The sequence below is a fragment of the Corvus hawaiiensis genome, chromosome 3 (genome assembly GCF_020740725.1).
Source record: "Corvus hawaiiensis isolate bCorHaw1 chromosome 3, bCorHaw1.pri.cur, whole genome shotgun sequence".
NCBI classification, from domain to species: domain Eukaryota; kingdom Metazoa; phylum Chordata; class Aves; order Passeriformes; family Corvidae; genus Corvus; species Corvus hawaiiensis.
The window spans coordinates 55022325-55166503 of record NC_063215.1 but is presented as its reverse complement, the minus strand read 5'-3'; the positions used below and the strand labels follow the sequence as shown (position 1 = coordinate 55166503).

Below are 144179 nucleotides of genomic sequence, written 5' to 3'. Positions count from 1 at the left end.
GAAAAAGGAGAGAATATTTCAGAATACCCACAAATACAACCCAGCCATCACTTCACAACAGAAGAGCTAAAAGAGAAATCCATTTATTGATTAATTTGTGCTAACCATGGCTGAGGTAAAAGATCTTAATTTTCAAGTGCCCCCACATTGAGATACTACAGTGCAAAAAGGCACAGCAGCAGAGATTTCTACTTCCGTGCTACAGTTTTAAAAAAGGATGCTTTTCCCTGAATATCCTTTATAAAGTTATCCTTTCCAGAGTCAAATAAAAGATTAGAACAACCTGTAGGTAAGTAACTTTTACACAAGTCACGTATCATAATTAAGATTTTGGAGGTGATTAAAATGCAATGCAGGGATGAAAAAGGCAATGCACTTTGACAAACTAAATTCTGATACTGTAAGCTAAACTAAAGAGAGTTTACCCTGAGGCAAACTAAAAGAAGAATTAAAAGTTGTTACATGTTTACTGGAAGCAAAAAAATGCTAACATTTGAACTGTGCTCAGTAGGTCGCCCATTTATTTGAGGGATCTGTAATTTCTTACTAGATCAAGATAATAATGCAGGATACGAAAAGGAGTAAATGCCTTTTCTTGAAAATCTTTTTTGAGTTTTAATGACTCTAAGGAAAATGTTATGTATAAAATGAATAGAGCTGGAAGAGCAAACCCTTATCTCTAGAAGTGCTACCCAGGAACATAAAACTCTTCTAAGATAAGCACAACTGCAGTTGCATGTGCTCAGAATGCAGGACAATTATGCACTTGAAGATTTCTATCAACTACACTGACACTGTCTCACTTCTTGTTTTTAAAGCATGATGCTAATTAACCTTTTTAATACCAAATCTAGGTCAGAGTTTGTTTATAAGCTGGTAGGAGGATGTACACGTACGTAGGTTTTTACTGAAGAGGTAATCCTTCAGAACCGAGGACAAACATCTTGGGCTGCTATTCTGCTACGTTATGGCTGTGGAAGCACTTGTACTGCAACTTCATGCTATTAAGAATTTAAAAAAACTGACCACACAGTATTTTTCCTGAAATTAAGGTTCAGTCAAAACAGGCTTTATATCAGAACTGTTATCAAACAGGAAAGCTCTATTTTTTGGAGGATTGGGTTCCCTTTAAGACACTCCTAGCATCATGGAAAATCATATTCTTGACTACTGACTACAAATTAATTAAACTCAAGGAAAAATTCTAAAAATAATTTTATTTGAAGTATTTAGATCCTTAATTCAGGTGTAAATAAGGGAGCAATAAGAACCTGAACTCCGCATTTTAGCATAAACACAGCCTAAAACTCAGAAGGAATTAGTCCAAAATCTTGCCAGATCCCACTTCTTGTGGTTTTCGTTTTTAATATTAAATAATAAGTTTAATTTCTAAGCTATGGGGCCTTCATCAATACATGAAGTATGGAAGAGGTGATGTGTAACAACTACATGGAAAGACCCCAGGCCTTCTTGGAATTTAATGGAAGAAAAAGTAAATCCACACAAAATCACTTCAAATTCCAGGTGAAATTCTAACTGCAACTAAGCAGTCCATCAAGGAGCTGACATGTTTAAGTTCATTAACAAAACAACAGCTTACTTTTTCTGAATAGTTTCTACTGAAGCATGCCACAAGACTGAAATGTCCTCTCTTCAGATGTCTCCAGCTAGGATGGCAGGTCCTCCTTCCCAAGGCTGGCTCATTCCTGACTTGTCCTGCTCAGTGGTACACTACAGCGTTTCAGCTTCTCTGCAAACTAACAGAAAGCAAATAATACCACCATTACAATGTCATCCAGAGGTACGAGCAAGCAAAGTACAATGCCACGGTTCTGTTACAGAAAGGAAAATACTATGCTTTTATTTACTCAATGCAGGCTATTTTCAATAAAACTACCACTGGACTTCTGCTTCATTTTTTGCAACCATCAATTTTGACCCACAGTTTTTATTTTGATGTCTGGCTTAAACAAATCATCTTTTTTTAAGCATTATAAAAGGCAATTATTTTTGACGATAGTAAGTTAATTGCTCATTTCCATACAGTAACCTCACAAAAGGAGTAACACAAAAGGAGAAACAAGAGCGAAGTTGCGAGCATGTTATGTTTATGCAATTTTAACCTCTAATAAATGATCCCTTATATTTAGAAATTTTAAAAAGTCACAATGGCTTCCTAAAGCTGTTTATAAAACTATCTGTATTACACCATTCCAAAGGACCGTCTAGCCATATGTCTTGTCCTGAAACGGACTAGTATCAGACACTTGAGGAAAAAACAGCGCACGTGAATAGCCAATTTCCCCCAGGTCTTCTCCATATTTCAAGTAGAAATCTGCCTCTTTATATTTCGAGGCTCAGAGCCTTGAATCCTTGTCCTCTTTTACAGAGATCATTGCATTCATTAAATGAATGAACCTCAGAACCATTCAGCACTTTCTTCTTTATAAATCCACATATGTACATCCTCATACCAGCTTATAAAGAAACTCTATGACCCACATTTGATACTTAACAAGGTAAACAAACAACAACAAAAATTAATTAGGACCTTCCTCTATTTCTTTAAAATGCTCTGATGGGCTCCAAGGTTCAACAATGGAAAGAGTGCATATGATCTCTAAAAAAGAGGACAAGGATGCAACTCAGCCTCCACACCGCAGAGGCAGTGTTATCAAGCTAGCAGATAATGTCAGTCACAATACATTTGGTGAATGCCACCAACCAGAATCTGAGCCAAGTCATTTCACAAATACATAATAATCACTAAGTGCTTAACAAATACATAAGAAGTTCCTACAGTAGGGAAGTAGGAATCTGCAAACTCAGAAAGGGAAGGGAGACCATCACTCTTGCACTCTCACACCCTAAACAGGAAGGTCTTGACCTAAGAGAACCACCTTCAGTGAATCCTCTGTAAAAAGACTGATGAGCCACAGAGTCACATCCTCCTTCTGGTCTGCAGCTTTCTGGACGATTCTTAAACATTTTGAACTACAGTTTCCAGTTGCTGCAAAACATTATACATAGGAATGATTTGAAGCAGATCTGAGAACGTCACCTCTTTGATTTCAATGTGTTCAAGGAAAGAATCATTTCAGCATAAACACAGTGCAGAGCAGACATGTAAGAGCTGAGTGAAGTCAAGGAGTGATAAGTCCCTGAAAGAATATGCAGCATTACAGTATTCTGTGCTATAGTCCTTCATCAAATGAGCAAACATTTATCATTAATAATATCAGAGTGTTCAGTTGATTTTAGTGCATGAAGCATTATTCAAGTATGTTATTTTCTTTATAGCTAAGCTCCATGTAACATTCCGTGCAGCTATTTTTAGAATGAACTCCAAAAGAAAAATGCAAAAATTAACAAGCCTATCCACACCTTTTCTCCCCTCATAGTTCTAGCAGCTTTCCTTTCTTCACACATCAATCTGAAACCACGAGCTGCAATCGCATTAGAATTGTGGCTCTACTAATCCAGAGACAAGATACTATGTTTTCTATGATCAAAGAGACAGCTGCAACAAGCTTGATGCTCTGGGTGTGGTGTTCAGTCCTTTATCTTCATAGCTGCTTTCTGTTACTTCAATAGGTATCACCTGAAGTCTTTTATCTACTACCTCTCACAATCCACTACTAGAAGTAGCACATCATAAAACCAAATGCTATGTGGAGATGGCAGAAAAAGGCTGGGTCAGTTCTGGGAGATTACTTAAGAAATAAAAATGCATGCACATATTCAAGGTATGTAATTATACCTAGAAGAATCCAAGGAAGGCATAATTACAGGATTGTGGTAATGCAAATTTCCAATTTCTCCAAAGCTCTTGAAAAGAACTAGTTCACACACTGACTTCAGGTAACCTCTACATTTCATGGCATTGTTATTTATTTAATAAGCCAGTCTTGAAAATTCTACTGAACAGACTAACAGACACTTGTGGTTACACAAGCACCCCTTTTTGGATGATGACTCCTCCTTTGAAGTCACCTGGGTAAAAGCTGTTCTATACTTAGCAATTAATTTTCTCTTCTTCCTGTAGTATGAGGAGTTACCCTATCTGCAGCAACCTGCAGGTATCCATCCCTTCCTAAACCCCTGCATCACACATTGATTTTGAAACTTTAAAGGTGGAACAGACAGAAGGACAGTGTCGCTGATCAGGAACAAGAATTCAAACTGGGCAACATCCAAACTGAGACTCAGCCAGCATAGAACAGTTCTCTTTGTCCCCAAAAGTCTCTCAGGATGCTTACTGGGAGAAGTCATGTCCACTTCTTTCATAATTTAGGATTTTGAAGTCATGGACTTCTTACCAGACCTATCTCCCAAAATGACTTCAGGTTCTCCTTAAGAAAAATGTTAAGCTTTTACTAGGCCAAGGTTTCTTGTCAGCTCAGTCAACTGTGCTCATTAAACCATGAGACCCAGTAAATTATCACATCCAGCACAATTCTTCCACCCTTACTTCTTTGGGGAAACAACAATTACAAAAAAAACCCAACAAACAAACAACCCACCCAAACCAAAACCAGAAGCAAACATATTTAGAAAGCCAGCTCCTGTACATTGATGAAGAGTTACCTACAGTTTTAAGCTTCCTCCATAAGTAAAATCTTAGCTTTTTAAAAACAAACAAGTGCAAAACATTGGTGAATTCAACTCACACCAGCCAAAGACTATTATCTGTATTATCTGAATCCTACTTCAAATGATAAAATCTCATGAATTCTACAACTCCATACATATTATTCTAAAATAGCTATCACAAATTCATCATTTATCCCCTTGAAAACTCAGCAGTTACAGTATTAATTCACAAGAATAAATGCTCTTCTGTAATTAAATATTTGGGGTTTTTTTCAATCAAGCTCCCTTATTTGTAACTCAGCTGGGGGGGGGGGGAAGAGGAGGGGAAAAAGATCCCCCAAATTCTGCCCTTCCCCACAAGTCACCATGAGCCAGACAGTGGGGGAAGAAAGAAGGTGGCTGTTTTATTTAACAGGAAAAATCACTCTCCTGTCTGATGGTCTGCTATTGTCAATACACTACCAGCTCAAGGTACTGAGTCTTATCAGGTATGTTTAAAACTGTCCCTGGCACTGGATAGCACAACAGATAAATAACCTGTTTCCTGTGCTTGCCTACTTTTTTGTATCTGTTTCTTAAACTTAGAATATTCTCAGGAATTGCTGATTGTGATGAGACTTCAAGTTGCCTGTCATTCCTTATCGTTGGCTATTTCACACTAATAAACACCCAACATTTATGTGTACATTTGGAACTGAATCATAGAAGAGTCAAGATCAGAACAGCCATTTCAGTATTAAAATGTTACATCTATTGAAAATGAGGTTGTTCCCTATGCTACAATTGGAGTACTAATCTTGAATTTTGAGCATATATCCTATTTCAATCTATTTAACAAAGAAAAATGTTAATTTCTCTCTCAAATCAAAAGTGTGCAAAGAATGAAGTTTGGTTCATCTTAAGTTACCAGTGCTTCAGAAACTGCAATAAGTACAGGGACATCTTCGTGTGTATATATATATATACATACACACACACACTTGATTAACATGCACAGAAGAGAGGAAAAAAAAATCAATTTCAATATGAAGGCTTTTCCAGGGGCCCACTATTCAATAGACTATGAAAATACTGCAGTTCCAGCTCTTTAAATAAATGACAACTCAGTTACATCTACATTGATACAATGTATTTTGAAGGAAACAAGAACAAACTTTTTCTTTCACTCACTACAGATTTTGCATTATAGCAATTTAAACAACTGGCACTTCAATACACTTGGACAGAAACTACAGTATTAACCACACAAGACTATATACCAAGTTCTTGCAAGAAACATTCAATATTTAAGACTTATTCAAAATTACCAAACGAAGATTCAGATTTCACCATGTCTTCAATACTATTACACACTGTAATTTTTGGTACCGCATTTTTAGAGATGCTTCAGAATCTATTTTTAAGTAGCCCACCGTCCAGAGGCAGCAGCTAACAAAAAGAGGATTGGATTTTTAGTATTACAAACCTGACAAAAGCGAAACATTTTAAAGCTCTGCTCCCTACTCCTCCTTGTAATTGTTAATATGTAGCTGCATATTACACACCAGTAACAAAACCTACAGCATTTCTCAGGCATATCACTGAAAAGCTGTACTAAGATTAAACCTCCCACAATTTCAGTTTAACTATTTTACCATTCCAATCGTCTTGTTCGTACAAAAACCTCATATTTAGTTAATATTTTACAACAATTTTTCAGTGGAGGCAACATGTACCGCACCAACAGCGGGACCCGTTTTCACATTTCACGTCCCCTTTTAACATTCAGAAAGGATGCAGTGCAAACACTTGAGCCGAGGCCGTCAAGCACAGAGAAACAAAAGCACTTCCACTGGGAACACTTAGTTGCTTCTGCCTGGGTGCTCCGCGCTGCGCTGCCGTGACCGCCCGTGCGGCTCCGCTCAGGTCGCCGGCGGCAGTGCCCGAGGCCGGCTGGGCACAGCGCTGACATCCGCAGGGGCGAAGCCACACATTGAAGCGCTGCACATCGCCCTGGGAATTAGAGCGCTGCGCCGGCTCGGCCAGGGGATTCCGCCACGCGCGACGCCGCCACGGCTAATGCTCCTGACCTATTTTACTGCCCAGCACAACGAAACCCCCGACTCACAGAATCGACCAGATTGGGAAAGACCTTCGGGATCATCGAGTCCAGCCTAAGTCCGGGTCCGGTCCGGCACTCTGCGCGCACCTTGCTCCGCACCGGCGCGGGGCGCCGCCTCCTACAGGGACACGGCTCCGCGGTGCCCGGCAGCGGGGCCCGGCAGGAAGGGCCGGGAAGCTTTGCCAGCCGTCCCGTCTCTCCCTCTCTGTGCGGGGCCTGGGGAAGGGCTCCCGGGCAGAGCTCCACCGCCGCGGCCCCGACACTCAGCACGTGACCCCGCGGGCGGGGCGGCGGCGGGCGACACCCTCCACCCTCCCCTCCGCCAAAACAATACCGGGCAGGGCTCTGGCGGCCCGGCGGCCGCCCCTCGTTCGGTTCAGCCCAGCTCGGCCGGCCTTTTGTTCAGAGCCCTCACCCGCGCGGGGAGACCACGGCGCCCGCTCCAGCTCCCTCCGCGGCCCGCCGGCGGCGGAGGGGCGAGGGGAGGCAGCGCCGCCCCGGCCCCGGGCGGCCGCGTAGGGGGCGCTGTCGGAGAGGCCTTTGGTGGCCGAGGCCACCGCTGCCACCGCCTCTCCCCGACCGCTCCGGCTCGTGCCCACCCGCGGCGGCGCGGGGACTCACCCGCCGGGCCGCTCCGCTCGGCTCAGCTCCGCTCGGCCCCGCTCCGCCCGCCGCCACCTGCCGCTCCCTCCGGCCCCGCCGCCGGGACCGCGGGACGCGCCGACGTCACGCGCGGGCCGGGACGGCCGAACGCGCCACTGTGACGCCACCGCGGCGGGGCCGGGGCGGGCCCAGCTCGCCGCGGGGGCGGGGCCGCGCGCGTGATGCCGGCGGGCGGCCCCGCCCCGGTCCCGCGGCGCTGTCGCGGCGCTGTCGCGGCGGCCCCGCGCGGCTCGGGCGGCCCCGGGGGGAAGGGGCAGTGCCCGGCGGGTGCCCTGCGGGGGAACCTGCCAGGCGCTCGGGAGGGCCCCGCCTCTCGGCGGAGGCCCCCTGCCCGCCCCCTCGGAGCCCCTGCCCAAGTCGTGCCTCCTTGTGGCGGGCTGACCCTGGCTAGACTCCAGGTGCCCTCTAAAGGCGCCCTGGCACTGCCCTCCGCAGCTTGGCAGGGGAAGGGGAGTATAACGAAAGGCTCGTGGGTCGACATCAGGACAGGACGAGATCACTCACCGATTGCCGTCATGGGCAAAAGAATCTTGACGTGGGGAAATTAATTTAGTAACAATCAAATCAGAGTAGGATCATGACAAATAAACCCAAATATTAAAACACCATCCTTGCCTTCCCTTTTTTCCGGGCTGATTTTTGGCTTTCCACTTCTGAGTTTTGGGCCGCAGTCCTTCAGGAACAGCCTGCTCCAGCGGGTGTCCCCCACGGGGTCACAAGTCCTGCCAGCAAACCTGCTCTGGTGTGGGCTCCTCTCTCCACAGATCCACAGATCCTGCCAGGAGCCTGTTCCAGCACAGGCTGACAGAGGGGCAGGGCCTCCTTTGGGCACCCACCTGCTCTGCCGTGGGGTCCTCCAGGGGCTGCTGGTGGATCTCTGCTCCCCCATGGACCTCCATGGGCTGCAGGGGCACAGCTGCCTCACCATGGTCTGCACCAGGGCCTGCAGGGGAATCTCTGCTCTGGTGCATGGAGCACCTCCTCCTCCTTCTTTGCTGACCTTGGTGTCTGCAGAGTTGCTCTCACTTACTCACATTCCACTCTTCAGCTGAAGTTGTTGTTGTGCAGACATTTCCCCCTTCTTAAATCTTTATCCCAGAGGCACTACCACTGTCACCGACAGGCTGAGCCTTGGCCAGCAGTGGGTCCATCTTGGAGCTGTCTGGCATTGGCTATGTCAGACACAGGGCAGCCTTCTGGGAGCTTCTCACTGTAGCCCCCTCCCGAAGCCCCCGCCACTACGAAAACCTTGCAATACAAGCCAAATGTACCAGGAATGAAAGGTCTGGAAGTGGTGGGAGCCTCAGTGTATGTATTCCCTGGAGCTTTCTGACCAGAAAAAGTAGACAGGCATGCTTCCTTGGGATTCATTCTTCAAGTGCCTGGTGGCAGTGCGGGGGGAGATGAATTATCACAGCTCTGTCATGCTTGATAAATGTGAAGGCAGGTTGCAGTTGCCCCTGTTCCCCGCAGTGAGACCAGACAGTGGATTCAGCAGGAGGCACGAACAGTTGTTGGCCTTTCCAGGAGCACATTCTGCAGCTCAGGGAAACTGCAGCTCATTTTTTGCCTGAAAATTTAGGTGGCTTGACAGTCAGGCCTGTGCCTCATGCTGCTGGGCATTGCCCGGCCGCGTTTGCGTGGCTGAGGAGGTTTGGCTGCTTTGGTGGTCACCCACAGGCAGAGATGGACCTCGGCAAGACCCAGATGTAACTGCAGGGGGTCAGACTGTTCCAAAGCTGAGCTGCTCCCGTAGATGAGGTGCAGGGAGGAGACCTTTGCCAACCGCTGTTGTCAATTGAGAAGCCTGCTGTATTTATTTTTTAATAAACTAGGATGGGAAACAATAATCCACACATCATTTAGGCTGGAATGGTATTCATTTAGATGGGAAGAGAGGGGCTGTGTGTCCAGGTACTCATTGCACCTAAATGGAAAAATGAATATTTCAGCATGACTAAAGTGCAAAATGTCTAGCCAAGGGCTTGTTAGAACTACAGCTACTGTCTGGCTGCTCTTTTTGATTTTTAAACCCCTGGAAATCACAAGCTTCAGAAAACATAAGAGATGAAAGCTCTAAAAATACTAAATTCGAAGTGTAATCAGGAATACTAAAAGAAATGCATTTGGTTAAATCGCTTATTATTTTCTAAAAGTCTAGAAAAGCCAACCCAAAATTAGCACTGGTTTTAATAAATGTGTCATGTTTGCATCCAAAGACAAGCATTTACATGGTAATCTATGTTCTATTTAGATAATTCTGTGTGAGGCTGAGTCAAAGAATAGAGGTTAGGGTAAAGGAAAGGTCTCTTACTGGCAGTGTGTACTCAGCAACAATAGCCTTAATCCTTTTCTGAACCAGACCTTGATCCTGTGGAAGCTATTGAGGCCAAGTTCCTGTCGGTTTCTGTTAGAATCTGACCTAAAAAAAGAAAGCAGGCTTGTGCTCTTAAGGGATCTAAAGAGTTCAAGCAAAGCTACTCTGACTTCATGCAGCTTTGTAAGAAAGGCAACACCTTGGAAGACTGTACTTAGTAAAAAAGAAGTCTGTGGCGGTGTATGGATAGGCTTGTAAGTTTCACTGCAGCTGCAGATGGACTGAGAAAATGTGCTTGTGAATGAGAGATTTTGTTTTACACTCCATGAGTTATGGAGCAAGCATGGCAATCAAAGGAATATCAGACAGTGCCAAAGATAGTAACAAAGAATTAAATGCATTGCATCTTACTAGACTAAGGGAATAAGGATCATGTAGGTATCTAGTTGAATGGATTGCAATAAGGGGACCAGTTCTAATAGTATACCTTCTGAAATGTTCCCTACATGGTTATCAACCTTATTACCAGCTCTTATTTCAGTCAGAATGGATATTGTTTAAACATCTTTTTTTGTGTTTCTGTTTTTGGCATGGACACAACCTATCTATTCCACTGATGGCTTTCTTTAGGGCTGTTACTTTGTACCTGTCTGTTATAACTGAAGCCACCTCAATTGTTTCTTTTCTACATCTATTTGCTTTACATTTCTGTTGTCTGCTATGTTTCTCCTTGTGTATTTTTATTGTTGTCTACAGTGTCATCACTGTGAAATTTGTCTTTTGATCACAACCAAATTATTAATTAATATAGTGGTTTGAAAAGTAAAGATTTGTCAGACTAAGTCTTAAAAGACACCACTTCCTCTGCTAAGAGTCTATAGTCCCACCATTAATATTTTGCTGATGCTGTGATGGTGGAGAACTATTAATCCATATGTCAGTGTTTCTATTTATAAAGCATTTTTTTCTGCTTCTTCAAATCTGTGTGATACTATGCAAACCTTTGCAGATGTGCCAGTCTTATATTCATCAAGAGCTCAATCCCTGCTGCACTTGGTGCAGCTGAGGTGAGAGGGGAGAAAAGCAGTTTCCTTCTGCTGTGGTTTTGAGTCAGTTTATATTGAAGCAATTTGAGAAGTTGGTGTGGAGAACCTCAGAGCTGCTGCAAGGTAAACTATCAGCAAAGGAGTGGATGATGTGTGGTATCATGCCCATTCCACATGTAAAGACCAGAGATGGTGTAAAGTTGGCAGTGCACTGCACTTGTCTCTTCCATGCAGGGAGCCAGAGAGGGGCTGAGAATTGAGTTACAATGTGTAAATGTACTAAAGACAAATCTTGATTTTGCTTGAGTGGCACATTCTTTTCATGAATCCCCTGTTGCTTATCAAGCCCTGAATTCCTTTTCCTCTAAGCTGTCCTAAAGCAGGAGATCCCCATGTTGCAGTGCCATTTTCATTGAAGTAATAAATGTCTTACAGTCATCAAAGACTAAGATACACAAATTTTCCAGGATTATTTCTTTTTACAAATGATATTTATAGGTTTTTACAGTCCAAGATACAAGCTTATCCCTTGTGCTGCAGGTGTTTTAAGATGGTGTCAGTGAGACAAAATGACATTCACTTGAACTCTCTTGAAGTGCAATTGCAGTTGTGCCAATGGTGTATGAAATGTAAGTTGATTGATGGAAGTCTGAAGCCCCTTTGGGTTTGCAAGTGTTTCTTCATTTTGACCATCTAGAAACTGCCGAGGTTTATGTCTGTTTCAGCAATCTGCATTTGCAGTCCTGCTGCACTGTAGCTAAACTGATTTCCAGTCTCTATTTGTAGATTCAGAACAAAGTGTCATTTAAAGGCCGAATTGGTGTATGGAAATGCAACTACTGTACCTCATGGAATATCTGTATTTTGCTTACATAATCTAGATATGTAGTAACTTCTGCCAAAAATGCTGTTATTTAACAGCTTTGGAAGGATTGTGTTGGTTAGTCATGAGAACAATCCCATTTTGCTTTAAAAACAGGAAGCTGAATGCTGCTGAGGAGGAGGAGTGGGAGAAGAGGAGCTCAGGGCGAGTTCTTTTTCTCAGTTCTCTCAATCTGTTACTTTTGCTGTATCTGTACCCATTCTGTCTGTGAGCTCCCGAGGAGAGATCCTGATTCTTTTGTTTTCATTTAGTGGCATTAAAAAATTCCACACAGCATACAAAACAAATTTATTTTATTGGCCCAGTTGGCAGGCAAGGTAACATTTTCTTCTGCCAATAAGTAAACATTGACTTTTTCCATTATCCCAGCTGTCAAAATCATATCACAGTATATGTTGCTGTGGAATTGAAGTCATCCATATGGTGATGCAGACAAGCAGAAAAATCCCACCACAAAACAGCTATTGCATTACAATACAGTATGTTTAAATCTTTTAGTTTTCCAGGCAGAGAGTTTGCAGGATTAAAGCCTTCTTTTCCCCAAAGCAAATCTTGTGCCTTAGTCTCATCATCACTAGAATCTCTTTCTATTTGACATCTTCCCCATCAACCAGGGGTGCAACTAACCTCATTAAAAAAAATATTTTGGGATCTTCAAAATCATGATGATTACAAAAATTACGAGGTTAGATTTTGGGTTTCTTTTAAATTTGGCCCCAAGCTTTCCATCTGTAGGACTTAACAGTAACTTACAACTACACATAAAATGTTGGTCTCTAGCTATAAGGCAGGCTTTATTTTAACTTCATAGAAGCTGAAATTCTTTTGTAATCATACATCTTCAGAAATGAAATCTTGAAAACTAGCTAGAGTCACAAGATTCTTGATATACGGAAAGGCTGTTAATCACAGGGAGGAGGTAGTGCACTCATACTATATTTATTTTTAGTGAAAGAAAAGCAAACTATAAAAAAATATGTTGTCATCTTCATCTTTCATTTTAAAAAATAGTGAATGAGAAATTGCAATTTCCTTTTGTATCACTAGATGGTATCTGGTAACTGTGGGGAAGCTGAGTTCTTATAAAAAATATTTGATAGACTATAGGTCCTGCTGTCTCTCCTGATCCAGCTGTTGCACTGACCAGACTCCTGGCTTACAGTAGGAATGCCTGCAAAGTTGTTCCTGACACCTAAAACTGCTACTTGTTGTACCAAACCCCTGGTCCTATTGCAGGCAGTGGCAAAACTTACTGAGTGGTTCTGTGCTCATGTTTTCTGGGAAACTGCACAGTATGTAGGCCTCGAACTCAGGATTACATTTTCGAAATGGGGAACTCTGTATTAAAATGCTTGAAAACGCCCAGACTTTATTGGAAAGTTAGCAAAGTCTTCAAACAGCGTGGATCAGACCCTCTGAGCTACCTGCTGGTGAGTGCTCAGTAGGTGTAAAAGTTCTTATGGAGACAGAACCAATGGAAGTTTAGGTTTGTAATTCCAGTTATAACAATATGAACTACCATGTAGTTTCCATGCAAGGACGTACTTTTACACTAGAGGGCATCTTTTTATTTTGTCAGGTAGTAGTTTTGAATGCTACATTGACATAATCAAAACAGCACCTCCTATAGCAACTATATATATATTTTAAAATATGCTAGTATAAGATGCTTGCTATTATTTTATAAAAGAACTGACAACATTTTATGCTGTTTCATTTGGATTAACAGTTCAGCAACTCAAATGGAGCTATTTCCATGTAGTTGCTATAGTAGTCCATGACACTGTAGTTTGCAAATTATAAGTTTATAAAAACTTCCTTGGATGACTCTGTCCCCTAGGCTTTACTTGTGTGAAAAGGGTGTCATAAGCAAAATTTATAGACACGATTCCATGGTTTAATCTTATTTCTCCTGTTCCATGGGACCTCAAAATTTCTTAGTGCTTTTTGGAAAAAAAAGTGTCCAGCTTTCAGGGGCTACTTTGCTGTTTGTTGGTTTGTGCTTTTTGCATTCCCTTTGTCTCTCATATGCTTAGACTCTGTGGCTTTCTGGGTGAGAGACCCATTATGATGGGCAGTATCATCTGAAGCTTCCATAACCGTTTCTCACGGTGTCACCAGTTTCCACAGCAGCAGGAAATGTTGTGGAGAAGGGACTCAGAGTGCAGGGCCCTGTTCTGCACAGCCTGACCCTGCTGGGCCTTTGGTCCCCTTGGTTTTCTCCCTAGTGTGTGGCAGGTTCCTCAGGAGGGAAGGGAGTGAGGAACAGAGCCTTGCTGTGTGGTGGGTAATCCCCCAGCACTGCACCAAGGCAGCAAATGAGGAGAGAGTCTCTTTCTATAGCTTCACCAGACTTTTCTGCATAAAGAAGAAAAAGAAGATGGAGTTGTTATGGTAAAATCTTAGAAGGAAATTAATTTCAACCTGTGCTTAAATAATTATTCTAATTGCAGTTTCGATGACTGTCACCTCTAAGAGCCACACAGAGTGAGACAGTTAATCCAAAGTTGATGTTGCAGATGGAAGAAACACTATCACTTGCTTTTGCATCTGTCTAATAAAGTGTTCTGAGACAGTATGACAGCATAGCACAGAAATATCTTCGTGGCATGAAACTTTGAGCTGACAGCAGTTCATTGAGGTTTGATCCATGCATTAGTCAGTAATGCTGTACTGCCTGTTATATCTTAGAGTTTAATTAACAAATTGAGCATCCATAAGCTGATAAAGGGACATTCAGCATAGCTTGCAAAATAAATAATACAGTCAAAATTAAATAATTGTGATTACCCACATATACCCCAGGCCAGTACTTACTCACAGCCTTACATTTTGCAAGTAGTTTCATTAGATCCATCAGGATAGACTGTCCAAGTGAATATCTGTGTGTGTTTAACTGCCTGCTACCTGCAACCTGCTTGGGTTGGCCCAGGGAACATGCGGAAAGTTTTATGCCTTCTCCTATAAAAGGGGGTGGTTTGAAAACATCACAGTGCAATTAACCCCTCTGTACATCTTCTCTGAGGGGCTGAGAGTGACAAATTTACATCCTGGTTTAATTTGCTGCCAGACTGGTTTAGAAATGGCATGAGCAGGCTGCCCTGATAGCACCATTTATCAAGAAGAGGTGCTCCAAGAGAAGATAAATGACTTGTAATCTCAAAAGAGAAGGGGTGCATTTTCTGCAGCCTTGAGTGCAATGCCCTTTCCTTCTGTATGCTTAATCCCTTGACTTCAGCTGTTTCCTGCTCATTCGGTTAGCTCTAATCGTCCTAGTTGCTCTGATTGAGTTCATATCAGTTCTGTGGGTTTCATAGGATGACAGAAATTAGCTGCAGCAACACTATATTCCCTCTCTGGACCCAAATGAAGAGAGCAGGCAAAGGAAAATGGAAGGCAGGAAAGGAAAGTTCCCAAAAGGATCACAGTACCTTTGGGATTGCAAATTTGCCAGATCAGTGGTCATTTTAACTAGCTGTGAAATGAACTATAATACTGACTTGTTTCACAGGGATCTTATCAGGATTCATTAGATACAGTCCTTTGAAGATGGAAACTACAAAGTGGTAGTATTCTGCTGACGCCATAATCCTCTCCAGGTTCCTAAGTGCCAGTAGAGAATGCTCTGGGGAAAGCAGTTGTATTCAAACTGCAGTTACTTACCATTTATTGTGCATACAATAAATTATTTTATCTATTATGTATGCTTGAGTTTATATCTGCTTGGATTTTCTTCACCGCATTTTTTTCTTCTCTTTAGTTTGGTTATAGGATCTCAAGATTAAATTAATTTCTTCAGTTCATCATGAGGCTACCCTGGGGATGACTCACCTGTGCCTTTGTGTGCACCAGTGCATAATTACTGGTCTCACTGGAATTTAAAAGTGCTATTCCAGGGCTTCTTGTTGTGTGAATTAGGTCTCTTGGTACATCTGTAATGTTAGCTTGGAGTTTGTGGTTTAGGTCTGGTTTATAATCCTGAAAAGCTTCTGATGTATTAATGCATCATTAATTTTCAAGAGTGTGTATTCTGTTAAAGGGTTAAGGTAAATAGATCAGGCATTTTGTTATTTCATTTGAAGTCTTCACATGAGCTGCATTTCTAGAAGTGTTCTAATTATGTGGAGCATTGAAAGCTGGGGGGAAAAGCGATGGAGTAAGATGTTCTTGCTTCTTGGCTGCCAGCAGTGCTGATAAAAGCCCATGAGGGGTTCATATTGGAAACAGATGAGGAGTCTCAGTTCACCACTCTTCCTGGTTTTGGGTAGGATGTCACTTTGGGCTTAATTCTGGCAGTTTTTCTTGCTGGGTAGAACTTATGTCTAGAATTAGTTTCACTGATTTCAGTTAAGTCATTCAATTGTATGATGATCACTTCTTTCACTGCTGTCTTCTCTCCAGGGAATTAGTGTTAGGCTTTTTAAAATTCAGGTAAAGGAAATGGCTACACTATTTCCAGTAACTTTGAAACAAGCTCTGAAAAATCTCCCTTTTTTATGACTCCATTTTGTGGTACAACTGAGCACCACTGCCTTTAGCTGTGTATTGCCTAATGCCACAGGGGCACGCTCACAGCCAGCAGAGCTCAGTGCCATTCCATGGAGTTTAGCAGACTTTCAGCTGTCACATCAGCAATAAGTAATGTGTAGCCTTTCAAGTACACAAATATGTGATCAGCAAGATGAGTAGGTTGTATCTGCCAATCGTATAAACTCCTGGATTTGGATGAGGACTGAATTTATGGCATCTATTTACCTGGGGCCTCAAGGCTGCCCCCATTACTCATTTTGAGCAGGATGCTGGAACTATGTTATTCCACTGATCCTGGATTAAATTCACTGCTGTTGTAAGAGCATATAACTAACTCCTTGAGTTCCAGGGAAGTGACACTTGGTTATATCATCCACAGACTCATTTGTATGATTTCTTCCAAGATTCCAGCACAACTGGATAGTGAAACAAAGTCGAAGCAGAATGTAATGGCTTAAAGAGTGAGCAGTAAGGCTAGAAAAGGTGACCAGATATGAATGAATGAATGAATGAATGAACTTAATTCTGATTCATATTAAAGACTCTGCAAGGCTATAGATTTCAAAGATGAGGCAGTATATGTTTGTGCACTTGGTTTGAGAGGAGATGATGAATCAATCTGTACTTCCATTTGCATTTCCATGGTGTGAAAGGTATCTATGGCTTTTTAGTGAATGTGTGCAGTTGTATACATCCTCACATATACAGCTGAGGATACATCGTGCTTCGTGTTGTGTGGCAAATTTCTGTGATGCTCAGTCCCAGCAAAGTAGATATTCTGTGTAGGTTCAGGTAAATTAGTGCTGGTGGTTTTGGTTCAGCTTGACATGACATCAACTAATTTTGTTGATGGAGCAATTATTTGCACCATCTAGCTTACTACACCTCATTACTCCCACCTCAGTTTCTAGTTTGCTGTAAAATGGCAGCAGGACTGATAAATTGCAGAACTCTGCAGGAGAAGTAGAAAGCTCTGCAACATTTGCAGAGGAATATTTGGGACTCAGGGTATATGGACAGGTGTGGTGGACAGTTAGGGATTGCTGGGTAAGTGCAGAAGCTGGATGTTTCTGCTGAAAAGGCTAGCAGTGGTAGGATATTCATTCTATAGTTCTAGTCTCTGATATTATCAGGCTTTATTCTTCAGTGAGGTGCATAATATCTATCATCATTCCTCTTCGATTAGCTGAAGAGATGCTGAGTCTTCTTTTGGAGCCCAGATTCTATGGCATTGTTTTTTCGTTATCTCCAACAATGGGATAGAAAGCTCTTGTAACTAAGACTGGGAGAAAACCTGCAGCTTTACACAGAATAAGAACTTATAAAGGAACGTTCTTTGACTAATCACCCAGCTAAAATGCAGTAGCAGTCAAGATCTCTCAGGAAAAAAAGAAAGCCCATATTGGAGAGGTGCCTGGGGTGATAGTAGACTGAAAAGGGCAAAGAAGGGAAGACTTGTATTTTAAACTCATTGAAGATTGTTAACTTTGTTTAGAGTATACAAATGGTCCAGTTATGACAGCTTAAGAGCTGATGCTCTTAGTTGAGTGCCCGTAACTGTCTTTGTATAAACTTTTAAACCAAAAGGAACAGGTCAAATCTAGGTCACACTGAGACATTCGATATGAGTATTAAATACACTTCAGCCTCTCTATTTAAGTGTCTATAGATATACCACCCATTTAAATTTGTGAAAATGTAGGTAGGCTTCAGGTGTCTATGTACATGTGTCTTGGGCCTCTTGAGATGCTGTAGGGTTTCTGAGACACCCACTGGGAGCTGGTACATCTAACACAGAGCCTTTGGGATACCCATGTCTGCAGTGGTAACTGAACTCCAGGCAGGCTGTCCCAGGGCATCTTGGACAGCAATCCACGAGATGTTCAGGAAGCTGCACTGAGCTCCTGGGCAGTACAGTCAGAAGAGCTGCTGGATCAGCTCTGTTTGTCCCAAAATGATTCAGAAGGCAGGTGGCAACCATGTACTGTTTCGGACACAAGCCTTACTGGAGACATGCCCTTTTTGATGTTCTGTTTGGAAGTCAGCAAGGCTTGATAGGAAACGTAAAATGGCCCTGGGCACCTACCTTTGGACAACTGCATTACCCTCCAGCCTCCACTGCTGTATTCATCCATTTTACTGTTGACAAAAACAGGATATTAGTCACCTAATCTGTGCACACACCTCCACCTAAACAGTAAAACTTGGGCATGGTTATCTCAGTTTAAACTTGGTTCTTTGCCTCAGCCCTGGAACAGAGAGGTCATGCACAGAGGCTGATTTAGCCAATGAGTTATGCTCCAGCAGGTCACTGACTCCTGCACTTGAAGCTGCTCTTTCTTGCTGGGGATTGCTCTTGCCTGTGCCCAAGCATCCATGTGTTGGTAGAAGCCAAAGGTTTTAAGGGCAGCTGTGAGCAAAAGAGAGGCTGTTGCACTGGTCAAGGCTGCAAAGGCTTTTGTGTCCTGATGGCAGATGCTGAAGAATTGAATCCCATGAGCTTGCACTTGGTTACTTTTTAAAATATGAGATATACATAGAAATTCCCACTGTGTGATGGCAGCAAAGAGACAACATACTCAAGGGGCACCAAAGTTTTCATCTTTCCACTGTCCATCTGTGAGTAATAAGGTGGAGTAATGCCATAATAGAATAATTACCACAATATTCTTTAACAATGGGAGTCTCACTGATAGCTGAGCATATTTAAATTAGGGTATGTCATTTCTCATGATGCAGTGAAAGACAATACTGTTGTCTGCCAGTATCCATAACTTTACAGGTAATTGCAGCTATATATGAGCCATGCTCTTGTTTGATTAGATTGTTTACCCAATAATTGAAGGCTTTTTGTAGTATAATTGTAATTGTAGTATACTGTGTTATTTCTGAACAATGGAAAAGTAAAGGCTAAAGGGTATCCAGTGGAACAAACTACCTCCTGCATGCAAATAAATTGTCCAGTTGCTGTTATAAAAAAGAAGCATTGTGTTCTGCCAGACTTGCAACAAAGAAATCATTATGTCTGGCCTGTGTGTTGAAGAACAATGATCTCTATTTCCAAAATTAAAACCATAATTAACCTATTATTATGAGTCCACAACACAAGAATGAAGAAAATGATAGTGTTAGGCCCCTCTGAGTCTCAGATCCCCAATTAGCAACCCCTGAATCAGTGGTTCAGATTTTTCCTGTATGAAGATTGCTTCATGCCTGACTCTCTGTCGGTTATGGAGGCATCACCCCATGGTGTGAGTCACTGAAATGCTTCTCTCGTTACCTACCTGCTATGCAGGACATTGCCAAGAAAGGCAAAGTGTCATAGGGATGTACCTCAAAAACCTAGGGAAGCAACTTAGGCTCTGTTAGTTACTAGAAACCAGAAAATTATACAGGAGCCCTCTCACCAGTAAACTGTGGTCACAGAATTTTTTTTTTAGCTAATAAAAATAGTCTGAAATCACTTCTCATGCCCTTCCTCAGGGCTGCATTTCACTTTCCTTTGGATATTGCTGGGAATCTTGGTCTTGATCCTTGTGTCTTAATATAATTGCGAAAAATAGAGTAAAAAAAGACAAAGGTGGCATTTCAAGATTTCCACCACAAAGCAAACTCTTTAAGTTACAACTGAGAACACACTGATGTGTGTGTATGTAAGTATTTGTTCACATCCCTATTACTGTCAGATGTTAAGGCCAAGATCTTCATAAGTCTTATGTTTCATATGTATTATTAATGCATCATTGAATTTAAAATGAAGTCATTGTTCAGGTCATCTGGACACAGTGATAAATAATAAAAGTCAGCAAAAGTCTCTGGGTAGATCTTCAGTATCGCCTAAGCTTCTGTAGAGAATGAGTGAGAACACTGCAGCTAAAGAATTTGCTACGTTATTTAAACTGGCTGACAGTGCAAAAGCAACTTCAAATTTTGAAATACAAAACTGCAGTGAGTCAGAAAATAAAGAGAACAATTTTAATGTGACTCACCCACTTACATCCTATCTCCAGGTTTAAGGCTGTAACTGACTGTGCAGTCTGGAATACCATGCGTGGGTAGGGTCAAAACAAAAGCCAGATGACTAGGTATTTTCTTTTTGTAATGAAAACTTTGAGGAAAAAAACATGATCCAGAGCAAGAAATAAAGAAGTTCCAGGTAAAATACGGTTTACTGACATAATATTATGACCAAAATTCCTATCCCATCAGTTGTTCATGTAGCTTCATTCTTCCTCTACACTTCTGTTTTTCTGCCTCCTGTAGTGCCTTTGAAGGGACTCCTTTAACCACTGCCTTCCTCAAACGGCTCCTTCCCTGTGCTCAGATCAGTTCAGCAGCCACATCACTTTCTGCCCTGCACACCCGTGTTTTGCTGGTGAGCAGATGTAACGCTGCTCAGCCATTGAGGCTGGTGTCAAAGAGATCTCAAAACAGGTTTTCTTTCAGTAGATGTTCCTTTGCTTTCTGGCCATGTGATCCTAGTTGCCTTAGTGTGCATGGTCTAAATTGGATCAGTCACACAGTAAGAACTCTGCTCTGCTCTGATGTCTGCTCCAAATTGGGACACTCAGCTGTGAGCCCAGCTGTCTACCAGTCCAGTGAAATGTCACTGTCCTGGATCCTGGTATTTGGAGTACAGAACTCTCCCTGTTGCTTTGCATGTGTTTGTTTTACTTCCAGGTCACAGCAGATGCATGAAGTAAATCACTTGCTTGGGTAGACATAGATATTGATGCACACACCTGGAGATTCAGTCCAAGAATTCACTTTTTAGTTCTGACTACATTAGATAGCTCTTTCCTCTGCTTTCTGAGGATCCCTGTATGGGATCCTTGTTTTCAGGATACACTTGGAGTGGGAGGATTATTTCAATATTGGAAGTCTATGCATGCTGACTGGCAGCTGGGATCTGTCTGTTGAATGCCTGCTTTGTACACACTTAAATTTCCCCTCCTCCCCCCCAAATTAGGGTGAAACTGGCTGTCAAGGTGGAAATTTGCTAGGACAGCTCACTACCAGTTTTCCAGCATGATAGCACAAGTTTTGTTCCTTTTAGAAATATGATAACGTTTATGTTTTGCATTTTTCTTCCAAATTAGGAGGCTCCACTGTTTCTTTGGATCACTGGGAAACAAGGGGAGTAAATTTTATTTGGAAAAGAGTAGGAAAGGTGTTATTCTTTTCTAAATGAATGAATGAGGGAGCTAGGAATGCAAACATGCACATCCTGAGAAAGGGTAAAATGAGAAACTGGCTACAGATGGGATGGAAGGGATATGTTAGTTTTAGTGCTGGGGCTTCTGTGTTTTGATTTTCTTTTGCTAAATGTCCTGAGTTATATTGTTTGGTATATCCAGAAAAAGGAGAAATTTGTACAGATAAAGAATTATTTGTGTTTCCTTCAGCTGATTCCCATTTGTGGCCATATCCCTTTCATCCTTGGCAGTGTTGCTGTATGGCTATTATTTGCTTCATAGGTACGTAGGTGTGGAAACATTTTTCTGCAACTTATTTTTTTAAAGCTTTGATCATTCTCAGTGCTTTTGCCTGAACAGTTTCTAGTTATACCACTTCTTTCTTGAACTGTGGTACCTTAAAGGGACACTGTACTTCAGCTGATCCTTCCGGCAGTACTGAATAGAACAGAAGAATTGTTTCATGTATATTACAGACTGTATTTCTGCATGTGTGTCCCAGTATGATGTTTGCTTTCTTTGTGATATGACACTGTTTACACTGAGCTGTGAATTACCACTGCTGCCTAAGGGGCCTTTTCTTCTTACTCCCTGAATTTGTATGCTTCTGCCTTCATGTGGTGCTCTGCATTTTCCCTTTTGATTTTCATCTTGCTGCTTTACAGAAGCCCACAGGAACCTTCTCAGCCTTTGGCCACAGCCTTCTCAGAGATTTGTTCTTATGCTTAGCTGAGGAAAGAGATGGTGGGAGCTTCAGACCAGCTTCAGCAGAGCTTGTGCAAGGGAACACATGTTTGTACCAATGGCTTTATACAGAATTTTAAGTTCCTGTTACTGCTTGCAGAAAAAATCATGTGCAAAGACACCTTGACTACAGATCTGTGACACTGTAGTAAAAAATCAAGGTAAAAGCTGTTTAAGACAATACACAGTGCTGTCAATGCATTCTTTAAGTAATCCTCTGAAAGCTTTGCATTGCCTTTTGCCTTATAGCAAGCACAGAATGTCCACTTTTCAAATTAATATAGAAATTCCTTATGATACTGTCAACTGTTCTTCAAAACATGGCAGTTACTGCTCTCCCACAGGGGGAGATGGCTAAAGGATGAGGAGGATGATTCTGCAGCTCTCCCTTGTAGCAATAAATAATAACAATGCATGGTGCTGTTACTATGATTTTTATGAAGTAATTTTTCAGTAAAACTGGTTACAAAACATGCTAAGTATGATTTATGGGCCTGAAATTATGACTATCCAGCATTCCTGAGTGATGGATTATTTATTCTTGTAGTCAGAAGACAAAGCTTTCTATATTGAAAAATAGCTGATACCTCTTTAATTACAGCCTAGGTACAATGTGCACATTGTGCTTTTTAACCACCCACTGACAGACACTAAAGTGCAGTGGACCTGCATTTCCTAATGTATGAAACTGCTCCTAGGATCCTGCAGGACCCATGAGAAAATTGCAAAGAATTCTTACTTATCCCTGAACAAGTCTGTCTCGGCCGAATAAAACTTCTAAGTCTTTCTAAAAGCTTCATTCTTAAGATCTTATATTGAGATGGCCCCCTAATGGTGCACCAGAATTTCAGCTTAAGGTGCCCAGCTGACTTTCAAATACTTACTTTTAATTATCATTCTTTTCTTTCCCCTGGGATTAATTTCGAAAATGTAAGTCTCTTGGTGTATGTGCTTAAGAAATTGTCTTGTGTTGACATTTCTCTCTTGTATAAAAAAGGAAAACAAACCAAAACAAAAATTTGATATCTCAAGCAAGATTTCTACTGCCATGAGAATACTTGTTTTTCTTTTTCTTTCCCTCCAAGCAGCAAGTACAATATGTCTAGACTTCAGTAAATCATTTGGCACAGCAAATGTAAGGTTGTAGGAAACAGGCTGTGAAAAGAAACCACAGATGAGAGATGCTAATTACATCATTTGATGCACTACTGGAGCTCAGATAATGCCAACAAGGTAAAAGGATTCATAAGGAGTAGAATATGTGCTCTTGCACAAGATTATCTGGGAAGCTATCACCAAAAGGTACTCCAAAGAGGATTTGTCAGGATGGAGAGTAGCAGGTGGCTCAGCCCTCACTATTCATTAACTATAATGTAAACAACTTCATTAACATTCAAGAAGACTGTTCATTTATTACAAATCCCATTAGGAAGTGAGCAGAGCATCTGTAGAGAGGAGAATAATACAGAAATAGCACAATATATTGCAAAAGTGTAGAAATGGGCCAAATCTGTAGCCCACGAGGTCAGGCTCTACCCTTGGGATTCATTTCAAAGATGATTACAAGAGACTTAAATGTGTGAGTGATCTCCCACAGGCTTTCAAGGTGTTTTAAACTATAATTTTGGCTCATCTAATATCCTCCCTCTTTTAGAGGGGTTTGATCTAAAATGCAGTCTCCACCAGTCCTTCCATCCCTGACTCCAGTCACACACACAAGCACATGAAACATCCAAATCACACAATCTTGTTCTCAGCAGAACTGGGTTAGTTATCCTACATGAGGCACTTCTATGCAACAGAAGGCAGGGGCTGGTGGGTAGAAAAGTGTTTTAGGAAGAAGTAAGTAGAATCTGGAAAAAATAGAAGTTAATCACACTCTGTGAATGGTCAAAATCACTCTTTAATGGAAGCGACACACTAGAAGAGCAGTAATATCTCAGATATTATTACTGAATAGAGTGACAGCAGGACATAAGCATCTGACATGGGAGACATCATCACCAAACATGACAGAATTGTGCTCTTCAGCCACTGTTCAAGAAATGTCCTGGTTTAAAAAGAGACTGATACCTCCTTGCTCATTATTTGGTCTCTGGCTTGCAAAACCAGATGCTTTTTTATCAGCTAGTTTAGGAGTAACAGTGGGAGGAAAGGGTTGATAAAAGGATGGCCATGAATTTATTATTTTGGACATTACTTTTCCAATAACTAGCAGGGATATGCTGTTATCCATCAGTGTCTTGTGGTCATAGTTCACCCATTTTTAGTTCCCTCCTGCTGTCTGAAACTGTAAATCCTGTTTCCAGAGAACAGAATTATTAGAGTAGCTATAGGAGAGATTCTGTTGTAATTTACTCACTGAAGGTTTCTTTTATGAACGAAACATCACTGTGAAAAATAACCTCCTTTACCATTTGTAATTGTGCTTTTGCTGTAAGATGTTTTTTCAGTTTCTATCATTGTTCAACTTTGACAGCAGACTAAACCAATACATAATTTCTTTTAAAAAAGGAACACAGCCCTGAGCAGATTATGCTGATTGCCATAAGAAATATTATCCACATTTTCCTTTTTCATGGCAGCTTCCTTTATGAACTGCTAGGTATTTGAACAGTACATGGATGATATAGTAAGGATTGAGCCATTTGCAGTTCCTTAATATCATGCTCTGGGAAAACACCAGAGTTTTACTAGGGCATGGTGTTGGTTGCTGTACTGGCTCCACCTGGATAATCTCTGTGTGAACATATGTAGAACTTTAATAATCTGTTTAGACACAGGTGTACTGGGATAGATTATAAATGAGTAGAGATTACTTCATGCATCAATTAAATAATAGTGACAGCATGTTTTTCAGCTTTTTGCTTATCTGCAGCCAGCCAGCACTCTGTTCCCTTTTTGGCATTAATTTGTCTCATCTCTGGTTTCCCTCTATATGCACATCAAGAACTAAATTAATTGAATCCCATTGGTTTAATTCTGGGATCATTTATCCTAGTGCTTTATCCCCTCTATACAAGAAAACGTGGTTGCTGTTACTAGTTTAATTTTGTTCACATCACCCTTTTAAAGGTGGCAGACCAGCTGACAACTTTTTTCTCTCCTGTCCTTGCTATATTGCCTCATATTTTTGTGCTACCTGCAGAATTTGTTCTGCCTCCACAGTAGTGACGACAGAAGAAGTTGTGCTGCCAATTTTATCCAAGAGAGACTGCTTCCCCTACCCTCTTTTTGCCAGGCTGAGGTTCCATGATTACAGGTGAGTCTGCTAGTAAGACTGTTTGATTTCACTTTATTTTATATGGACATTGTTAGTACTCTGAAACGCTGTATAGAACACTATCAACAAGAATTCAGGAAAACACAGAAATGTCTGTGTCAAACCAATCAAGGGGTACTCTTGCTTTTTAAATGCAATTAGCATTTCAGATCTGAAAAGGCAGGCCTAAACCCACTAGGAGTATCACAGCAAAGTTAGGAGAGGAAGATGTAAGGGGAAGATGGGTTATTAAAATCGTGAACAAACATGCTGACTTAACTTCTCTTTAAATTATGCCAAATTATTGCAAAATACTAGGAAAAATCTAACCCCCCATTAACAAGAGGCCACATGGGAAAATTATTTGAGGATGTGTAACTACAGAGTGTGCGTGCTTGTAAGAGTGCAAGGTCTTTAATGAGTAAGCTTTGTGCTAAATAGCAGCAGTGAAGTAGCAGATCTGAGCTTGAAAATGTGACCAAGCCCTTGCTGATGGACTTAGGAAAGACTGAAGCTGCAGCTGATGCTTGCAGAATGTCACTTTGAAGAGTAGCTCCCATGATCAGCTGTTATGTCATCCTATGCAGAGGTTTTTGTTTGAATTTGTGCAACTTCATGTGAACCATGCGAACTAAACCCAGTGCTGTCTCTGCAAATAACAATGCATAGCAATTAAGTACAAGTGTCATGGTAAATTCATGCTGCATCAGAAAGTTAAGCCTTCAATGAGTTTCAGAGCCTAAAACCACAGAAACAAAAAATAATTATAGTTACTCATGAGGGCTATAGAGGAATTCTTCTGAATTAATAACAGTATTCATGTGCTGCTGTCCCGTCAGCACATCAACCACAAGTACCCAGAGGCTGTTGGTAGAGACACAAGACCTTCATTGTGGGGGATGACTGGTGATGATGATGGTCTCATTCTTCTGATGGGTTCTTCTGCTGCCACTTTGCTAAAGGGTACAGCAAAACCTGTCACTTATTTAGTGCATTGGTCAGCCTGACAACTCTGCTGTGGTAGCTCAGAATAAAGCTGCTGGGACAAACTCAGTGAAGGCTTCAGCAGTTCAGCACTTAAACTCTTTAACACTGGATTCCCTTATTCAGATCTTCAGTTGAGAGAACAAGCTACAGCTTGGTCAGACAGGTCTGGAGCCTGGGACATAACAGTTGTTTGCATTTTTCTGTCTCTTTGTTACTGATGACAATTCCTTGAACAGCCTTTCAGAAATAGCACTCAATTTGTGTTTTATGTATTGGCCTTAAATAATACTTGGAATTTATTTCAGATATATTCTTTAATAATGAGCACACTATGAATTTGGCTTATAATTCGTGTCCATTCAATTTAGGTCCCATTTTAAGAAAAGCTGTTCATAATCCTCTGGGAATCACTTAAAATTGACTCTTAAGATTTTGAGGTATTTTTTAACTGGGAAACAATTGTCAGGGAAGAAGTTTCACACAGATTTAGTCACAACTACTCCTACTACTTAATCAGATCTTCTCCAGTAAGGTCCTATGAGTTCTGACTAGCTCTCACTAGCATGCAAGATCATTGACTCCTGATTTTATACATTTATTACTGTGTGGGCAAAAGATGCCATTGGAATACACTTGGCCTACAAAGGTCCATATTCTCCTTCAGTTTCTTGGGAGTCCCCATAGACTACCAGCAGGGTAGTCTACATTCTGTGCCAGGACTTCAGAAAATTTTAGTTGCCCAGGTGAGTTGGATGTACTTTTTAGTGCTTCACCATGGCTATAGGCAATATTATCAAGCATTTTTCTGTATGGGAAGAAGCAACATGGGAGACAGCAACTTCCTTGTTCATTTCCAGGAAAGAGGTAACATGTTTTTTCAGGTACCAGTGCCATACATTATTACTGTTGGGCCACATTCTGTTTAGATTTTAATTCCTTGCTGAAAGTGACAGTATTGCAATCCTGCTCTTGGTGAGACAGACTTGTCACTGCCTCTTGTGTAAGCAGGGAATTTGTAATAAAGGTTTTTTGGCTGCATAAGAGAGTTCAGATTTGTATCCTAAATTATCTTCTCTTCCTTTCTCCCTCTTTCTTTCCCTCAGTCTGTAGCTCTTGAACTACTTGATACTGTTTTTCCAGTCTTCTGTTTATCTTTGCCAGATAAATGGCATTCCTTTGACTCCTCCAAGTATTGTAGTAGAGAATAACTGAGATCAGGGACGTTCTGAGTATAGCATCTAGTTTTGCTTTTTCCTTTTTTTTTAAAATTCCTCTCTGAACACTCTTGTTCATTTTTATAGATTTTGTTTGTGCTTCTATCAAAAGCCATTCTTCCATACCAAACCTCCTTGTCATTTAGCTCCTATATTTAGTCAAGGCAGGGAAAAGACAGTCCTACTGGTTAGTTTTAAGAGTTGCAGACAAATCTTCCCTGAGTTCAACTATTCATGTCATCCAGCTGCTGACCTAGTTTGCTGCATCCAAGTAGGGATGCTACATGTGGCCAAAACCTATCCTTGGAGAAAGTAAATTGAACACTAAATTCTTCCTGAGCAGCTGAACATCCCTGTCTGCCCACCAGCATTGCAGACAGATGAGTGACTGCAGCTGCAGGAGAGGGTTTCAAGCACTGGGTTCCCCTTTCTGTTGTGATGCCAACACCTCTCAGCCCAGAACTGCTACTTGTACCTCATCTTTTGGTGCCAGCTTCTGAGTCTGACAGCATGAGGATTTCTCCTTTCCTCTCTCTACATCCCTTCAGCATCACCCAGAGCCTCAGTGCTGCACACAGGTTCTGCACCCTCCACTACACTAAGACCAGCTCCTCCTCAGCTGCTGCTGCCAACAAGGTGGGGAGATGTTGGTGGAGGAATTTGACTGCTGCTGCTTGGATCAGTAGTGGGAGACTGAGACCAGACCACTCTGGAGGAGGGTGTAGACAAGTTATGAGATGGAGCTGGGAGCTCACAAATAGTGACCCCTGCTCCAGTCTCCCACTGCTAGGTGGCCCTCACAGGCACTCAGCACACCCTGCTTTGCTTGTTCACCCATTCAGACTCCATTGCGTATGAGGAGTGTTACATGTGTATGATGCTCATCTCTGTAAAATTCAGCCTTTTGGTCTTCTCAGCAGAAAAAATAAAATAAATGCATAAAATCAGGGACTGTTTACAGAAAGTTTTAATTAATTCTCATGAAGATTGGAAGCAAACTGTGGGATCCTTAAACATCATGTGGTTAGACTACTGCATCTATAGATATCATTAGAGACAAAGCTCTTACAAAGCAAACTATAGGAGACCATCCTACGTTGCTGTCTGGATGATTAGGATATTCTTTGGAAAGTCACTGAGGCCTGTCACTTAGGTGTCCTCAGCCTGAGACAGGCTTCAGTGTGTCTTTTTTAAGGTCAAAATCACTGTGAAAAACAGAAATAGTGAACAGGGAGGGGAACTGACTCCCGCCACCTGTTCTAGTCCACGCAGTGGGTGGGCTGCTACCCCCAGGACAGCTGTCATTGGGCAAAACATGGCAACAGAACACATACCATGAGGTGTGTTGGTTCCTCAAAATGTTTCTGTAAAGGGTAAGTCCATTTCTGAGCAGCAAGTCTGTGTGTAGCATAACCCGTGTTTCACTGATGCGCCATTCTAACCTCTAACATACCCAGAACATTACCACTGGATTTGGTTTGTCCTCTGAGCAGTGGAGATTTTCCCCTCTGTTGAGTCAGAGAGAAGAACCAGAATAGGAAGTAAAATTGGACAGAACTTTGTAATTTCTGTACTTCTATAGATTTATTGTTGTGGATACACTTTTGCTAGATTCACAGTGTGGGTGTAAGTTGTGTCCTCTTCTGTCTGTGAAGCTATGAAATTATTCCCTTCCCCAGTAGAAAAAGTGACACCATCACTGTGAAAAACACATACTTAGATGATCTATTTTTCTGGTTTTTATTAATTCAATGTTGTCTCCTACAAATACGATTTGTCATTCACCAGAAGATTTGAAATGTAGACTTAAGTTACACATAGGTATAAAAAGCATAAAACAGCACACACGGTACCACTGTTTAGACCAGAAAACATTGTGTTGTCCACAGATAAGAGCATTATTCAAGCTCAGCCTAGTTGCCTTCTTCCTCAGGGATTCAGTCTTCAAAGTTGCAGATGCTTCTTCTTCTTATCCCTCAGCAGCTGAAACCCTGCTGGCTTTCTCCTGATGTATCTCGCCCATGTCCGGAGCATGGACTGGGAAAACACAGGGCAACCCCATCCTGCTCCACCAGAGGTTGTAAAACATTGGGCTCCTCCTGGCTCTTCAGAAATGTTTTCCTCCTTCTCTTAATTATGTACAGTATATGAAGGGATACGATTTTCGTCTTTGATTTAGACATATCTCTTGCCTCATACTTAAACAATAACTTGAAAAATATTTTACAAAGAAAAAGAACATTGTTCATCTGAATGTCATTCATTATTATATTGCTATATTTTATACCCTATAATTAATATATACAAAATTTCTTAATTGCCTTTTACAGATGCATGGAAGCATATAATATAACAGTTTTAAAGTATCCCATCTTTAGATTTCTATTTCCTTGGCTCATGTCAATCTCTTTAATAAACTATGGTTGCTTGGAGAATATAGGAAGTATTTGGAATGTTGTTTAAAGTTTAATAATAACTGGTAGCATTGTCCATTTGCGGCCTGAATGGTTGGAACACCTGTCAGGGCAATCTGGTAGAGATAGCAGCATCATAAGACTTAAACAATCAGGGAGGGCCATTAATGTGCAGTGTCAACGGGTGCCAGGTCCTGTTCTTTGTTTGGGGCTTTCCTTTTCTTCGGCTGCGTTTTGTTGTTGTTTTCCCTCTGTTCTCGGTTTTGTCTTCGGGCTGCTCGCCCTTTGCTTTCCTGTCTTGTCTCCTTGCTTTCATCTTTGTTGGACTTTTTTCTTTTCTCCTCCCTATTTTTTTTCCCTGAAAAAAAAAACGATGGAACATTAGAAGATTTGCTCAGGCTATTGCAGTTTCTGAGTCCCTCACTTTGCCATAACCTGTGAAACCAGCCTTGGATTAGTTGGTAATGTGGTTATATGTTTAACTTGGTTAGTCCCTTGCCCCCATTCCCAGTTGGTACACCCTGAACTCCAGCCGCTTCCCCAGTGTTCCCTATATGGTTGTTCTCCTCCCCTTGTTCCAGTCGGTTCTCCATCAATCACCCAGACTCCTCCCGTTATTCCCGAAAGTTCGGTGTCCATCAACTAAGCCCTCCCTGATTATCCTTATAATGGTCCTCATCAATCCCCTGAGATCCTGCCCCTTCTGATACCTCCCCTCTGGAAATCCCTGAAACCTCGATGCCCCATTGGGGCATGTGATCTCTTTCCCTCCACCCCTTAAGACTATTGATCTGCGTGAATGTCTATCCCTGTCCATATCCCTCCCCCAAAGACCCCTATTGGTCCCCTGTCGGGCCATCCCCGCTGTAACGCCTCCCTTTACAAGTTGTTGAACAGATCTGGTCTGTGCTTGCACTCCTTGGACTCCCTTCGGGCAGTAAACCTGGAGCTGTATCCAAAGGCAAGCCTCCCCACAAGCTTTTATCCTCTCCCTTGTCGGGGCTGCTGACAGCCACACCACCTGGAGCTTCAGCTCCCCTGGGCAGAGCTGAACTCCAGAGGAGCAGCTTATTTAAAGCCTCGAGCCTTCGGCTGCTCCCCACTCCTGCTGCACACCGCAAGTGCCAGTCGGGCTGAAGAGAGCGGTCACTGTGACAGATTAGCACCTCCCATTAGGAGCTGGACACCAGTATCAGTGTCTGGAAATGTCCAATCACCACACCTGCATCCCAGGGCATTCTTGATATAGCAATGTGAATCCCATGGCAAAGTGTCTGCTCCAGCACAGGAATGTGATGGTCTTCAGACTAAAATGTGGTGTCTCAAGTCAAACTTTAGACAATTGTAACAAAATTAAGTATTCAAGTACTTTATTGCTTTAAATAAGGTAAGATGTTGAGGATTTTGCTGCTGCTGCAGACCTCTCCAATAAAGCATCCTGTCCCCTTAAGAACATTAAAACTTTGTAGATTGGCTGTGGAGATGATGTAATGGAGTGCATTTTTGCTCGCACATAAGGAAGAAATTCTTTATGCTGAGTGTGGTGTGGCACTGGAACTGGTTGCTCATAGAAGCTGTGAATACCTCATCACTGGAAGTGTTCAGGGTCAGGCTGGATGGGGCTCTGAGCAACCTGATCTACTGAAAGATATCATTACCCATGGCAGAGATGATCCTCAAAGATCCCTTCCAACCAAAACACTTCTGTGATTCTGTGATTCTATTTCTTCTCTTTGCTTTACAAATCAGTGCAGGAATGACATTAACTTGAACTTGTAAGTACACACAAGCCTAAAACAGATTAGATTTTTTGTCTATGTGAAACTACTGAGCTATGCAGCTGAAATTCACCTGTGGTTAGAAGAATCCCAATGATATCTTCAAAGGCAACCTCTCTGGAGGCTTTCCTGATAGAATGTCATACTAACTCATATGCCTTCTTATGTGGAGAAGTTTCTGGACAAGTATTGAAAAAAATATCTTTCATGATATCCCAGTAGTGATACTAGTGAAAGTAATCTATCCTTCTTTGTTACAGAAAGAATATTTTTTGGTTTTAAATTTTAACAGAGAGAATCCAGGCTTTCCTACACCAGTGAAGGGGGAGTTACACAAACCTGGCAATAGCTCTTGTTGTTGAGGGTGCTGAATGCAAGGAATTTTGCCCATTTCTGCCTCAAAATCAAAGATGGGGATCTTTGATGCCTCACTGAGCTCCATGGGAGTATGTCACAGTGAGGTGGTAGGTGCAGGGGAAGTGGCTTTGTTCTGAGAACAGATAACCATCCAAGGAGGTGCAGGTCAGACAAAGGAAGAGAGATTCAGAGGAAGTGAAGAGTATGCAGAAAGCAAGGATCAAGACCAAGATGTGAGAATATGCTGTATCTTCTTGTTGCGTAGCTCTATGGGAGTGTTTTACAGCTTCTCCATTCTTTACCACCACTGCCTGGGATCGGAGAGCAAGGGAAGGTTTAGATACACACATTAAGTCAAGTAGTGACCAGCATCTGCCTTTATCATTTGTTGTTTCTGAAAGAGTAAAACTTTAAATGTAAAATGGCACCTTAAATTTCAGGGAACCAGTCAGAGATTACCTGAATATACACCCACAAACCTGCAGAATCCCTCTCTGAATTTGTCAATGCCATCTGAGATGCACAGAGGTGAGCAGGGGAGACCTGCAGAACTGGCATGGGAGGCTCAGCAAGAGCTATCACCACTGGGAGAGCTCCATGCAGAAGTAAGGCTGCATCTTACCCAGCTGTAATCCTGTCTCTTACTAATGGATAAATGACAGTATGGGATTTCATTCCAGTGGTTTGTAAATACTGTTGGCCCAAGATGAAATGTTATTTGAATGGAAACTGTCCAGACGTTCAGTGTTTGACATTACTCACTTAGTGATTAGCCAAAATCATTCAGCTGTGACTTCCCAGGCACAGTTCTTTAAGTATGTTGGAATGACATGTAATGGTTTCCCATTCAGCCATGGAGCAGGATGTATGTATTTATATGTGTGTGGATATACTAAGAATAAGATATCTTTGTCTAGCTAGAGGCTTATCTAGGCATGGCTTTACTGTTTCTGTTTTAATCAGAGTGGTGTCTTTACAAATGACAAGGAAAACTGATCTCTGGAATATACTTAAAACTGAGTCCTAATTCTCTTCTACTCTGAGGATAGCTAATTTGGAGTCCTCTGTGCAGTTTTGTACAAGGTTTAATGCTACCACCTCCATTCTCTTGCCATTTGGGAAAAGATCTGCCCTCTAGACCTGTGCTGTTGTGGTAAAGAGATATAACATAGAAGGGTCATCTTTGCTGATTCTTTAGTTCCTTTCACTACTATATTTAAAAATGGGAATTTTTATATGACAGTGTAATGTTATTCCCAGTCAGTCCTTGTTTCAGTTTAGACCCAAGAGAAGATTCTACCAGCAGTCGTCTGCTAGCATTGGGATATAGCTGAAGCCCCATTCTTGAGCACATCACCCTCTCTGTTCATATCCCTTCTCTCTTTTCCCCAGAGATTTGTTCCTGAATACTTTTTCTTCTTTCTTCTACTTCATGAAACCCACTTCCCAGCAGCACATTGAACGGGGCACCAGATATTGTGGAAATTCATTGGAAATTTGGGCATTTGGCTATCTGTGAATGAAAAGTGCAAAAATTACATGGGCCATTATGTTTACAAGTTCATCTCTGAATAAGAGATGGCCTTTCAGTACTTAAAGAGAGCTTATAAAAAAGATGAAGAACATTCTTTATATGGACAGACAGGACAAGGGGCAGAGGTTTTAAACTAAAAGAGAAGAGATTTAGATTAGGTGTTAGGAGGAAACTCTTTATTGTGATGGTGATGAGCCACTGAAACGAGTTGCCCAGAGAAGCTGCAGATGCCCCATCCTTGGAAATGTTCATGGCCAGTTTGTATGGGGCTTTGAGCAACCTGCTCTTGTAGAAGGTGTTCCTGGCCATGGCAGGGGTGCTGGAACTAGATGACCTTTAAGGCCTCTTCCAACCCAAACCATTCTATATTTCTGTGACCTACTTTGCCTTTGAAGAAGATGGCAAGGCCATTATTAAAACTGAAACTCAGCGAAGAAGTAAACGAGGCAATAACGTGACTTGGAAGAAAAATAGTCTCCTGGAATTCCAATTTCCTTTACGAGGAGTGTTCTTGTTGGGAAGTTCTCCCGGGTTAAGGCGTGCAGCACTTTACGCTGCGCGCGTCTCTGTGCTCGCCGGGCTGTGCCGCAGTGCCGGTGCTGCCCGCGCGGGGGCGCCGCGGTTCCGCGCCAGGCGGGGCGCGGGGCGGGGGCGGCTCCCGCAGCCGCGGGTTCCCTTCTCCGTCCCCTCCGGCCGTGCCCTCGGGCTCCCGCCCGCGCCCTTCCTGCCCTCGTACCGCCTGTCTTTGCTTTATTTTGCCTGCGGGTGAACTTTCCCGGTGGGTCACGGTATTCTTACTGTGATGCACTAACCTTACTGACGTTTATTTCTTCTAACAGATTCAATAAAACTGTTCAAATTTAAAAAAAAAAAAAAAAAAAAAAAAACAAACCAGGATAAGTATTTTTAGACAGGAGATAATGAAACGTTTTCCAATAGAGTGTTTTGCTCATGAAGAGACTATATATAATATCAGAGAAGTATTAGAATCTCATTAATACTTATATTGTATATTACAACTATTGTATTAGAAATGTAAAATACTTGCAATATATATTAAAATAAAGTAATTATTTGGTGTTAAAATAGCTTTTATGTCGGAACCAAAGCTTTGTGCAGACAATTGTACTGGAAGAATTGATCTGCAGGCACTGTGAGTTTTCTGGTACACAGGAGACCGTTTGCTGCTTCTAATAATAGCAAATTCCTATGTTGAGGAAAATCTAGAGACTTGCTATAATTTTGAGAAGTGCAGTAGTTCAAATTAAATGCAGACATGAAATTAGTTTGGATAACAGTATAATTATATGTCTAATCAGATTCAAGGTGCTGAGTTCTTGTTAATATATTTTATAGCCCCAGGTCAAAGAAACTCCTGTGTCTATATTTATGCAATCCATATCTGAATACATCTATAAGTACACGAGCCAGGGTATTTCAGAGAAGCCTTTTCATAATCTCATCAGATGTGGTATTTCCACTAGATCTACAGCTGCATTTTATGGATTACAGGGAGGAAGCATTGGCCATGACTTGGGATGCCTTGGTACTCAAGAACACCGTGAGACAGAAAATCATGGCTGACATGGATTAACTACCACAGGTGACAGGTTTCATCTGCTTTAAGCATTGTGACTTAGTCCCACCTATTATAATCAGCTGTAATTATTACGGGGGACTTGGGTGCTGAAATGCCAAAACACCATGGGAAGACATAAAATCTGATTATGCAAACTGCCTCACTTTGATTGGGGGGTGTAGGGGGGAGGTGTTACAGGGTAGGCCTCATGGAAATCCCAGAGGGATAAGAATCTGGCATCAGACATTTGTGATGACTGCATTTCTTTCATCACTCCCATGAAGAAGTTTACTGTGGAAGAGCAAAAGGAGCAAGAGGAGTCATGGAACTGCTCCTGTCGGGATTTCAGGCACTGACGTAATAGGCCCCTCTCTGGAAGGGTCCCGCTGCTTCTACTGTGCCTGTCACCACGGACCACAAATCCTCCCCACTACACTGTAATAAGCTGAAGAGCTGTAATAAAAGACCACAAGCCACTGCTGTAACGTGCCACAGTGTTCTTTCACACCCCTCACAGCCTTGTCTGACCTCTTGGTGCTTTCCTGGCTTCTGGAGCACTATTAGCACTGGTGCAGCAGTACCAGTGCCCCAATACCTTCGTACCCCACGAGGTACAGGGACAAAACTTGAGGGTTAAGTGCCACCATACTGTGTTGCTCTCCTTCCCACCTGTCCACACCCTTCCCAGAGGCATTTTTAGTCCTCTTAGACAAAAAGTCTGTCACACTTTCCTCGTGATGTGACCTGGACAACAACAGCATGACAAAAAGAAACCATGCTGAGCAAAGAAACCAGGAAGAGGAGCATGCCCCAGGCTCTAAACTCCCTTGCTATAGCTCTGTCAACAATACAGTCGTGCCATATTATGCAAATGAGCAGATCATTCTCATTTTCAAGAAAAGTGACACATTTTTTTTCTGGAACATAGCCTGTAGCATGTACTCGCACTACTTGCCAACAATCCTCCAAACCCCTGGCTACCCAGTGATGCAATGGACTTTCTCCTTTCTTTCCCAAGCCACAAGTGGCTGATTCATCTGGTATGTCTTTTTGAAGTCTAAACAGCATAACTGCATAACTTATTTCACAGCAATCTTTTTTTTTCCTTTGCTGTTGTGGCCCTATTTTATAATCACTAGATTTCTGGGTAACCAGAGTGTGAGGGTCAACAACTTCAGAACAATCTAGATGCTACATGACTTAGTGCATTTCCTGGCCTGCCTTTACTACTGAAGATGTTCCAACTGCTGAAGAGAATATGAGTAAAAATTTTAATGGAGCTAAGGTCCAAAGACATTCAAGGAGCAACTAACTTGGATGAACCTATGTTCTCCTGCTGTTGAGATATATGACGACAGCCTACCTGGTTTCCCATACCAGTCCAGATGGATACAGATCTTAAGGCAGGTGTCATATCCATAGTTCTGTGTGGTGATCTTAGATAATACAAGATACCTGCACAAGCTCAGTAAGTGGCCCCATGGGAATCTCATGAGGTTTAACAAGACCAAGTACAAGGTGCTGCACCTGGGTCAAGACAACTCGCAGTATCAGTACAGGCTGGGGGGTGAACAGATGGAGAGCAGCCCTGACGAGAAGGACTTGGGGGTGCTGCTGGATGAGGCTGGACACGACCCAGCAATGTGCTCCTGCAGCCCAGAAAACCAGTGCTGTCCTGGGCTGCATCCAAAGCAGCATGGCCAGCAGGGCGAGGGAGGGGATTCTGCCCCTCCACTCTTGTAAGACCCCACCTGGAATACTGCATTCAGCTCTGGGGTTGCAGGCACAGGAAGGACACTGGCTTGTTGAAGCAAGTCCAGGGGAGGGCCACCAGGATGATTAGAGGGATGGAGCCCTTGTCCTATGAAGAAAGACTCATAGGATTGGGATTGTTCAACCTGGAAAAGAGACAGCTTTGGTGTGACCTAATTGCAGCCTTCCAATACCTGAAGTGAGCCTACAAGAAAAATGGAAAGGGGCTTCTGACAAAGGCAGGTAGTGATAGGACAAGGGAGAATGTCTTTAAAATGAAAGACAGTAGGCTTAGGTTAAATCTTAGGAAGAAATTCTAGAACGGGTTGCCGAGAAAAGCTATGGCTGCCCCATCCCTGGAAGTGTTCAAAGCCATGCTGGATGGAGCTTCGAAAACTTGGTCTAGTAGAAGGTGTTCCTGCCCATGTCAGAGGGTTGGAATTAGATGATCTTTAAGGTCCATTCTAATCCAAACCATCCTGTGATTCTATGATGATGCTATACCTCAAACGCTATCGATACTTATGGTTGAGCAACTGTATTATGGGATTTAGTGACTAACTTGTACTTATGTGTCCTATTTCCTCTTAAACATGGAAATACTTCTCTAGATGTAGACTTTAGATGTCTTTGTATGAGGATCCTTGAGGTTCATTTGCCTCTGAAAATAGGATCTGGACTACTAGATTGCATTCACTTGAAAAATGTTCTTATTTACATTGTGTGTGCTAGCTTGTCCTTGCAAGAACAGTGCTGAAAGAGGCACATTAGCAGGAATGAGAATGTTGTTTCCAAATACAGAAATAGCTCAGGCCTGCACCACAGCCGTTTGCATAAAGCAGGCAGAGAGGAATGGGAGGAGGCTGACCAGATTAGCTACGCCAAGACAGGAGATGTTTGCTGCTCTAGGAGATAAGGAGAAAATTGTATCCTGTTAGGTGTATGGGAAGTCAGAAGATATCATTTCTTCTGTGGATGGTTGGGAAATGACACTTCTACACTCATGAGCTCATAAGCAGGGCTTATGGAAAGTCCCTGGCTTGTGATGACCTCTTGCAATAGAAACGGGTTGGATGTGCCTTTCCTGTGCCATGGAAAAGACATTGCCAGCACCTGAAAATAGAATGTCCTCCATTCAAAGAAGCAGCCAGAGGAGGAGGATTCCTATAATGAGTTCTATCTGCTGTTTGTGGAGACATTTACTGCTGCCTCTTCAAACAAGCACTTGTGGGGATTTATTTCCTGCATGCTTGTCTGTTGGGACTAGGGGAATTTGTTAGCAGCCTTGTTTTAATCAGGACTAATGCGCTAACAACGCCAATTTTGTAATTACATAACAGTTTTCATCTTATAAGAACCCGCAGCTTATAAAGTCTGAACATAGCTTCCAAAGACAGGAAAGTAATGGCAATTTAGCAGAGCAGAAAATCCCTCCCCATTGCTGAGGACAGGAAGTGACATAGACCATGCTGGTATTTAGGAAACTGGCATTTTTTTCCTTTGAGACTTTTAATGATGACTTCTGAATGGGATTGGGTTTTTACAGCTCTCCTAAAAGAGGCAAAATGATCCATGAGTGTCCAAATACACTTGATAGGCCTCTTTTAAGACTAAGGGAATCAGGAACCAGTACAAAGATTGGGAATAATAGTGATTGGTATCAAAAGCCCTTACCCTGTTGTTAGAGCATCAGGATATTGGGAGAAACCTCTAATAGCTTGTTTTCCTTTTAGTCACCAATAATCCAAGCCCTCCTGTTAGCTTGGATCGAGGTCATAAATACAGTCTTTTTTAGAGACTTATTTCAGCTGGTGCAGGCTTTTGAACAAACCAGAAATGAAAATGTGATGCTGCATTATGTCAGAACTGCATGTTTAGTCTGCCACTCTAGAAATAATCAAGAAAAGTTATACATGATAAGAGACAGATGCTAGCCTCAGCAGACATTTAAACTCTTTCTAGTACAATAGTAAAACAGAGAAAACACACAAAGGAACTTGTTTCTTTAGTACTCAAATTTGTGCTTGGTGTGCTCTGAAGGAAGGGTAAGAAAAGATGTGTTCCTTGGCTTTACTTAAACTGATTGCCTCAATGGAACCTGCTAATTCAGATGATGCTTATATGACCCCAACGTCTGGAGGTATCCCTAGGAATGCCTTTTTCCATTAGCAACCATGGCTCAGAACTCAGCTGTACTGGTGAATGAGCACAGATCCTGGAGGCATTCACAAGTGCCAACTCCAACACTTGGATCAGGCCAGCAGTTCCTGCCCTGGTACTACACACCAGGACCCGGAAGCCTGGACATCTTCCACTGTTTCATTTGCTGGTACAGGTGCAGCTATATGCTCCCCCTGGAGCCACCTCCTACACTTCCTTAAGTTTTCTGATATGCCAGGGAGGTAAAGGAAGATGAGTCAACAGGATGCACCTCTGGCCCCTCTCGGCACGGTTCACTTGTCCCTTCCACTCTGAGCATCGTTTGTTTGCATTTCTGCCTGGGGTGACACCTGTGCTGACAGGTAGACTGGAGTCCCTGTGCACCCCAGCCCAGCCAGACAGCTGGATCAGCCTGTCAGCAGCAGGTAACATGCAGTGGGACAGCAGCTCCTGATGGATCCTCTCAGCAAAACCATCAGCACAGAGGCAGGCTGTTATTACTTAAATTCACCGGAGGCCCGATTCTGACCTCTGTGTTGTACTTGCTCAAACACATGGAGGTCACCAAAATTGCTGTTTGGTGTAAATGAAGGGAGAATTTGCTTTCAAGGATACTTTTCAAATCAAGGTGTTGAAAACTGACCTGTCTCTTTCTGTTTTGTGTCTCCAGTGTGTGTGTACTATTTCAGCTGGCCAAAGCATTGATCCTCTCCCCTCTCTAAGTAGTGCCAATAGTTCCAAATATTTTCATGTTGATTAAAATGACAGGTCAGGCTTCTAAATTTCTTATGGATCAGAGACTCCAAAGGTTCCCTCTCAAAAAGAGTGACATGAGATTTCACTTTGGCCATCTCCATATGTTTCTGAAGAATTTTTCTCACCTACTGAGAGAATACCTGGCAGTTTACTGGGTGGAGAGAAGCTTATGGAAAAGGACACTGGGATCACCACGACTCTTGGGCTGCCTCTGAAAAAGGCCCAGGAATTTATATGCCGAAAGGATTCAGAATTTAGCCCGAGGAAGCTTAGGAATCTTTGGACCAAGTTGCCAGAGGGATCTCAGATTTTCAGGCTGTTGAGTCTTTGTCAGCCTGCCAGGTGGGTTGCCAGAGGCAAACCCAGTGGACAAACTGGAAGGATACTAGGCAGAAACCTAACACAAAGGCAAGGTTATTTCAAAAACCTGCCTACTTTCCACTGGGACTTCATTGAAATCAGCAAATTTCTGGGAAATACAATGACTTTGGTAATCTGATATTTTCCATTTCTTTGGAAAATTACGGCCTAAAAGATATTAAAAAAAATATTTCCAAGTAGGATTCATAGTCGATATGCATGAAAAGAACTTGAATGCAAATATTTTAGCATTTCCCGTAAGTCTTCAATTTAACATGAATCACAGATAGGAATTGTCCATGTGAATTTTATCCAGGCTGTCTTGCCTTCTTTTTCTTTTTCTTTTTTTTTTCCCCAAGAATGTGATAAGTTTATTCTTTTTAAATCCCTCTGAGGATGAACTGTGCATTTAGAGCTTTTTGTAGTAACACAGCTTTGCACACTGAAGCAAGCAGCCAGCTTTATGAGTAGCTGGAAGTGGAATGCGAAGAATGATTATGCCATGTGACAGTGCATCACTGGAGCCCACTTCACTGAGGATACTTCACAGACTGACTGCCATGCTGTTGAGATCGGATGCGGGCAAGGCCACGTGGCCCAAAGGCTGGAGGAGACTCAGCCCCCACTGAGATGAGGACACAGCCTCTCATGACAGAGCACCACAAGTGCTGAGGAAGGTCTGTAACCCTTGTTCACCTCCACCAGGAGATATCTGCCCTGTGTCCTGTCTCACACAGATCCTGCCAGCGGTGCACAATGACCATTCAGCACAACTTGCATGTTTTATTTTCCTACTTGGCTGGTGCCTTAAGAGTGTTACAGCAGTGCTGGTAAGTTGGTAACAGCCCTAGGTGTTCCTGTGGTGCACGTGCAGCCCATACAGCAGGGCTGGTTAAAGGAGCTGAACTGTTGGAATGCAAGAAAGGTTCTAAGGAACCTGAAGCAAAAGTTCAGCAAATGATATTTTCAGTACAAGAATGTACTGCAACAAGTCAGCATCCTCTCCAGCCTCTATGGGAAAAATTGGGACTGTGGGGATCAGCAGCCTCTCTGTCCGGCTGCCTCCTGCCTACAGGTGAAGAATCCCACTGTCCACTAGTCACCACATATGTTCATGTTTCTCTTCCAAACTGAGTAACTAATCACTTTCCTGCCTACTCCAAGAACTTTTGCTTTGGCCAAAAGAAGAAACTGCTCACTGTTTCTACAGATTTGAGAACCACCTGCTTTTGTTAGCAGCTCCTTTGGCACTCTTTTATAAGATCTGAGACCAATCCTGTAGCCACTAAACCAAATAATATTTTTCAAGGGTCTGGAATGGCATACTCAGTTTACAGACAGTGTAGTACAGAACTGTAGAAATTCCAGGGGCAAGAAAACAGCAAATGGTGCACACATCTGTAACAAGATTCCATAAGGAGCAGGATGCTTTGTCAAAGGAACTCAGAACAAATAAGACTCTTACTCCAACCTCGACCAGAAACTCTAAGAAGTTACTGAAAATTGTTCTTGCATTTTTGCAAACATTACCCAAGATGTCTCTATGTCCAGGAAGTTAATTTATGTGCTGTGAAAGACTGAGTTGCTTTCAGATAGAAACCAGAGGTTCCATCAGCCTTAAGTATTCAGAGGTATTCACAGAGACTCTTCCATGTCCATGTTACATCCTCCACTGTGTCACATTTAAACTTGAGGGATTTATGCATCATAGCTTTAGTTTTAATTTAAGACCACTGTGGAAAAAAAAAACAGCAAGAAAAAATATACTGTGTCTGGGAATGCAATCCTTTGTCTCCATAACAAGGACTTTTTTCTTTATAATACCATGACTTCCTCAGGTTCCACAAGTGTAAAACAGAGATAAGAGCTCCTTAATTTTGGTGCTTTAGAATCTATGGATAAAACCCACTACTGCTGCAAATCAGAGCTGCTGAAGTGTGCAGAGAGTGCTCCTTACTTCAGTTAATGTTTTGAAGGAGCAAATATTGTACTTCAAATAGAGGTCTCAGGATCCTTCTTTACAGAATTATTGTTTCCATGCTCATGCTTAAAGGTGGTTGGGGCTGGATCACCCACTGGCATTCCCCACCACCACCCACATCCGTACAAGAAATAAAGTCAGTTCCTCTGGATTAAAACTAAATCCTTCTGGTTTAGCAATGCACATTTCTACTTAGGCAATAAACATCTGTCATCTGCCATTCATTAATATTAATTATAAATGGTCACTAGCTCATGGGATCCAAGTCCACCAGCTGAGATTTTTCCAACTTTGACCTTGTTAGGGTTTGTATAAAAAGTGTTCAGAAGGGTTCTTCGAAGCTCGAAGCCAGCAATAAGTGCAATTTGCAGAGTACAGCATTTAGATTATGCACTTAGAACAAGGGCAGTCAGAAGGGGTGATGGGGAGTGGGGGAGGGAGGGGACGAGGGAAGGCAGAGCCCGAAACAGAGCTCCTTTAAATGCTTAAGAGTTTTAGACCTTTCTGCAGGCTAATGACAGGGAGAGGCATTGTCCATAATGAAACCAGCCCATCCATTAAACATTACTGTAAATTAAAGGTTACGTGAATTAAAGGTTGTTCATCTCATGTTTCAGGAATGTAGCTGTGTTTCATGTCTGAAGCCTGTTTTCCTTTTAAACGGAGTTCTTCAGATGACAAATGAGAGAGAATTTCAGAAAGCAAATGGGCAGAAGTAAATACATGCTCAAGAACAAAGCAGAGACATAACTGTAGCTGTAAATCTTTACACTGGGGCTACTGTTTGCTGTAGATATTGGGGAGGAGTAGACTAGAATTGAGAAATTTCATTGCTGGGTCATTTTGCTTGTAAAACAAAATAACAATAGAAAAACCCAACAGATAGTTGTCAAATTCTGACCTTAATGTCAGCTGTGTATGTTTGACTCATGGAATGCAAGTTAATTCTTTTGCTACCATTTTGAATTTCAAGGAACTAAAAATAGAAAATTTAGAAAAATCTTGCATGGCCACCACATTTTTAAATGATGAATGTTGGGGTTTTTCTTCCAATTAACTTTTTGTCACTGCAAGATTACTTCAACAAAAATTACTGGAAAATAATATTTGTTTGCATCTGTGCTTATTTAATTTTTTTTCAGGCCTAATCATGTAGTAATATGACCCTCATGGATAACATCTTCATCTGCTCTTAAAATAGACACATTTTCATTAGCAGAGTTGCTCCCTTGTATCTCAGGTAAATTAGCAAGAAAATCCAGCCCTGTACTCTTCCTGCACCAATTATTCAAAGCTGGTGAATGCTAAGAGAAACATGAACAGATATCTCTGCAATGCAAATTACTAAACTGGACAAAATGAAAGAAAAGTTGATTTCAGTTCTTTGGCGCAGGCCCAAATAAAAGTCTGAGCTTGGTAAATGACAGCAGGAGGCCTTATACTGATGTCAGTGGACAGAGATACCTGGATTCGTGCTCTGTAAATGGGCAGTATGCTGTCTCTGTGGGAGTTTTGCAGAAGGCAACAGGCAAGAAAAAGTTTTGTGGAAATTTTGTAGCCATTTCATAAATGCTTATCAAAGCATTATCTAGTCCCTTACTAGTCTATGAAGCTGAACTACGATACTTAGGCTGTCTTTGATGATTGCTTGTCTAACCTCCTTAAAAATCTTCCATAGAGATTCCCACAACCTCTCTCCCGATCTTTACAATCTCTGAGAATAACCTTGGATGTTATCATCTCATTGGGAATGTTCTGAAGCTTCCCTGGACCTTTATAACATAAGGTTATGGCAGCAAGTGGTTAACTTCGTAACTTAACTTCCTACCCTTTTCAAAGTGATGAAGGTGAAAGAGAGCTGGGAGGTGGCAGCCGTAGCAGACCAAAGGCTACATCAGGTGTCAGAACTGGCAGGGAGAGTGAGCTGAGAAGAGACAATGAGACTGGAGATGCAGAGACCTGGGTGGGGAAAAACAAATAGAGCTGCCTGGGTGGGGAAGAACAGGCCAATATCCAGAGAGATGAGGAGAAATAGCAGCCAAAAAAGTGCTCCTTTGTTTTCACTTTGTTACAAAGGAATGCTGAAAATCCCTGCTTTATGGTAAGATCCGCAGTACTCTGAAGTCAATGGGATTTCAGTGGGTCTTGGATCAGGCCCTTTAAAATAAGGGCAGCTGTAACACAATAATGAATGAGTGCCATGCTGCCCATGGCTGCAGTGTTATAACAGCATTGCTATACATGGAAGTGTTCCACAGCCCAGGATTTAGCTGATTAAACAGTGCTGGACATGTCGCCATTAGACTTGAAACATCCACAGCCTGATTTACTCTGTAGCTCACATACCCCAGATGTTTCGCATACTTGGACTAAATTTGATAGATGCACTATCGAACTTCTCTCTTGCATTTGTTCCTCTTTCCAGGACACTCAGGTCAAAATAGTGAGGAGTTTAGATTTCCAGGTGGTGAGAGCCAGGTGGGCCCTGCTCCCAGCAGCCACCTCCCTTCACATTTACTTTGTAGCATTATTGTCCAAAGGTGAGAAAACAGTTTGCTGTGGGGTCTGCTGAAGCCTCAACAGAAAGAAGTTGTCAAGGTATCCCACTGTGGCACACATCCTGGAAGAGCCTCATTTCGTCCTCCAGCAGTGACAAACATGTCCCTTCCTCAGAAAGAGCTCCTTACATCACTAGGAGTTCAGGGAAGGACTTTAGAAGCATTAACTGTGAGTTGTGATAGAAGACCAGTGTGGGAAGAAAGATGGGTATGCGAGGATGTTCTGGCAGAGGAAGGAAGGGATGAGGCGTAAGAGAGAACTTGACGCTGCTCTTCTGCACATGGTCTCTGTCCTGTGGTACTGAGAGGGGAGAGCAGCCACAGTTTCCTGTGTGCCTCTCCCTGAAACAATGGGAAATCGCTGAAGGTGAAGGTGCCATAAATAAGTTGTGCCAGAGCTGCTTCCAGCTGTGCCAGGGAGGAACTAGATCAGGGACTAGGCAGACCCCTGCCTGTCTGCACAGCATAACTGGGAGGTAGTTTAAGGACTCTGTTTGACCTACCCTCTTCCCCAGTCAAATCTGCTATGGAGGGAATAGCCCAGCTGGTTTGGTGGCAAGCCAGAAGGTGGACCTGGCTTTTGTGGGCAAGGAGCAGACCTCTGTCTTCTTTTCTTTCACAGAATAGACACAGATGCAGATTTCACCTTCTAAAGCTGGAGCTTTCAATCCCAAACATTTTTATTCAAGAGGGAAGAGTTTAGGCCTGTGCTGAGAATTTAGTGCTGAATTAATACCTGATGGATATCTTGGAAGGGGGAGGAAGAAGGGTTCTTGAGAGGCTTGTATTCCCTTCAGCTTTTCCTACGAAGCTCAGGCATCTAAAACATAGTCAGCCAGCCAATTCTGGAGCACAAGGAGGCACAAAAAGGGAAGATCAGAAGAGAAAAAGAGCTGATTTCTATCCCTTATTTGGTTTAGTGATCTGAGGAGGACAGCTCTCACATTGTTCACATTTTAATAAAAGAATGCAATCAGCTTTTTTCTGATTCACTTCCCTTACAAGAACAATTGACCACATACTTCTGTTTCAGCTTTGACACTATCCCTGTTAATATGAAATTGATGTTTTTTATCATCAGTGTGCCCAGCACATTTTTTTATAGCATGGTCCAGTGGACCTCAGGGCATCTGAGTCACCTCCCCACTGCTCCCATGCTCCCCAGGACAGGGAGGAGGCAGAAGGTGGCAAGAGAAGAGCTAGCAGCAGGAAAAGGAGAACATCTTCCAAGGAGCATAGAGACAATGTCAGCACAGCACCCTGCAGGCCTTAAACTAATTTTGGTATCTGAGGACACAACCATTTTTGCCTGAGTATTCATCAAGATGCATGTTATTCAGACAGCACAACCTCGACATGGTGCACATGTACAGAGGGTGTGCATGCATGTGTAGTACCATATGTGCAGAGGCACACAGCATGGATGTTCTACCTGCTTGTGTGTTCACATGCTTCTGTCAGAGCTGGGAGGCTTGATGAGAATTTAGTGTTCACAGTAGCACAAACTAAATAAACATACTTGTAGTGAAATGGAACACTGTTAGCAATTAGTTCAGATTTTAATGTCTCTGTTTGCAAGTAGTACCTTAGTAAAACTTCCAAAACTGCCTGTGATTAAATCTTGAAAATGCTACAAGGTTAAAAATAGCTTTTCCAACCTTTCAGTGCTTGATTTCTAGAGTCAGTACATCCTCTACTATTAGCTGTTTTGGATTCACAGATCATTTTGACTCTTATTTTTCCCTCTGAAGCCTATTCACCCAGCTCTCTTCTCATGCGCCCATGTCTGCCGGCCAGTGGCAGTGGCAGCCAGGTGCTAACTGTGCCCTGCCTCGCCTGGGGTATCCCCAGGATGCCATTTCCCTTCGTGTCGCAACTAGTGGATTCCCGGTCTCAGCAGCCCTACTATTGGAGGCTGGAAATGTGTTAAAGTTAAAGAGTCAAAACCCTTGCAAGGAAAGGAAATGAGAAGCCCTCTTGGCAGCAACAAACGGAAAATAAACAACCAAACTCTTCACAAGACAGATTCCTCAATTATAGTAACTCAGGCTTGCAAAGGCCAGAGTTAGGACCCACTGGCGTATGCAATATGTAAACACCGGGATGCAGTAATTAGCTGCATGTTCATTTTGAGGTTTCAGAAGTCCTGTGACCCGCCATGGAGTAAGGTCATTAACCATAACCACACTAGTGACCTTCACACAGGACACTCCATCTCTCACAGTTACATGAGCGAACCGTGTACTGGGATGTCTCCCCAGCTCACATGCTCCAGCCCTCTTAAGTGCCACTGAGCTATATATGAGCAAGAGGATGTGACTTTTGGAATGGGCTGTGATAGGAATATCTTACTTTCCCACATTAGGACTTAAATGTGATTAAGTAAAAGTAGTCAATACCAGAAATATCTAGAATTGTTGTCCATTTTTTTTTTTAATCAGAAAAAAGTTGTTTCAAAATAGTACACTGAGGAGTTACTGAAGTGGTGTGGGCCTCCATTGCCTTGGAAAGAGACTTTTATCTTTGGAGTGTGGAGTGTATAGGGACAGACTATTCATTTGAATAAGTAGACGTACAGCCATTACTAGAGGTTTATCAACACAATGAAATGCTGCTCTAACCCTGATTTTGCCAAGACTAGGTAAAATTAGTATTGGACATGAGTATTTTTTAAAGCCAGTTTTCGTTTTACTGTGGCTGACCTGTGGATCCCCTGAAATACACTTGTTCTGCCCACAGAGTCCCTCCTCACACCATAGCCAGCTGAAGACTTTTTCAGACATGATCTGATTAATATGCTTGGAAGCATTATATGGACATACAGCAATAAGAGATGGAGGAACTAGTACAAAAAACAACAGTCTCAGTTCTCTAAGCTATTCAATGAAACCTGCAGTTTTATATTCACATGTATGCTGCACAGTATAGAGCCTATTATTTTAATTTATTTACCCAAAATTTATTCACTTCCTCATTAAAACTGCTTAGCAACAAATCCTGTTCCCCTGGTTCCCTTCAGTTCACCAGACTGCATCTAGGATTCAGCTCCTCACCTCAAAGGCATTGCTATCTCTCTTATTCCTGCTGTAAATGTAAAAAAAAAAATCATAGCATAATGTCTCTATTCTCCTTACAGCTCAAACCATTAACTGACAAGATACTTTGCCTCCAGGGGGTTGTAGTCTTTTGAATTTTGACTAAAATTATACCCCTCGTCCTCTCATAACAGCATCCTGCTTTCTGACTGTATAAGGTGACAATTCCTACACTCCACAGGGAAGAAGAAACATGCTATTCCACATTCATCCCCCCATGTCTTCATGCCTAATGCTTGAATTTTTGCCTGTCAGGAACAGGAGCTTTCTTTGGTCTGTATTTGCACAGAATGGGAAACAGTTAACATTGCTTCTGTCTTCTCAACATCTAAAAACCACCGGCGTGCAAAAATTCAACATAAGAATGAGAAACAATTGGAATGTGTTTATTTGCTTACAACAGTACAACTGTGTAACCAATGTAATCCATTGGCTTGCATAATACCCAGATTTCTAAGGTGTTTTCCTTGTTCATAACTAATACTAGTTTTGGTGAGTGCTTTAATTCTCTTCAAACTGATCAAAATATGTCCTCTGAAAGTACTTGAAATTGTCTGATTTCTGGGGGGGTTTAGTTGGGATTCAACAGAAAGTCATATGGTGAATATTCTCTTCTTGGCAGAATTACTCATGAAAACATGCAATTCTTTCCCCACAAATACTTTTGTATGCAGAATATTGGAATTTCAGAATATTTGTCTTTCGTCCAGTAAAAGTCAATCTCACACATTTGCAGACAGCAGTCCAAAGGGACTTGTGTTAGGCCAGAGAACATTTATGGAGGCAAAGAAATAATATTGATGGATAATTTGCAGTGTTTGAAGATCTCTGAAAGTTATGCTTTTCCAGTACATCTATTTGCCATTTGCCATTAATGGACATGGCTACAGGAAACATGAGACTCAATTTTTATCTGTCGGTGAAGGGTAGGAGTCAAGAAGGTGTTAAGTGTGGGAAGGTAAAAGTTACAGTGCACTGGGGGAGCAAAACAAAAAGTGTGAGGGAAAGAAAGGAAGAAGAAAAAACTGGAACTTAATATCATATAATCATGCAGACTAAAGAGAACACACCATCATGGGATTAAAAGAGGAGAATGATGAAATAAATTACAGTGAGGTTTGGATGGGACTGAACTACAAAAGGAGCCTGTATGTGGAACACATGGGAATTACCCTGTTAGATCACACTGGGATCACTAATTTAGTGCTAAAATAAGTAAAAAGAACCTTTTAGGCTAATTGGACTATTTGTATCCTCATCATTCCTATTTGTTTGCATCCATTCCTAAAATATTAGGATCTTCTCACAGTAAAACATCATTGTATAGCCAGTGAGGGGAAAAAAAATGGTTGCAAGACATCTCATCAGCTTCAGTGACACACCAGCAGATGGAAACAAACAAAAGAAAAAAGCCCTCTTCATCTGCTTTATCTTGTTTTGTGTAGTTGTTCCAGAGACATGTCCTTGCTGCTGTGAGATAGCAGTGCCTTCACTGAGTAACATCCTGTCGCTGACCTCAACGTCTCGAGCAAAGTCACTGAGGCCTCTGTGACGAGCACACCCCGTCATCATGTGGTCTTTGCCCTAAATCCCTCAGCCACAGACATCTATCCAACACTGAAATGGCTGACAGTGACCGAGCTGACCCTCTCTTGATGGCCATGGAGAAAAGATTAGCAGCACTGCTGGTCACTGCTGGGTCTGCTGCTACACTTCAAAAGCCAGTGCCATGGAAGCTCAACTCTAAAGCAATGCCACGGGGAGTTGTACAATACAAAAGAGCCTTTTCAATATTTCTCAACACTAAATACAAACTTATTGACTTTCCCTTTCCTTTCAAGTGTTTCTGTTGTCACCACCTTCTGCACTCACTGACAGGGCACAGCTAGCCTTGAGAACAGAGCCTGGCTTGGTTTCTTGGGCAGTTATTCTATTGTTCAAAGGGGAATCAAAGTTTCTCTTTGTGTAATATGGGACAGTAGCAGTAGGGAAGATATGTTGCCTGGAGATTAAGTTGGAAAGCTTTGTTTCTCCATTCCAGTAGGAACAGAAGGAAAACTTACAGCTTAATTCTCACCTTCCTAGCTTGTCACCATAATTCATCCCCTGAAGCTCTTTTAACCTGATGTTTTATATGTGATATTACTCAGTGTTATTAAGAATTATCTTTCTTTAAAAAGAAATAAAATAAGTTCATCTCCCTGAAGAGATGAATGTGAATGGGAAAGATTTTTGTGAATACTGAGAAGATGAATGTCAGAACGAAAAAGAAGTGGCTCTCAGACATAGGCACACAAATCTCAAGGGCACAGATAGAGGTGGAACATAGATTCCTCTTTTGAAGGAATTGTCTACTGAGCATAAAACAGGATAGAATATAGACTGTGACTTGCTCAAAAGAAAGAAAAAACCCCACCTTTATGCATATTGCAAAAAGGAAGGAAAGAAAAAGATTCGTGATTGTGAACAAATTCTTGTGGTGCACAGTATTGTTCAAGTATGGTTTGGCTCAAATCCCATAAAAAAAGAATGGATAGCAAAATACGTGAGTAGTTTCTTCTAAAGTTCTTATTACACAGGAACAGCAGGCATTTCTCAAAGAGAAATGTCTTGTCCAATCTGAAGTGTTTGCCAAATTGCTATAAGCAAATACACAATATCATCGCCTCAAAAAGACCCAGTTTCGTAGTCTAAAATTACAGTTTAGTCCTATATTTTAATCTCTGTCAAGATTAGGCTTTGGTAGGGAAAAAAAATGGACTTTTTCCCCAGTTACAGTGGGCTGATGAGAGGCTGTTTCAAGTTGTGCCACTGGGTAGGAACAGAATAAAACAAGGACATTTTGAATATAGAAATCTGTAGGATTTCTAAAGGGAATCTGTAAATAGGTTGTCTTGGCTGCTGCCTTGACACAGGTACACCTCTCTACCTCTTCAGGACACTGCCTGACACAAGCAGGAGGAAGTGACATCTACGCCCTATAGGTTCCCAGTCCTTGGGTGAGGGGGGTGTCAGCTGTAGCTATCTGGTCCATAAGATCCTCCTTTTAACGACAGAATCACAGAATCAGAGAATATGCTGAGTTTGAAAGGGACACTGAAGGATCATCAAGTCCAACACCTGGCCTTGAGCAGGATACCCCAAGAGTCACATCATGTGCCTGAGAGCATTGTCCAAGCACTTCTTGAACTCTGTCAGGCTGGTATTATAACCACTTCCCTGGGGAGCCTGTTCAGTTCCCAACCACAAGCTTTCCCAGCTCTGGGTGAAAACTGTTTTCCTGATATCCAACCTAAACCTCCCCAGACACAGCTTCAGGCCATTCCCTTGGGTCATGTCACTGGTCACCAGAGAAAAGAGATCAGTGCCTGCCCCTCCTCTTCCCCTCACAAGGAAGTTGTAACTGCAATGAGGTCTCCCCTCAGTCTCCTCTTCTTCAGGCTGAACAGACCAAGTGTCCTCAGCTGCTCCTCATATGGCTTCCCCTCAAGGCCCTTCACCATCTTTGTGGCCCTCCTTTGGACTCTCTCTAATAATATTATTGCCCTTCTCATGAGGTACCTCCCCAGGGAATGAGCCAACCTTCAAAAGGGTTACAAGATCCAAACCCCCTGAGTATTCCATAAGTAATGTGCAGCAACCCTGGCCATCATTTAACAGTTGGTTATTACTTGGTACCAGCAGCTACTGCTGCCTCACAGATGTTCACATGGAGGGGCAGCTGCTCCAGTCCTTCCACTCACCCTCAGAAGGGGTGGGAGGAAAGAGAGAAATATGTGAGATGGGGAAATGGGAGGGACAGAGGAAATGGGAGGAATGGAAAAAAGGAAATATTCCATAGTTCCTCCTGTGTCAACCAGAGTAACTACACTGAGGGCAGATCAAGTAACTTCCCCTTTGCAAGGAGGGGAGAAAAATCAAACAACAGTATCTATTGGGAGGAATTTGTCTAAATTATTTCGTAGACTTCTTAAGCATCTCCCAGTCTTAACATGCCATTCACTCGCTGCCATGCTGGGGAGTGAGCCCCACAAGCTGCCTTGCATGGAGGGACAGTTCTGCTGGCAGTCTTGCTTCTTGGGTGAAACCAAGGGGAGTTTCCCTTGTCTGCCAAGCAACACTGGGATCTTTCTCCCATGCTGGGACTCCACAACCCAGATGCAGATGGCAGGATCAGGCTGTGTTATTCATCCAGAGTTAGTGGAAAGAGTTCAGGCTGGGAGAGAAGCCACAGGACTGCATTTGCAAGAGTTAAAGTCTTACTTGTAGGGAACCATGAAATAGGAGTTGGTTTGGAGGAATCCTACTGTTGAAGCATGAAACTTGGCTGCCTGATACCCAACAAACAACACCCACCACGACATGTTTTATGATGGATCTTTTTGTTCTGAGCACTACATGCAACTTTTCATCTTGGCAACTCTTTCAGCAGACAGAATTGAGAGACAAAGTGCCTTCCCATCCAGCCCACCCTGTCCTCTCTAGATCACACAAAGCACATTTTTTGAGCAGTGTCAGGATTTTATTTACTGCAGGCAAAGGCACAGTTCTCTCCAGCCCAAAAAACACCACATCAATGGCAGCTTTGGTGAAGCCTGAAATTGAGGCCTAAGGATTCAGGTGTGAATTATTAAACAAACACAATGCAAACTCATATTATGATGATGATAATTTGGTACCTTTTCCTTCCTTCTGACATCTCTTTCTTTGTACAATACATTTTCTGCTCTCGCTTGTAGCTGGGCAAGAATTGCCCCTTGCTGACGGATGCTGTACGATCTCTCTGACCCTTACTTCATTTCCTCTTTTGAAACCACATGTTTTTCCTTTCTTCATGCAAGGGCTCCATGGACTCCACTCACTAGTTTCACAGTGCACTGCAATAAACACAGAACAAACTGAGCCTGACCGATATATTTTTGTATACCCAATACATATGGTACATTATTTTCATTCTGCATCAGCCAAAAGGTGGCCAAAACTAATGGAATTAATCAGCAGTGAATTGCAGCAATGAATTGACAGAAATTGGACTGTTAAGGATATACAACACAAAATAATGTCAAATAATTATGTCAGTTACTATTTTCTACTTGCTGTTTTGTAATTGCATTCCTGAAACAAGGCAACAACACAACTGGTCTCAATGAAATCAGTTACTGGTCTCAGTGAAATCAGCATTTGTTCTGAGTTTGCTTTGTTTTGATGGAGATGTAAATCCTTTTAGCTTCGGTGGAATAAACTTTGGTGATGCCTGTGTGAAAGGTGAGTGAAGTCTCAAAGGTATTGAATTTCGAAATCAATCGTTATAAAGGACCAACTGATATCAAAAGATGTTACATTAGAAGTCAAGTGTCTTTGGTCATCTAAAGAGACATCATCTGTAGCACACACAAGCTGGAAACAGGCAAAGCGGAGGAGAATTTGGGTCAGTGTGAGGTTTCAAGCTTTTCAGAACAGTGCAGGTTACCCTTTCTAAACCAGTGATGTGTATGTGCATCCTGTACTGTTTGGAAATCAGAAGGTGTGTCATTTCACTCTCATCCAAACAGTGTAAACAAAAAATGGGAGTAACCTTGGAAGCTTTTAATAGCTATCCTTCTCTTGTGCCATCTCACTATCTTCGTCTTTACAAAAGATAGTAAATATATATATTTACTCTCAGTCCAACTGCATGCTTAAGATTATAAATCACCACTGAAGAAGGAAAGACTTCAGCCCCTCTATAAGGAGGAATTAGTAAGTCAACATTTTCCCAGATCCAGAATTTACTTCTGAATTTTCTGAGACCTAGAAATATAACAGACTTCAGGCAATCTCTGAGCCTTCCTCCAGTGGATCGTCATGTGGGTAATTTTTTTCATGTTACACTGGAGCTCTTCTGTAAAAATAACTGCCTTTCACGTGCACAAAAAGGTCCTGTATTTATTCCATAGCTTTAAATGGCTTTTCCTAGTTGAGACTGACTCATTGTTAAAGCAGCTGAGTCTACACCACTTGGAAACAGCCATCAAGAAACAAAAATTATCCCTTGAATTTCTTTCAAAGATGAAAGTCTTTGCTTGAAAATAAAACCGTAAAAGCCTACACTACCACCTGAACTAATATATATTTAAGAAGGAAAGCACCAAACTACTGCAGATTATTTTTATTCCTGCATTACTTCCCCTTCAAAACACTCGATGCCAGAGAGAGCTATGTGCATGATACTCTGAGGGAGGAGATTTCCATCATGGCCAGACTGTGCCTAAGTGCTCCCTGGTTACTGGTGGCTGAAGAGGTCACTGCTGGCACTGCAGCTCACAGCCCTCAGCCACCACAATGCACAGCACACGTACTAAACTAAACTAAGCTGAACCCTGCCACAGCTTCGGCGTGCCTGTGGCGGGGGATGCTAACTGCAGCAGTTCACAGGCAAACATATCACTTGTTCTTCCTTCATTTGGAGGGGTGGCAGAGGGCTGGAGCAGACAGTTAGGTGTGGTGACCTCCAAAATTGCCCTTGTGTGAATAATCGGAGCTTTTGAGTCAGAGGCTGAAGATACAAAAGCAGGTCTCTTCTCCACAACCAATGAGTCACAATGACATCAATCTCACTCCTTCAGTGTCAGTGACACCCTATTTGGTGTTTTATTTTAATCCTCATTTTCTGAAGTCAGGTGTTTATGCACATACACCATTTTGGAGATTGGGGTTTTTTTGGGGGGTGTTTCCTTAATGTATTAGTTTCTAGACTTCACCTTTGAAAAGGTAAGCTTCAAAATGTTATTGTATGCATGCTTTAAAGGCTCAGGTAGTACAAGGGAGCTAAATCAAAGCCATTAATGTTTTAATCCTTCTTAAACTATGTGTGGGATCAGGGTTTTTGAAACTTTGATGTCAGTAGTGCTGCACTGTAACAGAGCAAGTAAGAGATGTATGTCGTTCTGCCTCAGAGGAGACCAAACAGGCCATACTCCCTATGGCAGAACTGCCCTTAGCATCAAGGCTATGTTTGTGGGAAACAACCAAGTTTGTGCCGCTCGTGAAGTGGTAGACTTGGAAAATATCTTCAGTTTTTTGTGCTGGGGAATACATCCTGTTATGAAGAACATTTTCATTTTAAGTTGCACTTCTCTGGTGCTGTAACTGATTATGCCTTCCTTAGATCCCACATCTCCTCTGAGAAAATCAGGTAGGACATAGGGACCAGACTTACCAATGCTAGTGCACTCCATTGTGTGATTGTTGGCTTCCAGCCCATCAGGGCACTTTTCAAGGCACTTTCCACTGTATAAGTAAAACCCACTTTTACACTTTGTGCAGAAGTTTCTGGTGAAGCAGGTATCACAGTCAGCTTTACATTCTGAAATGCAAACAGTAAAGAACAGTGTTGTTGCTCTTTGTCATGAACTGCCATGGGTTCTCTCACATATACCAGAATCACACAATTCTAGGAATGTCAGACAATCCTCAAAGGAAGCAAATTATATTAGGTCTTCTTCCTGGTCTGTACACATGGTGAGGCCAGCCACAAGTGACCCTGGCATGGGTGAGAATTTAGAAAGGATGGCCTGATGCTGAACAGCCTCACACTGCTAATCTTCTTGGAGACCTGTGCAAATGGCAGACAGAACACAGCACATGAGAATAACCCTATGCTGCTTCTGCCCTACGCTGACACTGCTTAGGTACTAATTAACCCTGTGGGGCACAAGTGCTGGGCTGGCTCCACACTACCTATCTCCATTCATCCAGGAGACATAAAAATGTGCCAGAATTTAGAATCTGCTTAGGAGTGGTTTGGATCAACATATCTTTCTTTTTCTGTAAATGGTTCCCTGATGTTCAATCAGATGTTCTGTAGTATTTCATGTATTCTCTGTATGACCACCCAAATTGGCATTGTTGATATATTTCCTATTCTCAGAAATTTTTAAGACAAATGCATTAAACCTTATGTATGGCACAGCTCATGTCTGATATGCAAGGCCACACACTGCTAAAAAGTGAGCAAATACTCTACAGTGTCAAGTTACTCTGTAAGACTTTACTCTGGGGTCCATTCATTAAATAACTTTTATTACCAGGTAAAAACTGGGAGAGTTTCTTGGCCGTCGCTCTTATGTTTTATATCACCTGTGGGATTAAAAACAGTGAATTCAACAAAAAAAAAGAGGAGTGGGGAGGACATTGTGATCTTTTCCAGTTCATTTATGGTTCAAAAATCCATAGTGGGGTCAAAATGTTGCCTGAGCAGTAAAGAATAGAGTTGGCTTCTCTGTCCCCCAGCCCGGAGACAACACGAATTGGTAAATTCCCCCAAATCAGGCTGAAGACTGGCCAGCTTCTACAGGCATTCAGAGGAAAACAATGAGCGTGAGACAAGCTGTAAAGGGACCAGGGCAAACCACATCTCCAAAGAATGCCACCTGCCATTCTCTCGCCTTGCCATAGGGGTCAGGCGGGTAAGGGCAGAGAGTTAAACAGCTCCCGCCACCAAGATTCAGCATTCCTCAGTCCCCGCTCTCTCTTCAGAGCTGCTGGCGCTCTCTTGCTGCTGGAGGGCAGTGCCTGGTGCCCACCGGCACTTCCTCTTCACACGGGGATGTAGAGGAGGAGGCCATCACCTGGGTTCTAGGCAGGTCATTCATGCAGAGCCAGGATCCCTGGGCTTTAGGCCATTTTGTGGTCTTTAACTTCTTGCTCAGGTTAATATTTACTGCACTACTACAAAGAACTGAACAAATAAGGACACAGCCTGTCCATCTCCTTCTCTGTTGACTTGACTCCTAAGGAGACAGAGAATTCAAGAGAGAACAAACAAATCCATGCGCTTCCCCTTTCCCCAGCACTTACTTGCACACTTATTAATGTCGGGATACCGTGTCCCATAGTATCCGCTTGGACACGAGGAAAGACATACTCCAATCTGTTTCATGCCAATCCTCTCCAGAACAAAAAAGAGCCTGGGCTTACATGACAGGCATCCGTTGTAGTCAGAGCAGGTAGCACACCCTCCTTGGCAACCCTGGCTCACGTTAGGATGCACTGAGAAGAAAAGAATTTAAAAAAACAAACTGTGAGAGAACAATACATTAAATAAGACCATGAAATAATGGTTCCTCTGCACGTGGAAGGATGGACCATCCATCTCTCTGTCAGCTCTTAAAGATTGCTTCATTTTTTCCTGTGTCTCTTATGACCTGACTTGTCATTTCAGAAATTATTTCATCTGCATAAAAATGAGAAGCCCAGCTGACATCTTCACATCTTGCAGAAATAGCCAACAGCAAATGATCTTTAAAATAGCTTGTATGGAACAGCAGCATTCTAGAGAACATTTATTTTTCTTTTCCCTATTTTCAGGGGCTTTTCTGCCTTGTGTGCACTTGGCTCAGCAAATAATTTAATGTTCTGTTATCCTTGCTTTTCCTACTTGGATGATTAAAAATCAATCTAGTGTATAATTTCTTTCACTGACTAAATGCCATTTGATTTGAGTTCTGCTGTGCAGAAATATGCCCTTGTAAGATCTGATGATACTTTGTCTTAAAAAAAAGACACAGGAGAGCCATCCTTCTCACCCTCCTTCTTTCCCTGGAATGTTCTCTCTGGCATGTTTTTAATCTCTAACAATTACAACCTGATGTTTAGACTTAACTGTGGCATTTACCCTGCTCCAGTCTCAGCATGTAGCATAGGTAGAATTACATTTGCCTTTCAATTGAATTGTTCTAATTCTTCAGACAAGGAAAGGGAATTTTATTATACTCATTGTCTGTCTTCTTTAGGGGCTTAGGGATAGCAGGAAGGAGGAAGCTGTTGCAGGCTATCTTTTCAGTAGCAGACATTAATCTGCTGTGTGATATACTGAAGTGTATTACTTCTCAGTGGTAGAGAATAGCTTTGCATCCTCCTGTACTTTAGAAGTTGTTACCTACTTTTAATTCCTTCTTGCTTGCTTTCTTAAATAAATTGGAACTAAAAAAATAATGAAGCATCAAGTAGCTCCAGATCCTGTGTCCCCTCTTTTTTTGGCCTTGTCTTGCATTAAAAAAACAGGCATTTTTCTAAGTGCAAGCTTTCGTCTCTCAGCCTGAGACATCTAGCTATATTTCATATCTAGGAGAAATATAGTCCTCATTTACATTTGTAACTTTTATTTGTAAATACTATTGGCTTCCTGTTCTGCCTTCTCCTCAGGCCAGTGATAATTTTATAAATATGCACATGCCATGATGGTGTGATTGCCTATTTTAGTGCTTTGATTTTATTTTGATCTGCAGACACTGCTAAATAGCTTGCACACACAATAAACTTGCTTTTTTAAACTCCTTTCTGTGCAGCCCTTGAAGGCAGACCAGGAGTCCATATGAATTCATGGCTTACATATTGAGAGCCACCACTGCCTGCTGCCCAGGGGAGGGTTGCCTGGCAGGGAACTTCAGGAACACCTCTGTACTTTGTTCACTTACACACTTGGCAGAAAAGACATGTCTCATGAATGGGAAAAGCAATTTTCTGTGCTCTGAGGTTTCAGTGACACGTCCTGCAATCTGAAGAACCTCAAAGGGAATTTGAGTTCACTCTTCCTCTTTCATTACTAAAATGAGGAATGAGAGTTATTCCTCTCTGTAGGGCTGGACACATATGAGATGTACAAACTTCGGCTGTGCTGTGCACAAACAATTTCAGTAAGAATACAAGAACTCAATTCTCTGTGCACACTGAGGCACTCATTTTATAGCACAAACTAGACGAAAGTGTGCTTACAATGAGGACAAGACACCACTATGAGAATAAATAACATTCAGCATAGTGAGAAGTTGCAATCCCAATTCAGTTATCATACTTGCTTTCACCAGACTCTCAAAATACTGAGTACTTAATAAATATAACATATTTTTTTCTGGAAATATCCCAAAGGTACAGAGCTTATTGATTTTGAAATTAAGAGCCTGGAAATTTTTTGTTTTTAAAGTTAAGTAAATGAAAACGTCCTTGTCTCTTTCTCCTCTGTCTTGTGGCTCTTGTATGAAACTACTTTCAAAGGCAGGCACAGTAATGTGATCTAAGAAGCTGACATTATTTAAAAACTATCTGTGACTTTCCTTCATTAAGTCTGACAGTTGGATGAAAAAGCAGCTGAAGAACAAAATATTTGTCATCAAAGCCGCTATATAAAATATGGATGATCACTTTTGACGGGAAACATATTATGTGTGAGCACCTGTGACACATCATTATGAATAGATTCTCTTGACAGAGAAAACATAGTGTGCAACTGCTCTGAGGTCAAGCTGTGTGTGTCAGCCGAGACAGGCAATACTTTACTATTGAAATACGATAATTCTCTATAGCTAAGATCCATTACATGGCCAATTTCCATCTCCCCTTTAACTCCAGAAGTACTAAGTATAAAATAAAATGTACTCCTAGCCACTTTCACAATTTCTGCCTCTTTTCATGCATTCCAGATACATCTCATACAAATAGCACAGCAAAAAAGGAAAGCCTGTAGTTCCAAATGGAGAATGTTATTTCTAGTGTTATGGAGCAAGGAATAGGATAAAATATGCAAGTCAAGGTCCACTGCTTTCATGTCATGTTATAACTAAATGTATGAAGCAAAATAAGCTCCAGTTCTTGGAAATTCTTAAAGAAAAATTACCACTGAAAAGTCAGAATTAACATTTAAATGAACCATGGGGTTTTTCTCTTAAAAACTATTAAAGAGATGCTTTTTTTTGGGTTGTCTCCTACTGGGTCCGGCATTTCTTTGAGTCTTGTATCTATGTAATAAAACAGTTTCTCATTGCACTTGCAATAAGGGTAGACCCTTATTCTGGCTCAGGCAAGAATCAAAGCAGGGAGGGACAAGCCGTATGCTCCAGAAACCGGCATTCTTTGAAAGCACTGGGTTTTGTCATTGAACCTGGGAGAAAACAAATTGTGGAGCAAAAATATTTGTGCCTAGAGAATGAGATAGCGTGTTTGAAATTAGGCATCTCCAAGCTCCAGCTGAAGATCTCATTCTTGTTACCTCTCAGCCTCCTCCCTCTCTGGTGCAGATCCAGATGCTTGCCAGATCCTTGCGATATAGGGGCTCGTCCCTCCCCTGCTGCAAAGGCTGAGTGGGATTGAAGGGATTCAAGAAGGAAACACAGCAAACTCAGGCTGTAAAACATATTTCTGCCACAGGGAGGGAACTTATTACTTCTGGGTCCAGAACTGGCCCTTATTATTCCTCTCCCATTGCAGCAAAGTGTTACTACCTGCAGATCCCAAGTGCTTCAGCAATGGCACACCATAACCCCAAGGAAGCAAGCAGAAGTTTTACCTCTTTTTTTCCCTGTATCAGACATTGAGCTCAGTGCTTAAGTGATGTGCCACAAGAACCTGGAAACATAAACCCTATCTGGTGAAATCCAGTCATGGTACACCAGGTGTAAGCATTGCTTCAAATGTCTATACTTAGGTCAACAGTGGAAATGGGTAAGTAATATATAGCACAGACCAATCCTGTTTGCCACAGATTATAGATGTGGTAAGAGGGACGAAAAGAGGCTCAATGCCTTGGCAGAGGGTCAGGCACTGTGGCCTTGTGGGATAGAGACTGGCTGCAGAACCAGGAGGTATGGACTATAGCATTGCAAATAGGTCCAAGAAATGCTCTTGATAGATACTTGTTTTTTGATACTCTTGCTTGAAACCACTTGGTCTTTGGTGCAACCTCCTCCATTGCAAAGACATATAAAAAATTCTCATCAATGTTCAGAACTGACTCAATGAAGATTAAATATTCTATGCATGACCCTATTAACCATTGAGTGCTCTTCCCTCTTGTATCCAAACACTTTTTGAGCACAGTGAAATCACAGAATCTCAGGGATGGAAAATGCAGCCTAGCAATGGTCAAAGCAAATGGTGGGAGCACAGAGACCCACAGACAAGTTCTTTCTCGTCTCTTACACTAGCATCAGCCAGAAGTGGTACAAACAATGCATGTACAGACTCATGACTGGCTGTAGGTCCAAAATCTATCCCTCCTTTTTCTTTTTGGAAAACCTAAATACTGGAGATTAGAGAAGACCCTTAATTAATATTGAACTATTCACTTCTCGTGTCTGGCTTTAAGCCCTTTTTTTCCCAGAGACCTCTTTTTGTGCAAGCCGTTTGTCCAGATATTAGTTTTAAGTCTTATTAGCAAATGAAATGTCAGAATATTTTCCAAAGCCCTACTCTGGAAACAATGAATCGTGGTCTCTGTTAAAAATAGAAAGTTAAGAATAAGGAGCTGAGTTTGAATCTGAACTTTCAGGGATGAGAAGCTAGATATTGACCATATGCAGCAAATAAATTCGAGACTTTCACAATGACATTTTTCAATCAGTTTTACTCCATATAGATTAAAACTTATGGAATCAAAAAGACACGGAAATAAGAAAATGCAGGAGGAATCCAGTTGGCCACACATTCTGACAGCCAGGGGAAAAGCACAGGGTAGAAGAATATTCTTTGCCTGTTTGCCACAGCTAAGGTGCACTGTCTCATCACCTCTCTCCAAAAACAAGGCGTCCATTTAGAGGTTTGCTCTTGAAATGGATGTGCTAGGCCAATGAAACCCATCCCTGCTGCTGCTCCTGGTTTCTCAGGCTTGCACATTCTCACAGGAAATATTTTCACAGCAGAGCTGCTCTGGAATTCAGCCTTCCCAGCTGGGCTGCCCCTTGCCGCGAGAGCCAGACCCCACCTCAGCTTTACCAACCACGCAGCACCCAGGCGGACGTTAGCCCTTGTGGTGGTGGGCATTTGGGATGGGAAATCCCATGGGTTCCCATGTCATTCGATTGCTCTGTGTGCTCCCTCGCATTCCTTTCTGTTTCCCTTGCCTAGTGAGAAGCAGCTGCCTGTGGTGATGGCCTGAAAACAATGCTTCATGTAAAACAGAGCTACTCTCAATCATGCAGACCGTTCTTTAGGCAAGCACAAACAGCATTTGGCAGTCAGCTCTTCTAATGAGAAAGTCATTAAGGAATTCAGTTTGCAAACCACAGTGTATTTCCTCAGACTCTTTCCTGGACGGTGTTTCTTTGTGTGCAAATGCTTTAGAGGTGGGACACACAACGGTGGGGCAAGAATGCTGAACTGTTGTGTAGGCAAAAGGCAGTGCAGAGCAAGGACAAAGCCCAGGAGTGGTGGGACAGCGCCAGGAGAGCCAGTGTGCATGGGCTTGATAAATTTGTATTATCAGTGCTAAATAGATTGCCAGCCTGGGCCGAGGGGAAGCCTGAGTTCAGTCTTGCAGGCTAAGCTCTGCTTGATCACTAGGTCTTAAATCACCTGCAGGGAGGCAAGGGACGGGGTGTACTGTGATGGGGGAGCAGCTGAGGAAGATAGACCCCTACATGGCAATTACTACACTGGATTGGCCGTAACTTTTCTGGGATGCAACTGAATCAGTGGTGATAGCTGAGGAATGTGGACTCTCTGTTCAGCCTCCTCTGGATCTACAGAAATCTGAGGCACCAGAAAAAGAGGCAAAGAGGAAAAATCAGCCTAAAAGTCAACTGTTAAAGGCTTAATGTCTTCTGCTTCTCTTTGTGATTTGCTCTTCACAAATACTTTAGGATTTCTTTCTAAGAGGGTGGTAACTCCTCCAGAGATTTGCCTGACTTCTATTTTACTTCAGAGTATTGCTGCCTTCTGATACAAAACATGTAGCAAAGAGGATTCCCAAGTGTCTTCCTATGTTTTGAAGGAAAAAGATCCTATACAAACCAAAAAAATTTTCTCCAAACATCTGCCTGGCTTGACAATATTTTTCTCAAGAGGCACTTCACATCTGAGGGAAAAGAAATCAACCTATTTTATTCACCAAATGTCAACAGTTTTAAAAAGCAACAGAAACATGAGTATGGGACTGTTCCACAGTCTCAGGGAGTATCCATAACTGTTTTGTAGTGGTGTCTACAAGCAAGGAGGCCCTTGGCCCAAATGGCCAAGACCTCACTGGGGATTGCCTCATCATTATTAAACACATGTCTGGCAGAGTGATCCTGAAAATTAAGTATACTGGCAGCCAGAACACATTTCCCCTGAATTCAGTTAGAAAGAGCATCAACAGGCTGAAAAATCTCACCAGGGGTGCAGAGTTTTATGCAGTCTCCTAGCATCTTCAGCACAACAGAAATCAGCCACAGCAACCACAAATGGCTCCTTGTCATTCCAGAGAGTTTTGTAAATAAACTGAAAAATTCTTTCATGGATAGAGAAGGGAAATTGACTTTTTTTTTTCCACATACTATGGATCACCACCAACATTTGAGGATCCAGAAAGTTTAAGCAGTATAGGAACCAAAGATGATCCCCGAGAAAATTGCCTTAAACACCCTGATAGTGATGGTGAAGGTAGGACCAGGTAATGCAATACCTTCTCACATAAAGTTCTAAATCCTATAAGCAGCTACAGATATTACTTTTAGAGTCAGTTGTAGTTGTTTCCACATACCCAGCCTTCAAGACTATACATTATGAATTTCTTCAAAAATGTAAAACTCAATTACATAATCTCCCTCTTATTGTCCAAATAAAAAGAGCTGTTATAGAAAGGTAAGCATGTGATCTATTAAAAGTTGTAACTTAGTAATTGTAGTAACCTAATAATTGTATAACCAGCATGTTATGACAGTTGTCAGATTCAGCTACTTGCAAGTAAAGCATCTGTGCTCAGATAAAAATGAGGTGTGACTTTTAGAAAGAGACTATGTTTGATGCACATATAGATAGTATTTTAATACTCTAATCCTGCGAATTGCTGTCATGAAGATCTCCAGCTGATTTTATACTGTTTGTATGGACACAGAACTCTAAAAACAAAGTTGTCAACATCTCTGTGACTCCCTTGACTCTCCATTCTCTTCCATACAAAACATGAATGCTTCTACTGAGTAAAGAAGCAAAAATGTATATTCTACATGCTTGCTCTTTGAAAAATGCTTGACTTTCTTCTTGATGGTAGTGTTCCATCTACCGTTTTTGTGCTTCTAACAAAGCTTAGGCTATCCTGGTGGCAGCAGAGCCTGTACCCCCCACACCCCATTTGCTTCTCCTGTTTTGTTCTCCTAACATGCTGGAGACTCTTATTGTTGCGTATTACACAGATGCTTGTGTATTTCCAATCTGTATAAGGATCACTCAGCTCATACTGTCAACATTACACAACTACAGTAGCATTTGCAAGTTTCTCATTTCCCACAGGGTCTTTTGAGACCAGAGTTTTTCTCTCAAAGTTTTGTTTCAGAAACCACAGAAAGAGCAGCAGGATGTAACAGATTTTACTTTCCATGCTGGGGACTAGGGAGAAGGGTTTAGACAGCAAAAGCCTGTAATACCATGTTGAAACTATGATTTTCTACTACCATGTTTACAGCGTTAAAAAATTAATAAGTCAGACAGCAAGCCAGCCCACTGCCTTGGCGGAGCTCAAATGAGCCTTTGGTCAATTACTTAATATCCTCTCAATTTAATATATTTTCCTAAGTGGAACTGATCAAAAGTTTGTACTGAATGAAATGATTTCTTTCTGAGTAACGATTAAATTCATACCATACTGAAGCTAACTGGAAGCCCCAAGTATGTTGCTCGCAGTGGAATGGTTCTGGACTGACGCCTTGCAAACATTGAAATGGAACCTGTCTCTTTAAATTCAAGACTCACATCAAGATTTCAAGTCATAGTGTAGGTACTAAGGAATATCACAGTGCTGGAAGATCTCTAAAAATTGTGTTCTATAATTTGCAGCAAGGAAAAACTCTGATCTCAAATTTTCATGAAGGAAAAGGGCTAACTTAGCCAGGCTGACTGGGCCATCTATCTGCCAGTGACACAAAAAACTGTCCAAAATTCCAAGTTGAAATTAATGATTAAAATACCAGGCCTAGTGACCGCTTCTCTGCTTCAGTGCTGTGTAGCAGTGCATGTGCTATCAACACTCAGCAAATGATGATGCAACTGTTTTCACCTTTCCCTCATGTCACTGCGACTCATGCTAGTCTAGAAGAGGAAGAAGTGAAAAGTTTCTGAGTGCAAAATGTGAACAGTATGATATGAAATCAAATTCAACTCCAGTGGAAAACAGACAAGAGACATTATCACCAGTCAGCTTGGACTCACTGACAAGAGTCCTGGGCCACTAAAGTCAATAGTAAAACTCCTGTGAAGAAAAAGGGGTGAGGATTTCACTAATGTGTTAATCAACATTGGGGTAGTTCATGGTTTGGAGGACAGTTATCTGATTTTTCGAGGGCAGTGTGACTGGATGGCCTGTTTGAATTGGGATTAAATAATAGGATGGGTGAGATTTAAGTAGGCATCCGCTTCCTGAGAAACTGACTCAGTTCAACAGCTCTGTGTGCCTGGATTTTCTAGTGAAGTAACTATGAATGGCACGTAGTTAGGGCTTGCTTCATCACCCCTTCTGCGTGCTGCCCTCCCTTTGAAGTCTGAGCCTTTCCCTCCCAACCAGCTTCACTGCCTCACAAGCTCACCCACATGAAAGAAATTTAGCGCTCACACGGAGCATCATTCACTTCCCCAAAACCATCATACATCTGACATCACTGCAGTGACACACAGCAGGCAGTTCACTGTTGAGCTACAGCTGTGCTACAAAGTATTTGAGCTGAATTATTGGGGTGCTGGGGACGAAATCAAGGCTATCATCCATTTTGTGCTGAGGCAGAGAAACAGTGCATTTTCTTTGTGGTGGTACACCACCACTTCCCTGAGGATTTGCACACCAATCAGCTAAATTGATTGGAAGAGAAAATGAATTAAAACTTCTGTTTGGTTTTTGGTTTGGGTTTTTTTTTTTTTTAATTAATGTAACATCTGTAATAGTATGTTTGTTATCCCCAATCCAATTAACAGTATAATGCACATCAAACTTTCCGGATAGTTAAATTAATTGAAAGCTTACGCACAGGCTGTATTTGAAAAGAGAAGCTGCAGACTGCACAGGGCTGTAGGTCAATGTAGCAGCCAGTGGCTACATAGACCAAGTGCCCTGTTGTCCCTTTGCTACCACCTCCAGAGTAGAAAACACCCCCTGCAGCTGCTGGGTCAATGCAGGATGGAGACAGGTCCCTTGTACACACCTTCATCCACATTCTTCCCGGTAAGGGGAGCCCCATGGCCACCACCTCCCCTGCTATCTAAGGCTAAAAGCTTCCAGGCTGCTCCAGCTTCTTGAGGATGCCCTGGAGAGGATGTGCAGAAACCAGGAAATCAGTTTAATTGATTAAAAGTCTTTATGAATCTTTTGCTCTGCTTCAGTGTCTGCCCATAAGGATCACATCTACAGAGGATGAGAGGAATGTGATTGTACATGGATTTTTGAAAGTGGGATTCATTGAAAATTACCATACAATGCAAAAAAATTAAACATGCCACAAGAATAAAAAGATAATCTGATTCACTTAGTTTGGAATACATGCTTTCAGTTGTTTGAAAATAAATTTTGACAAAATTTTGTCAAAATATTTGATAAAATATTTCTATTTTTAAAGAGTGACATCTTCTAATGGAATTTTATTCCATTAATTATTGTCTGAGGCTTTAACTTAAAATAGCAATAGCAACACTGGAAAAGTGATAAGGAATTATAAGATACAGAATTTCAATTTAAAAGAAAAAAGAAATTCTACAATAAAAAAAAATAAACTGAGGCCACCTATTGATAATATTAGGCAAAGAAAAACAAAACCCCGTAGCCCAATAATTATATATAAAATCAATAATTAAATATCTAGGAAACTTTGGGTTAGTGTTATTAGTCTTATTAAACCTTTTATAGTAAGAGCTGCAAAGTCAATCATTTTGAAGCCATTTTAATGTTTCTGTACAACAGCAAAAAATATGAAAAGAAAAGTCTAATTTGTCTTTAAAATTTGTCTTTAGCCTAAACTGAAAAAAACCCCCCACATTTGGAAAGATTAATGGGCAAACTATGAACTATAAATTTTAAGGATGACTTTTTTATTTGTCTAATACATTATTTAATATCGCTGATGCACATCCAAAGGGACATCTGACACTTTTTATACACAATTGAAGAAGTGGTCATAAAAATATGCTTTTGTTGAAGTATTTAACTGGTAACAATGGTAGGCATCACATAATTTAGGCTGGATCAGAGCAGCATCCTGAAGGTGCGTGTTTAACCTTGCTCTGCACATGCAAGTACAAATTTGCAAGATATCTCTTCCTATCCAAGCTCTTGCACAAGAAAATGATCCATTTGCTGTTTTGTGGCCTAAGAGAGATGCTTTTTCAGGTGTTGGATGCCTTAGCCAGCTTGCAAAATATCCTTAGCATTTTGCAACATGCTCTGTTGAAGAACATACTTCTAATAACTCCGGTAATGAGGAAGAAAGGACTGTTCCGTTCTGTTTTGTCACGCTGTAACTTAATTAAAGTTAAGCTGATGCAGAATGAATGATAGAAAAAGAACCCATTACTACAAATAGAACTGTTTAACGTAAGTTATACCAACAATTAGTTAGGCTTCAGTGAAAACCACACATCCCCTAGATATTAGAAAAACATGAAATCACAGCCGTTATTTTTAAAGCATCCAATGTGATGACTATTTGGCAGCTCAGCTGGTGGCTAGTGGCTTGCCACCACGTTGGGCTGCCATGAGACAGGGCTTGGATGTGAGATGACCGCAACAACACCACTCAAAATGCCAGGCTGCTGTAGAAAAATTGTGCTAAAAAATGTCACAAGCAGATGCCAAAATGGACTAAGTGAAAGGAAAGACTAAACTGTGCCCTAGAATGAAAACATCCTCTTTAACTTGCTCCTTGACCTCCTGGACTTGCATGAAGCCAGTCACGCCATTTGGCTCACAGAGGTAGCAAACTGCTACCCCGAGTACCCAACAAACACATGCTCCTGGTGGCAGCAATCAAAATCATACATGAAGGGATCCACTCCTGGGGTAGAACGATGGACCCAGTTATCAACTTGTAATCTGTAGACCACCAGAGCTCTGCATAATGTTAGAAATTGGGAAAAATTATTGTGATGGTGTCAATTCCCTGCCTCCAAAGGAAAAATATATACAGTCCAGCACACATGAAAAAGAAACCATGTGGAAGAAAATAAAAGGTTAACTTTCAGCATCTAGTTACTTTGTCTTTCCCTAACAATACCACTGAGTTACGTGTCTTTGAAGAAAGTTAGGGGGTTTAGGTTTGAAGGTTGATAAAGTTGGCTGGTTATGGTCCCTTTCTAGCATTGTAAAGCACTATAATCTACATTTTCAAACCTAGGACCTCCAGTGACACAACTATCTCCTGCTTCATTCCTGTGTATATACCCTCCTTTTCAGAATGTCTGTGGAAGATGCAGGTGTTCAGAGGTCTGAAAATGCAGCTATTTATTCAGGAGTCCAGTCAAAGAATTGCTACTTCACTTCTAGAGCCAAACTTTGAAGTTCATACATGACAAAGCCAAAACTTCTATTTTTTCATCTGCAAAGGAGAAACAATACCTATCTCTTAGGATTGTGAGGTGTTTAATTCATGGATATTTATGATATGTCCTCAGCTTTGGCTGACATTTCTGGCTTCTTTGCACAGCAAGCCTTCATGAGAGAGTCTGTTCCTGGCATCACATTAAACTTTGCTTTATAGAGAGTTCTCTCATATACATCAGATTGTTATGGGCACAACTATTGAGTCATGGGTGCAAGTGTGGTAACAATTTATTGTAGTTATTCGCACAACATTTCCATGCACAGATTTCAAAGGCAGACTGAGACAAGTTGAGAAGCCAGTTCTTTTAACTTTCTGATTTCTGCTCTGCAACTGAAGAGATTAGATTATTGGAAAACATACTATTAGCACTGGCTTGCAGCCAAAGGGTCTGCTATGGATTCTGCAAGGGGTGCTGTACTCACTGTAAATTAAGGAAAAGAGCTGGGTAAGTTACTCCAGCGAGGAATGTTCCCTTTGGGAATTGTCCACAGCAAATGAGAGCTGTGGTTGGTGAGCAAAGAGCAACAGGGAGAAGAAAAATAACAAAAAAGGTCAGAAATTTCAGGGAAATAAAAGGCTCCTTTTCTCCTCTACACTGAGCACTAAGTTAACAAGCTTCAATGTTTCTTGATCCCTTTTATGCTACTTTCTGCCTACCCAGACCAAATTGGAAAAAAACCCCCATACAATTACCATGTAAGCCCATGATTAAATTCCTCCCCATTCGAAAAAGCACATCAGCATATGGTTACATACACACATGTGTTACAGACCCCTTGACTTCAATTAGACTTAAATACCTGATTAAAATTAAGGACTCTTTCTTGAATGAAGGCTCTTGTGCCTGGAGCAGACACTTATCTTCCTAAAGCAGGCAAAAGCCTAACTCCTAACATACTAACTTCGAAAATAATGACTTGAACTTCTCAGTCATTAACTAATTCAAAGTTTAAACATTTCTATTTTTTACCTTCTCAGTAGTTTTAGGTGATTTTGTATTGGGGAAAATAAAATATCAAATATTTTCAACATAATGACTATGTTTTCATGGTGTTCCAGAGAGCAGAACCATTATTCTTTTCTTCTTCTTTTTAGAAGATTGGAAAAAAATTCTCTTCCCTAATACTGCAGAGAAAAGCATAGCTGTGTGAATTCAAAAGACTTATGAAAGGCTTCTAGCACTACTTTATTAACTTTTTAAAATTAATGTTCATGCATTTTAAATCATTGCCACTATATTTGGGAGTAAGATTCCTACAGTGCTTGGAGTCAGCAGCCCTGTTCCTTTGTGTCTCAGTGAGGGACTCAACAATGATAATTTCAGTGCTTTTTTAGTATAAAGGTGTTCAGCTCTCAGATTACTAAATACTTTTATAAAGGGCTGCTAAACTATATCCTCACAGGAAGGCAAACAGATTGCTTTGATTTCAGTAAGAATCAAACCAGTGTCCTATAAAAGGAGAGACTCAAAGCTGTTCATTAATCTCTAAAGTACCTTTTTCAGCTTAAATCTGCTGTTTGCCATGTAATACTTTCTATACCAACATCATATGTAACACTCCATATGGAAAAAAGCCAGTACCAAAAGGGTGTTCTCACAGAAAATTAGAAAGAGGTGTTCAAAGGCAAGCTAAATAAAAAGGAGGCCAAATGATCGGAAAAACATTTACAAAGTTTATCATGGACATGGGAAAAAGAGAGTAAGTATAATTATTGCAAACTATCGTGATTTCAACCATGCTTAAAACCCCTGAGAAAATTATATAATCACATAGCAACAGCAGCAGTAAGACTCCAAATATATGTGCAGTTCTGTAGTACTTTTCACCCTGTGGTCCTCAAAGCACTTTATAACAATCAAATGAGATGCAGCTCCATGATGTAAGTAAAGGCTTTAGGGGCCATTTTACCTTTAACAACACATGTTTGGAGAAGAATGGGAAATGCACTGCCTGTCTGATGGCTGCTATAACCAGTCTGGATTGAGACATTTGGGGAACCTCTCGGGTTGAAGCTGTGACTCTTGCCAGCAAATCCAGATACGTTGCTATTGGCCTTATTCTGCTTTGTATTGCAAGGAGGCACAGCCATCCCAATGCCCATGCCACAGCAATCGTTCAGTACCAGGGATTAAGATCTTAAAGCTCTGAAGAGTCTTGTTGCTTCATAGTGCTTGAGAGCTGCTGGTGGCAGGCAGGGCACAACAATGAGGGAAATTAGGATGTCCTCATCTCTTCACTTCCAGCAGGAACACAGTTTCTTGGTCACTACATGGGGACAGCACAGTGTTAGATCCTGCCCCAATTCTCCTGTAACAACTTTCTAAGCAAAGAACAGGTACATGAACATTTATCAGCAAAAGCCTTTCACTGGCATAGAGCAGGGCTGAGCTCAGCTATGCTGAGGCCTCAGTCATGCCTGCTCTTAGAGATAAAAAAGCATAGTAAAATCTGCAACTAGCTTAGGGGACTGCTTTCTCCAAAACCAGCCTTGTTTGAGGCACACTTCACAACAGCAGCTCTTTCTCTAGGCAGGAAAAAAAATAAAAGGCAGTTGGTAACAAAGCATTGCCCCTGAAATACCTATGCTGTAAAGATATCTGCTACTGGTAGTAAAGATAGAATGGATCAGTAGTTGGAAATAGGTATCAGTGAGATTGAACTGCATTAATTAAGACAAAATTCAGAAAGCCTTGGTAGATAAAATCATTGCAGCAGTCTCAGGGAGGCTGTATAATCTCAGTCACGTGTACGTTTCAAATCAGAGGTGAGATATCTTTTTAAAAGCATGCTGTTGCTTAACCATAAATTGTTGTGCCTGAGAAAGGAACCATTGAGTGGATCCAACAGTTTATGCTGGGCATTTTCAGACATTCCTTGCTGCTGTACCCCTTCTAGGGGCACCTGTTGGCAAGCCAGCCTTTTGTTAGCATTTTGCCTTAAGATAGTAGCAGCAATGACACGGTTTTCTAACTCCCAGTGGGTTGTGTTATGCTTATCAATCGAATTCTAATGATATTAAAAAAAAAAAAAGAGAGAGAAATAAATAATTGTGGATAAAAGCAAATAAAAGTGCCACATTTCTAATATTAGGTGATGATCCAATGTTTTCTTTGTGATTTGAGAACTACTTGTTTTACGGGAGATTTCAGAAATAAAATAAACATTAATTTCCTTATAAGAAACTCCACATTGTTGCCTTGTGAAGAAAATTGGATTTTTATGTCTAATAAGGCTTCAATGTAGCATATCTGCTGAATGAGGCATCAGTGTAAGCAAACAGGTGGTTGCAGACTTGTTGATTTTACCATTATATATTTGTACACAATGGAGAGTGGGAGAATATCAAGAAAGTATCCTTTTAATGTCACATAATTTTCTCTTGTTGTGTCTTAGCCACTTGTCTAATCCAGTTTAACATACATATGAAATTACTGACAAAACAAAATAAACAATACCTTTTCATTTCTTTAAAGCCTAAACATGTATCTAAATTTCTTCAACTGTATCCTCTCTTGCTCATTTTTTTTATTCTTTATATCAAAGAAAATTTTTAAAAAGCGCTAGTAAGTTAGTATTTTAAAGAAGATGTGAAGATGGAATGTTGTTTTATATAAAAAAAGGAGTGAAATAATGCAGTACTCCTCCTCTTTCAAAAAACTGAAGGAAAAACCAGCCAAGTTGTTCACTGGTACTGTCTTTTATGAACTATGGCATATATTCCACTTTCTTTCTTCAAATTAGCATCTGCAGGAGTGTTAATGGTGCTGTCCTATACAGAACTTAGAGACACCATTACCCTAAACAGCATATTCCCTCAGCCAGTATGGCTGGAAACAAAAGAAGAAAAATTACCTTTATAATTATAGCCTCCCTTTTTATACTTTTCTTTCATCCCCATTACAGTGTGACTGCTGGTCTAAAGGTGTAACCTGTCCTCACTGAAAGGGATCCCCACTCCCACTGTCCCCAGTGTGTGCATTCACATTTCAGCTACGTGGCTGTAACGTATTTCTATTTTCAGTCAGCAGTTTCATACTCAAATTGCATGTGCTTAAGCTGTAACTTAACACTGAACAGCAAATTTTGAGAAACAATTGTTTTCATTCTGGCCATTAAGTTGTAAAATAGGTGAGAATGGCCCACAGCATGACAAACTTGAGGCATAATGATATCCCAGCAATCCCCCTAAAATGATGCATAGTTAAAATCTCTGCTGCCCTTGAACATTCAAGCACGGCTCCAGAGTAGGAGTTAAGAGCTCTGGAGGTTTGGTTGCCTTTTATCTACAATTTAGGACCTCTGAAAGTTTTCTGTTCAGTTTTAAAAATTAAGGTGCCTGCACTTAAGGACCCATGCTGGAATTTGTTTTCCTTTGTAGGTACGGCAGATTTGGACATCCATGGCTGAGCCAGCTGTCCAGGCTCCTAAAGAGTCAACATCTGTCTTGAGAAGTTTAATTCTTCTGTGGATGAAGAGGGGGAGATCCTCTGGGCTTGGGGACAGCAGACTTTGTAAACATTGGAGGCAAATAAACACTTGTAGGGCTCAATCCATCTGAACTATTTTAGACCTCTGCCTTGGGATGAGGTAGCCTAGGCGCTGCCATTTTATGTCCAGTGGCTAGCTCGGTTGTTGATGTTCATACTTTCAGTATCTGCAGTCAAGGGATGAGGTGAAATTATTTATTTATTTGAGCCAAATGTCACTGTCCTCTAAATATCAACAGATCTCTGCCAAATTATCCAGTGAAAGATCCTTGAGATTCATTGAGATAAAGAGGTCTGATCACCCAGACTTTAGCAAGATTTGCAAGTGGTCTGTGTCTCTTAAAATGAGATCACTGTTGTTGGCTAGTCTTAGAAGATAACTTATCTGCCTCGTCTACAATTTTTGAAAACTCAGGAAAATGTCCTCTTGTAAAAAGAGGATTAATATGAAAAATGAACTGATATTTGTACAGTTTTTGAAAAGTCTGGTGCATTCTTGCATCTGCATCTTGCTGTTATTATTTTAAGGTGAATAATCATTTAGGGGAGTTTTGTGCCAAGCAACTTCAGTTGGTCTCAGCTATCCAAGCCCACTAGCTTACTAATGTTTCTCTTTCTTGAAGAGACCACTGAGTGTGCCCCGCTACAGCTTTTCTAGAGCATGAGTATCTCTTCTGCTTGGCCTTCTGAAGCTCCTATATATGCACACATGGAAGTACAGTAGAAGATAAATTGCCTTACCTCCTACCTTCTTCCCTGCTGTGACACGGAAGCCACCAACTCTGTAAGTCACCATGGTCAGAGGTGGGAATATGCACCAATTCAGCACATTCCTGCACAGTAGCTCATACCCAACCCTCCCAGCTGTCCAGGTTGCTTTTAGCTATTTCTCCAGTAAAGATCTAAACTCATGTATGGAAAATGGTAACTAATTTTGAAAGGTTGGATATGACTATGAAACTGACTGGAAAGGATGAGCACAGATTGATGTCTAGAATAACTGGGCACTATCCAGACATTTTATTTAAGGTAAGGGGACAAGAAGTGAGAAGGAGACTGCTAGCTTTACAAATTAGATGTGATGCTAAGAGGTCTGCCTTACATGCATTATTTGTGAGTACCAGACACTACCACCTTGGGAAAGCATCATAAGTGGTCTGGATAAGCTCCGGGCCTTCTTCTTGCAGGACCTAATCTGTTCAAGGTGGACACTGTAGTTAAACGCTGTGATCCAATTTTTACCCCTTCTGCATTAGAACCAGCACACTCTACTTACTGACAATAAATAAAGTAATTAAAATTTTAAAAATCTGTATCACCAATCTCTGTTATGATAGAAAAGTCTGCTATGGTATGCACATGCATAGACATATATCTGCTGGTCACTGTGTTCCTAGAACATCATCTGTTTTTTAAGCAAAGAAATTGGCTTACATGTAGATGTGTTTATACATCTTTGTTTATCTCAGTTTGTTGTAAATGCAGCATTTTTTATTCTCAAAATTATGTCCACTGGACAGAGACTTCTGCTAGAATTACTTCTTAAGTATTTTATAATGACCTCCAGAACAGTGTTAGTGTTCATCCCTTCTCTGCTACTAACATCCTACTGCACAGGGAACATTTAAGATTCTGTATGAACAGTAAAATTTTGGAATACAGTAAGAGTTAAAAAATCCACCTGACCAGTGCTTGTCTTTTCCCCTGTAACACATGACCATTCTTAATACATTTTGAGGTGGAATGGGACTTGGTGGTTTGGGTTTGGTTTTTTTTTGGGAGGGGGAGGTTATATTTTTGGGGCAGACCAGAGAAAAGCAAAGATGTCTTAACAGGGACTCCAAGTACTTTCGTGGCTTTATACGGATCATGTAAAATACATTGGTCAGGGTAACGCACTCTACCCGTTGCTGTCTGGAAGATTTGCAAGCATGGTACACACACTACAGAATGCTGTCTCTGTGCTGATATTTGTAATGATAACACACTGATGCTCAAATTACACTGTGTTCTGGTTGCTGCCTTCTGTCTTGCCCTTTCTTACAAGCAGCCTAGAGGCAGGACTTCCATATGCATTTGTAAAGCATCTATAGCTGCAAACATTAATAAGAGTTATCACTTAGGAGCAGTTACTTACACTTTGTTTAATCTCTAATGGATTCTTCTAAATATTTACAGTAGAACAGTTGTCAGAACAAATGCTGGACATTACTGGCAACTTCCCAGCAGCCAAAAAGGAGAGAAAAAAGAGGGACGAGACAAGAGAGAAGTGGGAAGAGGGAAGAGAGAAGAACCTACTTGTTGCGTTCTTCTGTGGGGTTTTTGTGAGACAGGTTCTGCATTATGTAACTTGGTGGCACAGAGCAGGAACGGTCCAGAGGACTGTGCACACCCCACAATCCAGTTGTGCTTTGGTCATGTAAAACTGTCTCTATTCTTGTTTATCTTGAGGGAAATGACTGACTGTTTGCTTTGCAGACACTGAAGTAAATAAACTGTATGAAAGGCCCGTGGCTGCTACAAGAGGTGGAGGAGCTCCAAATTGTTTGGGGATGCCAGCATAGCACCCACTGTGCTCTTGGACAATCTCTTGGCTGGTGGATCTGGAACCTGCAGTATTTCCCTGTTGTTGTGGCTCCCTGGCGCAGGCTGATATGGACTTTAAAATAAATAAAGCCAATCCTGTGAGGCTGAAAGAAAGTCCTTGGTGGGCTTCATCTCCCCAGCCTCTGAAGATACCTTGGCTCTGATGAGAATGGGGTGTGAGAAGAAGGTGTGGAGGAAGAACAAGAGGATGGGCAGCAGTAGGAGCCTGTGGCTACTGTGAGGGACCTACATGCCAGCAGCAGCTGGCTAGCAGATCGCCCACCAGGCTGTCCAGCTGTGTCCAGCAAGTGGGATCTTGGGCAGGCAGGAGGAGGGGATGGTGGCTGCATTGCTGCTTTACAGCTGGCAGAAGTGCTGGTACATGGGAGGGGGACCTGAGACACGAGGCACTTGTGTGCCTCGCAATACCCCACTGTGACACAGCAGGTCTGTACTTACACAAAAAGGCACCAAGGATTGTTGTCTTTCTTTGGAAAAATTTCTATTGACTTGAAAATGAGAGCCTTGCATGAATAAGAATCTATAAATTTACCAGATATGTAAGTTTTCTGTAGCATTTGCTATTTTAAGGGCCTGTCCTAATTTTGAGATGTGTGTGTGTGTCTGTGTGTGTGTGTGTGAATGCATGTGTGAGAGGGAGAGAACTCTCACTGCCTACAACTGTTCTGCCAAGATAAACTTTGGAGCATTTTATAAATTAACTCTGCTCTATGTGTTTATTTTTCTTTTGGAGATTCTAAAAAGAGACTGTTCAACCCATCTTATTAGGGGCAGCACATTTTTTTAAAGAGAAAAATAAGTTCCTACTCTGCACTGGAAAGTATTTGCTATTTTCAGCGAAAAGTATTCTTTCCTTCTGACCTGGCATATTAGATAAGATTTATATTTCTGACCTGACATTAGGTAGTTAAGATTTATTCTTCTATATTAACTTTACTGAGCTTGCAAGCTATTCATTTACAGCATAGGGAATATATTTATGGCAGAAGCAAAGAAAGTTCACTACAAAGTAGTAAAATATGTTATTAGGAGTGTCCCATAGACTGATGAAAATTGTGAGTACCCTTGCAGCTGGCTCCCTTCTGACTCTTTTTTCCTTCTTTGTTATTTCAACTTTAAAACTTGAATTTGAAGTCAGTTTCAATGGCAAATAACATAAAAGAGTCCAGATGATTCTAATATATCCACGTATATGTACATACATTTATGCTGTGATTGAGAGGTGCGGGGAAGGGGATAACAAGTGACTTGAATTCTCTCTGTGTTCTTCTGGCAATGACCCAGGCATAAGTAACATTGGACATCACTCTCCTGCCAATATAAATCAGGAGGAACTCCGCCGGGGTATAAAGCTGGTGTGTGAGTGAGCGCTGAATCAGATCTGGAGCTTTTCTCTATCCAAAGGTGTGGACCCAGGCAATCTGTTAATGTCCAATTGACTTAAAGAGGGGAACCGCAGACTATGATGGAAACCTGGAAGCACTTCAAGCCTCTATAGGCAGAAGGTTGGAAAGTTAGAGGCCTCCTATTGAAATCAGTGGCAAAACCTCCCATTAACTTCAATAGGAAAAGAATCAGGTCCTAGAAATGTCTGGAAGCCAGAGAACTGCATGGCTCAAGAAAAAGGTAATAGGAGCTGATGACTTTCACCAATAAATCACCAATGCAAACATGGCCATGCTTGGTTTAGACTCAAAATTGCTTTCATCTGATGTTTGTTTGAAACTTTTTCATTGTAAAACCTTCAAGAAGAACTGGCAGTTGTGAGAGCTGTCTCAACACGAGGCCGACGGCTGGATGGGGTGCGGTACCTCCTCTGACCCTGCGTCATGGGAGGGAGTCCATCTTAAAGAAAAGCAAGAAGCACTGGCCAGCCTGTAGAGACAGCAGTGCTTGCACTCTGCCGTGAACCAGAGGATTTTTATTTCAGAAATTGTCAGACTAACTCTGTAAATCCACTTAGACTGAATATATTGGGGGAGGGGGGTTATGGCTCCACAGCAAGCCAAGAGGAGGAGTAGATATTTCCATCTGTGGACATTATTCAACTCCTGTCACAAGAGAGAATAGAGATGTGCAGAGCTTTATTGAGGAATTAAATGTGTTCGAGAAAGGGCTTGGCATAGGGAAAGTTAGGACCATTAGACATTACAAAAGCTGGGAATTGCTTAGAGAGTGCAGTGAGCAAAGCTGCACATTGCAGTTCAGCTGAGGAACTCTGCTGCCCATCCTGTCTGCAGCTAAGGAGGATGATTTTGTAAGCTGTACTCAGTTGATGTCAGTTGCCCTGCTACACATCTTGACAATCCCTGATAAAGTGGTGGGGAAAATCACAACATTATGGAGGGGGCTTTCCTCCCCTCACAGTATTTTTACAAACAGTACATTTTTTCTGCTGGTCCCTGAAGGGGAGAGCAGTAGACAAACTGGGTGAATAATTTGGTATCTATGCTTGGTCAAACAGCCATAGACTTGTTTCCTGCCAGCTAACGCCTTCAGAATAGTTCACCACTTTACAAACTCCACACTTGACATTCTTGTATTTGATAGACCTCAGGGCTACATTCTCTATTATTCTATGCAAATCTTCCCATCCTTCCTTATGTCTGACATAGGCTCCAAGGATTCACATCTTTCTGTATATGCAGAGATTCATGGCTTGTTTTTATAATTTGTCTTTGTAAATCAAAGAAGTTGTTCACTGCTTCTTTTCTCTCACCAAGAAACCCACTGCTATCATCAAGTCATCACACCACAGCTCAAGGGCGTTCTTTCTCTTTCCACCATTTCTCCCCAAAACCCTGGTCTCAGAACATTAAGTTGCAAAAATCTGTGGCTTGGCATCGAAAGGGAAAAGTATGCCGAGGAAGAAACTTGCTTGTAGGTACAAACAGGGGAGTGAGGGTGAGGCAACACTAAAGACATGTTTCTTTGGGGTTACACTAAGGAAGAACAGAAATTGCTAAGACTATGAGAAAATAAATATTTTAAAAATTGGTTTGACAAAAGGCACATTATTGTACACCCTTTATGTTTGGTACATGATCACATGTGAATTCTGGCATGTCTGTTCTGGTTCAATGCATTCACCTGCTAGTTCTTACTTCCAGTAGGCTTGGGTTGGATTCAGGTGTTGCACGGATTGTGAGGAGGACATGGATCATGCCTGTATTAAATCTGGCAGGCTAATGGAGCTGATCTAGACTTATTACTTCTTCTACCACTTGCCACTTCAGAAAATGCAACATTTTGGGTCTATTCCTGTGCTCACTTATTTAGCTAGTCTGGTCTGGTGCATGTTCTCACTCTGTGAATTACGTCAGGCACTACTTCGAGAATTAGTGCTCAAGTTCAATATCTGTAGGAAGAGAGGGAAGGCAGGGAAGGAAAATACTCAGGAATACACAGTGCTGGGCAGGGTGAATAAGTACAGCATGGGGAAAGCCGTAAAAGTATCCCTCCTACAATTTTAAGTGGCAAATTGCAGCTGTTCTCTGACAAGACAGTGGAATACCTTCATGTCCTGTACCAGCAACTCACAAAGAGAATTGCAGACTGCATTTCTGCTCCTCTTGGTGATTTGCAACAAAAAACTCCCACTTATGGTTTTTTTAGTAGCCTGTATAAACATTTAGGCTGGATTCTGTGCACATACAAATTTTACGCTGGCAGGGCTCTGTGAGATATTTGCTTCCCAACATGAGTTGTAACTAGAAGCAGAATCAGTCCCTTAGCCTTTATGACATGTTTATTCTGCCTAAACCATCTCCCATTACAAGCAATGCAGAGACTTTAATTGAAAACCTCGGGTTAGTATGGCATGTGTCTTATGATTGGGACATTTCTGTCTGCTGATAAATAGAGGAATATTGTCTTTCCTTGCACATGCAGAGATGCAGTTACAGAAATGCACCCATATGCCTGGTCAAACCCCAGGAACATTAGCAGCAGTGCTGCTGCCTTGTCACAGCGGCAAGGAAGGACTCTTTTTCACTGGCACCACCAATATTCCCTGCCCAGAGCACAACCTATGGAGCAATGCCTTCCTTCCAAGTGGCCAAGTAAAATTCCCAGCCTAGTGATACAGGTCATTTGAAAAGCAAGGAAAGTTTCAGAACCAAAAAGGGAAGGGTCCATATAACTTTCTGGTACAGTTTTAAACACGCTGAGCTCATCAGAAAGAAAAGAGGGTCCCCTACCAGGCTTCTCAGGAAATTTTTTTTGTTATTTTTTAATTCAGCATTTGGTTTGACCTGCATAAAAATAATTGTTTTGCTTTCCATGACCAAACAGATTATAAGAACAGAGGGAGAAGAGATGGAGTTTTCAAACAAACCAAAGGACTCCACGTGGAGTCAACTTCTATCTGAGGTTATCAGCATGCATTTCATCTATATTTTAAGACAATTTCAAAGTGAAAATAATTTAATTCTTGCTTGTGTTGATGTGAACTTTCGTGTATGTGTGTGAATGTGTATATACAGACATAGATATTAATGTGTAGGGGAGAAGGAAGAAATCACAATGCATGAGCATGAGTTTTTCCAATTCTAGGACAACAGCTGTAGGGTCAGGAGGTTCCAAGGAATTAACTATATAAGCCAGAGAAAGTTTATGTAGGAGTCAAGGAATATGAGATGGAAGATTCTACTTCTGAGTAAACTCTCTTATATGCAGTACTGCAATTTCTGTGACTGATCTCTTTTGAACAAGATGTGTCCAAGGTCTCTGCATACTTCCAGATGAAAAACACAGGCCCTTTTTCCTTTTCCCAGAAGTAACCACAGCCAGTCATGGAACCAGACTAGAAGGCTCAAACAGCAAGTTCCATAGATGAATAACTCACTTTTCAAGAAATTATGCAAGGTTTCAGAAAGGAATATGGATTGACTTTCATAATGGTTGGTGTTCTTTTAGTGGTAGTTATGGTTAGAATCCTCCTCTCTCACATAATCAAGGAAGCATGGAAATACAAGAGAAGGCTGCTCTTTTGATTAATCTATTTTATCTGGACTCAGATGTGATTTATCCTGAGGGAGAAATGAACTTCTCTGCTCACTGAGTAGCTGGAAATGATGTGATTTCAGAAAGGTTATTAGCACCCTGTCCTTATCTTGAAAGGGTACAGTTCACAGTTTCCTTTGTGGCCAGCCAGATCCTGGTAACGAGTAGTAAGATCCCCCCACGCTGGTCACTCCCCACCCAGTGCTTCTAATCTCCATAAAGCTTGGGAAGACTTGTGGTTATCAGAGTATCCAGATACAATATGTAGATACCTTATAAATGAAAGCCTATTTGAAACCTCCTCCATGATTTTCACCTTTCATAGAGTGATTGAGACCACACAGCCACAATATATGTCACCACTTGTTAGATTATTTGCTCAGATATACTTAACTCGGAGGTAGTAATGTGACAGCTTGCTTGTTCTAAGACGTATTTTAGAAAGAAGCTGGGGCTTTAGAGCAGGAGTAGTATCTTAGTTAATCACTCAGATGAAAGAACATGGTATCCAGTCATGGAAGAGAATAAGCACTTTCAAATCATGTTGATTTTGTAGGTTTTTAGCAGAAACAAATTATGCAAATGGAGAAAAAACCCAACAATTTTATCCATAATCTGTCTAGGGGAACTTGTTTTTATGTTTACCTGTTCCTCAAAATGACTTTGGTCTATTCTTCAGAAATAATGTATGACCTAAGCAGCCATGAAGATGTCCTTTTGCTGACATTCACTCGAAATTGAATCCTACTGACAGATTTTCACACCTCTGAAACTTCCCCTCAATTAGTAGCTTAAAAAGCACATTTAAATAGTTTCATTCCTGAAGTCGGGGCCTTGGTCTTAAAAATACTTGTCTAGGACATAGCACAAGTTATAAATTCTACACGCTCATACAGAATTCTACTTTCCCTTTTAATACTCCCTCAACTCTGAAACTTGTCAATTGCCTAACTCTTCATAAAACATAAACACAAGAGACAAATGTGTGATTTCATTTTGGACTGCAAAACAGAAACTGTTGTGGGTTGGTTTTTTTGGGTTTTTTTGCAAAACACAAAATCATGTCATTTATTTGCCTTCCAGGCCTTCAGGATCTTGTCTATTAGACATCTGCGGCCAGCGTGCCCAGCACAAGGAGGTCTCATCTCAGCTGATTATTTTTAGTTCTGTGTTATACTAAAACTTTCTGGAATCTTCATCCATCCCCATGTGTTGGCGAAATATTTGCACTTAACATCTTCTGACTCCCATGTTGAATCAACAGCCTTTGCTCCCACTTTTGTATTTTGGAGGGCTAGTTCTTCACTCGGCAGTAACATCAAGTAAAATAACACCAGCAACTCATTATTCAGTGGCATAGAAAAAAGTGAAATTAATTATGAATATTCTATGAAAAGGAAATAAGTTTATGAAACACTTGCTGATTACACTGGTTTGTGTAATCTTCATGAATAAGCAATGCAATAATGCTGGGTAAGTGTGCGTGGGAGGCACACTCTGGAGAAACTGGCTGTTTTCCTCTCTCTGACCAGTTAAGCTGTTATGATAAAAAGTGTCGTTGCTAAAGAAACCTGTAATAAATCCTGTTGGGAGTATTGCATGTGCTGATAACATACATAAACTTTGTAAACATATTAAAGTGTCAGGCTTTAGTAGCTCTGGTTCATGTGGATATTCATAAAAGTTTTTCAAAAAACGCAATGGAAATCTCGTTCCACCAGCTGGTTGCTCCTACGATTCTGGTTCACGTGAGAACCTTGTCTTCCTTCCCCTTGAAACAGAGCCTTACTCTGTAGGGAAGCTGAGTTAAAATATCTCAAGCCCTACCTCTGCTGTAACTATCACCAGGGAAGCCGTGTAGGCAGGGAGTTATTTGGGAAGAAGAGGGGTGGATGAGCTGGTGCTTGGTAAAGGATTTCTGATGTTCGGAACATCCCTGCTTTGTGTCATGATGTCCTCCATTGACACCTCCATCAAAGAACAGTTGGCAGCTCTCAGCAAGATATTTCAGTTGCCTTTTAATAGGTGAGAAGAGTTGGGTGCCTACAAAAGGGACAAAACCCAGTCCCCACGCTGAACAAAGGAGTCTCAACCTAGTCTGAAAAGATGAGGTCAGAAACTATCAAATCCTGGATGTCCAGGGCATTTAGGTGCCCTGGCACTACTACACAGCACTGCAAACCAGTATGTTCTTCAACAAAAGAAAGGAGAACTCGCTCTTTTCTTTCGAAACACACCAAGAAGGGAGCGGCAGCCTTGTTGCCTCTTAATGTATCCAAAAACTTAGCTGCTAAAATATTTGGCCAGGAACTGAAAAATTAAGCTAAATTAATTCTTCCATATAGCATGACTCTAGCCTACCTGTGTTGATATGCTCTAATAAACTGAGGTTTCTTCACCTGGATTTGCATGCAATCTCGGGTCATTGCTCCCAGCAATTTTAGTTTGCACAGGAAAGGCAAGGGCTTGAGGGCTGGGTACGGTGCAGGAACACATGTGACTGTATTCCAATGTCAGTAAGCAATCATCTGCAATATTGTGTGCTCCGTGTGGAGGAACTTTGCATTGATATACTTATTATTTGTCACAATTTATTCATTGCATTTTTTTTACACAGGGTTTCTTTAAGAGAGAATCTCAGTCTCTGCATGGAGGGACCTGAGCTCAGATAGATGTTCAATGCCAGTAAGATGAAACATCATGTTAGAAATGACAAAGTATCTGAGAAATGTCCATGTGTCAAGGGTGAGGTGGAAATTAAGCATCATTGAAGGTGAGGGACTCATATTTAAATCCTGTCCCAGACACACCTTAGGCACCTCATGTCCTGTTCTTGGAAGTGAGCCTGTGTTTGCCCTTGCACTTTACAGGAAGCCACAGGAATCACACATCGTTACTATCCCAACATCTATCAATGACCTCCTGTTTCATTTTACAGTGCCCCAAAATATTCTTTACCCTGCAGAAAATATCAGAAGTCTGAAATCCCATCTAGGACCTTGCAATTTTAAACACAAAACCTGTCAGGATGTAAAATTGAAGCTTGAAAGGATAAAGTTTATAGCAGCACTACCAGAACTTGGTGTAAACCTGTGGTTTGGGGTTTTACTTTTATTTAGAAGTATTACTATAAGCATTCCTTTATGTTGCTCCCCCTAATTATTCTGGTGTGTGGAGCCAAAATACCAGTGCAAGGCTGGGGTGCTGCTTGGAGCTGGCAGGAGCTCGGTGCCCCTGCCACAACCAAAGGCTCTCTGAGTTCAGCTCTGGTCCCCATAGATGAGTTCTTGCCTAGGAGCACTGGAGCAAGATGTGTTTTGTGGCTCCTTTGCTTCAGTGGCTGCTATGTTTGATCGCAGGAGTAAATAACACTAACATTTTAAAATGCAAGGTCGATAGCTCATAATCGAGAAATTGAAACACACAAAAAAGTTTATTAGTCAGCTGTCGTACAACTGTAGTACAATCGTTCCTTCTCAAGTAGCATTGCTCATCGCACTGCTCGGAACTAGCAACAAAAACAAGGTTAAAGTACTCATTAATAAAATCTGTTAGATTTTATTATGACAAAGCATCTAATTGTAATCATTCTGCTGTCACCAAAAACTCAGTTATTCAATTATTTAAAAAAAAGTTGTAGCTCTCGTCTTTTTTTTTTTTTTTTGACAGCCATAGCAGGTTTTGCATGAATAAATGTTCTCTGAGTACTTTTTTCTGAAGCGTTGTTTGTGGTAATAGCAGACAGACAGACTTTTGTATAAAAATGTACATGGTTTCAGCTGCCTTTTGTCATCTGATAAGATTGCTTTGTTCAGAATTATTTTGGCAAAAAAATTAGCAAAGTGATTTTGAGTAGTTCAGACTCCAAAATTAGAAGTGAGACAAAAATATTATTTTTTATTAGCTTTTATATCTCCTCCACCAAGCTTTCACAACTTTTAATTTAATTTCAAGCAAAAGGGACAATCTACTGCAGGGGAAAAATCATTCTTAATAACATTCATAGTTTTAATGGAGAAGTGTAGCTAGTAGTGACTGTCTGTAAATGATTGGCTATGAAATGACAGACAGCTTGTTAATGTTAGCGATAAAGTGCAGTGCTCAAGCCAGCATACTTGCTTTGCAGACCAGAAAGTAAAATGAGCATGCTAAGCAAGAGAAACAATGAGTAAGTCTGATTTTTGAGTTCTAGCTCAGATTTTATCAGGTATAACTTCCATTGTCTCCAGTGCAAAATTTATTGCAAGACGAAACAGCAGAATGGGGATTGGCAAAGGCTTGATACACTAAGGGCAAAGCTCAAAAGAAGAAATTAGTCTCGGTTAACTTGTTTGGCTTCAGTTGGCTCAATAGGTGGAAGTAGTAAAGTAGTTGTACTTTTCATATGATTAAGAAAGAGATTGCCTCCCAAGCAGGTAATATATCATAGTTTTGAAAGATACAAGGCATTGTTTTATCCTCTTTAGGGGCTGTACATATTTGAATCATGCAATTTTACAAGTATTTTAATGCAGCATTTCTTCCAAACTCAAAATGTATCCTGAGGTCCTACAGGAAAAAGCTCAGTCCAGCTCCAGCCAAGTCCATAGTACCTTCTCCACTGAAAGCAAAGTAGGCAGGTTCAAGCTCTAAAACCATCTCACTAATAATAGTAGTATTTTATTCTGTCTGCAGAGACAAATAGGACTTTTAATGTATTTTCAGGTGTACCGTCCTACATCAATGTCTTTGAGAAGTTGTGGTAATACGTGTTTTTAAAGTCTAACATGAATTTTATATAGTATAAGAAATGTCTTCAGTAGGTGATAGAAAAAGAAATTGAAATTATCACCCTTTCAGATGTCAGGTATGAAATGGGAACTGGTCAGTAAAGCCCTTTAGTCTTCTGGGATAACAACACTTATCATTCCACATATGCTGGTATGATCAGGTACAGATTTACATACACATAGAGTTATTAAAAAAAATAACAACACAAGCAGTCTATCCCTATCACGCTTCTAAATCTTTCAGCGATGGGTAATGATTTTCTGATATTTAATTTTTTAGATATCACTACAATGAGATATGTTCACAGCTTACGACAACACGATGGAACAGAAGCTTCTGCTTCTGAGGACTACAATAGGAATTTTACTGTCTATTTTTAAATGAACAGATTCTCACCCAAAAATGAGAGATATAGCTTCATTGCAAAAAAAAAAGACCCTCTTGTCACCAGCTAAATATCTACCCACAACAATGCTAATATGAAGACATCACAGAAAAAAATTATCAGCAGCATTCAAACACTTTGAAAGAGAACTAACAGTAATTCAGTCCTGCCCAAGGGGGGGCTTCTTGATGGCTGCTTGCTTGGCTAACTTCTGCTTTAAACTGTTGCACTGAGATACAAAATTATTTATATTTTTAGAAATTGGTAACAACATCTATATTACATACCAACTCTGTAGTACTGCCATCTGTGACATGCCAACCCTAAACATACATATATATATATATATATATATATATAGGTGGTGAACTGTTAAAAGTATTGCTTCTAAAATGAAGCGTTATTTTAACTAATAATGTAATTCTTCTCTTCTTGCTGACATTCTACCTCAATGTGAATTACACCCTGCACAAACAAGAGTATAAAAAGACTGAAGATATAATTTCACCAGTTGGTGTTTTGTCAGTATTTTCCTGATTTGTTTTAATTTATATAGCTATGTTTACAAATGGGCTGTTACACACCTCCCTAATTTTGAGTTTGTAAGTAGCTGAATGCAAACCAGAGATGCAAAGTGTTTGCAGACTGGAGCCCTCCACTACTAATTGTGACCAGAAGCACATTCTGGAAGATCTGTAGTCCCGCATCAGCAGAGGACTGGACAGAAGAGCAATGGAAGGGAGACAGGAAGGAAGGAAAGGAAAGGAAAGGAAGGGAAGGGAAGGGAAGGGAAGGGAAGGGAAGGGAAGGGAAGGGAAGGGAAGGGAAGGGAAGGGAAGGGAAGGGAAGGGAAGGGAAGGGAAGGGAAGGGAAGGGAAGGGAAGGGAAGGGAAGGGAAGGGAAGGGAAGGGAAGGGAAGGGAAGGGAAGGGAAGGGAAGGGAAGGGAAGGGAAGGCCGGGTAGCCTGAACAGGCTGTTATAGTGAAAGTAGTGAAAGGCAGGAGAAAATTTGAAAATTTTATGGGCTACCAATAATCATGGGAGCTCTACATCCAAACTGCACTTCCACAAAGTCATACAGGTTATTTTTGTCACAAATGTAGGAGTGAAGTAGAAATACGGAATTTTCTATCACCTTGCTTATTCTAGATTTCCAAATTTAGTCCATGGCTCGCTGCTAGTCCACAGGGTCATGGCAAATGGTCTGCCAGGCATCTACAGACCCGCAGCAAATAATATTTCATTTCTGTCCATTAGAAGGTCAGTAAGAGATGTACATAACTGTCAGTACTAAGTTTTGGGAGTTGGTAGTGGCCTGCAGAGCCAAAATATTTTGGAACTATTGACTTAATCCTCCTTTTTTCTAAGCAAACTGCAGTCACTGGCCAATACATAGAAATTCTTACTTATTGGTATGCTAGTCTATATTCAGCTGCATATTACTCTGTCTTGTAAGACTCAAACAAGCAACTTCGTTAATCTTAATTGCTCTTATCAGAATAAAACCCCAAATTTCTCTGCTAACTGTATGTTTGCTTTCAAACTTTTATTGATTGTGTTCCGTGTCTAATTCTGGACCCGAACATCAGTCTGCACTTTGTTGTTGACTTCAGAGGAGTTTTATCTCTCCACAGCCAACTATATCTTTACTACTGATCATGGGACAGAAATTTAGGATTCTTCAACTAAAAACTTCAGTAGGAGTTTGGAGAGCAAAAGGATTGCAAACTAAATGTTCCTCATAGAAAGGATTACTTTGGCAATAGGTACAAAATAAGTAATGCTTCAGGACCAGATCCTTCTGATGGGGTAATTTAACAAACGAACTTCAATTTATACCAGCTGAGAGTCTGGCATGGCATATTCTGAATTAGTCAATTCAGATTATGTAGTCTTTTTATGTTTAAATATGTAAGTCTACAATATAATACATGGAATGGAGGACTCTGATAGTAAACAAAATGAAGTAACATGGACTCACTGACTTCTTGATGGGAAGTTATTTGTACTATATTTAAAAATAAGCAGGTTAAAGAGAAATTTAAAAACACTTCCCTAGAAATGTGCCTATGATTTATGATTAAAGGAGACTATCTGAGCAAAAGAAACAGAAATCCAGGGAAAGTCTTGCACATAGTAGATGAATTTGACAGGTGTCTTCTTTATCTGCACACTGTAATTTATTTCAAGATGCACTCTTTACTAACAGCGATTCATAGGTTTTTAAAGCCAAAGTGATTACTGCAAGTGACCGTAACCACTTTTATAGTAACTTTCATAAACACTCACTCTCTAATTTTTTGCTTCAAGCCAAGTAACCACTGTTTATGCCAAATCATGTTTTACAACCAGCTGGATTTGAAGACCTCGGCCAGTAGACGATGTATAGCACGTCCAGGTGAGGTGTTCTGAAAGGCTTTTTGACTTCACTGCCAAAATAACAAGCCAGATTTCCATTCTGACTCTCCAGCTGTGATTTTCCACACACTTGTTCTGCTGTGAATTTATCTTAACTCTTGCATTTTAACCATAAAACTTTGAGCAAGTGCTCGATACCTTCTCCACGGTGTACCAACCAGCTAAATATTCGCGGCCAACACTTCCGCCTCTATTTCCCGAAAGTTACCCTGCTCTGCCGGTTGTCTGAGGACGATCGAGGTGGGACGGCCTTCGCCTGGAGAGTACACCGCGTCTGTCCCCACGCTTGCAGCGCTGAGCGGCCGGGGGCAGGAGGCAGACCTGCCTTGTCCCGCCCAAAGTGGGGCAGCTCCCGGGCCGGGCCGGGCCGGGCCGAGCCGTGCGACGCGAGCTGAGCACCTGCAGCCGCGGGCTGCCCGCCGCGGCACGGGACAGCAGAGGTCGCCGCCGGCCCGGCGCTGGCCCGGCGCGCCGCGCACCAGGTGCCGGAGCACGTCCGGGCGGAGGGGGCCCCGCTCCGCGACCCTCGCCCCGCGGGCGTTCCGGCCCCCCGAGCCCTGCCGTGCCCCCAGCCCGGGGCTGAACCTCTGCCGCGCCCGCCGGGGTACCGCTAGGGCTGGGGGTGGGGGGCAGCCGCAGCTTGCGGGCCCGCGGTCGCCAGGGGTTAAAGGAGCGGGTGGGAAGTGATGGAGGCTGCGGAGCCCTCCCTTGCCAAGGATAATAAATCGGATGCCCTGACATGTTTTACTTAGCCCTTAGTGCTCCCTCGCTGTGAGGCCGTGGGGATCGGAGGGCTGGAGCCCCGGTCTCTCTCGTCCTCAGCTCCGCTTTAGGGGCACTTTAGGTGAATCAAACCTTGTTTGCAGGAGGCAAACCATACAAAGGAGGCTTTCAAGGGCCAGCAGTGCCAAGCAGGGCAAGGGAGCGAAGGCTGAGCAGGAGAAAATTAAAATAATACTACCTCCCCTCCCTGAGGAAGTAACTCAGTTACTTCTTGCTGATTAAACGCAGACTGCTGTGTTTTATGACATTTCCTCGGTGTCTGCAGCTGTCAGGGAGAGCGGACAGGCACGAGCAGCCCCTCCGCGGTAGGTGCGCAGAAAATTCCTCCTCCCCAGAAACAGCGGCGGGTCCGATGCAGGCGGGGTGGCGAGGCCGGGTCGGGGGCGCGTCCCGGCGGCCCCTGCTGCCTCATCCCGCCTCATCCACGGCTCCCTGCGGCAGGGTCACGGCAGAGCTCCGACCGGCGGCACTGCCGGGGGTGTCACCGCGGATTCGAGCCCACGCCGCACCCTGACGCCGGAGCGAGAGCCCGCCTGCCCGTGGCAGCGCCCCACGACCTGGACAGCGACTTTCCAAGGGGGCGACTCGCTGCTGCTTCCCTGTTCTTTCCTTCCCGATGACGGGGGGCTCTCTCTTCCTCTGGGCGACAGCTCCCAGGGAGCTTCTGCCAGCAACCTGGGTACTGCCCCTCGCACCCAGGCCCCCGCCTGCCTCCTGCCTCTGCCCCGAATCCAGGCGGAGATGGACAGGGGCCGGTTAAATCAGAAGAGAAGAACTCGCATCATCCCATGGGATTAAAATTTTAAAAATTTAAAAATTCAGGAGCCACAGTCCCAGGACAGTGGTGATGGGTGACTAGTGGCGAGCGGAGGCTAAAAGCCAACGGGCCGGACAGAGCCGCGACACCCCAGCCTCTCTCCGCATCGCCGGGCGCCAGGCTTAACCTAGAGCGATAATCTGTACTGCCCGTTCTTGGGAAGGGGGCTCCTTGACCGGGATGAAGAAAAGCATTTAGGGCATACCCGCAAAAAGTTACCTGTCGTGTCTTCTCCCTTTCCCTTCAGAAAGAGGAAAGACCTAAGAAAGGACGTTCCCTTTTACCAGACATTAAAATGTAAAGCACCAGACGCAGGTCTTCTCAGAGCCCGCGCTGCTCATCCCGGTGAGGTGAGAAAGAAGAGCAGAGATAGGTCAAAAATCGCCTTCATCCCTCCAACTGAATGAAACTGCCTGCAAATCTGCTCAGCCGCGCCGCTGACGCGGGATTTAGTTCCCAGCGCACTCGCCTGGGCACCGGGGACACGGAACCCCCCGGACAGGTGAACAGCACAACGAGAGGAAGCAGAAGTTATCAAAGTATAGATCTCTTCGCACTTACTTCTTCCCTGTCGCCGTACCCTGGAGGCGTGCTGGCTGCCAATGTATTCCATAAAGTTCAAAGTGATGAAAAACCAAGAAATCAGTCGCAATTGCATAGTAACCCTTTGAGAGTTCGACTTCTCCTTTTCGTCCTTTTTTTCTTTCCTTAAAAAAAGAAATAATAAACCGGGGTGGTAGGCGGCAAGGGATGAACACAGCAGCAGAAATACCTGCACTGAGATCCAAAGCTGGGCTTGGCCGGCTTGATGGCTTTTGCCTTTTTTTTCCTTTTTTTTTTTCCTTCCTTTTTTTTTTTTTTTTTTTTCCCTTCCCCTTCGCTTTTCCTATTGCACTTTCCAGCAGTCTGCCCCGCTACCTGCCGCAAACCTCAGAGGGGAGTCAGCAGCGGAGAGGAGCCGAGCAGCCGCCGCCGGGGTCCATGCCGGGCCGGTGGCCGGCAGCATGTTGTGAGGGTGCCGGGGTGCGTGCGGCTGTGCGCGCCCGTGTGTGCGCCGGGCGGGCGAGGTGCCGACAGGACGGATGGATGGATGGCGGTGGGAGAGGAGTGTGCGAGGGCGGGAGCGGCGGGGGGGCAGAGGGAGGACCCAGCCCCGCCGCCGCCGCTCCGGAGCAGCCGCGCTCTGCGCCGCGGGCACCGCCAGCCGCCGGGCGCAGGTGGGCCGGGCCCCCCCGGCTCTCCCGCCCGCCGACCAGGAGCCCCCGGGCTTCATGCGGGAGCTGCTCCTGAGCGGTGCCCCGGGGGAGAGGCCCCGGGGCGGGGCGGGCCGGGAGGAGGCGAGCCCCAGCGCCCCGGCACGGCGGGGGGAGGCTCCCCGCGCCCGGCCGAGCCCCCTCGGGGCATCGACGCCCGAGCATCCTCCGGCAGCGGGGCCCGAGGGCGGCGGGGCTCTGCAGCCTCGCTGGCAGCCCCCCACCCCCGCCCCCGAAGGTTTCCGCTCGCCTCCCCTCCGCCGCCGGCCTTCCCGGGGTCTCCGCGGAGCTGCCGCTGCCCCCGGCACCCCGGCCCCTCCGTGGGGAGGGACGCCCCCACTCGCCGGGGGGACGGGGCGGGGTGCTCAGCCCCTTCCCTTCGGAGGGGAACGCAGCGCGGGACTCTCTCTTCTCCGAATTTGCCCCTTACATCCTGGCTCGCAGTGGACATGGGGAGATGCGAGTGGGGCTGTGAGGGGTCTCCAGCCTCTCGGGATTTTCTCCCCTGTGACCTTTCCCCACTGGACAGGGGTTTTCCGGGATGGCTTCTCCGGCGGGACGGGACAGAGCAAACCCTCGTGTCCTGCCGGGGCCGGAGACCGTACCCACAGCCGGCTGGCGACCGTACCCACATCCGGGCTGGGGTCGAGCGGAGCCGTAAGCCCGGGGGTGAGCACAGCAGCCTCTCGCCCGTGCCGCCGGGACCCTCAGCAGAGCGCCGGCAGAAAGGGCACAGCTCTGCTGCACCTCGGCAAAGCGAGGCCGCCTGTTTGACAGAAGGGTATCACGTTTCTTTTCTTCGGCAAGGGTTTCCTTTTGGGGTGAAGGGGAAGGCTACAAAGGGAGTGGTGAGGTTGATTCGAGGTAAAACTGGGGAATTCACTGAGCCCTTTCTTGCTTGCCTTCTTATCTCAGTGCGTATCGCTGGGATGAGAGAGCGAGCCGTGTAAACCGGCGCTGATCGCATCAAGAACCTCAATGGTGTGAGGCGAGGCCGCTCTTATTTGTAACTGTTTTCCCCACTCTCTCCCCCCGCTGTCCCTCTCAGAGCTGTTAAATATCGGTACCATAAAATGTGGGGGATTTAAAGGTCTGTGGGAGGCTCCTTTTGAAAAGGACTCTGGGGAAAGTCTTTCTAATCCAGGATACTTGAGCCGGACGGGGTGGGATTGCCAGAGAGGCATAAAATAAAAATCATTCAGCAGACAAAACTAGGGGCTACCCTGACATGTAGAAAGTGCATTTGTCTCGATATTTTTTGGAGATTTTGTTGGAGATTGAAACTTCTTGTGTGCTAGTGTGTGTGTATAAATATCTGAGCAAGCCAGGCGAGTGGCATAAATAAACAAGGCTGTGGAGAAAGGATGGGACATGTATGTGAGCCAACCTGCAGCTAGCCAGCCAACTCACTTGAGCAGCATAAGCACCAGTGGGCAGAGAAAGCATGTCAAAAAATAAACGCTCCGCGAGAAACATAAGGAAAACATTAAACAAATGGGGAGTGCACTCCCTCTCCTTGCCCTGACAAAGCACGACCGAGAATCTCTGCTCACTGTCTCTCCAGCCTCTTCGCTTCCCTGTGTCCCTGCTACAGCAGAGGCGTGTGGCGCAGATGTGTTGGGAGACAGTCCTGGAGCCTGCACGGGTCACCCAAGAGCCTCAGCAAAACCGACTTGTGGACTGTGCGCCAACCGAGGGCCAAGCAGTAGGGCAGGGTATGCATGAGTGACCAGCAGCGGGGGGGAGAGGTGGTTTATTTGCTGTGGAAGAGGGGCAGAGACATAGACTGAGGAGAAAACAAAAGCTGTGCCTTGACTCAAGACGGGATCCAAAAAGCAGCAGGGTGAGAGGATGCCAGGAGCCTGGTTGCCCCCACAAACCAGCCCCATTAGGGGGGAAGGAAACCACCCAACAACAATAACAAACTGAACCCATAAACAGTTACTGCCATTCTGCGATAAAAGGGGAAGATTTATGTTGTTGAAATGTGTGGAAGGAGCTTGTTCCAGAGCAAAACTCTGGTGTGCAATTCTCTGTTTATGTCGCTCATCCCGATGGATGAGATATCAGTGGCAAAGTTCAGGCTGACATCAGCCCTGGGGAGGCAGAGCCAGTGACCGAGCTGGGCTGCGCAGGGCTGCACAACTGTGCCTGGGCCTGCGGTCGGTGGACAATCGGTTTTGGAGGGATCCAGTGTGCAAAAAGCCTCCCCTCACCAGGCAGGGAGACGTGAGGAGCCAGCAGCAGCACACACTGTGGAGGGAGTTGGAGGTAGTATTTCTTTGCAAGTGAAACAGATGAATCGGAAACAGTTCCCAGGGTGGTTTTATGCCCCTCTCTGTTTTGGGGTTTATTAAAGAGGGTGGGGAGGGAAAGAATGGCTGATGGTATGTGTGTTGCCAGAAAGTCAAATATGTCTGTTTTACTGAGCTGCAATGAAGCCAGCAACAGGAGTCTGTAAAATCAGCTAGGTATTGTTTTTTTTTGGGGGGGGGGGTTGGCTTTTTTTTGTTTCTTTTTTTTTTTTTTTTTTAAGGAGAGTAATCCTTTAGTCAAAGAGTAATAGTGTGTGGTGTTTTCACTATTGCAACTCCTGCCCAGCAGTTTCTCTGTGCAAACTCCCACAGCCAGAAAATGTTGATTTCAGTTTTCTAAATAGCTAATACATTGTATTAGAAAAGAAGCTGGCCTCAGGATCCTCAGATTATATCCCAAATAAAATATTAATATTCAGTTAATAGCTGATATTGTGGTTGCTTAAAATGGCACTCTAGTCATAAAAACTAGCCATGTGAACAGGACAGCTGAATGCTCACCCTTTGTCATTCTTCTCTAGACTGGAAATAGTTTGTGTAAGTGAACAAAAGAGTCACTAATTTGCCTTTTCAACTTGGGAAACACAGTAAAGGAAAAAAGGCCTTGGATTACTTCTGATATATAACTTGAAAACGAAGCATACCGTGTCCGAGACATATCCTTATTTTTCAGGTACTGATCAGGGTGTAGATGGCATAGGTCAGAGGTAACCATCAAGGAGTCACCCCTGGTAGCTTTCCCACAGATCTGGGTCAGTAATGTCTGAGAAGGGAGAAGGGTTGGAGGCCTGGAGCAGGAGTCCTGAGTAATGGTTGCACAACCTGATGCATCTACTATTTGTTAAACATCCACAATATTCTTGGCACTACACAGGACCCCAAATCATGACAGTCTTTGCTCCAGATTTCTCTTTTCCTGTACAAACTAAGGGCAAGCACAGTTGGCAAGTCACATGGAAAGATACCAATATATAAGAAATTACCCAGACAACACACACACACACATGCACACGCACACATCTATATATGTAAGTATTTGTGTGTCTCTGTGAGTGTATTACTATTCTTTTCCATATTTCCCAATCTGACAGTTGTTACATTTCTCTGTGTTTCCTAACATAACTCATTTGTTCTTTAGCCATGTTCAATTTAGGAGGTTAATCTCCTGTAACATCACGAGTATTTTCCAAAGCTGTTAATATCACAAACAGAAGATTATCTTTGAATAGTCTAAGTATACTGAAAAAAGTGAGTGATGAAAAATACTTTACTCACAACAAGTTGAACCTAAGTATACTTTTTAAAAATAAACTGATTCCTGAAATCCAGTCCCAGTATCCTTAATAATGTCTTTATGTTTCAGATATTTAAAATATCTAATGGCAGAACATTAACAACATGTGCAGCAGAGAACAATCCTACACTGGCAACAAATAGACTAGATGACCTAATTGATTTTTCCCATCTCCAACTTGTGCAATTCTGTCATTGTAATAAAATCCCAGTGTAATCAAAGTTTACAGGATCAGGTCCTAAATTAGCATGTCGATCTGGACTACCCCTCTGTCTGGGTCAGGTCCAAAGCCTGCTGCTGTCAGCTTGACCTTTTATCAGTCCGAGAGAGGTTTGGATCTGGTCTTCTGGATCACACTGGAGGAGGGCTGAATTGTTGTTTTATTGTATGCAGAAAAAAAAGGCGTATTTGTGGGAAAAACACACAAACAAATTTTGCAGCACAAACCTTCCAGATGCAGGTCACTTAAGAAAGCCCAACAGGAAGGCCTCAAAATGAGAAGTTTTTGGCACAGAGGAAGTTTTAGCAGTTAATATGAGGATGATCAAACCGTGCTAAGTCATTGTTTCCCTGTATTCATCTATCAGTTGGTCCCCTCTTGGACTTGCCATCCGATTGTAAAACTCTTGGGATGCAGACCAACTTTTTCTTCTGTGCTTGCAGAATCTGTGCCTAGAGCAACTGTGTCTACAAGAAAAAACCTCAGCATTGCCATGGAAGTATCTGAGTGTTTTGGGTGTAAACGCTCATTCTAGAACAGAAGCAATTAACATAAATGTTTTTCTAATGTATGCTAAATTGAAGAAAAAAAAAAAAGCTTTTGACGCAGGCTAACTTTAACCACCCAGAAGGCAATACCAGAATAACTGTACTGGCTTAAATTCATGCATCAGTTTGCCCAAGTATGCTTCTCCTGTGGTGACAGCCCATAGGGTGGAACTACAACTGGGTAAAGTTGGAGGATGTGAGTAACCAGCAACAAAGGTTCACAGAAGTCTGACACATCCATTTGTCTAGGCATTGATTTCTCTATGATTTCAGTATTTGGGAGGAGCCGTTTTCTCACTTTGGCAGTGTTTCCTGTGAATTTCTTTGCTGTTAATGTCCATCTAAGTAGATTCCACACTTGCCCAAGTGACTTGCTCATTCCCACTTCCTGGGCTCTGCTGGTCCAAGAGTTTGGGAAATATTAGGCTGAAAAATTAAATGCAAAAAGGTTTTTTTTTTCAGCATATTCAGTTTCCTGATCTGGTACACCATGAAGAAATGAAAAACCTGACATGTAAAACAGTAAGGGCAGGGAGTGTCTCAAGTAGGTCAGTGAAGCAATCTCACTACTGAAGGTGAAATTATAGATGTAGGGTTCCTTGGAAAGGCAGGAACAAGGGAACAAGCCCATTCCTTTATGTGCGTGCTCACACTGCACGCAGCGTGGGTGGTGGGCAGGTTGTCTAGTGTGCATACAGGAACAGGTAGGCATAAAGAAGGGTGATGGTGCATAGTGTAGATAGAGCTCATGTGCTGCAGTTCCAGCTGTCCTCCGCAATGCCATCTTGTTGCCAGGATTTACTGAAGCAGTTCAGCTCCAGTGGCCTGAAGTCAGAAGAGGCATTACAGCATTGTAGGAGCTGTAGCTGAGGAACTGGGCACCCATGTCACAAGTGCATGAGGCACAGAGCATGCAGCCGTGGGTTACCCCTGTCCTTCACTAAACATTGGTAAATGTGTCATTGATACTTATTCTATGACATGTTTCAGTATTGGGCAGTTAGTGTTGAGCAGTCTGGAACACTTCTATACTCAAATGCTCTTGCTGCTTGTTTCAAGGTGTAAAGTGAAATTCTGGAAGACTGCAAAATGGTGAAGTCCTGAAGAATATTATTCTCTGCTTGACTCTGGTGTACTGGTAGCATGGAACTCTTGACAAGGACTTTTAAGCACAAGCTGATGTCCGTCACTATGCCTGGAGAGCTTGAAGCAATTGGATATGTTTCATCAGTTCATATTTTGCATTCAGCTCATCAGAACTGAAAAAAGCCCGTGTACTTTTCTGAAGAGACAGAGGTTCCCTAGTCAGAGCCTTACCCTTTTTTTGTACCTTCCAGCATATTTCTGACCACTGTTCATGAGTGGAAAGAATCACACCGTGTTTTATTTCTGAACTTAGTTCTCTTTTCGCATGAAGCTGATGACTGGTAGTTGAATAACAAGGATTTAGTGATGTGGAGCTTCTGCTAAGCTAATATCTACATCTACTACATTGAACAAATTACAAATCAGGCATCAGACAGCTACAACCTGAAAGCCAACATCTCATGAAATATGGAAGCATCTTCAATTTAGGAGTAGCAAATCCTACCTTGTAGGCACATGACTTTGCAAGTGACATCCAACAGTCAATACTTAGATGTCTAAACTCTCCAAATAAACTGTGGCAATAGGTGTACCTTCCAAACTGCTACCAGAACAAACATTCATCCTGAAATGAGAGCAAGCAGGAGCTAGCAATAATGAAATACTCAGCCCAGCTAGGATTTTCTGCCCAGCTAAATATCTATTTCTGCCTGGGTCAGCCAGCCTCCTCCATCAGGGGAGAAATTAAGATCCTTTCTTTCAGAAAAATAGTCAGTTGTGTCTTTTTCTAGAGTTCCCTTTAGCACAATGGGAATAAAACTTGGCCAGTATGTGGACCCATGCTCCACGTGTACCTTCCATGGGAGTGTGATTCAGGGTGCAATTGCACCCCACACCCTGAGCTCAGTTATGTGATTCTTTGGCTGAGGTTGCTTCACAGGCTGTTTTGCTGCATCTGTGCCACCATAAACATTCTTGGTGTCAGATGATAAGAAGGAATTGATTTTAAGGCACATGAAGGGAAATCTTATTTTCTGTCTCTTTTTTGAAAGAATGCTTGCACATTTCACATTAAATGGAAATTTATGATCAGAAACTGGTATCTTCTAGCTGCATAAACCCTAACCACTAAGCAAAGTCACTATTACTACCATTTCTATTTTTCTGTCCCTGTTTTGTAAACAAGCCTTTACACACTGCTTGCTGAGAGGGGCCTGTTTCCACTGGTGGCTGGGTCTAGATCCTCAATGAATTTAGCTCTGTTTGGCCCACAATCTGCTCACGCAAGAGTCCTGCCTGCGCTGGCTCTGGGTCTCTGCAGGAGCTGTACTCTGAGGAACATTCACCCCAAACAAGGAAGGACATTGTGAATTTAATTAGGTGCTTCCAGCCTCAGCTGCTGCTGAAGATGATTCTTAAATCACAGCTTTCTGCACAGCTATCAAAATCCCTTTTGGATCAAACCTCTTGTACCAACCCGCTTTGATGTGCCTGCAGAATTTAAGTACGCTGATAACTGACAACATTCAGAGCATTGCAAGGAAGACTTTCATTGTCCTCACTTGACGTTGTCCCACCAGCCTTCCATCTAGAAGTGAAATAATATCTCCAACTGCTTAATCTGTTAGTTACTTATTTTTAATAGTTAACTGTTTTAGAGTTAACCCACAGACTCACAGAGAGGCATCTAGGGTAGCACTTTGCAGCAGGACTTATTAAGACATTATTAAGGTTTATTAAGGACATTATTAAGACTTTTTAAGGGCATTGGTAAGAAATTGTATATTCCTGGATAAAACATTTATTTATAACTTGTGGAGTTACAAAGGGATTTTATCTGCAACAGTAGCTTCTACAATTGGTACTGGCAGGCTGTTTAGCGGAAGCCAGGCTATTTAACCATGGGGTATGGATATAAGGAGCACATGTATATGTCTTTCAGGAACTAGAAAGCTAATTTTGTAGCATGGAGTCAAGCAGGGCATATGGTTGATAACAGTCCCCTTTCACATTCTAACACAGGATTGAGATTTCTTAACAAAGGCAATAGAGTTGCAAAACAGCATGACTTTGTTGCAGTTAGTAATTAATGAGGTGCTAAAAGTGCCTAAACAGAGGATCGCAGACAGAGAATGCATGACTCAAGAGGATAAGAAGCCCCCATCCTTTCAAACAACAGTGTCATTTAAATAAACAAGCAGCAAGTCGCTGGGTGTGTGAGGTGGGAAGGGAGCAGCAAGCAGCAGCAACATGCTCTGTCAGCCATCACTTTTCTGCCTGTGAGAAACCAGTTGTGCTTTCCCACGTGCACCCAGAGTCTTTAGGTGTGAAACATTTGTTTAATCCATTATTGAGGCACGGGGGAACCACACACTCATCAGTGCTGCCACTTTTCTGGTGGCATGTTAGTCGATTCGATTTATAATCAAAGAGCAGTAATTGCCCTAAAGGCTGTTACCAGCAACATACTGTGCAGGATGAAGTCTACCTGGCAGGCTGGTTTTTGTTTTTTTTTCCCCCTCATAACAGACATAATTTTCTGTGTTCTTAGATGAGATATAAACCACTTGGTTTATGCTTTTTATTCTGTTTTCTTTTCTTTTCCATTTTTATTTTAACAAGCTTGGGAGATTTTGTGTCATTCTGCAGAGCACTCCAGGATTATTATTTATTTTAAGCAAAACCTATTCCAGTTCAAGTATTATGTGAAAATAGCAAACGTTTATAAAGTGTTTGTCTTGTAATGTTTACTTTCTTTCCAACCAAACATTTATAAATAGATTGAGAGAAATGTGGCAAAGCACCAAAGTCATCCACTGAGCTATTTCATAAGAAACTATAATGTAAAAGTGGAATAAAGGAGCACTTTTGGAAGTGGTGTTTGTTAGTGAATTCTTTTTGTGTAGGGGGATATGATGCAATATGTCATGTTGACCCTTTGGAGTCTATGGCATAGTGATCCAAATTTATTCCTGGAGGTACTGCCATGCATTACGTGTGTTGTAGTCAGACTGAATTTATCTATACATTTATGCAGCTATAGAGATGGTAAACTTTGGGTTTCTTCTTCTCTTTCTTTTGTGGCTTTAAACATAGCAACTGAGAATCCATCACATGCTGGGAAGTGATGGACCTATTTTGTCTATTTTCACATCCAGGCAGCTCAGTAGATTCACACTTTTGTTTTTTTCCTTACTCAGGTGTTTTTTCATCTTACTTTCTGGCAAAGAGAGAAGGAAAATTGTGCCTGTCCTGTATTGCCTCCTCATTATTACATATGAAACGTATGGAATGTATTTGACGTTCTGCTTGCTTTTCATTAGAAACGTAGATATAAATGCTTTGAGAGACTCTGTGTCTTGCTTCCACTGGGCTCTTTCTTGAAAATTCAGTTTTTTATTCTGTGCTACCTTTTCTTCTGCTCAGTATCTCACTACCACCTGTAAACAAACCTGTGCAGCTCACCAGAGTGGCAGTGGGAGCATTAGCAGATACAGACAGAGGATACATTGGTGTTTCTTGTGTTCTGCACAACAGGACTGAGGGAGTTTCACCAAAAGGCTTGTAATGACCTCAGTGACTACATTGGCTCTGCTCATTTTGAAATGGGTAATTGATCCTCATTTTAGAAAAAAAAAAGACATTTGGGGTCTGCAGATGTTACGACACTGTGTTGAGTTTGAATCCCCAGGGACCAAACTGAATGAGGGTCCTGTTCTACAACAGGTCCCCACAGACACGGGTCTACTCTGACTCATCTCTACAGACCAAACGAAAGCTCACTTACTGCCTTTAGTTGATGAAGACAGGAAGGTTTTGGTCTCCTTTTTGGAAAGTGTAGGCATGTACAATTACAGCTCTACCACCTCATTGAAAAAGAAGATATACCTTTGTTTTCTGGCGTCAGTGAGGCACTAGCCTGAGCGCTGCAGGGGCTTGGTTGTAACTGGCAGAGAGCTCTGCTGAAGAGAGGCTGCTGGGCAGAGGGATTCTTGCACTTGGAGAGAACTTCGGTGGACTACTGTGAGTTTCTGCAACAAAAAAGGAATCTCTTGATTCAAGCTTTTCCTTAAATATACTCTAGAGGGAGTCAAATCTAAAAGTTTATTTATCTTTAAAGTATTTCAATTGCAGTTCCTTCTTTTTAAAGGTTCTGTTTGTTTCCTGTTTATTTTAGGCTTGTCTATTAATACAGCAATTTTGGTTGAATGTTTGTACATTTTCAGATCAGATAGGTGCTAATAGTACTTAAGAGGCAGTACTCAGAGTGGTATGTCACTGTCATGGCAATAAATAGCCCTTGAAACCAGCAATCAGTTTTATCTTTGAAGGAAGCAGAGCCCTAGAAGACAAAGGATTAGAAAAGAAAGTGAAAGAGTTTTATATTCCAAAGAAATTGAGCTATTGCTTGTATCAAAGTCAGTTTTCTACAGTACTTCGTATGACTTCAGTGTCTGGTGACACCAAGTCTATGCCATGGAAACTTCATAGTAGAAACATAACTCTGAAACAGATATCCCATCAATTGCACACCAGTATCTTGGAGGAAGGCTGTAGCCATATTCTATTTAAAAAATAAGTCCAATTTTAAAATTAATATATAGCTTGAATATGCAACTATCCTTTGTTTACAGTGATCACTGGACTGTGTTTTGTGGAATTAAACATATATCAAAGGTGGAGGGGAGGGAAGACTGTGCCCCTTCAAGAATTATTCTGGGTGACAGTGTCTCCTGGAGCAGATCTACCTCTCTTTAACGTCACTTTGCATACTTAACCAGTGTAGCAGCAGACAGGAAATTTTCTGCTTTTATTTAGCTTCCACTGTTACAGCTGCTAAATGTCTCCTGGCTTTCTGACAACAGCAGAAAACATTCGTCAGAAAACCATGAGTTCAATTTCTTTCCTTAGAGGAGAGAGCGAGCAGTGCTCATAAGGTCCCTCTCTAGAGATTCCTCCACAATCATTGAAGGAATGACGCCCACTGCCTCACAGAAAAGACTATCTGGTATCTGGAAACCCAGAAACTCCACAAATTCCCTGAGATCTAAACACCCAGCAGAGATAATGAGTGGGAGGCTAGAACTAGCAGTTGAATTTCAACCTGGTTTCACTCATCAATGAACACAACCTGGTGTAACTCTGCAAGCCGAGCCCTGTTCATGCTGAGCTCTGTGCTGTGAGGGGATCTGTATTTTTTCATGGGGGAAATGAGAAGGACATGGGGAGTATAGTCATGGGGTTAAAATTGATCTGACCACATATTGTCTTCTCAACTGCTTTTGTAGTCAGTGGAAAAACACAGGTATTTTATAACTGATTTATTTGTCTTGTGATAGATGTCTAAAAGAGCCGACCTGAATAGTGTCCTAAAATATGTAAATGCCTGAAGTTAGATGAAATAACTTCCCGTCTGCACTATTGTGTATAGACAAAAGAATGCGTAGAGGGAAGGTCAGGCAACTGATAGAGTATGAGAAAATAAGCCCAAGCTCATTGACATTTCTGATTTCCAAAATCATTGTTGTCAGCTTTGTTTCGCCCAGGCTTGAGGCATTTTGCATAAACCCCTGGAAAGCACCGGTCCCTCCCCCCTCTTGTGTCTGTGCCTCCTAGGGTGATGAGGGAGCTTGTCTGTCCTGTGGGAAATCCATGCTCATGTCCCTCTTTGCCATTACATTTGCTACGGACTCTGCAGCACGAAATTGAAAGGCACATCTTACCTAATGGTGTGCATCCCATAGGCACAGGCTTTTCCAGCCCATCCTCTGCAGCTTACTGTCCGTGCTCTTCCCAGCTCTCCAGGTCCAGGGTAGCACATTGCCCAGGTCGCTCTCACTGACCAGTTCTCTGCTGAGCAGCTGAGCATCCCTGTCACTGCAAGCTGAAGGATGTCCCTTCCTCTGTGGCAGTCTCCCTGCTGGAAAAGTCCTAACTGATTTTGGAAAAAGGAAATAATTGATTAGAAATCACTGGTTACATCAGGGGAGAGCCACCTTGATAGCTGTGTTTGGAGAGAGGAGGAGCAAGGGTTTGATTTCCAGATCTCCATATCCTACAAGGTGCCTTACCCTACCTAACCCAATCCAACCAAATGCAGTCTAGTGCCATCCAACTGTTTATGTTTGGCCCTGGCTGGAAATACTCCAATCTTTCCTGATAGCATCAATGAACACACCATGATTTTCATAAGAAACTTTACCTTCAGTGCATCCTCTTTTCTTACAAAGCTGCTAGATTGAAAGATTTGGTTAAATTCCTCAACAATATTTTTCCTTTAGTTCTTTCTAACCATAGCATTGAGTCTCCCTTAGGAGCAATGTGGGCCGTTGGACCAGTGGATGAACTATGGCTGTGTTTTTCAAAGAAATCAGATGTATGAAGAGGAAACCAGGGTTAATATGAAACATTGACCTACACCTCACATTGCCTCAAAGAACATATTTTCCTTCTCTGCCTCTTTCTTTCTCTCTTTCTCGCTCTTCCTTATTTTTCTTCTCATTATTGAATGAGATGGATCAGGTTTTCCAAAGTTCATGAAGAGGAAGTGCAGATTCTGGTCACTGTTTATGTACAGAGATTGACTGCTGCCCATCAAATTCAAAAAACAGCATCACTAGAACATTATAAAAGGATATTTTATTCAAGTTAGATGACTGGCTGCTGCTTTGGCCTCACTATGCTTTTGTAACTAAGTGGAATATTTCACACTTTTCACGTTCAAAACCCTTTATAAGTGTTTACTCATTAGTCTTCACAGTCACGTCAAGAAATATATTTTTTTTAATCATGTCTATGAAGAAAGTGGAGACAGAGAGGACCTGATGAAAATCTCATTTTCCTTATGAGTTGCTCCCCAGAAAAACTTCCTGCTGATACTGATGGTGGGAGATCTGGTGTGGACAAGGCAGCAGCAGCCACCAACATGCAAACCCTGCAATCTGCCCTGGGCCATAAATAGAAGATATGGTTGTTGAATTAACAGTGATCAGTCACAGTAGTGTTACAATTATTCCTACCTATTGGTGAAACTGTAGCAGTGGGAATGTTCTTTGGACTAAAATCAGTACAGACACAGCAAAAGAGATTTGCCCACAACTGAGCCTATTAGATATTGCAACACAATTCTTCTGTAAATACTCCCATTAAGTTCAGCGGGAATTATGAACTTTTAACTCAGGATGCACTGGAAGTCATGGCTAGGTTGTGGAGAGGTGAAAATAGTAGTGCCAGTAATTCAGTTTAAATGGCTTTTCCTGATTGTTTTTATTTTTTTTCCTCAAAGCAATTGCTGATCTTGAAAGCAGATGCATCCAAGCCTGTCTTCTTCCTCCTGTAGAGGAGTGTGTTGCAAATATGCTTACATGGCAATGGGGTCTGCTTCCTACAGTGCCTTGGAGGGCTGAAAAGGCAGAGGACATGGCAAAAATTGTGGCTGCTGAGCAGTTTTTGAAGGACAGTGAGTTGCATTAGCTCCTTGAGATGCTAATTAGTGATAGAAATGCAATGCTGTCATCAGGAGTACTGTGGCCCAGATTTGTACTCTCAGGTGATCCAGACTGCAGAGCTGTCTGCCTCAAGACAAGAATTTCCACATATATATAAAACCATATATAAAAACCTTTAGGGAGAGGTAATTAACTTTAAATTAATAAGCGCTCCTCATACAGATTATTTTTCAGTAATCATCAGTTCCCAACATTCTGCATTCACCCAGTTTAGTTAAAGAGGTGAAGTCAAACCCATCCAAGCCCTGTATAAATATTATTTCATTTCTTAATACCAGCTCATTTTAATTCACTTAACAGCTCTTCTTGACAATGAAAAAAGCATTTTAAAAGAGGTGGAACTACCTCACTAGTTGGGATTTATGCCAGCTACTAAAACCACAGAGAATGTTGTACTGGGGCAGATTATGTTGCATCTGCCCTCCTGGGGATTCTTGTTCCTGCCTCTGCAGTGCCTTTTCCGAATTATTGCCAAACACTGCAATATTCACAGATTCAGGGTTGTTATGTCTCTGATGCATCAAGAGTTCCCTGGTTCAACTAAACCACTTACACACAAAACCTTAAGAAGATCCTGTCTTCTACCAAGGATTAAAGAGTAAAGTTCTTAGTTTTTTTGTCCTTGCTTTCCTGGCTCATTACCAAAACCACTGAGGAGCTCTCCTTCTGTCCTTTGCAAAATCTCACACAAGCAATATGTTCCCTGGCAATCAGTGCCTGTGTGAAAGGGAGAGGCACAAAGACACAGAACTAAACTAAACTCAACTTTCTCCAAGTTGAAGCTGAAGGAAAAACCCTAAAGAAACAGAAAGAAAAAAAAGCTTAACAGACTGAGCTCTTTTGCGAACGTCATTCTTACTTGTGGCATTAACTGTTTGTGGTGGATTTTGGTAGAACTAGGTCCTGAATGAGTATAAGATAGGTATTCGATGGGATTCTGCAATCTCACCTGGTGTTGCTCAGCATTAACACCTGCAGAGTTTTGGATAGCGGTGTGTAGTTTATGGGGAGGGCAGGGTAGCTGCACCATGATTGGAGACACTGTGACAAAGGCTTGTCACTCAGGGATAATCTCATGGAAATAGGGCTGTACTACTTCCAGTGCCTGCTGGGGTCCAGAAGCCAGGTAGCTGCCTTGCTTGAGGATGACCCCCAAGCTAGGAAGCTCTGCTGGACCTGGGATGGTCCTGCAGGGAGGCCGCTTGGAGAGCCTTGTTCTGAGCCAGGATGCCAGATGATGCAGTGCTTCGGGCATAAGGTCACATGAAGGAAGATGCTTAGCTGAGCCTGGCCCTGTGCAAAAGCTCTCATCTCCTCCCAGATGCCCAGGTACTTATGGGGAAAGTGTGTGCAGAGGTGCTGTGTTTTGGGATGGCTGGCACTGCCCTACAGGGCCTGAGCTGCCTCTGTGCTCCACATACCCTTGCTCATCTCTGCCTTCCCATGTTATCTGACCTTTACTGAGGATCCCTGCTCTCATCCTCCACTCCAGACAACACAGGGTTAACCAAATTTGTTGGAATGACTGAGCCTAAATGTTAGTTTTCTCCTGCAAAAACAGGCTGCAGGAAAGCTTTGGTAGAGATTGGTCTGACTGTGAAAAGATGTGTCCATCTGAAGACTAAGAATAAAAGTGCCACCCTAAAATGAAAACCCCAGAAAAGACCAAGAAAACAGGAGAAATACATCCTCTTAATGATGCCCCAGACTGTCTAGGTGGCAGCCTGCTGGGGCAAGCGCCCTGGATTAATGGAATAACCTCTCACCCCTGGAAACTAGTTTAAATCTTGCCTTAGGGTAATAAAGGAAAATTGCATCTGATGGTGTCAAATTAGTCCCTAGTGGACTTTTCTGCACATCACAAATTCACCACAAATTTCACAGAGTTTATCATGATTGGCAGAATCTGCTGGGGAGAAGTTTAGGATGAGAATAGCTCAGGTTTTTTAGGCTGGAAGTCAAGAGTCTTTTTGCAAATGGCTTTAACACTATCGGCCCTTCACTGTCAGAACAAAGCCTAGGATTCATCCCCACTCCTCAAAGCAAGGGAAACAAACAGAGGAACTGCCATCTCATGACAGAATTAAACCATTATTCTCTCTCGGCTCTAGAGCCAAAGTTGTTTTTCGGAGACAGATCTAGCCTATCCCAGATCAACATCAGTGTCTCATTTGTGAAGATATTTGAGGCTTCCATTGGTCTATAAGAGATAAAAATAATATAATCGCATGCTGGGGTTTAAAATAATCAAACCATTTAAAAGACAGTGTACTTGCCATAGATAAACTGCAGATTCTCTTGAAATGCAACCATTTCACACATACTACATCCTGTGAAGTACCAGTTGGGAGACTCTCTGTCTAAGTCTGCAGGTGTACATCTGCTTCCGGCACTGGCACATATCTGTGTCTCACACTTGCTCTGTACACACAGAATTTGAGGATAAGCTACTCAAAAAGCATATCCTGTGCATTAGAATTTCCAACAAATTATTTCTAAAGAAATAAAAAGACCCTTTTTAAGGGCTTCAAAGAAAATTTACAAGGGCGGTGGAACAAATAGGAAAAAAAAAAAGAATGCAAATCAGCAGCAGAAAGAAGGGGTCTGGATTCATTCTCATAACTGATGGGATGTCAGGTCTCTTTTCTCTTGGTTCTGGTTCCTGAGCAAAACCACCTTTGATGGAGCTGCTGAACAGTGAACTGGAGAATTAAGTGAAAATTAAAGTCTCTTCATTCGACAGTGTAATTTGAGAAAAAAAGACCTTTTCTCTGGCTGCTGGGAGAAAGAGACAGTGTGCTGGCCCACATGATGTTGGAGTAATAACACTACCTACTGATGCAGTCTGGTGTTACCATACACTGCTTTGAAAATATCACAGACCCTGTTTGTGTTATTACTGGATGTCCTTACTGCCACTCGTAGCGCTTGTCAAAGGGCTGCATTCCAGATCTATTGACTTTGCTCATATCCTGTTGAAAATCCTTAATATTGGTGTTGAATTGGATATAAACATTTGCTTAATGTCTTTGAACATGAAACTTAAGCACTTTGCAAAGATTAGCTGAAATAAGTGGCAGTAACATGTGAGCATTCTTTCAAACAACAGGCAGAAACACTACACCTGTTTTTATGAACAGTCTCACTTGACAAAACAGACTTTAGAAACATTGAGCTCCCTGTCCTGCTGGTCATTTTGGTTGACCCTGCCCAGGATGGAGATGGCAGTGCCCTGCTGGAGGTCTGGTGCTTCCCTGAGCCTGTGATGGGGATGTGCAGAGGCAGGAGGATGGCTGCCAGTGAGCCTGCAAGTGGAAACAGGCTAGAAGCCATTGCTCTGGAAGTTAGGGTCATATCTGGGGGTGTGGGAGCACCAAATCCAGCCCTTGACCTGTTGTGTGCCCCACAGGAGTGCAGTTTCATGTACACCTCTGACGGTGTGGCCAGCTCAGGGAGGTCTGTTTTGCTGCCTTTTGTGCCCACCCTTCTTCCCCAGCCTGCCAGGATGCCCTGCCGTGGCATTTTGTGGAGACCTCTCAGCACAGTGCCTGTCCCTGCTGCAGGGGGTCTGTCCCTGCAGGGCCACTGCATAGTGCAAATGAATGGCATAGAGGAAAACATAAATTAAAACTTTTTTCCAACATATGCATGCATATTATATTAGTTTTCTACATAACTAAAATAAGAAACAGGCAAATAAGATAAACCTTAGAAGTTCTGTCTGAACAAAAGAATTCGAGTGTCCATTCCTACCTGTTCTCACCTTTAGCATCTCCCTTTGAACAATTAATATCAAAATTTTGCATAAAGCTTTCCTTTTGTGTAGTCTGTCGTACTGTAGATCCCTATCTAGCTCTCTAATATGAGCAAGTGCTAACATTTAAATCTATTTTCTGGTGGAAGCAAGTAGCTGGATCAAGCTTTGAATGAAGTGAACTTTTGTAGCTCTAAAGGCCATCTACAAAGCTGAGTTAAGAAGTGCATTAAGATGAAGTACTCGGGCACAAGTCATAGAATCACAGAATAACTTGGGTTAGAAGGGACCTTTAAAGGTTATCTAGACTAACCCCTCTGCAATTGGCATGGACACCTGCAACTAGATCAGTTTGCTCAGGGCCCCATCACTGGCCTTGGAAGTTTCCAGGGATGAGGCATCTGCCACTCCTATGAATCACAGAATCAATTAGGTTGGAATGACCTCTAAGATCATTGAGTTCAACTTTGACTGATCACCACCTGTCAACTAGACCACGGTACTAACTGCTATGTCCAGTCATTTCTTGAACAACTCCAGGGATGGTGACTTCACTACCTCCCTGGGCATTGTAAACATTCCAATGTTTACAATCCTTTCTGTGAAGAAATTCTTCTTGATGTCCAACCCGAACCTCCTCTGATGACTTCTGAGCAACCTGAGCCTCCTCTTCTCCTCTGGGCAACCTGTGCTAATGTTTCACCACTCACATAATAAAAAATGTCATCTTTATATCTTCTCTAAATATACCCATTTTTTAGTTTAAAACCATTGCCCCTTGTCCTATTGCAACAGGGTCTGCTAAGAAGTTTGTCTCCATCTTTCTTATTTCAAATACTAAAGGGTTGGAATCTTTTTTTCTCCAGGCTGAATAATCCCAACTCTGTCACCCTGTCTTCATAGGAGAGGTGCTCCAGCCCTCTGATCATCTTCATGGCTCTCCTTTGGATCTGTTCCAAGAGGTGCATGTCTTTCCTGAGCTGAGGGTTCCAAAGCTGGACAAAGTACTCCAGGTGGGTTCCCACCAGAGCAGAGTAGAGAGGCTGAATCACCTCCCTTGACCTGCTGGCCACGCTGCTTTGGATGCAGCCCAGGATACAGCTGGGCTTTCTGCGCTGCAAGCTCACATTGCCAGGTCACATCCAGCTTTTTGTTCATCAGTATTCCCAAGTCTTTCTTAGCAGGGTTGCTTTCAATTCATTCTATGCCCAGTCTGTATTTCTGTTTGGGATTGCTTCAAACCAGGTGCAGCACATGGAACTTGGCTTAGTAGATCCCCAAGTAGTTGCCAGGTGCCTACTCCTTGAGCTTCTCCAGGTCCCTCTGGATGGCATTCTGTCCTTCAGACATGTCAATCACATCACTCAGCTTGATGTAGTCTCAAACTTGGTGAGGGTTCACTCAGTCCCATTGTCCCATTGATGAAGATATTAAACAGTACTGGTCCCATTATGACTCCCTGAGAGACACCATCTGCAACTGGACATAGGAGCAAAGTGTTGTTTTGTACCTCAGCCTTCTCCTTGACAATTGTTACCATTTTGTCAGTCTTGACCATCTTGGGGATACGCTTTCTTTGACCTTCCTTTTCTGGTTAACACATCTATAGAAGCCCTTGTTGTTCCTTGCATCCCTTTCCAAGCTCAGCCTCAGCTGCACCTAGGCCTCCCTGACTCCATCCCTGCACAACCAAGCAGTACCCCTGTACTTATCCCAGGGTGCCTGTCCCTGCTTCCCCCGCCTGTGCACTTGTTTCTTTCTCTTTATTTTGGCCAGCAGGTCTCTACTCAGCCATGCCAGTCCCTTGCTATTCTTGCCCAATTTGTTGTGCATGGGGATTGAGAGCTCTTGCCCTCTTGCCCTGCAGTAGGCACAAGGTTTCCTTTGTTGCCTTGATCTCTGTGTCTTACCCGTAATCTTTCACCCTGCTGTTCTTCAGAGGCAGCTCTTCACAGTCTATCCATTTCTGGATGGGGAGGGCAACCCATTCGCCCCTCCTTCCTCTCTTGTCCTTCCTGAACATCCTGTAGCTATCAAAAGCCACATCCTGGTCATGGGCTTCATCCCACCTGGTTTCAGTTATGACAGGCCATCACTTTCTAGCTGCACAGTGGCTTTCAACTTCTCCTGTTTGTTCTAACTTGGTACTGGGAAGGTGAGAAAAGGAAAGAGTAGACTAAGAGCTGAAATATATTAAACTTGTTTTAAAATTAGCCTCTTTTCTAAAGTACGCTCAGTTCCTGCTTTTTGTAAAAACTAAAATAATCCCCAGAGTGCTCTGAATCAAAGCCTTCTATACCATTTGCCACTACTTAGGAGTAAAGTTAACTTGGAATTCGACTTCAGTTCAATTTTGTCTTCCATATAAGAAAAAGAGCGAATGATTCTCAGCATGTGCAGAGATGAATAGAGACATGTTTGTTCCCTTGTTGGGGTCTCCTCCCCTGCCATGTAGCCCTGGGAGAGGGGGCCCTGAGGGCACAGACACGGGGCTTCCCTGCCCCTGCTCAGCCTCGTTCCCATTGGTTGGTTTGTGTTCCCTGCGCGGGCAGAAGGACCCTTGGTCCCGTGACTGGAACAGTTCCTCGGCAGAGCCCCGGCCATGCGGCTGGAGAAATAAACATCTCTGAAACAGCTATCAAGAATCTGTCTGTCCGTATATATTTCCTTTCCACGGGACTCCTGGTTTGATATATGCGTGTTGCAGGATCCCCACTGCAACAAATGGTGGAGAATTGAGAGCAGAACGATCCCCGATCCCTAAGCGACTGATTTGTGTGAGTAAACCCTGGAAACTTTGGATTCCTCTTCTTGGTTTTGCTTTGCTATTCCATATCTAAACTATGGAGGAACAGTGGGAAGACTCTTGGCTCTCAGAGCCACATATGGACATTTATCTTAAACTTAAAATGATTCTTGAACAACGATTTGTAAATTTTAGCTTGATTCAAGCTCAAAAAGAACTGAAACACTTCCTGGCATGGTTGTTTAAGAACTTTTTCTATGTTTCTTGGGATTTAATTCTTACCAAGGGCTTTTGGAAAACCGTTTGGACACAGTTAATATTGGAGTCAAAATATATGCCGATGGAAGAATATTTTCGTGAATATTATTTAGTTACTGAGACTGTTGAGCAATGTCAGCTGTGTCCTGGCGAAGGGAAGCCTGGCGCAGGGACCGTGCGGCCCAGGCCACGTGCACCGAGCGCTCTGCGAGCAGCAGCGAGGCAGTTCCCGCGCGCGGGCGGAGCCACGCGAGCCGCAGTGTCGGTGGCGGAGCGGGGAGCGGCGGGACCCGGCGGTGTCCGAATGGCCCCGTGCAGCGCGTGGTGGAGCGAGCCCCGTGAACGCCCGACCGAGAGGGGCGGCGCGCGGGCGGCGGCGGGCGGCGATGGCGGTGGAGCGGAGCCGCGCCCAGCCGAGACACGCGCTGGAGCGGGGCGCGGGGGAGTCGTCGCTCGGGGGCCCGGCCGAGACGTGGGTGCAGCGCCCGGCAGCGGCAGCGAAGCTGCGACCAGAGGAGGCGACGCACGGAGAACTGAGCGGCACGGCCCGGCCCGGCCCGCACGGCCCCGAACGCGACCCCGGGAAGAGCGCGCAGGCACGAGCAGCCCCGACAATTCCAACACGGGAGTGACCGAAGGAGAGAGCAAAGACGCAGCGAGACAGAAAACAGCAGCCACTCGGAAAAAGGAAAAGATCATAGCAACTAAGACCTTAGGGATAGTAAAATGGTATAATGTTAAGCAAAATTATGGTTTTATAACAAGGTGTGACAACCAGCAAGACATATTCGTGCATAGAACTGCTATTAAAAAGAATAACCCTGAAAAATGCATCCCAAGCTTGGGAGATGGAGAGGTGGTGGAATTTAATATTGTACTAGGGAGAAAAGGGTTACAAGCATCGCAGGTCACTGGGCCTGATGGTGTTCCTGTAAAAGGCAGTATATATGCAAAAAATCGTAGTCATGTTAGACAGTATCTCCATTGTAAGCCCCCCCTACAGTCTCCCTTTCCTAATCCCACCTTTCCCTTTTACCCTATGTCCTATTACCCCCAGTGTATTCCCAATCCGTTTTTTCATCCATGGTTTCCCTCACAAAACCATGCTTTTGCCAATTGTTTCCCCAAAAATCCCTTTCCAATGCCGAGTGGGGGATGAAAAGGGGGAGGGAAGAAGTTAAACCCTCTCCTGCCTCAGTTTCCCCACAAAGCATGCTCAGAGAATTCTGTCTCCCTTCTGTCAGCCCTAAGATGTTCCAGAGAATCTGTTTGGACATTTAAAGACTCAGGAGGGTGGCTTGTTTTGTTTTGAAACTGTTCTTGTTATGTTTATCCAGTTGTTTTCATTCTCCTTTTATTAAAATAAAACGGGTGAGGTGTTGGGGTCTCCTCCCCTGCCATGTAGCCCTGGGAGAGGGGCCCTGAGGGCACAGACACGGGGCTTCCCTGTCCCTGCTCAGCCTCGTTCCCATTGGTTGGTTTGTGTTCCCTGCGCGGGCAGAAGGACCCTTGGTCCCGTGACTGGAACAGCTCCTCGGCAGAGCTCCGGCCATGCGGCTGGAGAAATAAACATCTCTGAAACAGCTATCAAGAATCTGTCTGTCCGTATATATTTCCTTTCCACGGGACTCCTGGTTTGATATATGCGTGTTGCAGGATCCCCACTGCAACATTCCCTGTCACACATAACCTGCCTCAACCTCTTCAAATAATACTTTCATCAAAAAATACTGATAGAGCAAGAGGTCACAGGATGTGATGTACAATGGGTAACTGAGGACAACCAGAGATGATGTCATGGGCAAGATCTGACAGCATCTACACTTTCATTAGTCACAGTTTCTGTACAAATCCATGCAGAATTTTTTTCCTTCAAAAAAATATATCCCTTAATTATTTTAATCTAAAACAGCACTGTTAGCTAGTAAAAACAGTGAGGTCTCATCTTTTTGCTGGCTACTCGCTAACAGCTTAAATTAGACTTAGAAAATTCTTTCTTCTGTGGATGTCTGAGGCATAAATAACACCATATGTTCAGCAGCAGTTCAAATAAAATATCATTCTTACCTTGACAATGACATTGCAATTTAGGAGCCATGGCTGCAATCACAAGGTGAACACTGAAGCTCTCTGCCTAATCTTTATAAAATACTACATTACATTTTTGCTGCCTTAAAACTGCATTACAAATATGGCATTATATTTGAGAAGGGAAAACCCCATCATCTTCTAGCTTTGTGCTGTCAATATATAAAAACCAGAAAATTTAAATGTCGTGAGGAATGACCCACAGAGTGAAAAACTTGTTCCTAAGAACATATGGACCTCACTGGCCTCAGGAAATGTTTGAAGAGTGAACACACATTTCATCAAGATTTTTGAAATCCCAGGGGTGAGGAAGGAATGAAAACATGACAGAGTAATTTAAAATGGCAGGTATTGCGCTTTTCCTGTTCAACATTGGAAATCAGATACCTAATATTAAAAGAAGTAATTATTTTTATTACTCCTATTAAAGAGGCTAAGACCTGCCATCTCCCAGATTTCTGAGAGGGGCTTAATTTTTCCCCTCTGCAGAGGTGGTTATATTGCCCTGCCTGGGGGCAAATGCCATTACTTTACAGAGTGACATCTATTTTATCTTCCCAGGAGACTGTACCTGGAAGAGTCTGTTCTGTGCAGAGGGAGAAGTAAATTCTCACTGCTGGACCAGAAGCAAAGGCAGCAGCCTCTGAACCCAGCAGGGCCAGACCTTTTGTCTGGGGAGGATGGGAGGCAGCTGCCCTGCTGCCTGTTCATCCCAAGGATGACATTCCCTGCTGCAGCCTGGCTGCCGGAGTTGATGGAGGTCAGGATGCTCAACACTGCACCATGGGGATCTGCCTTCCCCTTAACTCTTCTGCTATCCCACAGCTTGACTTTGGGAAAGTCATTCACCTCCAATGTTTCCCTCTGTCCTTTGTGGGGGTTATTTAGATGGCAAGGGATGAACTCCTTTTCCTATTCATGGCTGAACAGTTTTTAAATCCATTTCCATAATTAAAAGTGGACACAAAATTGATGACAGGCAGTTGAATTCCCCCTTTCCCTGAGTACATTTCACTGCCTGCTTCAGCCACTTGCCTGCTCATAGGACCCATTTTACTTTCAAAGTTCTGGAACAACACTTTAGACATTTCATTCTTGCAACTGAAGTGTCATTTTCAATGCTAGATATAACCACCTCTCTTTTTTTTCCCCCACTCTGGTAAAGCAGAGTTTATATATAGAGATCAGCTTTTTAACCTTCTGTATATATGCAAAAGTGATTTGGGTAGTCTGACATAAAGTCTGATTCCAGGGAATTTTTGCAGTTGCTGCAGTTGTTGTAGTCTCTCAGCACAAGCAGGTAGGCACATATGATGGTGATGAGAAATTTTCTACCAACCCTAAACCACAGGATTTTCAAAGACATTGCACATGCTTTTCAGGCTACTGCATGAAACATTCCCTCGAGAGCACAGAGGGCTTGGATTTACTGCTGCTGGCACAGGGTATGTGTTGCACTCTAACTAGATGAGTTTTGCCTATAAATCACATGCAAGTTACCTACTTTTGCCTTTGCAGCAGAGGAATGAGAAGCCTGTCCCTGGTGATGTATGGTTGATGCTTTCTAGTATCATGTAGCTGAAATATTTCAAAGTTGGAACATTCTACAGAGATTAGTTTGCTGCACTGACATTCAGTGCAGCAAAACACTGTCACTACTTACGAATTTCTCAGAGGTTTTCACAAGGTTGTTTTTTTCTCAGGTTCAAGGCCACATGAGTCATCTTACTGTCATCAGGGGGAAGAAAGCTTTGGTGACAGAGTCCTTCTCAAGACTACTCCTTCATCTGGGCTTCTTGTGTGGTCACTGATTTCCTCAGAGAGCCAGTAAACCAGTGAGGCTCTCACACAAGTGATGTTCTAAGTATATTCCTTCAGCTTTGAGGCCTTTACTGCTGCCAAATCCCACTAAGAGGCGTGTTAAATGGTACAATGGCACTGAGCATCACTGGGCACAGATGCATTTTCAGCGGTTGTGGAGAAAAAGAATCTGCCTTGGTAAAAATGAATGTGTGCTGTGAAAACCGGGGAGATAAGAAATATGAGCTGCTAAGATACACCGGGCTGGTACCAGTTGTCAGTGATCATATTGGTGGCTGGTGCTGTGTCTAGAAGCAGATCAAACAACCAGCCTTCCAATCTCCATGAACAAATGACAGTAGTGTCTCTTGCAGGTGGCTTTCTGACTGTATGAGAAGATCTGGCCTGCACATGCTGGAATAAGGAAGAAGAGGTGGAGAAGAAATATGACAGAAAATAACAGACAAGAAACTTCGCTGTGTGCACCAAACTCCAGATTCAGAGACGTGAGCCCAACTTCAGCCCTTCTACTGGCACCTATGGTTAACCCTCCCTAGTTTTCAGCTGATACATAAGTAGTAAAGGAAATTAGAAATATGGACTGGTAATTACCTTTCATAAATAACAGTTAATACAGATCTGAGATTCGGTGCCAGATATCTGGGCCGGCATTGGATGAGTTTTCTCCAGGAACTGAGAGAGCGTCACCACATTGGTATGGCACAGGACCCAAGCAAATGAGTCTGGGAGAAGTGGCTCAGAGCCATGCTGCATTCTGCAGCCTATCTTGTTTCTGGTGTTGTCATTCATGGTGCTGCATGGTGCCACGAGGCACTGAGAGTGTGCTCTGAGGTAATGTAAGGACATATGGTCTGGCTGGATGGTAGTTGCCATTCCCAGGGCAGAACCGTAGAGAAAACAGCCCTCATTGCTGCCAATGCAAAATCAGTGGGGGACTTTAAACAATCATTACTGTGGGATATAGAGGGATTTGTTTCAACCACCAAATCTTAGTATGTTTTTGTCTTTCCACACTGCTCTATCTTATGGAATTGGGATGCTAGAGGCTTGCAGGCAGCGTCTGGCCTGTGGGTTTGATCTCTCCTTCCAGAAGAATGTAGGCAAATCCAACACAGCATGTACCAATAAAATCCTCTCCTTTCTTTTAGGAAAGACATGTCTGGACAGGAAGTATGGGCTGCCTGGCTGGCTTTTCCCTCTCAATCTGTTTCTCCAGGATGCCAAAGACATTGCACTGTGCTCTACAATCCTGCACTAGAAATGCACGAAACTGGAGAAGGGAGAGGAATTATCAAGAAACTGATGAATAGGAAGGTAGAGATAGCAGATAATCGAAGTGGGTACCACGTCACCAGCCTTTATCTGTACATGGTTTATCTAGACTTTTAATTAGCCATGCCATGGGTGCAGAAACCCCAGAGCAGACCCATGCATCACTACTTTCAATCTAGCAGTGTTTATGAAGTCAGACTTTGTGATGAGTCACTATGCTGCTGAAAGACTACTCAGCCACTTTTCAATGTCATCCAGGCTAATAAATCTTGACAAGCTAATTCTGATTCCCTGAAGGGACAAAATGAAGGTCTTTGTTTTGCACTCCTGGCATATTGGGGTCCAGAGGGTTTATTAATGACCTGAGCACTGCAGTAATTTGCTTGAGGATGGCGTTCACCAATACATCAACTCCATCTTCAAGTCTCTTCCTACCAGATCAAGAGGTACTAGAAAAGCATAATGCAAAATACTGGTTAACCTTACTAGTGAATAAACTCATTTTGCTAGTATCAATTTGTTGAGTTGGTTGTGTTGGCTTATCTTCCCATCAGTTAGGTTTATGTGGCTCTGGCATTGTCCATCCTGTGGTTGCTACCTTGAAAGGATAACACTAAAAAACTTTAAATAATATGTTCATGTGTTGGAAGAAGGGTTACACACATTTTATGCAGAAAAAAGGTTCATATCTAGATGACCTGAGAGGGCTCAGATCTGGTGTTGTCATTGTGGACCCATAGCCAGGCACAGGAGGAGCTTGGAAGGGAGCGGAGGAACAGGAACTGGCTCCAATTCCGGGCAGACATTGTGGTCAATGTCTCAGTGCCTTGAGAGGAATGATCACTATGATGATCCTCTGCCTCATTTTGTCAGGGCTTTTACATTATCTGGGAAAATTCCAGCCTCACAATCATCCTGTGACACCCCTTGGGAAAAGAAAAATGACACCAAAGCATAATAAAAATAGCTGCTATTGTATTACATGGTAGTTCTCCCACAATTAAAACCCACTACCCAGATTTTGGATTCCTCATGGAACAGTAACAGTCCTCAACAACAGAGAAATAGTTATGTAGGTGGGAAGAAAACTCCAGAGATATAAAGCTATTTATATCAAAGAACACTTCCCTCATGAACCAAGGCTTTTTGCTGGCTCGGAAATCCAGTCCAAAAACTTCCAACGCCTTTGATTGTTTTCTCTGCATATTCTGCTGTAGCATGTTTAAATTCTGCTTTATGATAACCCTGGTCAGCAGACACATGATTTTATGAGATGGGTGGCAAGAACACCCAGTGAAGATGCACTGTTTCTGTACAGGTGATAGAGCACTGGGGTGATGACAGTGCTGGATTTTCTTTCTGATGGTTTAAAATTTATTTCACATATGTTTTGCTTTCTGCTTTAACCGGATGATGATTTCATTCATTTGATTGCTATCTTATGGACCTCATAACATCTTATATTATCATGAATTCTCTCAAATCATCTGCCTGCAATGACAGAGCCCTCCCATTGAGAAACAAACCGCTAGGTCAACCTGGATGCATACTGGTGATAGTGATAAGTTCCTTACTGACAAAGAGCAGAAGAGGATAAAACAGTGTCAGTAGAAAAGAAGTTTTAGAGTAACAAAAGGTATTTCCAAGGGTCACGCAATCATATTTCAAAAGTGCCAGGGCTTATTTTGATAGGTAGAATTTACTGTTGTAACTCAAACCCCAATTTTTTCAAAGTTTTGCAGTCACAGATCTATGGTCTACATGTCTTGCTTGGCAAAAGGTAAAATCAGCTGAGATTAGACCTTCATATTATACACGTGCTTGCAAACTAACAACTCTTGTTCTTTATTTGAGAATTTTCTATTTAATGCACGTGCAGCTTTCTATTCTTGTGTGATTTTAAACCAGATCTTTTCAGTCTTCAAAAAAGTATGTCTTCCAGCCAAGCCTTTGCAACACAGAACTCTTGGTCTAGTAAAATACCACTAACAGTGATACCATTACATGCTTTCACCCACAAGGTGAGATTTGCTTTTATTCTGTAGATCTGCAGCAGTGGGTTTGAAGCAGCCCATGGTGATTTGCTCATATCACCGTGCTACATTTCAGAATAGATATGTCTTTCATTTCCATGACCAATTAGTGTTAATGTCTGCAGGAAAACTTGGATGACTGGAGCTAGCCCCCAGGGCACCATGTTCCCACTTCAGCTGGTTAAGGTAGCGCAGTGGACTCTTTCCTTATTAAGCTACTCTTCCTGAAACAAGGGCACACCAAGGAGCAATAACAAGGTGAAAGAAGTTGATATTTTGGCAGGTGCCCCTGACCTATTTACTCTGGAATAGCCTTGGAAATAGTACCTGCCCAAATTAGGGTAGGTAGGAATAAATTCTGCTTTTTACTTAGCCAGACTGTGTTACTGAAGTTGGTGGGAACAATGCACTCCCAGGAAAAGGGATTTTTTCCAAAAGCCCCATCATTTCCTTTGTCTGGCCAAAGTGAGCAAAGCTGACATGAACAAGTGGCTCATTAAGCACAGCTTTTGCTGGAAAACCCCAGTTCACAGCTGTGAAGTATGCAGCTGGCTTTCAGAGAGCTCCAGTCAGGCCATGGACAAGGGGTAGGTGTGTGCCATGAGGCAGTGCCACCTTGGCAGAAGCAGGGATTCAAGGCTGCTTGAAGTTGCACAGTGCTGTGGATCCACAAAACTTGCCACTGGGAGGGATAAAAAATAAAGATAGCCATTGCAGGAACATGCTGTCAGGGAGAAATCCTTGTCAACACTTGCCCATCAACAAAATGGCTCTGTTCCTACCAGCTCTGATATCCTGCTTCCTCTTCCCATGATACACAGGGGAGACCAGAGAGCTTCAGTTCCTTCATCCTCTCTCTGGCTGAAGTTTCTGACCCACATTTGCAATTCCTCATTGCTGGCAGGCAGCACAGCTTTGTGTTTCTGAAGCTGTAAGAAAGGAGTTGATTCAGCAATAAGCATAGGCCGTGCTGATTTGGCTTTTCTAGTGGCTGTCAGCCACGAGCATTACTCATGCCATACCTTCAGGATCATTTGAATCTGGTATGAATCCAATCTGCTGCTGAAAGTGGTGGTCTCATGCTGTCCTGTGGGCTCAGTCTTTCACTCCCACAGCCCTCCCTAGTGCTGTTACTAGCACTTATGTGGGCCTGTGGTGAGCTGGATCAAAGAGGGCACCCCACAGTGAACTAAACTCCCTCACCCACTCCTTTGCCCATGGAAAACTCCACACTGATATAAGCAAGTGCTACCTCAGAAGTGCTCGATCTGACTCTGTGAGGAGTTTGCTTCCCATAAACAGGATGCCAAAGGAGGAAATTAAAATGGCAGGAAGGAACTTCTTGCTCCCCAGCAGTTATGGCGTGTAATGCTTGTTTTCAGATTATTTCCAAATGTCAAAAATGGGGCAAGACAGATCCAATTCAAAATACTTGTGACTTCACAACACCTCTGTGTACAGACCAGGAAAGCTGCACCTGCTTAGTCCACCCTGCCTGCTATTTCATGTAGTGTTTCAATGGTCCCTGCTATTTGAGAAAACTATACTGGAAGTGTCAGGAAACCTGTTTGAAACTATGCATAATAAACTTCCCAGGGCAGTTTGTAAAAAAGACAGTGTTGTTCAAGTAGCATCACACGTTTAAAATTGCAAAAGACACTTTGAAACCATGTGTTGTGTAATGATCAGGGTGCTAAATCATGTGTCAGAGCTGAGGGATCTGGTTTCTCTGAAAAGTGCTAATATTTTTTGATGCTGAATAGAAGCTGTGTTTAAAAGAAATGATCAGAAAGCAGAAGTCAGTTTATGAGAGCATTAGTGCTTCAGATGTGGTTTGTCTACTTAGCAGCAAAGCCAGCCTGTAGCAAACATATTTTGGACATAAGAAATGAATCATCTTATCTGTGCCCAAACCTCACATAACCATTTGCCTTGACAGTAAAAGTAACTAGTGACTAAATTCCTGAAGTTGGTAAAAAGTGATGGGTCAGAGAGGGCTCACTGTTTAACGGTTGGTGCCCTTCTGTTGAAAACTAAGGCTTACAGCTGCTTCTTGGCCAAATCTGAAATGCATTAGTCATTCCAGTGATTTGAACTTCATCCAAGACTTCCTCAGAACTGTTCTTAATAATCTGTCTGCGCTGTCTTGCACTTGGAATTGCCCCAGAATGTCCCTGCAAATCTGTTGCACCTGATATACTTGGTGTCCATAAGCCAACCAGTATTTTGATCTGGTAGCTCACTAAGAACCTGTTTATACTATGATGAGCTGGACCAATTGCTCACCATTTCCATAAGAAGAAAGTCCATTTCCGTTCTGAAAAATGGGAGCTGCTGAAACTCAGCTAGAGACAGAAAGACAAGTAGAGCTGGAACAGCAATTAGCAGCACTGGTACAGAGGGAATTAAGCAGATTTCAGTCAAGAAAACCCCAAACTGGGATACTCTGACCCTTGTATGGATAAGAAGGAAGACCAGACTGGAGAGGCCAACACAGAAAGCCATACACAAAGTAATCTAGAGACCACTGTCCTTACTCTTACTGTGGGCCCATTAACAGCTCCAGATCTTTCCTAGTACTGACAAATCACTTATTGAAGTGTAAAATATTCCCTGAGCTAAACGGAGATTTTCTACACAAAGTTTTAGTTGAGGGTAGGACCTCTATTTTCTTTTTTTCACTTTTGGTCCCTAAAAAGTGGGACTCAGAGCAGCCTCTAAGTAGAGAAACCACATCAGCAAACACATTAAAAAATAGTTTACAGTATCAAATGGAGTACAATGCAGGCATTAGTGATAGAAATCCCACAATTCTTGCAAGCAAAATTGCAGGATGCACTAGTATAAGTATATTGATCCATAAGTTTTTGGGGGTTTTTAACTTTCTTGAGATTTCAGAGGAAACGTGTTGAAAGCCCAGTGTGTAACTTCAGTCTACTGGCTGACCTGAGAACACTTTAAGCCCCATGCACTTGCAAAGTGCACATATCTCAACGCAGCTTGAAATGAACAGGTTTCCTGCAACCTGACTTAGCATCCTGTTCCCATTAGCCCAAACTTCAATGCCTGCTGGCACAGTGGTGCCAGGCAACTTCTTTTGTAGCAGAAATTTCGAGGCACTGTGTTGGAGAATGAACTCCTAGCATTTTTTTTGTCACACACATATTTCCTCAGTTTTCATTGTACTCTGTCACCAAAGCTTAAAAGACATCCACAAACAGGCAGATATGCTTCTACCGAAGGCCTTCTCTGAGCTAAGTTCAGCTCTTCCAGTGCCACTTCAGCCTCAAAGTATGTCAGCACTATAGGCTAGTAAGAGATTATTAGTCCATTGTCTCTTTTCTCTTACAACATCCAGCTCAACAAACCACATGGAAGTCCTGAAATTTGAATTGTTTGAGGATTTCAGGAATTTTGAAAGTCTTCAACTGTACCAATACCACAGCAATAACTTACCTGTCATTACAGTCCTTGCAATTGGCAGCACTAAACGGTTACAAACCACAAAGCTTTGGCCATCTGAAGGTCAGTTTATAGGGAGATGCCTAAAAACAACCACTCATTTCTAGCTTAATGGGTTTTTTTCTGATTTGTGCATCCTTATCTGGGTTGGAGCATGCCCCTCATGCAACTGCTTAAAGCCTACCCCAGAAAGCATGGCAATGCAGTCCTGGCACTCTGTTCCAATACTGACATTCAGCATGAGGAAATGCTGTAATTATTAAAACCTGCTGTATCCACTTGTAATCTGTGTGATCTTCTTAACAAAGCCAAGCTGCCTTCTTCAGATGCCAGTTGTCCTACACCTCACGTCTCAAAATATGCTCTGAGGCTCTGAAATGAAAGCTGGATTAATGTCAACAGCTAGAACAGGTCTGTAGAGTCTGTGTCTTACCATCTGTTAGAAAAAAAATCCCAGACAGAAATATGGAACATAACAAATAGGAAGGAAATGTTGCAAAGTTGGTGGGGTGTGAGCACTTCAACATAGGCATCTGGAAAGGAACAGGGTCTTTCCCAACACATAATGAAAACAATTCAGAGTAGTGCCACTTTATACTGCCCTGCAAACCACAGGATGTGTCCTTAGGAGTCCTAGCACCTCATGTGAGAGGTGTGCACATCTGGTTGCAGTAATGAAAGGATGGCTTTCTGCGGTAGCTGTTCAAATCCACACTCAGCTAACCCAGACACCAGGGAACACCTGCACTAAATTCACTAGGGGTGGCCCATCCTGATACACTCTGCAAAGACATGAGACTCTTAAGATTTACTCTCCACACTTGAAAAACCTATCACATGACCTTTGTTTAAGCAATAGGACACACACAGTCCAAATCAGTGTTTAGTATGAGGATCTGGGTTCAGGGACCAAAACAAAGTCAGTAGCCAAAAGTCAAGCTGAAGGTCAGGGGAAGGGCTAGCAACAACAGGTTTCAGTTGTCAGCCAGCCCAGGAGCAACTGCAAGTTCTGGCTGATCTTTCCAGCCAGTAACTGGGGTTACTTTAGCATGACCCAAAACGGTTGCTTATTCAGTCATTCCTGCCAGGCCTCACTGGCAGGGAGGTCTGGTCCAAACCTAGGACCCAGAAACATGCTCTCAGTTTTCATTTGAGAAAATAAACAGAGATAGGGTTTCAAACTGTGGGTGTTAAACGCCCATGAAGAACTTGCACGGTACAGGTCATCCTCCCTTCTCGGCTTGAAATATTCCACATGAAAATCTGGCAGACCATATCTAAGCAACAAACACATTTGTCCCACTGTGGGATCTATTTTGAGGCAATACTTAACCAAAGAAGGGCTCAGCCTGAGGAAAACATTTTTTCCCAATCACTAGTAACTTGCAGAAGCAATTTCCAAACATGCTTAATGTTGAACAAAATCTGCTATTAAAGTGAATGTCTAATTCGTGGGCATCAACAGAAGCCAATTAAGAGCAGACAGAAAACACATTTGACAGTCTCATCCATATAATTCCCTGTGTTGGAAGCAGCATAGAAAGATTAATATCCAATGAAGTTAATATGAAGAAATACAGAAAGCTATCATCCTTTCAGCTTCTTGCATTTTGTAATTCTTTTCTTGCAAACAGTAATCCTGCCAAATGTCATGTCAGTTTTGTAATTTTTTTTTAATGACAGGATACTTTAACAGCCATTACTAATATCTCTTGGTATGCAAAGCATGACCACAATACAATGCAGGAAAACTTCATAATTCAGAGACCAAAATGATTACATGAAAGCCTCAAAAACCTTTTCCACTTGTGTATAGATTTGTATGAATGAATTTCTTTAGAAGAAAGAGGCTTGCAGATTGTGGACAGTATTAATATGCTCCTCTTGAGTGGAAATTGAGTGATCATTATCAATTACATCACAGTGCAACATCTTTAGGAAGCTAATTTGATTGACTTAAACTGGAGTCAGTCGATATTTGTATTAATATATCTGAGAACAGAACTTAGTACCTGTCTTTCCTTTAATCAGGGAGTCTCACTGAAGCTGATGAAATATCTATCTGTTGTGTGTGGCACACCTGATTTGTTAGGTTTGCACAAATTAAAGATGCCTCTGAGGTTTGTCATGTACTAAACCCCAAGTTTTAGTAAATGTTTCAAAAATTTTTGCACTTCTCATATGATATTTTGACACATTGACAGAATAAGCATCTTGACATTTTATAATATTGCAGTTCATAGGAAATTAGGAAACAAATTTGTTGCAATTCTAAGTTAAAGCTAGTAGCATGAATTCTACATTTATTATAAAGGATAAGTAGACCATTTTTTTCAGCTTTATTCATTAGAGCAAGAATGGATTAATTTAGAATAGGTGATCCTATGTTTTAGAGAAGGTTGTGTATGAATTTACTTGTAGCTCTGGAAATCCCCAATAGAATGGAACTGCAAACAACAATACAAAATCCAGCTTCTTCAGCAAATGTGTAGTTAGAATACCATATTTTCTCAGGACAATTGCATGAGCAAAAATTTTGATGAAGACATGCATTCTTTGCTTTCCTTCCCTGCACTCATTACCTCACTGCACTTTCTCATCCTGCTCTGAAGCTCATGACTCTCTCAGGTAGGCCAGGGAAAGCTGCTTCTGAATCTGTACTACAAATCAAGCTACTCTGATATTATCCTAATAAAAAAAAAAAAAAAAAAGAAGTTACTTAACAAGCAAAGAAAACCCCAAAATTTCCATAGACTTGTGGTCACTTTCACAGAATTAGAGAATGTTCTGAACTGAAAGGGACCCACAAAGAACATCAGCTCTTAAGTGTGGGGATGGAGCCCTCAAACATTGTCATTATTAGCACCATGTTCTAACCAGCTGAGCTAATCTCAGGGTCTTTCATCCATAAATTTCTTTTTAAAGAACACACTGGGAATTCTAGCTAATGTTCCAATTTACCCTTTCCTTTTAATTTAATTTCATTAAATTGTTTCATGTTTAGCTCTTTCCTTTCCTCTTCTTTTTGCTAGACCTGATCAAGAGGTTAAGCAGGCCCTCATACTTATGCTGAGATTGAAACACAACCATGTGATGAGAACACAGTTTTTATCCATTGGGATTCCTGGTTCCTTTGTTGCAGAATATGACAAGTTTGTAGTGAAAAAGGGGATCTCAAGGATGGGACAATCTCCCAGACAATCTTGATTCCACCACAGCACTCTTTCCTGTAGAGAGATTGGCAAAACTTATCCATATCATAATTCATTGCAACAAAGATGGCACATTAGCTTGTAAGATATACATTCTTTGGGCCTTCTTATAGGTATGGAGTCCAAACGCCAATACACGGACGAGGCAAATCTAAGCCTTTCATAAATATCTCTCCATATTTTGTCTGGGTTTTTTGGGAAGTATAGTGAGATTTTACTTCCCGGAAGCTTTTTTCCATGTCTATAGTTTGGAAGCATTCAGAAAACCACAGTCTAGCTGACAAGTACACTGTACATTTCCAATGTATTCTCTGCTGTTTGGCTACTAAACCCACCATAGAGAATGTAATTCTGCTTAGTTGTGTGACTCTAGTTCTGTCTGATAAATGTGAGTCCATTCAGCACAGGCAGGGTTCACTTTCTCATTTCAAAGATTTTCTAGGCAATTTTCTGAGGTACTGTGATATTCAGAGTAGTGGGAAAACTCTTACTTTTTCATTTGAGTGTCAGGACTTTTTCCAGCATCCAAATATAAACGTGTGATTTATTTATATTTTTGTGTTAATGAAAGTTAATGTGTTAGTTTCTACTTTCTTGTCTTTTTTGCATAAACTATAATTCTTTAGCTCTCCCTTCTTGCTAGAAATCAGTCTGTTATATATGGCAAAATACTGCCCGGGCAGTTCTGCTTTCTCTTACATCCAGAGATCATTTTGGTTCTTGCTGAATTTTCTGGTAAAAAAAATTTCTTCTGTCACATGCAATTTTACTGTTAGTTTCCCAAAAACTCTCTTTCAGGGTATTCAGTCTGTAAGCATTTGTGGGGAAGAGCTATTTGCTTCCATGAATTTTTTTCTTTGCTCTTTTAAGCGCACACAAGTAATTTCTTATTCTTAGAATATGGGAAGAACTAATGCCAAGGAATTTCCCCAGAGAAGAGAACTTTTGCTTGTGTGGCCAGATTTGCAGCACGCCCAAATTGATATAAGTCCATTCAAAACAATGAATGACATATTGATAATTTGTATGGTGATAATCCAATGCATTTTAGTTTAATTATTTTATAACATAGGGAAGGTTGGTGTGTTTGTATCATTTTGATCAGTTAATATATCTCATGTTAAATACCTAAGGAAGAGGGATCCAGGAATAAATTTAGAGGCATCAAAGACCCATGGCCTTACATTTGTTTATCTTGGGAAATGTAGGTGAAGGCTGGTTACCATACAAGATTCTTTTCTGCACAACAGCATTTCTTCTGCCTCATGTCAAAAGGTTTATGCTTTGCTTTATGGTTGGTAGATACAATCCTTGTCTAAAGGTTTTTTAGGAGGCCTCAATGTTTGAAAAAACCCAGGTAATAATGATAATCTATATAAAGTGGAAAACTAAAGGGAAACAACTCCCAACACTTTGACAGAAAGATTATTAATGGTATTCATATAATCTGATGTTCATATTGCTGTGTGCATGTTTTTAATCAAACCTGGGGTTTTATCTCACTATTTCACATATAAGATGACAAAATTTGACATTTTTCACTAAATTGACATTTGCAGGACAGAACTAGGATTTCCTGAAGTTAGCCTTGCTCTTTTCAGATCTTGTTCTCCAGTTCTGTCAATAAAGAAAGAAACCTCAACAGACTTGAACACAACTTTACAGTCTATCTGCTGTGGGCTGTGCCAGCATGACGACTTTTATGCTTCTGTTAAGGAACATAGATTCACTAAAAGCAATTATAACCACATGGGAACATTCAAGGCAGGCAAAGAGGAGAATGAATTAAAAATGAAAGAACAGGGAAAAGTGTCTTGCACAAAGATCAACAGCAAAAGCAACTAGTGTTTTGTAGGAATGAAACTGTGCAGATATTAACCACATCAGATAGTGATGAAAGGACAGTAAGTGACATTGCCATACAGATGATGTGGAAAGGAGTCCAGCCAAATGATGTTTTCTGGATGAAGCCAGCAGCAAACACAATTGCGCTGTGCTGTGCTGTGCTGTGACATCCTGTCACCCTTGTTGCACATTTATTTTTTGTTCTCTTTAATTGCAAACTAGGATGACTCAGCACACCCAAACTTTTTGATTTGCTTTTGGCATTTGGTACTTGGGAGCTGAGCTTGACTATATGCCCAAGACTACCCAGGGAGCATGGGTGAAAGTGGAAATCTGGACACAGATGAGGAAACCTGGTGAGGAAACACAGGCCTTTCCTACCTTTTGAGACTGATGATGGTCCATGCAACACTGCGTCCTTCCAGATGTGGAAGTTTGAACATTCCACCATCAGAGGATGGACTGGCAATACTCCGGTGCCTGCTGCAATCATGAAAAGGGAAACACTGTGAGAAGGGTATGTATCCTAAGAAAATCAGAAAGTCCAGAAAGCCCAAGTAACTTATGGTCTAAGAGGTTATGGGATCCTCAGGCTGGATATTGCTTTGCCTTCTTCACGCAAAGGTGAGAAAACGCCTATGTGAACCAGGTCTGTGCAAAGCAGTGTCTGTAGCCGTTCCCCCTCATGACAACTGGCAGTGGTAAGGGTCCTTCTCACTGTCTCCAGAGAATGTGCTGTGTGTGATGGTATGCAAGAAGTATGAGCATCACTGAATATTCTCCTGCCCCTGAGAAGGTTCTCACTCTCCTTTCTATTATCAAGGGAAAGGCTCTAAAATGCACAGGTGCACCCACAGTAGTTCCTTCTTTCCCTGTTCATGAATATTTAATTACTAAACAAAAAAACAGCTAAATGTTGAATTCTCCTCATTAGTTCTCCCCCCATCCACAAAAAAAAAAAAAAATTTTAGGAACATGACAGAAGTGGTGTCATCTTTTTTTTTTCAGGTAGGGAAAGAAATGAGACCCAGAAGGACACCTGTGCCACAGTGGTGCTGGGAAGGGAGCTTAGCATGGAGATGGAACATTTAAAGTATTCTCCTGCTTTCCACATTTCATAGCAGTTGCAGTGGACACACCTGTGTGGAACAAATGGGCTTCTCTAAATTCCCTGCAAATCTCCCTTGCTCCCTTCGTAGCTGTAGACCAGTGGAGCAGACCAGTGGAGCCTGGAAGCTTCACTTCAGGCTGTCAGCTATGAGTAGCAGGAAATATCAACATAAAAAACCCTGACGGGCAGCATACAGACCAAATAGACTTAAAGACTCAATCTTTGATTTCATTAAGGTTCACTTACCCATCTGTAAGATGACTAGTTTTTAAATCTCAGGCTGATCAGTGGAAATATCTCTTGTTAAAGACAATGAGAAACAGGAAGACTTATGGAAATACTTATATTTGTACAGATCTCTTTGGAAATGGAAAAGTGCTTGCAGTACTAGGAAGACAACAATAGCTTTTATGGCAGCTGGAAATTCCTCAATTAGCACTTAGGACTTTTAAAATTAGTAAAAAGTTCTCCTTAGACACTACACATAAACCCTAGCTCCTGGAATTCAGTGGGAGTTTCATCATCAGTTTTAGTGGAGTCTATATTTCAACTCACAAGTATGAAGTCATAGAGATGGAAAAAGCTGTTTAATCATTCAGACCAGACCCAAAAGCATGGGGATTTTTTTCCTTTTTATTTTTATCCTCATAGACTTGTTCGGCTTCTGAGAACATTTTGTAGACTCTTTTTCTTCTGGGACCTTCCTTCCATCCTTCCTTCCTTCCTTCCATCTGTCCTTCTGTCCTTCCTTCCTTCCTTCCTTCCTTCCTTCCTTCCTTCCTTCCTTCCTTCCTTCCTTCCTATCTCAAACCCCTTGTGTATCTGGGGGACTGAAGGGTAGGGCAAGCAGCTCGGGACTCCAGATGTTCCTAATTGATGAATCCCTTTCTCCCTCCCTTGCCAGCACCAATACACTCTCATGGTCCCTGAAGGATGGGAAAGAGCTTCTGTCCCCCCCACTCCACCTCTAGGATGCTTTCCAGTGGTAATGTAAACAAGAAAATCCCTGCCAGCTGACAACACACAGCAGCCTCCAGTAGCCCAGGTTTGGCAGCCATGACTTTAATCTGTCCTGTGCAGGTTCAGCATCATACCCTACAATGGACCTTCTCCATCTTTTTTAGGCTTTATGCAACTAATTTTTCACATGGTCTAAAATAAACTCTGTTAAAATATACCCCCCAACCTTAACAGTCAGGGTGCATAAGGAAAACCAAAATGTTCTCCAGCTGGGAGGAGGATGATGCCTACTCATAAAATATTGTTTGAAAGCTTAGCAGGTTTGGTCTACATAATTTAAACTGATATCTACAATCAGTGAGTTTTCCTAAAAAGGGTGCATACTGCCAACACATTAAATAAAAAAAAACCCCAACCAAATAAACAAAAAAGACTTTTTTTGGGGTGTAGTTAACAGATCTACTTTAAAATTCCACTTCAGGAAGAAATGAGAAGTGCTTTCTAGGAGCCTCTTCCTCTAACTGTCTGAAAGAAGAATTGGATGACCAACTCAGATGTACACATCTACACTGCTGACACACATGAGGCAAGAGGAAGCCCAACTAGGTATCTATTAAGACATCTATATACCCAGAAAACATTTTCATTTGGAGGTGCTGATATCAAGACTTACAAACCTGAAGTGACCTAAAAGCTTAGAAATTGATTCATTTGTTCATTTTTTCTTGTTGTGAAAATTGCACCTTTCAAGATCGCAGTGAAGAAATGCATTAATCTTTTCACCATATTTTAACTTTTCTAAGACATAATCCTATAGTTTTATCCCTATAGGGCTACATCCTATATCTACAGATCAAGACCTAAGGATCTGGTTGTCTGGAAATCTGTAAAATCTTAGATAAGGTCTAGAAGATGCAAACCATATGTTTGTCTTGCCCGTCAGATCCTGGAATTAAACTCATCTGTAGACCTGTGTTTTATCCACTGCCATATGGGAGGGGTATATTGTAGAAAATATAGAAGAAAATACAGGTCTAGGTGGAGATGAAAAGTGCCTGGTAAGAGCACTTTGCCTTGGAGAAGGAATGCATTCATGAACATATCACTCGCTCTCTACAGTGGATATGTGCATTTTGCATACACTTATCTGAGGGCCTGAACTGCAGCCTAACAGCAACAATTTCCTAGTTTTCCTCTCTTCTTATGAACATGTGTGTTCTACGGAGCTTTATAGTTTAATGTCTGCTTGTTGGAGAGGCAGATCTCATTCTCCAAAGCTTCCTGCATGTGAAAGAATGGCATAGCACTTAATGTAAAATACTACTTGTCAAGAACTGCATAGCAAATCACACATGATCTCTCCCTTTCCCAATTAAAAACCTACCTTTAAGAACTGTGGCAATAAGCAGAGGCACATGGGCTGTTTGGCAGTCTGCCTGAAAATCCCTGCAGCTAATGAATAATGATTACACTACAGAGCATCTGCTATCCAGAAATAGACTGTACTGTCTCCTGAACCTGCTATTGTGTCTTTGGACACTACATGGTGGAGGTGAATGTATTTTTTCTCCTGGTCACAGTGAGGAGCCAGATTTTCATTTAAATTAAAGACGTGATTAAACAAAGTCCAATAATACATAATGTTAGCAAAATATTAAAATATATCAACTGTTTTGCTTCAGATTTTTCTATATGAAAATGAAGTATTCTGCTATAAAACTAGAACAGTTCTAACAGAAAACTGTTTTCCAGAGGTCTCCTATAAAAAACTCAACATTGATTGAGATTGATGGCTGATATCCTAAAACAAATATTTCAGGGAAGTTAAAAAACACAGAGAGTTTTCAGGGCAGGCCAAGCCTTTGCAGACACTCCTTCTCCATCACAACAGAAAAAGTATTTTCATTCTCATCAGGGATTTAACTGATAAATCAAGAGCCTCTCTTTACAGGCAGAGAAGAGACATCCAGAAAAAAGTGCTGAAGGGTCATGAGGAACAAAAATGCCTCCAGAAAGTTGACTGGAAAGCCCAAGCCATAAGGAGTTGGGACAGTTATGAATTGGATAGAATGAAGAAAATAACTGCTTTCCTGCTTTTTGTTTGTTTGTTTGTATGTTTGTATGTTTTGAAGCCATGGTGCATCTCTCTTAGAAATGAATAGGCACTCAGCACCTTGATATTGGTACCACTCTTTCAACAAAACAGATCTGCTTGTATTGTCTAACATTTACGGTACATGGACAGTGGCACTTCTTTTTCTCCTCTGTGTTTCACAGTGACTTGAGTCTCAGCCACAGAGATTTTCTTTGTCTGCTGAGCAAGGGAAATAAGAAAGGATCCACAATTCTTAGGACTTCCAAAAGAATATGATATTGTCAACTGAACGGGAATTTAGGAATTTTACCTATGGATGGCTTATTCTTATCTTTATCTGGGTTTTGGCAACCAAGTAGAATTTAAGAAGCAAAAGACTGCACATTAGGAACTTGCCAGTAGTGGAGCAGCAATAATGGAAATGCCTCTCAAGTCTCCCATATGTTAAGAGGCTCAATTTAAAAACTTGTGGGTATAGGATATAAACCTGAACATAACACATGTCAAAATAAATGGCTAAACTAGGAAAAAGTTTCAGAAATTTTAGAACTGGTGGATTCAGCTTTACTCAGAAATCCTAAGGAGAAAAAAAATGTATTCTGAGCAAGGCTTCATTTTTGTTTGCTTCGCAATGCCTTAGGAAGTGTGTTAGTCAGGCTATCGCAACTTGAAAAGATGTATGAAGGTGAAAAGCATGATCTCTGTTGTGTTGTGATAATGATTAGGATATGAATCTGCAGTTGGTTATGCATTAGCTGCATCTTTTTCACTGACAACACGAAGATCAGAATATGTAAAATTATGCATAGATGTAGACATTGGCTGGATCAAAGTCACATAGTAAGCAGACAGCTCTGGAATCAGGGATCCAAACTCCACTTGGATAGTTTACAACCATATTAACTTTGTTATAAACAGAAAAAGTTCACCTGATCTTTCAGGGTTGGACATGTAGCCCTCAAGAAATTGTTTTTGTAAGTCAATAAAGAGAGTTACTTATTTCTTCATTTGTTACAAATATTGAAGAAGCTGAAGCGATAGTCCTAACTTTAATACATGAAGCCAAATTTATCCTCTGACATACCAGCTAAGGCTAAAGTAAAAAAGCATGTAAAATGGTAGAAGTGGTTATAGCTTTCTGATTCTTTTCCTTATGAGGAAAGTTACTTATTGCAATTGTTTTCTCTCAACATCATTCTCTTATTATATATCAGCCTTGGTTCAGGCATTTTGACACTATTGTCCCACATCAAACTAAACATTACTTGGCAACAGGCAAGGACAAACAGATAGGCTTACAATTTGTTTTTATAATTAGCTACTGTGTCAGTGTGAAAGCTAGGATACATGTCCAAGGTATATGATCATGAAGTGCCATGCAAGGCTACCTGCTAGGCTCATTCTCAGCATTGACCATCAGGAGCAAATGGGTACATAGCAGTGAGTAATCTTGGGCTGGGCAAGGGCAATTTCAATGATTAAAATGTCTCATTACTGAAGCTGCTTGTAGACATTTAAGTGGAGATGGACCATGACAGGTCATCACAAAAAGTTAGAACCATCCCACCCATTTCAGGTCATTGGCAGTGTTGCTTAAATTATGGGCAGAGACTTGCTAAATTTCTTTTTCTGTCTGGAGAGAGAGAAGTTCACTGCCATATGCAGATATCTAAAGTTAGGGGGGATAAGTGAAAGCACAACTGTTTCCAGGCATAGGCAAGGTGGCATGTATTGCCTTCACATTTTTCCACATGTATTTCCATAGAAGGGTAGTTCACATAAGGTGTAATTGAGCTGATGCTACTACAATTCAGATTCCCCCCTCCCTTCCCACCCACAATGAATGGATGCTACCCATGATACAAAAAATTCAAAATTTACGGGTTACATGTGGACCATCTCCTTAAAGCACTTCCCTTTGTAGACTGAAAATTATGCTAGAGTGCTCTTCATGCATGGTGAAAGGAATTGTCTGGGCAAAGAGGAGATATGACAGTGCTGGGCACAGATATGATGGGAGCAAATAAGCTGGGCAGTGGCATAGCTGCTGCTCTGTGAAACACCACTCAGGGTTCTGGTACAAGAGGAACTTTAGGACCTTCTTAGGTCCCCACCAACCCACCCAGGAAATTCAGATGTATTATTATATTATTATATTCACTAAATAATACATCTGCTTAAGCTGTGTGAAGCTACACTGCAGTTTTCAAATATGTCACATTCCATTTGATAGGGGAATGTGCTGTGTTGGGCTATTTGATTGCATTGATTTCTTATGCCTTCCAAGAGCTTAGGAAGCAATGAAGACACATTTAGACAGTATATGTATAGATGAGTGTGTACATACATATAATGCAAAAACTGTATTCTGGACCTGATAATTTCTGTGGGTGGAATTTCTGTTCTCATCTGACAGAGGTTTTGTACTGTCTTAAGCTGTGTGATTGATACAACAGGACACACCAGAAAACCAGAACCACATTGTTCAACTTCACCTCTAGAAAAATTAGAGATTAGTTTTGTATTTTGGAGGCACTTTGACCAAGTGATCATGTAGATGTTTTACTCTGAACACATTCTTCAAAATGTTTAAATACCTATCCTTGTCAGGGTCTTGTTTATATTTATGGTTTGTTCTTTGCCATGAATGCATCCAGTCAATATTTTCCTGATGGCAGAACCTCTCTGTGTAATGTGTGCATTTGTTTTCTTGAAAATGCAATGAATTTGAGGCGCTTTCAGTAAAACAAAGAAGTGTTCTGCAAATTCTCCTAATTCTTGACAGCTCTGGCCCAAGGACAGGACCATTGGGCTCCCAAGCTTGGGCAATTGTTTTTGTCTGAGAACAGTGAACCATCAGAAACTCCTGTTAGTACTCAGGAAATGTGTTGATTTCTATAAAAAAACTGCAGGATAGAGAAAGAGATTATTTGGGCTTAACCATTATTTGGCCCAGTATCGATCAAACACTAAAGGAAATCTTGTGCCATTCCCCTCATCTTGTTTTCCCACAAAGCAGTAAAACTGTTTCCTTATTGACTCTATCTGCAAATATATTTTTTAATAACTCCAGACTATTGGCTTAAAGTTTCAGAACATTCACTCAGTCATTTTGAGTCACAGCATGATAGAGATAAGAGGTAAGATGTTTAAATACTTCAGTGATAACAGGAGGGTTGCAGAGAATCCAGATCTAATTCACTGGGCTCAACAGAAAGCAGAACATTTTCCTGGAGCTTAGAAAAGATCGATACATACTGTGCTATTGTGTGTCAAAGCAGACATGTCTGCGTTGCAAGCTGATTCAGGTTACTCGGCTATTTCTCTAACCAGACACTTGTAGCTCCCTATCTTTTATTTCTCTGATCTAAAGCAGCCGTAGCTTGCACGCTTGGATTTATCACAGAGGTGAGAGGAGACAGCCTTAGCTCTCCGAGCCATCAGTCAGGGCACTATGTGCCCCTGCATTACATCAAGCAGCTGTGGCCAGTTGTGCAGCCTGTCCATTCAGATCAGAGCTTCAGCTACTTCTGTCTTAAAAGCATTTCCCTTCCAGGACCCTCACCCCAGCTGCCTCTGTGGGTAAAATTTGAAAAATAAAATGAAGACAACTTCCAGCTAGTTTCTATATACTCTTGTCCCTCCTTGCAGAAGGGATTTGGGCAATTTTAAAGAGTATCATGAAAAAAAAGTAAAGGTAAACGTTTTTCTTTTCCTCCTAAATGGCTGTAAAGGGAAGCAAAAATGGGCAGCTCAGGGACTGACACATGCTCTGTCAAATGACTAGAGTTTTATGACCTTACGAAACTTGGAATATTTATGACAGCACATACTGGCCTGAAAATCAGGGTTACTGTTAGGGTGATGTGAATTGGCTGAATTTTTAGTATTGAAAATTTGGCCTCAAAAATGTGGGGGCCAGTTGCTGTAAAGAAATACACTTCTTCCAAAGCAAGCATTGACCCTATTCCTACAGTATAGAATCACCACGGGCAGGCATTGTTGTGTCTATGCTTAATGTGTGCTAGAGGGGAAAATGACAAAATTCCTACTAACGCCTGAAGAACCAAGGATATGGGCAGGCACACTTTTGTTCAACTATCTAGGATAGTTATCAGTTTGCTGCCTTGTCAATTTGTTACCACAAGCCCACCAGACCTTATTGCCACATCCCCCTCCCTGGAATGACATGAGTATTAAACAGAAATAAAGTCAGTCCAGAATATATTTTGAAAGCAGACTTTGCAATGCCTGGGATAAATTTATCCTCTGGTGTTCTTTTTTACTTCATTAACTTCACCATAATCATGGCAAATGGGACAAGGCACCAGAGAAGTGCCAAAATAGATGGGACTTCTACAAAATAAGATGCTGCCTTGTACCTCTGTTTGAATAGAACTGGTCCATAATGCCAGCTTGGCAGCCTTGGGATATTCCAAAGTGTCTAGACTTTCTTATTAAAGATATTCAATTTTCTGGCTTTTGCCAAGATTAATAAAAATATCAACACTTGCATAAAATGACAAATGGATGCAGTAGAGGGGGGAAACTAAAAACAAACTCCGTACCCAAACCCCAACAATTTACATCAGTGCTGAGCAAAATAATTGAAATTCTTAAAAACAGATGTTACTTCAAATTCACAGGCACAGATCAATATTTCAAAGAGTAAGGAAGTTTATCATTTAAAGATTGTGTTGGAATTCAGGAGCCGAGCAACTACAAGCAGAAGAGATGCTATGTTAAGATTTGGTGAGGCAATATGCCTGCATTCATAGATGGCAGCTCCTATGTACCCATTAAATGTTCTTTAAAATGTTACAGGCTGCACAGGACATTCAGAGTCACTTTCTGTGGTCATAGGCAAATAGCACATCTAGGTTGCTGGCACTTCAGATTTTCTGCATCTTGTTTTAAATTCTTTAGATTCACTGTACGATATAAAAATGTGATAGTTTGCATATAGGGAGTTGTGGTTTTGTTCAGATCTGTGGTTTTTGCATCCTGGAAGTCTTGTTTTGAGACCAAATCTGGTCATTCCAAATTGATTACACAAAAGCTATAGAGTAGGTTATAATTTCCATGGTGTGTGTAATATGTGGTGTAGCTGATTGGGCACTCAGAAATTGTGGTAGACCCTCCAGCTTGCTAACTTCCTAACTCAGCAGATCACAAGCTTTTATATATATGTATGTCCCGTAACAAGGATGGTGATGTTATTACTGTAGGTCTAATTAGATATCCTCTAATGTTGCTTTCACTCAAAAATCTTGGAGATGCATTTCATCTGGATTTGGTTCTTTTCCAGATTTTTTAAAAAGGAAATAATTATTCCGTATCTCCACCACAATTTAAAAAATAACACTAAATACTTGCAGGACGTTGCAGACTGAAGGTAATTAAAATAAAACCTCACCAGGAAAAGGAAACTTACACCAACTTACAAAAAACAGAACTAAAACCCTGCATGAGTAATTGGATCCCAAAATGTAATGAAGTGTTGGCTGAACATTGTGCTGCATACCAAATATGCTCTTTAACAAGATGAAATCTGAAAACAGTGGAAACAGATCAGAGTTTCTGCTCAGAAATGATAGTGTAAGAACAAGGAACTGTATTTGAAATACGCTTCCCATTCATAAATATTTTTATGTTAAACATATTTTTGGAGAGACCTCTTTTTCATGAGCAACTAGAGTCAGAATGGAATGAAAACCTCAAATAAAATCTACTAAGGGCTTAAAGGAAGTGGCACATCACGTTAGTAGAATATCATTTTTCCTCCCAAGACAGTATTGGCACTTGGTAAAAATTAAGAGGAGAAAGAGGAGATAAAAAATGTTATTTATACTCCGGTAATAAATTTGAGTTGGACAATTTTTGATTGAAATATAGTCTCTTACAAAAATAAAATAAAATAATAGATAAATTTGTTTTTAATCACTGTATCTATTGATAACAGATACTCATTTTGTCATAGTTCTGGAAAAAAAGTCAAAGATGGGACTCTGCATGAATGCACTTGAAAGAGATTTCCCTCTCCTTTTCCTCTCTCCAGCTCTGGAGTCTCCCATGCTGTGTCGGACAAGGATGGATTAGGCAGAAAGTGAAGCTGGACAAGACTGCTGCAGCCTGGGCATCCCAAGGTATCAGCAGAAAAGCCACCAAGAGTTTAACACAGCACAAATGTTACTTGACTAACCCTGACACAAGAGTGGGATGCTAAAAAGCAAGGTTTTAGGTCTCAGCTCCGTAAGTGAAGAGCAGTTGCAGGAGTGAAGGAGGAGGAGGACTGTCCTGTGCTTTCTGCTCAGGAATCACTTCCACACCTATATTCCAGAGTACAGAGTAACACACCAGTACCATGGGATTCCACTGTCCTCTCTGTAAACAGGAATTTCAGTACCTTGTGGCAGTGCCTGGAGAGAGAACCAGACACAAACTTGGGGAGAAATACCTGCTATAGGTCCAGGTTTACTTTACAAGGTCCTAAAATTCACTGAGGTCTGAAACTTCACTGTATTAACAGGCCGTTATTTAAAGCTTGAACTGCATTTTCAAAATTGAGACAAACACCAAGTCAGAAGAATTTGAGTTTCTCCTCATTGTTTATTCTTGTGACAAGTCTAGTGATATTTGATTCTTTGATTCTGTGCAGTTGCAACCATCCCAGGAAGAGGAATCTTGCCATGCCCTTTGCTTAAGTGTGGCACATTAAAATCTTCCCACTAAAGTGGGAATTCCTCTGAATTTTACTGGCTGGCTATGTGGCAGCAATTCTTCTTTACCACAAAGAATAAAAGTAAGTGAACTTCCTGTACACTACAGGCCTTATTTCTTTATCAGAAATTGCCTTTGGTTTGATAATTTTGATTTTAAACTTGTTATGATCAGGAGAGGTCAGATGTATAGGCAGTGCCAGATATCCAGGGCTCAATTTTCCTAAACATACGAGAGCATCCCCCCTTTTCCCCTGCCCTCATCATAAAGATATTCATGCTGTGGTCCAGAAGTGTCTGATTCTCTTAATGGTCCTATTCTTATCTGCCAGTCCTCAGTAGCAGATATATTCTCTCAGACATGGTGAGGTGTCTGGAGTGACACTAAGTATCTGTGTACAAGCAACAGAATTAAACACATTAAGACATTTATCACAGGATTTTCAAAAGTGTTTTGTCACTCGTCTCCTAGTAAAAGGCACTGGAGACTGATTTGGATCATTATCATCATTAGCAACCTAAATAACTGGTCTGAATAACCTGTCACCATACAGCAATTGAGGATCTTGCATAATGGCTGGCACATGTCCACTAGATAGTTTCCCAGACACCACAAAAGGTGTAGAAGAAGTATCTATGGACAAACCACAGGACTTGAAAATCAGCACACAGCTGACTATGTTTAGAATACATTGTTTTATTGCCATATAAAAGCATTATAAATACCCATTAGTGATATCAGCCTGTAATTGCAGAAATAAAGAATTATATATAAACTTGACTGCATTCCAATTAACAAACTTGAAAGTTTTAAACATATTTTTAGTATATTCTCACTGGCTACCAAGGCTGTAGCTCTGCAGAGCTTCTTCCCCACCATTTCTCACTGATGCAAGTTTCCCTTGTGTAGGATGGGATGATGCCTTGAAGGCATAGGCATCTCTTGAAGAGGCTGAATGAAGAAACTGTGTTCCTGAGTACTGTCCCTGATTTGTGCCACCCTGACCTGCCTGCCTTGGCCCAGGGATATCAAACATGCTGGGAGCACAAACCAGGCTTCAGTCCCCTTAGAAGTGTGTAAGAGCTGTTATAGAAAGAAGGGAACAAATAACAGTCCACAAAACTACAGTAGAATCCCTTCTCTTTTGTTCTTGCAAGATATTTTTACCTTGGAAAATGGAGCCATTTACACCACAGGAGTAATATAAAGCCAGCAGGGTCTACCACTTGAACAGACAGAACCCTGCATGAGTGAGAGACATGCCTTGTTTCTTCACCTTGTCCCTTTAAGTCGGATTTTACCCCATTTTGTGGCTGATAGGTTGAGCAGTACACTGGAAACTAAGGGCCAGCCTGTGTAGCAGTATTTCCTACCATCACTGCTGCTAAATCTGTTTCCCTCAGATGAGGATGCCTGGACAGAAGATGGAAGCTCCGTGAGTTTTCTCTCTGGAATAGGCAGAGCACTTTCTCTCTCCAAGGAGACCAGTTTCCCAGCCGGCATAAAGTCAGTGGCTTCGCTGGAGCTCACCCAATGTAACACAGATGAAGAGCTGGTCCAAAATAGAGTCACAAACATCCAGATGAATAAATACTTTAAAACGTTTATACCTAAGGGAGAGAAACTGAGGAGAGAGAGGATTAGCTGTGCTCCAGACGTTGAATGTGTGGATAAGTGAGAGTCACTGTCAGGCATCCATCCATACCTTTCAGGCTGTGAATAGGGTCTCCCTCACCTCTGGGTTTTCTTCTCTCTTTTCTCCTCCCCCCACCACTATATGTTTGGCATTTGGAACTTTTGAAGTAATTTCCTCCTTTGGCCTCACCTGGGATCTTTGCTGTCCCAGAACCTCCTCCTGACCTCAGTGTTGTGTTTTCATTTAAAGTCGGGGATGTCTATAAATGTCAGCAGTACAGGGCAATTAGAACTTTGAAAAGGGCTGTAACATAAACCAGCATTATAGTGAAATGGATACCGCCTTAAGCTGCCTGAAATTCACTTGCTGTTGGAAAGACAATATCCTGCCATTCTTCCATGGTGGCCTTCAATTGAACACATTTGGCTGAGGGTTGACCCGTTATTAGGATAAGTCTGTGCATGGCTTGAAACAATGAAGAAACAGAGGGAGAGAGAAGCCAGCAAATTGGGCTGGTAGTTAGCCAGCACTAAGCAGAAATGTGACACTGGATTAGGCCTTAATAGCTGTCTGTGGTGCTATCTGTGAAATCCAATGCTCTCCTTGTTTCCCTGCATTGCAGGCAGAAGCATGTGGTTAGACATTGAACGAAATTCCCCCTTCCTTTTCTTTTTTTTTTTGACTAATAGCCTCTAAAACATACCTTTTGTAACTCTAAAAATAAACATTCATTGCAATAACAATTTGGTTCCTTAGAAAGGTGCCTTTTTTCATATGTCATTGCACGATATTAATTTATGATGCTTCTGGGTATCTCTGTCCTTGTCCCTCCAGTGCACATGTGCTGCTTTCCCTGGCTGTTCCAAGTTGCTATATATAAACTTTAATTCTGCCTTAACACTAGGTCCATTAAGGCTGTTCAAACACCCTCAAAACTCAACATGTTCTCTCACTATGAAGGGGAAGGAGAAGAATTTTATGCACAAAATATATTCTGAATTCATCAAAACTATGTTTCCTTTTTTTCATGATGCAAACTAATGTAAAAGCAATATGGTAACGCTCTCTGAGTAACGGGGAGTACGTGTTCAAGTCCAGCAGGACAAAAAGAAAAATACTAAAGCTCCAAAGGGATCTATTAAATGGATTTCTGAGCAAATATCTGTATTTCTACAGAGACATTTCATGGAACCTGTCTCTCTTCTCCTAAGGCAACATCTCATGTTATAGCACTTTGTTATATACAAAAAGTCCATACAGGCAGAATTTTGCCAATTTTCTGACAGGGAATTTTGAAAAGAGATTTCTCTGAATTATAAATGTTTGGATTCATACACTGCATTTTTTCCTCCTTAAACCTAGTATGGAAACACAGAGCCATGAAACATGCCTGTGAATATAATCATGCTTTACAGCAACTCCTTGGAATTCAGTCAGTTCACTGATCCTGCCTACTACCTAATAGATAGGAATGTTCTTTTATGGTACCTTGACTTTTCTGAAAGGTCCCATACTGCACATTCACCTATACACATTTAATCACAATCAGAGGTGTTTTGATGCAGACTTTGGGTCAGGTTGTGAAGGTTTTTGAAAGGATGCTCTTAGCAAAATGGTAGGATTTCAGCAGAGCCACCACACCCAACAGGGACTGTCTTGTGCTGGTTGCTGAGCATTGTGCTGTGCTGTCCCATGAGTGTCCCTGGCCTCATGCTGCAAGGATGTGCACACTGAAAAAAGCAGGTACATAGATGAGTTGTAAAGGCTGATTTCAGAGCACGTGTCTAAACTTCCTAGTCAGTATGACGCCATTTTAACATCTGTAATAAAACTAGGCCTCTACATGAGGTCTACAAACAGGTCACGGCCTGTGAAATTATCAGAAGTGTCAAGGGAAAACCAAAGTATGAGGCTGACACTGGAAAGAAAGTGTAATTTACTACACAATGGTCAGTGCAAGTTCTTTTTCCAAGAAGAACTAACTCCCTAGAAGCAAATCTTTGTGGCTCCATAGGGTATAATATGGCTGTTCCAGCACATTTCTAGTCACCCTGAGATGTTTTGCAAACAGCATGGTGTGCAAGCTTTATCTCTGACCCTAGCAGTCTTGTGATGAAACTTAAAGCATGCATGGTCTCAAGTAAATATGTTGCTTACACAGAAAGCATGCCTGCACAGCAAGCAGTATAGTGCTGTGTACCTCATCTCCACAAGGGTCAAGTCCACCTTTGGGAAACAGGCAGGAATGCAAAAGGACTATTAAATTTGTCTAAAAATCGATGTTGTCGGCTGAAGAGAGAGAGAGGTATATGACATCTGGAACAGGAAGAGCTTAAAACAGGGGAATGGATACCTTATATATACATATATATATAATTTTTTTCCTGATATAAAGTAAAAGTAAGACTTGAGATATTTTTTATATACTCTTGAAAGTTGTATAACCTACCCACTCCAATCTCTTGCCTCCACAATACCTGAGTTACATTCCACTACGGAAGATATAACTCCTGGGTTACGTCTCTCACTAACAGTTTTTAGTGATGCGGGGACACAGGAACCATGCTATTATTGACTGCAAACTCTTTTTCAGCTGTTGATGCACAGCCATCCAAAAGTCCCATCTATGGCTCTGTAAAGACCCACATCTCCCAAACTATACAGACATTTATGGTTCACAGGTCTTTGTCAATGAGTTTCAGAGGCTGGATACCGAAAGCTGAATGATCCTCATGCTGTGAGTCATGCTCTGCAGGAAACACGACATTGCCAAAATCCTACCCTGATGCTAGTATTAGATGCAATTTTTTTTCTGAACACACTCAGCAGGATACCTGGAGAGAAAGATAGTTTCTATGCACAACAAAAGTAAAAGCATAGAGGAATAACTTCTTTCTTATACGGGCTTGGGAGAACCTGATCCCAGCTGTGCATCAAAACATGGGCCCACGGAGCCTGGGTGTTCAGTTTAGTATAGCTCCCAACTTCTACACAGCAGTGTAAGAGCTGCCAAATATCCCACATGTCATAGGGTTTTCCCTACTGTACGGTCAAGTACTATGCCCAACACAAAACCAAAAAAGACATTGGTTTCACCACGCTTTTGCAGCAACACTTTCCCAGGTGCCCAGAAGATGGGATCTTGGAAAGAGATTACAGAGCGTACACAGACTTTCTAAAGGGGACAAGCAATGCCATGCTGAACTTACCATGAAGCTAACCAAATCACTCCCAGTTGCAGGCGGGAAGCAGAACTGGCCCATGCCACTGCCCTGCCCGCAGCCTCCAGGGTCTTCCTCTGATCCTGCCATACTTGCAGACCTGGCTGCCTCCCACAGGCATGCAGTCCCTTTGACTTTCAGTGCTCAGTCCAGGTTTCTGTTGCTCTGGAGCACAGGTAGAAGCTCCTCAAAGGTCTTCACTATGAGCATTTCAATCTCAGGGGTATTAGCTTGAAAGTCAGCATGTTTTACCTGCTTTACTGCCTTTGGCCAGTGTAGGAAAAGGATCAAAACTATGACTTAATATGAAGGACAGTTTTAACCAATAGAAATTAGTGCATCTCTGAGGAATACTTATTTACCACTTTTCTCTGACTATATTTAGTTTCTTCATTGGGACAAAGACATTCAACCACTGGGATAAATTCTGCACTCAGTTATCACAGTGTAAAACTCGATTACTCCTTCAGCAAAAAGTAGTCATTTGAGCCTTACAAGGCGATCACTGAGAAGGGGATTTGACCACAATTTACAGTATTTCTCACAATACCAGCTGTACATTAGCCACAAAAACATCTCAGAGATGCTTGGATTTGTTTCAGTGGTAAATGAAAACAGGTAATCCCTTCTTTAGAGATGATTGTGTGGGACAGTTTATTCCCCTTCCATGAGAAACCTTCCACAGGGCTCTAAACCATCTTCTGACTCTAGTTCTAATCCTTCCTACATGACTTTAGACCACACTGAGTACAAGCCAAGCCCAAATCTGTATATAGCAAGCCACAAGATTGCACAGCATAACACCACCAGTTTTCAGGCCAAACACAGAACAAAATGTGGGATGCCCATAGACCACCTGATTGCCTTCTGGAATGCCCAACATGACAGACAACAGAAGGGGCTGCAACTCAACGGACGGTGTCAAGGAAGATACTGAGACTACTTCTGCCATCTCAGGGGAATATTTACAAATGGTCCTAAGGAAAGTGTGCTGAATTTCCCAGGAGACCAGCCTGGAGAAGAGAAGGTTCCAGGGAGACCTTATAGCAGCCTGCTTGTTTCAGGGGTGCTGGACTAGATGACCTTTAAAAGCCCTTGCCAACCCAAACTAGTCTGTGATTCTGTGATTCTATGATATATCAGCATAAAATGTTAGTCATCCTACCAAAAAATGTATACAGGCCTATTGTTATCTTGTGGGTAAAAATCACACAGAGAAAATCACATCCATTTCAGTTATGATCTCATTTCTGTACATGCTGCGTGGCCATTTCCAAATACCCTGTTCATAGCTGCTGACTCAAAACACATGAAACGGAAGAATTATCACCAAGTTTACAATCATATTTGTCACATAGATAAATTACCTGGTAGATCTACATTTATATTACTGAACCAGAGTACAAAAGACATGGTTCAATGTGTTTGTGGAAAAGTGTGCAAACAGTGGCATAAACCACTGATACTTTTATTTGAAGAAACTGAAATGTTATATTTGAATATATTATGCAGAAACCAAATAAATACTTCAAATAAATTCTTCTTGGTTTCTGCATTCTTAAACTGAAGAGTTTGCCTTAAACAAATCATAGATATTGTCTCTGGTACACTTTTAAAAGTCAAATAATGGATGGAGGTAACATACATACCTTAATCTTTTCTCTCCTAAGCCTGGCTGCTAATGCTCAAGAATGCAAGATAAAATGAATGAAAGCCTACCTTGGGAGCCTTGAGAAAATTCCTCGCGCACCACACTGGCACTGTATTGAATAATTAAATTTATTGCAAAGGTACTTTATCTTCATTACACATGACAACTTTGCCATTTTTTTTGCCCTGCAATCTTCTGTTTAAGTCTTTAAATTTAGATATTCTTGCTTCTCCAGACTTACATGCACACACAGTTTAACAAATTACAGAAATAATTTATCTGGGAAGAGTCAGAGTATATTTTTTACTTACACCTTGTCCGGAGTTGTCAGATAGGCACAGTTAATGCAGTGTGTAGCAGTCTGGCCCACAACTTACCTGTGTGAATGCTAAACACCCCGTGTGCTGTAC

General features: G+C 42.1%; 2 protein-coding genes across 5 annotated transcripts in view; both read right to left on the bottom strand.

The window, feature by feature from the left end:
• RNF146 (ring finger protein 146) overlaps window positions 1-7389 on the bottom strand; it is an 11078-nt gene extending 3689 nt beyond the window's left edge. The window contains exons 1-2 of one of the 3 annotated variants that reach the window (XM_048296217.1): window positions 7316-7389; window positions 1601-1757 (exon numbers count right to left, since the gene is read on the bottom strand). The gene's annotated coding sequence lies outside the window, so the exon portion shown is untranslated. Of the gene's footprint in view, window positions 1-1600; window positions 1758-6700; window positions 6996-7315 lie in introns of those variants that run through there. The other 2 variants (XM_048296218.1, XM_048296219.1) reach the window with 2 other exon arrangements.
• Window positions 7390-29259: 21870 nt separating this feature from the next.
• Window positions 29260-90826, bottom strand: RSPO3 (R-spondin 3). 2 transcript variants are annotated; one of them, XM_048299337.1, is made up of 6 exons: window positions 90590-90826; window positions 90222-90367; window positions 56698-56889; window positions 55058-55204; window positions 52539-52736; window positions 29260-30307 (listed from the first exon to the last, which is right to left on the bottom strand). In XM_048299337.1, exons 1-6 carry the CDS (start codon window positions 90664-90666, stop codon window positions 30114-30116), a joined length of 954 nt encoding a protein of 317 aa, XP_048155294.1. In that variant the 5' UTR covers window positions 90667-90826; the 3' UTR covers window positions 29260-30113. The 2 variants fall into 2 exon arrangements, with proteins under 2 accessions (XP_048155294.1, XP_048155295.1); XM_048299338.1 differs by having other exon boundaries at window positions 90579-90682.
• Window positions 90827-144179: the final 53353 nt, after the last annotated feature.

Coding starts and splice junctions, on each gene's coding strand:
- RSPO3 (XM_048299337.1), bottom strand. CDS start 90,666: ATGCTGCCGGCCACCGGCCCGGCATGGACCCCGGCGGCGGCTGCTCGG. Junction 90,368..90,589: donor GCTGCTGACTCCCCTCTGAG/GTTTGCGGCAGG, acceptor TCTTTTTTTAAG/GAAAGAAAAAAAGGACGAAA. Junction 55,205..56,697: donor CGACATTAATAAGTGTGCAA/GTAAGTGCTGGG, acceptor TTTGCATTTCAG/AATGTAAAGCTGACTGTGAT.